At 45.5% G+C, this 121896-nt stretch overlaps 8 protein-coding genes and 1 long non-coding RNA gene across 27 annotated transcripts; 6 read left to right on the plus strand and 3 right to left on the minus strand.

Moving 5' to 3' along the window:
* The first annotated feature begins 30887 nt into the window (after positions 1-30887).
* Positions 30888-34963, plus strand: LOC108152878. Its single transcript, XM_033386943.1, is given in 5 exon segments — positions 30888-31773; positions 31807-31910; positions 33639-33786; positions 33876-34291; positions 34353-34963. Coding segments are annotated over 5 exon segments (1998 nt in total). The 5' UTR covers positions 30888-30963; the 3' UTR covers positions 34873-34963.
* A 592-nt stretch (positions 34964-35555) lies between these two features.
* LOC108151922 (IST1 homolog) lies at positions 35556-40945 on the plus strand. 9 transcript variants are annotated; one of them, XM_033386935.1, is made up of 7 exons: positions 35556-35640; positions 36175-36424; positions 36486-37215; positions 37288-37338; positions 37591-37653; positions 37722-37853; positions 40779-40945. In XM_033386935.1, exons 2-7 carry the CDS (start codon positions 36243-36245, stop codon positions 40875-40877), a joined length of 1257 nt encoding a protein of 418 aa, XP_033242826.1. In that variant the 5' UTR covers positions 35556-35640; positions 36175-36242; the 3' UTR covers positions 40878-40945. The 9 variants fall into 9 exon arrangements, with proteins under 9 accessions (XP_033242826.1, XP_033242830.1, XP_033242832.1 ...); XM_033386939.1 differs by lacking the exon at positions 37591-37653; XM_033386937.1 differs by lacking the exon at positions 37288-37338 and having other exon boundaries at positions 35563-35640.
* LOC108151924 (ribosome maturation protein SBDS) lies at positions 40875-41972 on the minus strand. Its single transcript, XM_017280843.2, has 2 exons — positions 41639-41972; positions 40875-41574 (listed from the first exon to the last, which is right to left on the minus strand). The coding sequence occupies exons 1-2, from the start codon at positions 41767-41769 to the stop codon at positions 40947-40949; spliced, it is 759 nt and encodes a 252-aa protein (XP_017136332.1). The 5' UTR covers positions 41770-41972; the 3' UTR covers positions 40875-40946.
* An 83-nt stretch (positions 41973-42055) lies between these two features.
* LOC108151921 lies at positions 42056-49868 on the plus strand. 5 transcript variants are annotated; one of them, XM_033386933.1, is made up of 9 exons: positions 42056-42441; positions 42951-43056; positions 43131-43835; positions 43946-46396; positions 46474-46594; positions 47229-47347; positions 47418-47634; positions 47712-49186; positions 49259-49868. In XM_033386933.1, the coding sequence occupies exons 2-9, from the start codon at positions 42976-42978 to the stop codon at positions 49586-49588; spliced, it is 5499 nt and encodes a 1832-aa protein (XP_033242824.1). In that variant the 5' UTR covers positions 42056-42441; positions 42951-42975; the 3' UTR covers positions 49589-49868. The 5 variants fall into 5 exon arrangements, with proteins under 5 accessions (XP_033242824.1, XP_017136329.1, XP_017136328.1 ...); XM_017280840.2 differs by lacking the exon at positions 42056-42441 and adding an exon at positions 42462-42701; XM_017280839.2 differs by lacking the exon at positions 42056-42441 and having other exon boundaries at positions 42720-43056.
* Positions 49869-50936: 1068 nt separating this feature from the next.
* Positions 50937-65117, plus strand: LOC108151632 (cat eye syndrome critical region protein 2). Of its 4 annotated transcripts, none has more exons than XM_017280337.2 (10): positions 50939-51072; positions 52308-52451; positions 52525-52613; positions 52677-53320; positions 53386-53586; positions 54132-55409; positions 56067-56705; positions 56765-56889; positions 56954-61558; positions 61622-65117. In XM_017280337.2, the coding sequence occupies exons 2-10, from the start codon at positions 52424-52426 to the stop codon at positions 64141-64143; spliced, it is 10131 nt and encodes a 3376-aa protein (XP_017135826.2). In that variant the 5' UTR covers positions 50939-51072; positions 52308-52423; the 3' UTR covers positions 64144-65117. The 4 variants fall into 4 exon arrangements, with proteins under 4 accessions (XP_033242822.1, XP_017135826.2, XP_033242820.1 ...); XM_033386929.1 differs by having other exon boundaries at positions 50940-51072; positions 56568-56705; XM_033386931.1 differs by lacking the exons at positions 56067-56705; positions 56765-56889; positions 56954-61558; positions 61622-65117 and having other exon boundaries at positions 50937-51072; positions 54132-54157; positions 54228-54458.
* Positions 65118-77517: 12400 nt separating this feature from the next.
* Positions 77518-82371, plus strand: LOC108153568 (tyrosine 3-monooxygenase). 2 transcript variants are annotated; one of them, XM_017283645.2, is made up of 7 exons: positions 77518-78025; positions 79092-79203; positions 79392-79520; positions 79640-79711; positions 80138-80957; positions 81255-81381; positions 81545-82371. In XM_017283645.2, exons 1-7 carry the CDS (start codon positions 77957-77959, stop codon positions 81941-81943), a joined length of 1728 nt encoding a protein of 575 aa, XP_017139134.1. In that variant the 5' UTR covers positions 77518-77956; the 3' UTR covers positions 81944-82371. The 2 variants fall into 2 exon arrangements, with proteins under 2 accessions (XP_017139134.1, XP_033243259.1); XM_033387368.1 differs by lacking the exons at positions 79392-79520; positions 79640-79711.
* Positions 82372-83444: 1073 nt separating this feature from the next.
* LOC117186489 lies at positions 83445-86603 on the minus strand. 2 transcript variants are annotated; one of them, XR_004471550.1, is made up of 2 exons: positions 86449-86603; positions 83445-83659 (listed from the first exon to the last, which is right to left on the minus strand). It is a non-coding gene; the product is annotated as an uncharacterized LOC117186489 (long non-coding RNA). The 2 variants fall into 2 exon arrangements; XR_004471549.1 differs by lacking the exon at positions 86449-86603 and adding an exon at positions 86308-86442.
* Positions 86604-89432: 2829 nt separating this feature from the next.
* On the minus strand, positions 89433-93058 carry LOC108153699 (ras-related and estrogen-regulated growth inhibitor). The gene is made up of 3 exons (XM_017283826.2): positions 92248-93058; positions 89951-90081; positions 89433-89878 (listed from the first exon to the last, which is right to left on the minus strand). The coding sequence occupies exons 1-3, from the start codon at positions 92333-92335 to the stop codon at positions 89474-89476; spliced, it is 624 nt and encodes a 207-aa protein (XP_017139315.1). The 5' UTR covers positions 92336-93058; the 3' UTR covers positions 89433-89473.
* A 2049-nt stretch (positions 93059-95107) lies between these two features.
* On the plus strand, positions 95108-110714 carry LOC108153347. 2 transcript variants are annotated; one of them, XM_017283304.2, is made up of 6 exons: positions 95108-95305; positions 107688-107918; positions 107988-108830; positions 108906-109051; positions 109119-109902; positions 109964-110331. In XM_017283304.2, the coding sequence occupies exons 2-6, from the start codon at positions 107837-107839 to the stop codon at positions 110329-110331; spliced, it is 2223 nt and encodes a 740-aa protein (XP_017138793.1). In that variant the 5' UTR covers positions 95108-95305; positions 107688-107836. The 2 variants fall into 2 exon arrangements, with proteins under 2 accessions (XP_017138793.1, XP_017138794.1); XM_017283305.2 differs by lacking the exon at positions 95108-95305 and having other exon boundaries at positions 107837-107918; positions 109964-110714.
* Positions 110715-121896: the final 11182 nt, after the last annotated feature.

Raw genomic sequence — 121896 nt, forward strand, 5'->3', positions numbered from 1 at the left:
CTCACGTAGGCAAATTGCATATAGGCAAATGGAATGGAATCCCTCGAATCTCACGGAGAGATGCATGCAATCCATTTATCATTTTTGCAATTTCAATTTTTGCAATTTTGCATGCAACGGCCGTTAAAAAACCCAAAGCAGAATTCTGTCTCTGTCTCTCTCTCTCTCTCGGTTGCTTATCCTTTGAATCCTTTCACTTTCGCTACCTACAGGGAGAGGAACCCATCATTGAGTTTTGCCAAATTCCAGCACACATCCTGCCACATCCTTTGCCGCTTCCTTTCTGTCATATGCAAATTAGTTTGAGGCCCAAAAAAATAGAAATAGAATTTCGGTGTCCCGCCAAAAATAAATTTGTAGAACGGTGCACAAAATGGCAATTGTTGTCGATACCGAAGGAGGAGGAGGAGGAGGAGGGTTAACCGTTAACGGGAACGGGAACGGGTGTCGTGTCCCGCTTTTCGGTTTAAATGCATTTTCTGGTGCGCCTCATTGGCTTTCGGCGTTCGACGTTCGACGTTCGACGTTCGCCTTTCGGGCGGCCTGTCAATGAGACCCCGCGTGTGCAAAGGGCAAATATGCAAATTAGTTGGCATTTTTTTTTCCCCCCCCTTTTTTATTTTTTATTTATTAACTAATTTATCTCTGCGGCGCTGTGACACGTCCCATAGGCAGAGAGCCACAGAGCCAGAGAGCAGCAGACCATCAGCCCATCGGCTCCGTCAGGGTCGTGAATTATTGGCGAATGCCAGCCATAGAGGAGGTTTCGACAACAACAACAACAGCAACAAAATAAAAGCATTGCAACACCTGGACACAATTTTTTTTTTAGCATGTACATATGTATGTGTGTATGGATGTTTTTTGCTGACTTGTGGGGTAAGCGAGCGGCTCTTTCGACGGCCTCCATTAAGCAGTTAAGTAGGTGACGGCAGGAGGGGGGGGTTTCCGAAGGGATTTTCATATTTAAAAGCGTCCTAAAGTGATAACAAGGTTGGAAATGTTGCGAACCACTTGAGAAAAAAATTTAGTAAAAGTCTTCTCGGAAGTATCATATTTTTATAGGACTTTTGCATACCAGTATAGCTCTGAAAAAAGAGTCTTAAAAATCAAAAAAATTACTACGTTGAAGCCCATCTTTGTATCTAAAGCATTTTTAACATAAAACATTACACTGAAAGATTCACTTGAAACCTTTAAATAGAAGATACATAATGAACAATATATTAACAAAGATGGAAAGCAATAGGTTCCAAGAGATCATTCCTCAAAAGCCCTTCATGAGCTTATCAAAGAAATTATTCCCCTGAAAGCACTTTAAGCTTCCTCCCAATCCCTGAGAGATGTATTATTTCGCAGAGAGATCATTCAATTAAGTATTTTCATCCTAACAAATAAAATCTTTCTACTGAAAACTTCTTCCTTTGAAGCACTTGATAGCATATATAGATCTCCATACACTAATCCAGAATCATTCCTTTGAAAGAACATTTCCTTTGAGCACTTTAGTTCTACATCTTTAATAAACCTTCCAGAGTACATTTTATTGATCAAAAGTTTAGTAAAATCACTTTTTTGTAAACATTCGAAAGCCTCTCTCCAAATCATTCCAAAGATGATCCAATAACCGATAAAAATTCGCTTTTAAAGACACACCAATGATACATTTAATTATAGCCTGTCCCAATCATAAAACCCAAATCCGAACCACAAAATATACCATTTACCATCTGCATTTGCTTAACTCACTTTCATCAGATCCCAGAGTTTTCCTGCTTTTTTTTTTGAGGGGAAATAGAAAAATAAATAATTCATTAAGGCATTAAATCTCCATAAACTTCACTTTTGTACGGGTGTGTCTCTGGCGTGGCTCTCACTTTCAATCGCATTTCAAATGCATCCCAAAAACCAAATCCGATTCCAAAATCAGAGGGAAATATCGCCTGAAAAATTATAAACTCTGTTCACACCCACTAAAGTGGCGACAGGAAACCCAAACGAGAACCCCCGAACACCAGAACTCCAGAGCTCCCGAACAAAAGGGGAAGTAAGAAACATACATATGTCAATAAAAATCTCTCAATGTTTTTCAAAGTCCATTTGCATAATGCAGTCAAAAGGGCAACGCGTTCGCGTTTGCGTTGGGATTCGGTCTCAGGCCCGGGCCCGGGCATGGGCTCTTCCTGTGCCCCAGAGCCGGAGGCCCAGGTGAGGCCTTGGCGACCCAAGGAAAACTTCAAACAGAACAGAACTTTGCAAACTATGGCACTATATAGTACTCCTCTCCCTCACTCGTACACGCATGTTGTTTGTTGTTTCCTTTGAAAAAAAAAATAAAATAAAAAGTAAAGGAAAAAACGTATGCGTCAAACGATATCCATCGCGGGTCGTGGCCTTTCGCCGGCGTCCGAGGGGTGCATATCATTAGCGACACACAAAATACACACACACACACACACAAAAACAGTGGCACACATTTTCCCCGACGACTGACACTTTTTTTTCAGCTCTTCGCTCTTCCGCTCTCCTGTGACATCCGACACATCAAAGGCCAATCAACTCTTCTTCCAATTGTGTTTTCCGTCGTGTGCCGCCCCGTTCCTCTCCGGTATTTCAATGGGAGTTTGAGTCTCGAGTTTCGTATAGGAAGCGGAAGTGGAAGCCCGCTTAACCCTTGCCTTAGCCTCGACACAAACCATCCTAGTGGAGGTCGCTTGGGGTGGATTTCTGCTCGGCACAAGCGTCGTGGTGGGTTTCCTTGACCTTGCCATAAAAAAATGTTGCTTTCAAAGGTGAAAAACTAGCTAAAAAATATTGCAAAAAGGTGAAGATACACAAACTTTGCAAAGGGTGAAAGCCTACCAGCGGAAAAGACGAATTTTCGCCTTAGGAAAGCAATTTTTTCCCTCACGAACAAACTTTTCTTCACAAAAAAAACCTTTCTCTCAACATTATTTTATATTTATTGCTCACAAAATGGCCTTCGATGCCTGCACAAATTTGTATCCTTCCTTATTTATCAATATTTTCGATTATTTTCATCAATATTTCCACGGATCTTTCTATAACCCAACCTCTACCGCAAACCGTCTTTTTTTTCTGCTTAAAATTTCCTTAAAACTACATAAATTCCCTGCATAAATTCGTATTACTCGTATATATTTTTGAGCAAACAAATTTTAATTGAAACATAAACGCCATTTTGATGATTGCATAAGACGCACGCGCCAAGCGATTCGGATATTTATTTACCGTAAAAAAAAAACACAACAAAGCAGCAACGAAAATTGTTGGCCGAAATTGCAAAGAAATTGCAAATGGCCCATAAGGCATAAATGAAATTTTTATAATCGAAACGAAACGGCGAAAAGCTGCGCATGCGCCGAATATTATTTTCTGCTGCGACTGCTGCTGATATTATTATAAATGTTATGGTTATTGTTATTAACTTTTGGACGAACAGAGGAAGATGTGACTGCAGGAAGAGCAGCAAGAGGAAAATCAGTGACTGAAGGAGAAGCAATGCAGGAGGGACCAGCAGAAGATGTGTCTGGAAGGACAGAAAATGTGACTGGAGGGGCAGAAGTTGTGACTGGAGGTGCAGAAGATGTGACTGGAGGGGCAGAAGATGTGACTGGAGGGGAAGAGGGACAGAAGAGCAGCGTGACTACGGAAGGAACCACAGGAGAAGTCCCTCCAAAAACAGCTTCATCTAAAGAACTTTTGCCGCATCTTAAAGAGAGTATTCCAGAGTGCAGTTTTCTTTTTTGATCTTGCAACCGGCCGCATCCTTGACTTTTGATGGGGGTGGTGTGTGTGTGGCACGTGTGTGATGTGCATCTGGCAGCACCGAACACCCCCCGCCTTGAGCTACCCAGCGCACGAAAGACTCAAGCAACAAACGCGTTTTGATTCGGGGAAACCGCTTTGAAAGTGCGCGATGCTTTACACCTGATAACCAGACGACCGACCGAAAACCATCCATCCGCCCGTCCAGCCATCCATTGAGGGACTGCTGCCGCCACAGGACTGTGATGTAATCAGACTCCTATATACACCCCGATCTGCCCCGATCTACACCGCCGACACCCCTCTCCGACGATTTGTTGTACGTGATATTGTTAAAAGCTTTTAATTGAAGTCATCTTCTTCTGTTGCTGTTGCTGCTGTTGCAAAAACAGGTAGCTGCTGGAGTTGTGTCTTCTGCTGCTTCGATGTCGAGCATTTTTATGATTAAACTAATTTTTCTTTTACCGCATAGCAGGTGATGGGGGTAACTCCCCCCTGCCGCCCTCTCTCGGCTCTACCGCACTCCCTGCCACCCTCCGTCCCGTTCATTCCTGTGCGTCGTCCCTCTAGCCAAAGTTATTTTAATAAACTGCGCGACGTGATGGGAATTCTGAAATGCGATCAGTTTCAATTTTATTATTGCCCGTCGCTCGGTTGGCTGTGGCTTCTGTTGCTGTTGCTTTTGCTTTTGCTTCTGCTTTTTAGATTATGTGTATTGCCAGGCAGTCGGGCAGGCAGGCAGGCAGGCAGCACTTGTAAGTGTTGTTAGAAGGCAGCCCCCAAAAGAGGAGTGCCCCGGACACGGTGCTGCTGACCAGAGACAGATCCCCCCGGACCCTGGAGCCCGGACCCCCACTTCAACCTCAACAACGTGTAGGCTCATTTAACAGTAGCCCGCAAACGTTTGTCGCTCTTTGTATAATAATTTAAGAAATGCGGCATTAAAGAATATATTTTTATGATAAGATATAATGACGCAGGCGCTTGTTTCTTGGGTTTAACAAAAGAACACATTCGGAATACATTTGGAAAATTTCAAAAAAATATTCGGTGATAATAAAATTATGGGATTTTAACCATGATGGGATAATATGGGGTCTAATAAGCCCTCTTTAGAGAAGTTATGGATAGATATGGATAGATAGATGTATCTAATTGAAGTACAAATATTACGAGCACAATTTTCAAATATTTTTCAATAAAATGTTGTTAAAATGTTTTTTTTTTTTTTGTTGGAAGTGCAGGATTAAAATATGGAAATAAATATAAATAATATAAAATAAATATATAAAAATAAATAAATCTGGTGTCATGGTCATATTTCTTCAAGATGTTTTGTTCAATTCTGTTAAATATTCAAACCCTATTTTTTAAGATTTGTATTTTTGGAATATTTAATTGTCAATTTTTGAGCTTCAATGAGTACTTTTTTTCCACCAAAAATCAGTTAATGGAAGTCCAAGATCCATTTTCCCCAGAAGCTTCAAGGTTCCATGGCAGTCCCCGAACAATCCCTGCCACAAATATCAATGAAAAATGCAGTGAGACCTTCATTTATTCCACTTGCTTATCGCATGCATCGCTGCAACCCATTTTGGAGGCCAGTCCTCGTCCGTCTTTCGGTGGGATAGAGGCAGGTGGGGGGGGTGGCTTCCTCCACTTATAAGTTAATTTACAAAAGGCAGTAGGAGGAGTACCAGGTAGTACTCGTACCTACCAGATGCGTATGCGTAATGCATATAATTTGCAAAGGAAAATAAAACCAAAACCGAAACCAAAACCAAAAGAGACCCAAGAAACCGAGGGCTTCGAGGCATTCAAATAAAATAAAGTTGTGAAGTAGCGCATGGGAGATAAATAACAGACACTTGACTGAACTTGGGGGCACATGGGGGCATGTGGCATTCATTGGTGGTTCTATTGATTAAAATCAACAAAAACCACGAGCAAAAAATACTGCAATTTATACATCTCCATGTGGCATGCAACGTACATGTATGCGCGAGTGCCACAAGGTAGAGAGATGCTGATACAGAGGACATAACTATGTGCCAGACCATTTCATTTTTCAACAATTGGCCAAAACTACGCCTCAATATACAACCCCGAAACGAAGCAAAACGAAACGAAAGCGGAGGGGCGTGTGCTGCCACAAAAGTAATGAGCATGTGGCCACGCGCGGCTCCAAGGGGGCAGATGAGGAGGGGGGGAGGGCAAGAGGACCTCTACCCCGAGGGCCAACAGCAGAGTTTCTGCCTCTACCAAGAAGTTCTCCTCGAGAGTTGGATACAGCCTGGTCTGGGCCTGGGCCTGGGCCTGGGCCTGCACTCGAGCCTATAATTATAATTGAAATAAATTGATTTATTTGCTCGAATACTCTCGTACTCGACTCTCCCGACTCTCGGCTTCAACTCTATGCCAAAACGCATAAAACCATAAAGAAAAATGGCAACAATACAATTCCATGGCTCTCGTTCGTTCTCCTCTCCTCGCCTCCCTATAGTTGTTGTTCTTGTTGTATATAGCGCATGCTTAATTGTTGTTATTGCCTTTTGGTTGTGTGTGTGTGTGTGTGTGTGTGTATGCCTCTGGCCAAAAGTTGTGCGGTTTTGGTCCCGTCCCAGGCCCCTACGATGACGATGACGACGTCGATAAGGTCATGAGCAAGTGTCATTGCAGCGCATAAATTATGGGGCGGCGCGTCGGGGGTAAGGATTGCACGATAAATAAATCGTTCGTGTACAGGTTGTCTATAATGAAAAATACTGACAAAATATTAGAGGGCGGGAAATGCCTAAGAGAGCGATATTTCCGACTAAAACTAAGGATCGAGTAAATTGCACAATTAATCTATGAATACTCTATTAATAATTTGCTAGAAATAAAAGCTTTAATTCTTTAAAAAATAAATACAAATTCCAGTGGCTATTTTCAAATCCAAAAAAATGCATCCCAAACACAGAAAACTATCTACTTTTTGTAGCCATCAACCCAAGCTCCCCCCTCCTATAGACGCCATGCCCCTTAACCTTCCGCTGACATTCTGCCGCCCTTCGAAAAAGTTAAACTGAAATCTCCAACAAATCTCGAAAAGACTGTACTGCACCTGCTATCCAGCCGCTGCCGTGTTGGGCCCACAAAAAACACACACACACTTGTTTTTGTCAACGACAGTAGCTGTAGCAGCCCCCGCCCGACTTTAGAAATAGTTGTTCCCAATGCCTGACAGAGGGTACGGGCAGATACAGATACAAAGATACAGATATAAAGATACTGTACTACCTGCTACGACGTTGCCTGGTGTCCGCTTGTCCGCGCGAACCTGTCTCACATTTCAAAATACATAATTAAGTATGCACAGCGAGTTTTGTTAGATAAAAATCTTAAAAACCCTTAAAAAGCTTTAAGCGCCTAAGACACACAGAGGAAAAGACTCTACAGGGAGAGAGGGAGGTGGATAGGTACAATACTTGATGGATAACTTGATGAGTATCTGAGGAGAGGGCCCCCCCCTCTATAAAGCACAGACCAGAGCACAGATACATAAAAAAAACAGAAACAGAAAATAGTCAAAGAACAGCAACAAAAACAATCTCACGTATTGGATGTATGATACGAAAACACTTTGGCGACAATCATGGGAACACAGTTTTTTTTTTTTTTGTCGATTGTGGATTGGTTTGCTGTGGGGGGGAGACCATTAAAATGACCAAACCCCAAAAGAAGAGGTCACAAACGAGCGATGATAACGAGCGAAAGCTAAAAAGGCAGTTAAGACGTCGGACAACGGACGATGGACGACGGGCACCTGATCGGTGGGATATTTAGACGATTTTTGTAACAGAAAACAGAGCTTTCACATGTCTGTGTGTCGCCAAAGAAAACCAAGAAACCCAAGAGCCAAAAAAGCCAAAAAAGCAAAAAAATAAAACAAAACAAAACTGAAACTGAATCGAAAAAGTGTTTGACCAATCAAGCGACAGAAATCGATAAAGTTTCCCAATGCCAGAGCCAGAGCCAGAGCCAGCGCCAGGCAGACAGAAAAGACAGAAGAAACTTAATTAAAAGGTCTCTCCTCTGTTAATGTTGTTAATTTGAAAATATTGTCCAAGGAAACGGCCCGAAGCATAGAGAGGTAGAGATACAGATACACTCTATAAACAAGACAAAAGACTGTCCCGTAGAAGAAACGTAGACTATAAAAAACAGGCAGCCTCCACCAACATCGACTAATTTTTATGGCCCCCGCATTTTGTGCGTCGTCTGCGTTGACAGACATCTCGGCGGGATCGGAATGGAGCTCCGAATGGGGTATCCAAAGAGGAGTGCGGGATGCGGAGTGCTGCTGCTGTTGTGGATCCCCGCCAGGTGCTGGCGGTGCTGGTGGTGCTGGTGGTGCTGGTGGAGTGGCCGCTAATCAAGACCCACAAAATGCAGTTGAACAAGTTCGTTGCTCAATTCACTTTTTTTCGGGGGGCTCCACTGATCAGCTCAGCTGCTCCAAATATTTTTGTGTGTGGCACTAAATATTTGTATTTTGTGGTATTTTTTTTCGACAAAACCTTTATTCGATAACAAGTTCGTTGCCTAAGTCTTTTGTTTTATTTCATGAAAAAGAATTCATTAAACATTCAAATGGCGTTTATGAAGTTCAAAGGGTAGCCCAAAGATATAGACATTATCTGCAGCAGATCCACCAATAAATATCTTTGAAATACCCATATCACAGCCAGAAGTTGGGGAAAAATCACTTTCAAGGATATCATAAAGTGTCCATAAAAATACCTAAAAATGCCCTCCTTCTCCTCCTTCCTCTGCTCGTCCCACAGGTATTTTTCCCATCGCGGGGAAACTCCCTCCCTCGCATACAAATGAAACGAACGCCCATTGGCCTTTAACTTTTTTTCTTTTTTTTTTTTGAAAGAAAAATTTCCCTGAATTTTCAAATGATTTCCTCAATCAAAACGAAGGCATTGAAAATGTACCTCTGCGTACAGTCGAGTACATAATAATAATACCAATAATAATAATAATAATGAGGTGCATAGATCGGCGGGAGGGGCGGCCACAATGCAGATGCAGCAGGTGCGGGTTTGGGGCTGCGTGGCCTCCGTTTCATTTATTTTGTTTTTGTACACAATACACATATATATATAATTTTAGTTGGTACGCCCGAATGGCGTTGCACGCACACACATATACTGCCACACATTGTGGCGCGCACACACACACGCACCGCCAATGTAGCAATGTAACTTCAACCTTCAATTGTTGTTGGCGATTGTCACGAAACGGTATTCGTGCGGCGGCCATCGGAGTTCACTGACAGCCGCCTCCCAAGAGTCCGGCGGGTGTGTGTGCGGGTGGCGGGGCGGGGGGGGCTAGTGGGGGCCCATGTCTCTACCAAGTGTGCGCATTTGTGTGTGTGCGCTTTTGGTGCTTTTCACATACAGCGAAGATTCGAAAGTGCGGTCAGGGCTGGGAAGATGGCTACTCTGGCCATAGAAATGGCCTAAAGCCATCGATTTGGCTTAGAATATCATTATTTAGTACTAATTTTGTTGGTCATTTTTTAGTTAATATTTAATAGTCAATATTTCAATTCAAATCTAACAATTGTTGGCAGAAAACTACGACAAAAAGACTACAAAAAATTCTTAAAATTCTATAAAGTCCAAAAAAAGATAATCTAAAAAGATTGGGCTCTAAAATATCACTTAAAGAACGAATGGATAAGTATTTTTATTCTTACTTAAGGAAATTATGAATATTTCGATACAAATTCTTCAGTTTTTCTATTTAAATATGCCATGGAATGTCTAGAATTATTTATAATTTTTGTACATTTCTTTAGTCCTTCTTGATTGGTCTCCACTGTACAACCTATACACAATGTATTGTATAATAATGTTGCTATCCATTTCGCTTTGTTTTTGGTGCCGCTCTTTTGCGGCATTCGTGGCAGCCACAAGGCACAAGCACACAACCGCAACTGCTGCCAGAGAGCCACAATAATCAGAGCCAACTACTCCTCACCCATTGGCGGCCATATGTACACACATACGAGCATTAACATGGCCAAGAGCCACAGTACAGTACAGTACGGTACAGTAGAGTACAGTAGAGTACAGTTTCACCTGCAGCTACGACAAAACATTCAACGAAATATCATTAAATGCTTTAAAGTTTAACGACAGAAAGAGAGAGACAGAGAGAGAGTGAGAGATCCCATCCATTTGCACGTGATTCACAATCGAACATGAAAAAAAATATGGCTTTTGCTTGGTCTTTGTTTTTTTTTTTTGGGTGGGGGGGGGGGGGTGTGGAAGGGAATTAGAGAATTAGAAAATCGAATCACGATCGAAAGCCATCGAAAAGAGAAGAGAACCACAACAATCCACCAAAACAATCCAACCAACGATCCATAGACGAGAGAGATCGCCGGCGAGGGACCCGAAGAGGGTGGAATATGGAATCTGGTAAAAATTTCCTAGCTTTCGGGACAGCGCTAATTGTTTGTGTCAATAACAATAATAGTAATAATAATACTTTATTTTTGTTTGGCAATTTGTGGCCATCTGCCGCGATACACAAACATTTGTGATCTCCAATCACTTTTGGCTTTGAAAATACTTTGGATTCTCCTTAATTTGTTGCACATTTCGCATAAAATCTTTCAAATATAGTAATCAAGCGGTGGAAAAGCATAGGAAAATCTAGGAAAAATCTGAGACTTTAATTGGTTTAAATCATGCAAGCAAACATTGTGGGAAAACTCATCAGAGGAGGAGGAGGTGGCATCAGACATGCAATTATTAAGTATATATACGATACGATATAGGGTGTGTGTGTGTGTGTGTGTGTGTGTGTGGGAGGGGGGTTTGGGGGGGGGGGATCTATCCAACGCTCACACAATAAATTCATTAGTTATTGTTTAATTGCTGCATATAACGAAGGCAATTTCAAGTGCTGTGCTGCTCAATGGGCATAAGATATGGTATGATGTGATGTGAGAGGGGATTATGGAAAGGGGCGGGGAATTATGGCATTAGTTGTAGAAAGAAATCAAGAAATACTATATGGGGGAGGAATGCCACAAGGTGCTGTTTGAACTAAAGAAAATATACAGAAGGCACTTTTCGAACCGCACACAAAAAGAAGTCAAATTTAGAGACACTTTTGGGGGACATAAAGCCATTGGCTCCTCCCATCTTTTCCTTTCATATTGGGTGGCCAGGGCAGAATTATGGAGTAAGTTGTATAAAGACATCATAGGTGGAAATAAAAGATCTTAAGACAAAGTTTTTAATGTCTTTCTTTTGCTGAAAGCCTCATTGGATCTGAAATTTCGAGTACTGTCGCGGGTATTCAAAAGTATAGCTTTTAGAGACAGTTTTTAATGGATAAAATGAAGCCATATTCCGCATAGTTGAGGCACATATAAAATGGTTTTATAATATGGGATTCAAAGAGGAAATCATACAATCGAGAGATGATCTTTCTGGAGTAGAATTTTAGATCTAAAGACTCTAAACAGTACAACTTTTGGGGATACTTGTTCTTCTAGTTTTTTCCCCCTCCCACAAGCCCCCTTGTATAATTGATTCATGACTTCCTTTCGATCTGTTCCCTATGATGTTTTTCCTTCATTCACCGCACCGCATCAGAGCACAACCCAGCCATTCATTAAAGAACCGACCATGTTGCCATTTTACGATCATCATCAAAACAAAAGTCGAGAAGAGAAGAGTAGAGGAGAGGAGAGGAGAGCAGTGTAGAGGCTACCTCTTAAAGGGGATCTTTAACGATCAGCCATCAAGCGCAACAACATTTGACGCTGATTTGTTGATTAGGCAGCAGATGAAGAGATCTTAAAGGAAGATCTCAAAAGATAGCGAACCCCCTTTCTGCATACACACATCTGTAGATATAAAGTTGGTATAATTCCCGTCTCCTAAAAGTGCTAATTCCTTTGGTTAATGTGCGAAAAAGTGTGCAAACATTGTTGGCTGGCAAATTAAATGAATTTTATTTTCAATTTTTAGACCCACCTTCCGTTTAATATTCATGAGTGGCCCACGAATGAAGAATTCTTTCAAAATTCTCTCCTCTTTTATGGGGTTCTCTCTTTTCTGTGTGTGTGTGTGTTGGAAAAGGGCGTCACTCCGCTTAGAAGTCAATTAAAAAGCGGAAGAGAGTTCGGTACCACTAGAAGGAAGGCGTACGAGACCTGGTGTCCACGCCCTTGACAGACATTCCTCTGGCATAAATCAGAGCTCCACTCTGCTGCAGCTCCACTCAGCCGCCACTCTGTTGCTCCACTAATAACAGCAATTGTTGTCAATTTGCCACAAAAGCAGGCGCGAAAAATGCAGACATAATTCGGTGTCGTTGTCGTTGTCGCTGTTGTTGTTGCTGTTGTTTGAATGTTCGCCCCAACGAACACACCCTGACAATTGACTGAATTTAAATTGTTTATAAAAATAGAATTTGTCCCAAAACACGCGCTCAAACACACACACCAGCACACACTTGAATGCAGCTTTACACTGGCGCTGCCATGGCTGCTTTTTTTTCTCTTAGGAGAGCCGCCTGCCCTGCACTTTGGGGTTTGGTCTGCAAAAAAAAAAAAAAGATACTCGTAATATTAACAATTTCGAGCACATACTCTGCAAGAAATCAAGGCGGCAAAAACTGTTCCACACGCAGAAAAAAACAACAACAAAAAATTATCTACAAGAGTTTTTGAATTTATTTATGTCGGCAATTATTTTATTTATATTGTCATGGCTTTCAGTGTCGCCGAGTCGCAGAGTCGCGCTTTTGCATTGTCCATTTCGTCTGATTTCGTAGTCAAAATATGTATTTGCAACGCGTTATGATGTGTGCTACTCGTTTTGCTGCCACTGCCACTGTCACTGCCTCTTCTGCTGCTGCTGCTGCTGCGGCTGCGGCTGCGGCTACTGGTTTTCGTGGTTACCAGACCAGAGGCGGATTCATGCCACTGAAGGTAGAAGGAGGCACGTAGATCTCCCCCTTTTTGCGGGAGAGAATCAGTTCGGCTGTAGGAGAACTACAGGGACTCTACAGAAACCAAGTCTTTGAGACGAAGTAAGAGGAGTTAGGGGAGACTTTCCTTAAGAGTTGATTGATCTTAGGGCCTTCTTAGGGGCTTGACATTGTTCCTTCTTCATTTACCAACTGGAAGATCCACATACTGGCTACCTGGGAGTCCTTACCTTCAAACTACTTCCATTTCTTCCTACTTTCCAAATACCTGCCATGCCCACGAATAATTTTTTAGCCATTTGTGATACTTTTTCCATCTATAACCCAGACATTCTGCCTATCAGTAGCTCTTTTGCAATGAAATTACAGCGTCTTCGAGGCTTTGTATAGGCCCAACATCTCTTCTGGCACACTGACGCCTCCACAGAGACGACACCGGCAACAAGAAACCTACAGACAGCAGACAACATCAGCAGCGACGCGACAGCCTCGTCGCAAACTGTCACCGAATAATGCGAGGCAACACCACACACCACCCGGAGGCGCAGGGCCCAGGCACCGCCTCCGCTTTGACCAGCGTCTCGATTCCTTGGGTTCATAAACCACAAACCACAAGCCGCCAACAGTAGCCCCCCCCCAATACCAATGCCAATACCAATACCAATCCCAATCTGAAGCACGGAGACCCAGACCCAGACCCAGTCGGAGAGCCAGCAGTCGCAATCGTCCGTCAATCCGTCAGCGCACAAAATAACATTTTTGAAACGCACCAGCACACAAAAATCGCATTTCAAATTCAAAACGCGATTTTTCTGCCGAGGTTAAACTATTTTATCATTGTCACAAACGGAATTTTTTCACCAAACGGATCGAAGCGGAGTGGAGCGGATCGTTTCGAACGCCTCCAAGAGACCTCCCCCCTCCCCCTCCCCCTCCCCCTCCCGCTCTCTTTACCCTTCCGCCACGCCCACCAACCTCTTCTTTGTCCAATCTGCAGTGTCCCCCCTTTTTTGGCAGTGCGTGCGAAAAGGCAGCAACAACAGCAGAAGGGGCAGCAGCAGCAGGAACGGTGGATCGTTGATTGTAGTACGTTTTAGGGCGTTTTCTGGCCACGGTTTTTCTTTCTTGCATAGGGATACCCTTTCAAGAGAAGTACCATGACTATGACGAGGAGAAGTTGAAGCAAGTCGTAGAACGAGTTCCAGCCAATCGGAAGCAAGGAATCGACCGATGGGCACTGCTGCATGACGTGAGGGTCTTGCCATTTATGTAAAAGATTCCTTTTGATTCGAAAACATCTAAATGAAAACTACAATTATTACTCTAGGCCATAGATCTCCTAAGAATTATATTTTTCCAGGAATACTTCCTTGTGTTTTACGATAATATATCAGATAAGTCCCGTCTTTAAGTGTATCTCAAACTTCGGCTATCTGTGGGCTATCTTCCTTCATGGTTTTGCGTATGCAGCGAAGACAGAGACGCACTCTGGCAGCCAACAGAGTAGGCGGGTGGGGGGGGGACTGGGGGCTGGGAGTCATGGTTTATATCTCTTCATTTGCCCCAACCGTCCAGTTATTTATTGTATTTTATGTTGTTGCTGTTTAATTGAAGGCCAAGAGCTGCCGCATTGCTGCATGCATGGCAAACATGTCCTGGTTGCTGGTTGCTGGCTGTTGCCACTGCCACTGCCACTGCTGTTGTCGCCCGACGATGGCCACTGGCCACCAGACATGCCCTTATTTGAGCCGCTGCCAGCCAATACGTCCAGTGCATAAATTATACACAGGCATATATACATATATTTCATGTATATAGATCGTAAGAAAAGGCAAAATAAACAAATTTTGCACTAAATACTCGTGTTATTTTGGACACACTGAAACTGCGGGAAATTGAGACGATTTTTAGATCTGAAGGATCCATAAATGTAGAAATTATTCAGTTAACAAAAAGAAAAAAAAAAAAGGAAAAACCTTCCACTTTTGTAGATCATAAATAAAGATCATCATAAATAAATAAAATATAAAAAAACAAATAAATTAAAATTGCATTTTTTAAAGGCGATCTTTGGGATTATTTACACTATATTTTCTACAAATTCAGCACTTTTTAGGTTCCATCAAAGGATGGTTTTCTTCAACAGAGACCCAAGTACATTCCACATTTTGTGCCTCATAAATAAACAAATCTCAAGATCGCAACGAATTTTGGAATATTTTTTCCACCATTTCCGCTACCCTTAACCTTCGGCTAACCAAATCGAATCTTGAGTTTTCCATAAAAACCGTTTTGTTAAATGCAAAAATCAATCCACCGAACAGCCAAGGGCAGGGCATACATACATCCATCGCATCCCTTGGATAACTTGATTTTCATTTTGGTATTGGATATTGTTTTTGTTTACCTTACAGATTTAGCCACCCACCCAATTGGATCGGACAGATACAGGTACAGATACAGATACAATCTTTATTCCTGCATATGCCACCAGCAGCAGCTTGCGAAACTCTTTTGGGTACTCAAAATCGGAATCGGAATCGGAATCGATTAGAATATCTGTAGCAATTGTATTTGACATCCATTAAACATGCGATCGATTGGCCTCTTTAGGCCGCACGGATCTCCCCGCAGATGATGCAAATTTGTTGCTCTGTTCGGTTCGTTTCGGTTCGGTTCAGTTCGTAGATCAATTATAAATGCAACAGTCAACGCTGATAAACATAACTCTCGAAGCGAGAAAGCCAGGGGTCTGCTGCTGCCTGGCGGTGCCAAATACAGTAGAGATCCCCAAAGAGAGACACCCTGAAAGGTGTCTGGAGTGGGGGGAATATGATAACAATCTTGGGGTCTGGTCTGGTCTGGTGTGGCAGCAGCAGCAGTTTATATAAGCATTCAGCATCCGTAGAACGCAACGCAACGGAACGCAGCCAGCGATCGAGACAGTGACAGACATCGATCAATGCGAGAGGCGACCAGGCGACATTAACGCTGCATAAATTGTCATAAATTACACGTCAGAGACGACTCCCAGAGACGCGACTCTCGCGACAGATAGAAACCGAAAACTCCCCATCCCATGCCATGGATACGGATTGTATTGTATTTCGTGTGGGTATCGATTGTAACAAAAAGATATGCGCACTGTTTTCTGTCTCTTGTTTTGTAAAATCCCCGAAAACGAAAACGAACAAAAAAACAAACCGTCAGCATTTAAACCAAAAATAGTTTCTTTCAGAGATCCCCAGTGCGTACATATCCCACAGATACACAGATACGCATCATCGTTTGGCTAAATGTTTACCCAACATGGCAGACTGATCCCCATGGCAGATCTTTATGCTAAAAATCGCGATTAAATGCGTGACGGAAAGCAGTCTTTGATTGACAAGAGGCTCAAAGAAGTGAAACATGGACTTGTGGGAGTTCTATTGTAAAGAAAAGAAAAGAAAAGGTTCTTCGAAGAGAAGACACCCCTGGGTTAGCCATAGTTTAATGAACTTCAAAGATACTTCTCTTGGTAAAACATATCTGTATTTTATTTACATTTCCTAAACATTTGAATGCCAATGCAAATGTTAAATAAAATCAAAATCAAAACTCAAACAAACACAAACAAAAGCATACAAAAAAAAAGCAAAAAAAATCTCCAGGCCCAAAAGTCGTGATACAAACAAATTTCATTAATGTACAACAGGCGGCGGCAACAAGTTGCAGCCACAGTCGCAGTCACAGTCACAGCCACGTTGCAGAGAGTCCTCCATCCTCCATCCACCATCCTCCATCTTCCATCCTCAGAGTCCCAGACGATTCCATTCATAAAACGAAGCGCACTCTCTTCAAGAAAAGACAGACAACAAAACACTAAGCGCATTGCATGATTTTGCATAATTTTATGCAAATTTTCCAACAGACGAGAGTGCGCAGGCGCAACCACCACCACCGCCACAACCACGAGATACAGAGATACATTTTGGGGCGTGGCCATGTCTGCTGTGCATCTACTATACGCCTCGAACGACATGATATATGCCACATGATGTGTGTGCAACCACGACAACGATTCGGATGCGATGCGGCAAACAGTAGCAATTGCTTTTGTTGTACAAGGACACGATCACATCATCGGCAGCAGCAGCAGCACCACCAGCAGGATCCTAAAGAATCCAAAGGCTGGGGCGGATGTGTGTGCTATATGGATGTCCCTCCACACACACACACAATTTATGCAAAGTGCAAAACGTGGCCCACAATTTCTTTTGTCTTCCTTCCTTTACTTTTTTTTATAAATAATTTAAGGCTGAAACAAAAAAAAAAAAAACAGAAATCGAACGAAAAATATAGATGACAATGAAAATGTTGAGGGGGCGGGTGGAGAGAGGGAATTTATGTGGCATACAAAATATGGTTTAGGGGGCAAGAGTTCTTCGGAAAAGGAAGCCAGAATAAACCATCAAAGATCCTTAAAATATACAAAATACAAGGACAGTGGGAAGTAGTTTTACTATAGCTTTAAAAAGGAAGAAATATATCTGAAAAAGATACAAATATATATTCAAGGAGAGAGAAATATATCTCTTAAAAAAAAAGAGGTAAGTACCTTCCCAAGAAATATCAGTATATCACAAATAGTAGATCCTTAAACACTTTTATATCCATTAAGACATTCCTTTACAAGTGCCACGCGTCATTCAGCAGCTCCCCTCGGTCGAAACCAATTCCTTACATCGATTGCTATATGTTTAGGCAAGAAATTCCTCTACCAAAATGTCTCTTTCTCTGCCATTGAACCCCACTGTAGCACTGTGGATCCTCTCTCTCTCCCTGAAAAGCAGATCCCTCGTTGTCTGTTGTTCCTGTGAAATGCAATGCCTCTCCCTTCTGGTGCTGCTTGTGGCTGCTTGTTGCTTGTGTGGAGCCACTGCCCGTCAGCCCCGAACGTCAATGTTGAGGCAGTGGACGGACGAGGACGAGGACGAGTTGGAGCTGAAGTTGAAGTTGAAGTTCTGGAGGCCTGGGCCTCTAATCAGATTCAGATGTCGTCGAAAAATGCGCGACGCGCTGGCCATTTTAGCCTCCGTTCGCGTAACACAGAAGTTGGGCTGAGATCTCAGTGTGGTGGCATGCCACAAGCAGTAGGAGGGGGCCACAAGACCAGCTGAAGCTGAAGCTGAAGCTGAAACAGAAGAATGACGAAGTCATAGCCGAGATGCGTCAATTTTAGATTCAACAAAAATGATTGCAATGCATGTTGCAAGGTCCAGGAGGCAACCAGTTTCTCGGCGACAGAGAGACAGACAGACAGAAAGTCGAGGAGGCAGCCAGCCCAGCCAGCCATCCAGTCGTCTGTCTGTCAGAAGGCAACTTGTGAAATGCCAATTTATTCGTTAGCAAATATTGCATCTGATAGAACAACAGAAACGGGAGGGAGGATCCCTCGAAGCCTCGGATTCTGATTTCGATTTCGAGTGGCAGCAGCAGTGGCAGTGGCAGTGGCAGTGGCAGTGGCAACAACATATGCAACAGACATGACTCTCTGTTGCTGCTGCTGCTGCTACGGCTGCTGCAAGGATCGGCGGGGTCTCCTGCTACTGAATCATGTGTAAAAATCTTAAGTGCAAACAATTGTACGCGTTTATCGTGTCTCTGGGGCGACGACCACCATTGAAGCTTCCATCCTCGGAATCTCAACGGAGGCGACTCTCCACCACAGAACCCCAAAAGATCAGAGAGAGAGGGAGAGAGGCGGAGACAGAGACAGACTCTGACTGCCCCAAGAGTTGCGGTCTGCCAGGAAGAGATTCCGTTTAATTAAGCTTCGATTTTTGTTCTTATTTTTTTTGTTTTGTTTTGTTGTTGTGGAAATTGGTTTAAGCGAATTTTTGGAAAGCCCTTAAGGTAGGCCCTCGCCTCGATTGCTGGCTGGCCAAAAATATCCATCAAATTGATCAATGCTCATAAATCATCCATATGATGTTATAAAAGTTTTTGGCTTTGACTTTTGGCTGGAAATTGGCGGCAGGGGCAGCAAGGGCCTGAACCTGAACCTGGACCAGGGCCCAGGCCTCTGCCTCTGCCTGGGCTTGGACTTGGGCTCTTTGAAAATTAGTTTTGGTTTTGCCTTTTGCGTCCGTTATGCGCGACGCACGCTGGACGCTGACCCAATAATTATGCCCCATACCTTAAGAGATCACCAGCCCCCCCCTTCCGTCTAACCATCTGAGATGAAGCAGCCATCGAGCATCCATCCTCCCAAGAAATTGAGAGTGAAAGACAGACATTCTATACAAGATACAAGAGGAAGAGACATTGGAACCCGCGGGCGAGTTAACAAACATTTTTGCTTATCAGTTTTACCAGAAAGATAGAGCCTACAGTTTTTCCATGCCATGAAGAATACCCTAAGAAATGACAGAAGAGTGGTATGTGGACTATTTGAAGGGATTGCACACTCGATGGGAGGCTCAGGAATGAATGATGAAGGATGGTTTACTTGGGGATAGGTGATAGATTCGATTATCCTTTCTGGAGTCACTTCTTTATCTCGAAACATGTCCTAGAATATGTCCATTTTTATTAGAAAAATTCGTAAATTAAAGATTATTTCATTCGAGAAACGTTACGAAAAGATATCATAGATAGATTTCCTTCTACTGAAGATCGAATAATCCAATAATCCTTTGGTGATTTTTCACACAATTTCCTCTAAATATTGTGTGGAAATAATGGATATTTGTTCCTATACAACATCTTTAAGTAGGTGCTAATTTTGCTTTATTTTTGGGGTTTAATATTTTGAAATATGTCCCAAAACCCTACCATATATTGGTTACAAGGAGTTTACCTTCGAGTATACCAAATTCTATTAAAAAAAACTAAGGAATACCCTACAAATACCCCACACAAACAGATATTTCCCTGCGTTGCCTGCATTTATAGAGTATCAGAACTCTTAAGTATCACCCCACTTAATATTTCTCTCTTTTAACTAATGTACAAAATGATTGGATGAATTATAATTTTGTGATTGTTATTTTGTGGCATAGCACGCGACACACCAGAGCGAGAGAGAGAGGGAGAGAGGCAGGGACTTGGGAGAGCCGATCGGCGGGCCGGCGGGCAAATGTCACACCAAAACCACCGCCAGTGAGGGAGAGAGGGGGCCAGAGATTCATGCGTTTCGTTTTCGTCTAGACATCTTCTAAAGGGGGGCTTTGGGGCTTGGGCCTGGGCCTGGGCCTGGTCTTTGGCTTTCGGATTGACCGGGCTCTAATCAATTTTAAATGTGTTTTTGCGTGTCAATCGCTTGTTTGCGTGTGCGACTTTTATTGATATGCTTTTTGGGGTCTCTGGGTCTCTTTGGTATTTGGTCTTTGGTTTTTGGTGGTTGCCAAGGCATTTTGTTGGCTAATAATTATTCCCCAGACTATTGCCTTGAAGTCACTCTAATGTCTCCCCTGCCTGCCGTCCCTCTGATAGTTTCTCGATTGTTTCTCTTCGAGTGAAATTCATTTGATTTATTGCACAAATTATGGAGACAGAAACAGAGACACAGCAGCAGCACCAGCAGCAGAGCCTGTACTATGGACTATTGGCCATTATGCAAGACGAACGAGCAGCCAGCGACAAATCAGCGACAAAACAGCAGCGGCAGCAGCAGTCTCAATCGCAGCAACAGTCGCTGTCAAACATGAAAGGAGGACCGAGGCATTAGATACCCTTTAGAGTGGAGGAAACCTATGGGTACTTTATGATATAGGGATACGCTTTGGCTGAACTTTTGCTGAATTAAAGAGAAATTATTTTTTTTTTTTTAAAAGGAAATGCCATTTCCCATGATTCAGTGGAATATCTTAAGAAACCAAGACATGCTCCTCCATAAAATATTTGCTCGGTTTTTAAAAAAAAGTTATGTATGTATGTTATGCAGATTTCCTTGAAAATACTTTTCTTTGAAGTTCTGTTGGTTTATCTGCAGAAACAAAAAAGTTATAATCGAAAATCTTCGATTTTGATGGAATTTCCTTCCTATGGAAAACTTTATTCATTTTGTTTCTCTTAAATTTCATGGCATTATCTTTGTAAATAAATAAAGTTCTTCCCTCAGAAACCTCTTAAAACCAACTTAAAATAAATCCAATCTTGAAAGTAGCAGTTTATCTGACAAATTTTCATGGAAACCAAAGAAGAAACCCCATCTATCATACAGGTATTGCTGCTCCGAGACATCGCCGCTCCAATCATAGACAGTATACCCGCCCTGTTGTAGGGTATCAAAAGTCTGTTTTACACTTGTCTCTGGCGCATTTTTACAAATTTGGCACGCTTCACCATAAAAATGGGTATTCGCATAAAAAAGTGTGAAACTGCAAATGGCGTCGCCTTCGATAGACGACGACGACGACGACGACAGCGACGAGCAGCGGCTCTCCATCTGCGGCTCTCCATCTTCGAGCGAGTTCTTGACTCGTTTTGGTATCACCATCGATTAGCATAGTTTCAGATACAAATACAAATACAAATAGATATCTATATCTATGACAACTGCATTAGGACACACACCATATAGTAGAAAAACGACACCATGGCGAAGAGAAAGGCAGTGGCGCGCGGCAACAGAGACATTTAGGATAGGGGATGGGATGCAGAGCCAGGGGCAAGAAGGCGTGGCTGAGTCGCACGCGTTGCAACGGAAGTCCAACTCATTTGGCCAGAAAGCGCAGTGGCTAGCGGAAGGGATTTCTCTTTTTAAAAGCATCCTGGACACACGTCCGTGTGTGCGTCCCCAGGACAACCCAGGCAGCGGCAGCGACAGCGACAACTTCATTGATATATTGTTTTGCGTTTGTTTTCCTCGATTTTTTTTATAGATTTCCTGTGCGCCTTTTGGCTGGCCTTTTGTTTGCCAGCCAACAAATCCCCACACACAAAAAACATCCCATAAAATGTAATAAATTTTCTTGAATATTACACGAATGTTTTCCCCCTGGAAGGGGGCTACATTTTATGGACTACCATCTTTTATTCGGGGGGAATATAAGAAGCATTTTTTCCATAATTAAAAACTCGTTCGATCAATAAAAATAAACCCTCTACGGAAATATTCCATGTTTTCCAAACACACAAAAAATAAATAAAAACAAAAGGAAAAAGAAAAAGAAAACCCCACGCAGCGCCATCTCAAATAAAAATCCATAAAAATCTATAAAAATCCATTGATTGTTTAATTTCGTTCATAGTTTTCTTTTTGGGGATTTTATGGGGCCACAAAAACTCTTCTTCTTGGCCTTCAATGACAATAAACCATCGATGGAAACGGAGTAAAGTGGATGACTCGATGACTGTTGAAAGTTTGATGAAGTGAAGATCGTTTCGCCCGATACGATATGATTATTCCTTATAGAGAGACGAGAGAGGGAGAGGGAGAGCATAGGGGAGTGATTGGCTATTAAATACCAATTTGTAGGCAATCGTCAAGTCGTAATAGGATTTAATCCCAGAGAGCCCTCCCCATGATATGATTCGTTCCATGAATATATGATTTTATTTTATGATGATTTTCATGGAGAAAACTTTCGTCGAGGGAAAAGATATAAAGATGGAGAAAGGCGCGTAATTGGTATGAATATTTTTAATTTATAGACCTTTTAGTTTCGATTAGAAATAGTATCTATAATAAGCGTCATACAGCAGCGCCCATCGGCCGGTCGAGCATCGATTTAGTGCCTCAAAATTCCAAAAAAAGGCAAGCAGAGAGCGAGAAATTATATATTCCTTGGGGGTTTCCGCTGATCATCTTCAACGCCTAACTGTTTTCACACGTCTTTCGAAATCCATTGGCTACGTGACTGGAACTCCTTCTTTCCAGTCACGCGCATCCTTAACACTTGTTCCTTCTCTCCAGCCCATAAAAACAGTTCCAACAGGAACAGGCAATTTCCACACGCTTTCCAGGGAAAACGGAAGTCCACAACTGTGGCCACAACATGGTTAGTGGATAGTGGATAATGGATAATCGAATGGAATCCCTCCCGCTAATAAACATCTCCACACGTAGTCCAAAGGCCAGAGAAACCAGGAAAATCTTCATCCTAATTGAGTTATGAGCCAAAACAAGACACTAGCCCACAGGACCATAAAGATCGATTACGATCGAGTGCCCAAAACTCAACAGCAACAACAATAATTGTTTACAAGGTTTTTTCCAGGGAAACTCTCTCGAGAGAGAGCAGTCAGGTAATTTCCTTGGAAAACTGTCTGGCGAGGCGACGAGGAGTGAAAGTGTGACACCAGCAGGGAGATGCTTATCCTGCGACCCTATCGCTGTTGTCCTTGCAACGGGATTGATATTGAGGCACCTGTACAGGTGGCGCCTAACGGTGCTGCGAGTCATAATATTCGTTCTTTATGTGTGGGAATTTTAGGGAAGAAGAAAAACAAGTCGGAAATTATTTAAAAAAGATATGGAATTGATTAAATATTGCGAATATTGTGAATAAAACATGTATGTAAACGATAATTGTTAAATAATAAATCGATGGTATACAAATAAATAAATATAAATAATAATCATTGTTTCTGTTGGGATTTGAATAAATACGCACAAAACGTCTTAAAAAGTAAATTTTTATTTATAATTCTAATAAATTAAAAATAATAAAATATATTTATCGATTTAGTATCGCAATATTCAAACAAAATGAAGATGTTGATATTTTCTAGCATCATTTCAATGAAGATTACAATGGAATCCCCCTGAGATTCACATTTATTCAACGATGTTTCAGATATCAGATATTCTACTCTACTATTGGTAATTTGTTGATAGTTGTGAGTATTTCCGGGATGTTTTTCCCTCTCAATAGCATATTTATGTACATTTTTCCACCAGCACCATTGCTGATCTACATATTGAATAGCTCCAGGGGAAGCCCCTCCACAGAGCAATCCACAGAGCAACTTCTCCTCAATATGTAATTGAAAAGCTGCGGCTTTCCCAACTGCATTTCATTACACTCTCGCACTCGGAGGAAAGCTGCAGGAGAAAAAATCTCAGCTTCAGCAAATGAACTTTTGGCATTTTTTTTTCATGGGTTGCAAGAAGCAGGGGCAGCAGTGCCAGGAGGGCCAGGAGTGCCAGTCGATGCTGCAGATAGAAATGCGAGTGCGAGTGCGACTCAATTATGAGGAATGGTTTTTGGGTTTTGGGATTCTCTAAGCCCGAAACACTGGCCGCAAACATTCGCATCAATTATGCATGCGACAATGGGGGTCGGGGGATGCAGCAGCACTAGCAAGGACTCTGGATCCTTGGAGCCTTGTCGCTCCAAGACCATGGCCCTGGCAGCACAGTTTACCGCATGGCAAATTCGACGAATTTCCTGCGGTTTTCACAAGCATTTCACTTGCCTGCAACTTTGATTGCAACGAGCAGAGGATTCCGGAGTCCGACAGGGACAGGAACAGGGACAGGGTCAGCAGGGCGGATGCTCTGTTAACCACAAAACAGCATTGGTCCTTGGTCAAATTCAATTTATTGTAAATGCTGTGCAAAAAGGATTTGTTTGTGGGACTGCAGCTGCTGTAGCGACTGCCGTACCGACCCGAACGTCTCGTTAAACATGGCACATCCGCATGTCAAAAATGTCGCACAAAAATCAAACAGAAACACAAGTCCACAAAATGGAGGAGGGTCAGACGGTCAGACGGTGGCAGGAACCCGTCAACGGCAACGGCAACGGCAACGGCAACGGCCCTCGGTTCCAGACCCCAAAGATCGCGAGGGGCAACAGCAGAACAGAGCAGACAACAGAAAACCGAACCGAACCCCCAGTCGCAGTCCCCGTCGCAGTCGCAGTCCCAGTCGCTGTCCCAGGTTCCAGTTCCATCCAAAACTCAGGAACGAAACCCCTGACAGAAACCCCGAACCGAACAAAAATCGAATAAGAAATTAGCAATTCCGATGCGATTTTATATATTGTTCATTCTCATTGTTGCTTTTGCTGCTGTGGCGGTGCGCTGTCGCTTTTGACGATCAGACGATCGCGTTTTTATTTTTATTTCATTTTCTATTTTCCCCCGCCCCTGCCGTGCCCTACCGTGCCCTGCCGTGCCCCACCGTGTGTTTCCCCTTTCTTTAAGTTATTCCAGAATTGTAGTTCTAGGAGGAAGGCAATCGATCGACAAACGGACACCGAACACCGAACACCGAACACCCGGCATGCAAATGACAGCCGCCACAAACCACCGACAAGGAGAGTCCCCGGCAATGTCTAATGTCTGACTAACACTCAAACATACTTAACCAGGGGTTAACTCACAGTTAAAGACCCACTTATCCATCCGTCCGCCCTGAATGTTGGCCATCAATAATACTCCGCCCGTACTCCCGTACTTTCCCGGGGTAATATTTCAGTCAGGCAAAAGTTTGCGTGCCTGGCATTTCTTATACGATACATGGATGGGGCTTGTCATTAAGAGACGGAAAAATTGTTATACTTATTTTAATTTGGTTTTGTTTATCTCCTATGGTCGAGAGTCAAGTGGGGGTGGCGAGGGGGGAGGTCTTCATTATCTACAGATTTAAGGAATTCACTCATCAAATTTATTTTCAAAAATCCAAAGGGGATATGTTTCAAGTAAATTCTATATTTATCAAAGTGCAGGGGAATATTAAAATTACTTTCAAGATATTTAAAAAACAAATTCATGAAAATAATTATAAATTTTAACAAAAACACCAGAAAAATGTATACAATTTGCTTAAATGTGTCCGATAAATCAGATAAAAGAATGATTACATTTAATAAATTAAATCAATAAAATAAATCAGATAAAAGACCAATCTCATTAAATAAATTCAAATAAAAATGCATTCGATTTGCCATTAAAATAATTTCAAAATCAAATAAAGACTAAAGGCTTTTGTTTTTATGGTTGCTTATTTTTCGTACATTTTTCCAACATTCTGTGAGATTTTCCATCATTTTCCTGTTGGCGCCACATAAATAACTCATAAAAAAAAAAACCAGTGCCCGCACAATTACGATTTCCACAATTTCTGTCTTTAAAATATTTTTTACGATCCCTGGGGCACCGTTACCCAGCGACCTTCAACCTCCGACCCTTCCGTATCACTTTTACCATTCTCGCAAGTCAATAAATTAATCAATTTTCTTGGGAAAAACTGCATCGAGCTCTCACACCTACGAAGCGCACACCTACTGGAAAACCAGTAGAGATCTGTGTAAAATGATTTGTTTGACATCGAGACGCAGTGGGACACACACTTTCCCTTTCCCTTTCCTTTCCGTTTCTTTCCTTCTCCCGAGAGCCTTCGCAGAAAAGGCAGGGCTCGGACGCGGGCTCGGACTCGGACTCCGGGTCTGTGTATCTGTGCAAATGATCGGGAAATTGCTTGGACAAGATCCTCATCGTCTCCAAGGGACAGGGGTCTCGCAGCCTCGTGTCGCCTCTCCGAGGGGCAGGGTGTGGGTATCGCCTGTGTGGCCCTCAGTTTGCCTCTGCCCCTCGAGTGGTGGCATCATTAACCTTTTCCCAAAAGATTCAAATGTCAAACGTCATGGCCACTTATTGATTGTTGTTGAATGTTGACTCAATGCCTCTGCCGCCTCTGTGATCTTATTAGAACAGAAGGGGCCCAAGAAGGGGGTATGCCACACAGGACAGGGACAGGGACAGGGACAAAAGGGGACACAATTATCACCCCCGCGCATCGAGCATCAAGCATCAGAGACAGAGGCCACGGCATAAAGCAAAACGTCATCGCACGACAGTCGCACAGTCATTGTCCACTCTTCATTACGGACAGGGGAACAGGGGGACACAGGGATAGAGGGGCAAGGAACAGCGGACAGGGGGCACGGGTCCATGGATTGCGTTAATGAATAGGCAAAAACAAAATACAAAAGGATGCAGCATGTAATTTCCCTTCCGATTGGATCGTATCGTTTAGAGCGGGATTAATGATAAATATTGGAAATCGGATGGAAGCAAAATGGAAACCATGGGGGAAATCCCTGGGGAAAATGTAATTAAATGACACGTTTCCATGAAATTGGATACAGGGAAGGGGCTGGGCTGGGCAGGTCTTTGATGGAAATTTAAGATTTCGATTGACTAATGCGTGAATGCTGGAAATTCCAAGTCAGGCTCTTAATTTTCCCAAGAAATGCAAAGGATTTTATCAGGGAAATCATAGACGATTTAGCTTCATTACTTACACAATTATAACATTTTCATAATTGTGACGGAAATTAATTTTACAAGACAACAAAAAATTAAAATTTGAAGAGCGTAAAAATATTCATTATTTGTGAAAGAACGAGGGGGGGACGCTGTGAGCCGCGGGTCTACTTTTATGCCCGGTACATATATACATATATACATATGTGAGCTTATGATTTATATAATTTATACAATTTATTTTATATATTGCTTGGTATAGCTCTTCGCAAAAGGCAGAGGGCTTTTTAAAATATTAGATTCGATATGTTTTTCCTTTTTCTTTACATTTTTGTTTACATCTGTCTTTCTCTCTCTCTCATTCATTTTTTACACCCCGCCAGAGGACGCACACTGCACGACGAAGAGTGTGTGTGAAAGAGAGGGAATGAGCCACTGCAATTTAATTTGTTCTTTCTGGCTATAATACTCATATTTATCCCATCCACATCCAGATCGGAAATTTACTATAAATTGACAGTTTCTATAATTCTGCGTTGTTGGAGAGAATCTTCGAAATTATGGATTTTCGTCCCTTGTGGGGGCGTGCCAAAATTTTGCAACAATTTTCAAATCTAATATCTAAATCTGAATCTAATACTTTCCAAGTATCGTACTGTAAGATAGTTTATTATTCTTTTTTAGCTGTAATCTAGCTGTAAATAAATGAATAAATAAATAAATACTTAATCGGGCCACTGCTTGGAATTGCCTTTGCCGTTAGCTAAAAACAACTGCTGCTTACAAACAGTTGAAAGCAGCTTAGTTGAAAAACTGCTTGTTTTTTCATGCTGCCACTTCGTTGAAAAAGCAACATCTAAACAGGGCTGCCACATTACTGAATAAACATCGCTATTCAAATTCGAAATGTTTAAAAGAGCACACATCAAGCTTTAAGCTTTAAGCATAGAAAAAAGGGCTGCCACATCACCAAATAAACATCGTAATTCAAATTCAACACTTCCCAGGAATGGAGCCTAGAGATGAAGCTTTAAGCTAAGAAAAAGCTGAGAATTCCATTCCTTTGCGCTGTACAGGGAGTCCTATTTGATTGAGGGAGATATATAAATAGAAATCTCACACTAAAAGACAGAGAGTACACAATCAATCCTTGAATAATTTATACAGCCAATAAATCGGGAGTGGAAAAACTAAAAAAGAAAATCAACATTTGGTGTCCCAAAAAAAGAACACACCAATTATTCATTCGATAAACATATCAGAGACGCAAATCGCAGATATATCGCACAGACAAAAACCCCCCCGCTTAATGGCGCATTGCAACAGGACGCAGGGAGCCCATCTTTAACGACTCCACTGCCCTGACTCCTCCTCCTCCACACCGGCAACAGTTTTTTAACAATGCCGCATATCCATTTCCATAGCAACTGAAGGGAAATTCCGCCGTTGTTGTTTATTTTGGATACAAGTCCAGGCAAACGTCGGTCCCAAAACAATACAAATTTCAAAATAATCATAAAATTTCCAAACCGAAAGAAAAACAAAAACAGTAAGCCCGTGGAAAATGCGTCATTTTTGGGCCATATTTTTGTACACTTCATTCCGGTAGATATCTGTCCCGAGAGAGATACTTTTCGTAAATTTATTAACACACAAAAAAACGCACAAAAAGCCGTGAAGTGATGCCAACGATTCCGAAACGCGATTACAAGCCAAACGGCGGTGGCAGTGGCTACCGGGCAGGCCGCGATCGCCTGGGCGGTGGCGGCGGCGATGGCCACGGCGGTGGCAAGAGTTCGGGCATGGATTTCCTCATCCGCACCGAGGTCACAGAGATGCAGCTCAAGTGGCAGGACAACCCCTGCCCGGCGCCGCCATGCAAGCAAGCCTTCTGGTGGTCCAGTCAGCCGAAGCCCGTCAAAATCAAAGGTTGCCCCAAGTAAGTAGATGCCACATCCACATCCATTTCGGGGACACATCGGAGAGGGATGCGATCCCCCCTAGCTGTTGGGGTCAATGGAATCCAGAGAAAGGCTAGAAACCGAAAGTCATAAACTGCGTAAATAAATTATTAAACGCTTTCGCGGGGTATGGGCTGGCCAGCACAATGGACGGACGGACACGCAATGAATCGAGACATTCGTGTGCCACAAAAGGTGGTAACAATAGAAGTGGCACGAAGGATGATTACCGGGCAGATTGCGGGGAGGGGCGAAGGGGGGCGCGTTTTTTACGAACTGTGCAGCTTTCGTTGTGTGCTTAAAAACTGACGCACAATCATAAAAATACACCAGAAATGGAAGGACAATGACAGAAGAACGGGTGTTAGGGGGGGAGGGGGGAGGGTCGCGTCGGTGTTGGGTCGGCTTAAGGTCAAATTAAGGAATACGACAGGATTATCTGAAGAAAGTTGATAAAACCCATGCATAGAACCCATGTATATCGTTCTAGAACCCCTAAAGAAGAATATATTTTGCTAGGTATTATTTAATCCAGGAAAATGACAGGAAAATCCCTAAAATATTGTATAGAATCCATAGGGATCCAAGTAAACCATTTTTGAACCCACAAATGACAGATAAATCTTTCAATTATCGACTAATATCAGTAGAGAAGAAAATATAAAAAATCTCCTGCATTGGCGATCCATAAAACCTTAAAAGATATGGATATCTATCCACTTCTATCCATAAAACCCTAAAAAAACACAGTTCTCAATATACCAGAGAGTGTCTCTGCTAACCACAAAAACAAATACAGGGAGCGAAAATCTATACCTTAAACCACGTAGACTCAAACCTTAAAAGCAAACGTTGAAGTCCTCAAGAAATCGATGGTATTTCTTATCGTAAGACCGCAAATAGTAGGGAAAACCCCCAAATATTTGTACAAGAGTGATTTCTATCGCCCAAAAATCGATCAAGGAAGCCGAAAGCAATGCCAGATGTTCCACGATTCTAGAACCCACTTTAATTATAGGCAAGATGGAGGATCTTCATTTGCCTTCTTGCCTTTTCCTGGTAGACCGCTTTCTTATCGAGGAACATCCTTGTGTATCTCGGAATTGCGCCTTCAATTGCCGCGAAATCCACTTAATTATGCTTCAAGTGACTCTTTAATTTCCCGCCTTATCGTTTATCGCGATTGACCTTGCCCATTGACATTAGTGGCCCCCAAAAGGAGGAGGAAAGTGGGAGGATTTCCTGGTAAGAAAACCACCCGGACCAGCCACATTCTTAATTCAATGTCACATTCAATGGAAATGCGTGGAGTCATCTGCAGCTAAAAGGAGGTGCCACTGCCACTGCCACCCATCGAGGTGCCACGGGAAATGGTGCGACACTTGCGGATAACGAAAATCAAGGTCCAATAATGGAGAAAAAGGAGACCCAAACACACGACGCGACGATACCTATGCAAAAATTCTTGGGATTCGGTGGCCTGTTAACAGTTTTCGCATTATTATTGCAACACCATCAAAAAAAGGCCCCAACACCAGACCGCACCGCACTCTGGGGCAGAGTCCGCTGACCAGAGGGGCATTGAAATGGGATGGGCATGCCGCACACGAAAGTTTATCGTGTCCCCAGGCCGAGGCGTCAGTCCCAAGGCTCGGACCATCGCGAGGTCCTTTGGTCCCTTGGTCATTTGGCTTTCGCCACTCGAATCGTGCGGTACAACGCGTGTGGCACTCTCCGCAGAGGCGGGCGGAATAAATACTAGAAAATAGAACGAAACAAAGGCAAAATATTGATTAACTTTTTCCGGCGTGTGGAAAGGTGTGCTGTGTGGTGTGTCGGGCCCCAAGGGCCATTAGCCATTGGCTATAAATGGACGTTGCGGTGACCGGCAGCGCCCGTTCCTAAGCGGAAGGGAGCGGCAGGAGCAGCAGTCCAGCAGTGCAGCAGTGCAGCAGCGCAGCAGGCACAACTACCGGTAAACACACACAATTGTTGAACGATGCCAGAGACAGAGACGACCAGCAGCAGCAGCCCCAAGAATCAGCACGAAGATCACTTTCCCAAGCCACAGCCACAGCAGCAGCAGCAGCAGCAGAACTTTTCCTTCTCCAGCAGCTATCCCTATGCACCAGGACGCACCTCCAACTCCAATTCCAACTCCAACTCCAACTCGAACAATTCCTACAACGTGCAACGCTATCAGAGTCCCTACAATTTCCAGCACGTGGTGACGAACGCCTTCTCCGTGCTGCAGCCTCATCCCTCGGAGGATCTTGCTCTCAATCCGCGACCACAGCAGGCCATAGTGCGTCCCACACGGCGACAGGAGGTGCCGCTCGAACCGGAACCATCCGTGGACCATGTAGATCCCCCTCGATCCTTCTTCTCGAGGAGCAACCAGGAGGTGCGCAGCTTTGCGGATGAGTTGAGCCACAAGCTGCGTTTCCTGGCGCCGGAGGAGAACTACGGTGGCGGCATCAGCGGCATCGGCGGCATCGGCGGCATCACCGGCGCCTGGATGGCCGCCCGTCACTCCGGCGACATGTCACAGCGTCCGCGCTTCGAGACGACTGTGCCCACCGGCATCTTTCTGCCGCCGCCCCACGAAGTGCAGATGCTCCCAGCCTCAATGCTGCGGCGCCATGTGTATGCCTACTCCTCGTATCCCATGATCCTGCAGAGCTACTACTCGAAGGACCCTCTCAAATCGCCCAATCCCGGGGAAAAGGAGCCCAAGGCGGTGACTGCCACACGATTGAATGGGTTTCGTGCCACCGCTGCCGTTGCAGCAGCCACTGCGGCAGTGGCAGTGGCAGCAGCTCCAGTGGCAGCGGCCCCCAAGGCCCCCTCCACCGATCAAACGCAATCCCTGGCCGGTGGTCTTCACATAACGAAGGCCCAGTTCCAGCAGCAACTGCAGCAGCGTCGCGGCACCAGCGACAAGAGGTAATAAAAGCAGAGGCACACGGGCCGCGACGTCAGGATATTCGGTTTCCACCCCTGAAGCAGAGAGAAACCCCCAAAGGCGGGGGCTTCCTTGCTGTATTGGCATTGGCGGTCATCCAATGGCAGTAAAGTGGGCCGGCCGTACGAATATTACCATAAATTCAAATGAGAAGCGGACTCTGGGGGACTCCCTCCCTCGACCTCCTTCCTTGGATTCCTTCAATCGATTTCGTGGGTTTAGCATTTCAATTAGAAAATGTTTTTGTTTTTCAATTCATTTGGTCAAGTTTTGATTAATTTATTAGGTTAGAAAATGAGGGAAAACTACTGGGAAAAATGAAGTGAAATGAAACTAGCGGAAAATGGGACGAAAACCTTGCATAAAAGAAGGACAGGCAAAGAGAAGGACACTCGTATGTTTTTCGTGTCGTATGGCAGTCCCTTAAATAATTTAAATCTAGATTTCGTAAACAACGACAAAAAAAGGGCAAAGCAACGACAAAAAATAGTGCCACAAATTGGGGGGGAAATTAAGTTCATTTGCCACACCAGCCCCAGCACCCAAATGTGTGGCAGGAAGGACATGGGACCGACCCGACCCAACCCAGACCCCTGGCTCCTGGCTCCTGGCTCCTGGCTCCTGGCGCCGGTTGTTGTGTGTCTCTGTGTCTCCGGTAAATGGTGCAGCCACAAAAATGGGTCTCCACTTTCGTATGATGTTAAATATGTGAAATATATCACTCAACAATGCAAAGGAGAAGGTTAGGCAGGAAGTTGATTAAGTAAATATCATTTTTCTGGCCACTTTAGAGGGGGAATACAATACGGAAGATAATGGCCAGAGTAAAGGGGGTTTACTGTAAGCAAAATGTGTATACAAAAAGGTTATTTCTCTTAAGGGACATTTGTGCAACGAGGAAAGTGGAAAAGTGGAACAAAAGTATAAATACCAGACAGATTGTGGAATAAAAAATGGTTTACAGCCAGCAAGCAATCGAAAAACTCAAGGTATCCTTTCGTTTATGGGAACTTAGTTAAGCGAATCTTCGTCATTTGCCAAAATACAGATCCCAAAACAGTGATAATCCCTTAAGTAACTCTCTTTCATACCACATTTCTGTATCATTTTGTCCCCCAACAGCTGTGTAACTCTAGAGAAAACCCTCCTGTTATTTAGAGCCAAAGTTATAGGAACATGAGGCCAGGCCGCAGCCAGACCCGACCCGACCCGACCCGACCCGACCCGACCCGACCAGACCAGACATTCGCCCGCGACGTTCAATGTCTGACTTCCGGCCAAAAAGTGGCTACAAAAATTTGCATAGGTCACGAGTTCACGATCCAAGTTCTTCCACACGTCTGACACAAGGAATGTTTGGCGAAGGAATAGTACATAGAAATTAGCCAGTCATAAATTACTCACCAGGGCGGCGAAAAAGGAGTTTTAAAGCTTTAAAACTCGAGGGAACTCCATTAATGGTCTTTCGTTTGACCCAAAAGTGTAGTGAACTTCGGTTGGGGTTGGGGGGGTTGGCTTCGAAATTGATTCGAATCGGAGATGACTTGACAAGCAGCCAGCTGGTGGGCGTTGGGGTGTTGGGGCGTTGGGGCGTTGGGAAATGCACAAATTTGATGATAATCGCACGCCCGCGTTGGAGGCGGTGCATCAGATTTGGGGGCTCTAGAATAAAGAGAGAGAAGCGCAAGGGAGCGTTGAACTGGGTCGAGGTTCTCCTTTAATTGATGGAATACGAATACTAACCTTTTCTCTCGCCTCCTCCGCAGACCCGTTGTGCCGCCGCCAGAGCCCTACAAGAACGTCATGTACGACCGTCGTGTCATAAAAGGCAGCAACTTTGGCAACGCCTCCATGGTGGTAAGTGGTATGCTGCTGGCCATCGGGCGGGCAGTCCTCCGCCAGCCGTGACCCGTGATCCACTTTCTTGTGTTGTGTGTGTTTTTCAGACGGATGTGGATCCCTTCGACAAGGCCGCGGAAATTAAGCGACGCAATATGCTACGAAAGCGTTCGATCCAATGCAGGAACCAGAGGAATGTGCTGGGCACACCACCGCCGGTGAAGGGCCGCAAACACGAGACTATTCAGACAGAGAAGTATTTGGAGAAACTGGGACAACGTCCACCCGAATTCACGGTGGACACGCAAACGGATCTGTTTTTGGAGAAGCCGCCAACACCGCCATTCATCGCCGCGAAGGTGGGCGTCGATGTGGGCACCGAAATCGGCGAGGGCGAGCTCTTCCACTTCGATGCCGAGGCACAGCCCATCATTGATGTCCTGGTGGATGCCTGCATCGAGCAGAGCATGCTGGAGGTCGCACACGAGATGGAATTGGACAGTTTGCGCCGCAAGCAGGAGGAGTACGCCAACCAGAGATCCATTCGGAGATCATTTTTATACAGTTATTTCGTTCTCTTGCAGATTCCTCGCCCAACGCGAGGTGGAGCTTGCCGAACTGCGGCGCCTGGAGGCTGAGGAGATGCGTCTGCGTGCGGAGAAGGAGCGCCGCCTGCGGCAGGATACCATTGCTAAGGAACTCGACGCCGAGATGCAGAAGAGCGTGACGGCAGCCAAGCTCTTGCAGGGCCACATTGCCAGTCTGGTTCCCGAGGTCCTGGAGAACATCGAGCCGGCCAGCGATGCCGTAAAGAAGGAGCAGCTCATGAAGAGCATCTGTCCCTGGCTCTCGGCGGAGGTGGCCGAGGAGGTGGGCCACATTGTGGACTCACGCGAGATCCTCACGGCCATCATACAGGAGATCATCAAGCAGCGGGCGGAGGTGTATGCCGGCTATCGCGAAGACTTGTCCGAGGCCACCACACGCACGACGGATGTTTGCGAGGAAGAGGGTTGCATGATCGACGAGATGGAGGCGTGTCCGTGCGAGACCGGAACCGAGGAAGAGTGTCCCACACCGCCGCCGGAGCCTCCGCATTTGTGAGCACTTCGCAAAATGCTGCAAAATGATTTTTTTTGGTTAGATTTAGCTAAGATTTTAAGTTGGACAAAAAGCGGCTCCTCCCACACACACACACACACAAAGCAAAAAGACACACATCCATACATAAATACAATACCCAAAATAACCGCTATGATGGACATGATCGAACATGCACCGTCGTTTTGCGGTTGTGTCTGGCGGTTGTGCTGCCTCTGGTATCGGGGCAGCCGGCTGCCAAACACAATTGCAGTGCAGCGGTGAAATTTCAAATTGTAACAAATATTGTTAAAGGTTTTTATGTTATTGAAAATTCAACGAAATAAAGCTCAAGAAACCACAAAAAAAACACTTTTACGCGCGAATCGAATTTACCGGAATTTATGGTTGGAAAGAAATCGATAGTGCTATCGATACTATTGGGCCGCTCGAGTTGAAAAATTGAACATTGTACACATATTTATTGCATTGATGCATTTCGTATAGAATGGAGATGGAGACGAAATTTAAGCGCAAAATATTCAGTTAATCAAAAAATTTTGGCTCTTGTGAGGTGAATTGTAGTAGTATCGATACTATCGATGGTTTCCGCTACTATCGATGTTTTCCCAGCCCTACCGTAATTACAAACGACTCGGAGCATCGATGACAAAATACCATATCGATATATCGATGGTGAACTTTCGCCGAACTGCCAACTGTCTTGTGCAGCCACAGGTTGGCATGCCTGTGACGTCACTGACATTTGTTTTTCCCTAATTTATGAATCACATACCCAGTAAACCCTGGCATTTTTCTCTTAAATGGAATGCTAAAAGCATCAAGACCATTAACAGACTTATGACGGGACACACATACGACAAAGTCTTCCTACACAGAATCAAAGCAATTGACTCAAATATCTGCGAAACGTGCAATGTAACTGAATATGCCGAACACCTGATCTTCGATTGCCAAAGATTTGCCGGGCTCAGAAGGAAATTCAAAATCTTTAAATATTATAACAATTTACATCAATTATTAATAAAAAAAAGAGCCGCTACATCTCAGAGAGCTGGCAATCTTCATCAAAACTGCTGACTTAAACTTTTGACCCCTTTTTTCTTCATCATGTTATAAAGTAATTTCAGTTTATTTTCTAAAAACAGTTAAGTAATTTTCCTTTTTTTTTTTTATATACCTACCTGTCAAACTCGCCAAACTACATCACCAGTATCTGATCAATGTGGCTACAGTGCTACAATCAAAATTCCGATCATCCTTGAGATGATTTAAGACCAAAAAAAAAAAAAAATTATGAAACACCAAAAAACGTAGTTCACAGTTTTCATTAGTTAACGGCTGCCCAGAGCAAAGTACCTGCTGAAATCACAATGTTCTCCAGCGGACCCAACTACAACAAGCTGAAGACCAACCTGCGGTTGGCCCTCAATCGCTTGAAGCTCCTGGAGAAGAAGAAGGCGGAGCTGACGCAAAAGTCCTGGAAGGAGATAGCCGATTATCTGGCCACCGGGAAAACGGAGCGGGCTCGCATCCGAGTGGAACATATAATACGGTACGACACGCGATAAATGGTAGTCCTCCACCACTACAGACATTTATCCTCTGTCCCACAGTGAGGATTACCTGGTGGAGGCGATGGAAATGGTGGAAATGTACTGCGACCTGTTGCTCGCTCGCTTCGGTCTCATCACCCAAATGAAGGAACTGGACTCGGGCATAGCCGAGTCGGTGGCCAGCCTTGTGTGGGTCTGCCCCCGCCTGCAGAGCGACATTGCGGAGCTGAAGATCATCTCGGATATCTTTATCACGAAGTACGGGCCGCAGTTTGCGGAGCACAACCGCACCGCCACCGGGGATCATTATGTGTCCGAGAAGCTGATGCACAAGCTCACCCTACAGGCGCCGCCCAAGCTGCTGGTGGAGAAGTATCTGCTTGCCATCGCCAAGAACTACAACATCGAGTACGAGCCGGATCCGCAGGTGATGCAGGAGGAACAGAAGCCGGAACAGCACCATCTGATCGATCTCTCCGATCGCAACAATCTCAGTGGTGGTGGTATGCCTCCGCCACAGATGGGTTTCATTGGGTATCCGGCCGTGCCGCCGCTTCCCAATATGCCGGAGCCACCCACAAGCAAACCGTTTAATTATCCGCCATTTGGTGGCGGCGGCGGCGGTGGCGGTGGAGGAGGCGCTGGTGCTTGTGCAGGAGGCCCACAGCCGCCTCCACCGTTTGCCTACAACATACCGCCCAATCAGCCACCGCCGTCGCAGCCATCGATGCCATCGGTGGTGCCTGGCAAATGCTCGGAGGAGAAGGATCTGAATACCAATTTCATAAATGTAACTAGATCTTTTTGTACATTTCCTCACACTTTTTCGCATGTCTTTGCATGATTTTATGGGTTATTGCAGCGGGAAACTAACAATACGGATGATTCGGGCAGCCCAGATGAGAATATTCTGGTAGGTTTTTCCTGTAGTTTGCCGTTGCCTCTTTAATCTACTAACATTGATCGTGCTTATCGTTCTTTCATCACTTAACTGGTTGTATCTTCTCCTCCGCCCTTGTATCACTATCTCTCTCTATATGACGTCAATGCGTGTAAGTCTTATCATCCCAGAAAATGATTCATACCCTGCCTGCTACCTGCTATCACTCCCACCGTTTTTGTTGATTTTGATTTGCTTTTTGATTTCCTCTTTTTTGCTTGACAGCGCCCCAAACCCAACAATGATCCGCCGCCACGTTATACCTCCATTAATCCCGTCAACCTGCAGGTCAGGCCCCGAAGCTAGGGATACTCAATCCCCAGCTAAAAACCTCCCTTTGTTCCTTTCGTTCACAGAATGCCAACAAACCGAAACCACAACCGCGCTCAAAGCTGCCTCCTGGTGGACCTCCGGGGCCCACACTTCCGAGTGCCCCGCCTGCCTTGGACCTTCCATCTCTGCCCAATGTACCCTTGGATCTGCCAGACATTCCGCCAGGACTGCGTCTGCGTGCGGAGAAGGAGCGCCGCCTGCGGCAGGATGCCATTGCTAAGGAACTCGACGCCGAGATGCAGAAGAGCGTGACGGCAGCCAAGCTCTTGCAGGGCCACATTGCCAGTCTGGTTCCCGAGGTCCTGGAGAACATCGAGCCGGCCAGCGATGCCGGAAAGAAGGAGCAGCTCATGAAGAGCATCTGTCCCTGGCTCTCGGCGGAGGTGGCCGAGGAGGTGGGCCACATTGTGGACTCACGCGAGACCCTCACGGCCATCATACAGGAGATCATCAAGCAGCGGGCGGAGGTGTATGCCGGCTATCGCGAAGACTTGTCCGAGGCCACCACACGCACGACGGATGTTTGCGAGGAAGAGGGTTGCATGATCGACGAGATGGAGGCGTGTCCGTGCGAGACCGGAACCGAGGAAGAGTGTCCCACACCGCCGCCGGAGCCTCCGCATTTGTGAGCACTTCGCAAAATGCTGCAAAATGATTTTTTTTGGTTAGATTTAGCTAAGATTTTAAGTTGGACAAAAAGCGGCTCCTCCCACACACACACACACACAAAGCAAAAAGACACACATCCATACATAAATACAATACCCAAAATAACCGCTATGATGGACATGATCGAACATGCACCGTCGTTTTGCGGTTGTGTCTGGCGGTTGTGCTGCCTCTGGTATCGGGGCAGCCGGCTGCCAAACACAATTGCAGTGCAGCGGTGAAATTTCAAATTGTAACAAATATTGTTAAAGGTTTTTATGTTATTGAAAATTCAACGAAATAAAGCTCAACAAACCACAAAAAAAAACACACTTTTACGCGCGAATCGAATTTACCGGAATTTATGGTTGGGAAGAAATCGATAGTGCTATCGATACTATTGGGCCGCTCGAGTTGAAAAATTGAACATTGTACACATATTTGATTGCATTGATGCATTTTGTATAGAATGGAGATGGAGACGAAATTTAAGCGCAAAATATTCAGTTAATCAAAAAATTTTGGCTCTTGTGAGGTGAATTGTAGTAGTATCGATACTATCGATGGTTTCCGCTACTATCGATGTTTTCCCAGCCCTACCGTAATTACAAACGACTCGGAGCATCGATGACAAAATACCATATCGATATATCGATGGTGAACTTTCGCCGAACTGCCAACTGTCTTGTGCAGCCACAGGTTGGCATGCCTGTGACGTCACTGACATTTGTTTTTCCCTAATTTATGAATCACCAAAAAACGTAGTTCACAGTTTTCATTAGTTAACGGCTGCCCAGAGCAAAGTACCTGCTCAAATCACAATGTTCTCCAGCGGACCCAACTACAACAAGCTGAAGACCAACCTGCGGTTGGCCCTCAATCGCTTGAAGCTCCTGGAGAAGAAGAAGGCGGAGCTGACGCAAAAGTCCAGGAAGGAGATAGCCGATTATCTGGCCACCGGGAAAACGGAGCGGGCCCGCATCCGAGTGGAACATATAATACGGTACGACACGCGATAAATGGTAGTCCTCCACCACTACAGACATTTATCCTCTGTCCCACAGTGAGGATTACCTGGTGGAGGCGATGGAAATGGTGGAAATGTACTGCGACCTGTTGCTCGCTCGCTTCGGTCTCATCACCCAAATGAAGGAACTGGACTCGGGCATAGCCGAGTCGGTGGCCAGCCTTGTGTGGGTCTGCCCCCGCCTGCAGAGCGACATTGCGGAGCTGAAGATCATCTCGGATATCTTTATCACGAAGTACGGGCCGCAGTTTGCGGAGCACAACCGCACCGCCACCGGGGATCATTATGTGTCCGAGAAGCTGATGCACAAGCTCACCCTACAGGCGCCGCCCAAGCTGCTGGTGGAGAAGTATCTGCTTGCCATCGCCAAGAACTACAACATCGAGTACGAGCCGGATCCGCAGGTGATGCAGGAGGAACAGAAGCCGGAACAGCACCATCTGATCGATCTCTCCGATCGCAACAATCTCAGTGGTGGTGGTATGCCTCCGCCACAGATGGGTTTCATTGGGTATCCGGCCGTGCCGCCGCTTCCCAATATGCCGGAGCCACCCACAAGCAAACCGTTTAATTATCCGCCATTTGGTGGCGGCGGCGGCGGTGGCTGTGGAGGAGGCGCTGGTGCTTGTGCAGGAGGCCCACAGCCGCCTCCACCGTTTGCCTACAACATACCGCCCAATCAGCCACCGCCGTCGCAGCCATCGATGCCATCGGTGGTGCCTGGCAAATGCTCGGAGGAGAAGGATCTGAATACCAATTTCATAAATGTAACTAGATCTTTTTGTACATTTCCTCACACTTTTTCGCATGTCTTTGCATGATTTTATGGGTTATTGCAGCGGGAAACTAACAATACGGATGATTCGGGCAGCCCAGATGAGAATATTCTGGTAGGTTTTTCCTGTAGTTTGCCGTTGCCTCTTTAATCTACTAACATTGATCGTGCTTATCGTTCTTTCATCACTTAACTGGTTGTATCTTCTCCTCCGCCCTTGTATCTCTATCTCTCTCTATATGACGTCAATGCGTGTAAGTCTTATCATCCCAGAAAATGATTCATACCCTGCCTGCTGCCTGCTATCACTCCCACCGTTTTTGTTGATTTTGATTTGCTTTTTGATTTCCTCTTTTTTGCTTGACAGCGCCCCAAACCCAACAATGATCCGCCGCCACGTTATACCTCCATTAATCCCGTCAACCTGCAGGTCAGGCCCCGAAGCTAGGGATACTCAACCCCCAGCTAAAAACCTCCCTTTGTTCCTTTCCTTCACAGAATGCCAACAAACCGAAACCACAACCGCGCTCAAAGCTGCCTCCTGGTGGACCTCCGGGGCCCACACTTCCGAGTGCCCCGCCTGCCTTGGACCTTCCATCGCTGCCCAATGTACCCTTGGATTTGCCAGACATTCCGCCAGGACCTTCAGGCGGCAAGAAGGGGGATGAAGATGAGATCGATTTCGATGAGTTGTCGCGTCGCTTCGAGAATCTCAAGAAGCGCAAATGAATTTGTTATATCGTATATTCTCGATCCTGTATTCTGTTTAACATAAATAATCACGTATATATGTCCAATTTAGAAGACTTCTTCATTCTCTACGACCTCTTTGAGTTCGAGGAGTTCCAGCAGACCCTTGCCCTTGGTTTCGTTGCGCACCAGCTCGTCAATCACGCGATATTGTCCAGGATCGATCAGCAGCGTCAAATGGAGCGTTGAGTCCTCCCATTCCTCGTGCTCCACGGCGTTGGCCAGCTTCACCACAGATTCCTTGAGCTTGCCGCCGCCTTCTTTGCCCGCAAAGCTGACACGCAGCTTCATGCGTGACCGCTCGATGGGCAGATGCTCGCGCAGCATTTTGATGGCCTCCAGGGTGTTCTGCTTGGTGTTTTTGTTCATCTTCACCGAAAAGTGGGCATCCTTGAGGGACTTTTCGATGATCGAGGCCGAGTAGGGGCGACGCGTCTCGGGATTTACGCAGAGAGCGGCCACACTGTTGACGATGCTGTTCAGCTGCGTGTCGAGCACGCTTTGGCGCTCCTTCTCCGATACCTGAAGCTCGCCTTTGCTCAGGATTTCCTTGCAGATTTCTGTTTCATCTGTCTTGTTGAAGGCCTTCTGCAGTTCATCCTTCTTGGCCGCCTGGCCCTTGGACACATTTGTGAAAACTGTGTGGGTTTGCAGGACCTCATCGATGTCCTTTTCGCTGCGATGTCAATTGGGAGAAGAGTTTTGTCAAGCAACACGGACGAAATTCAGCCACTACTCACCTGTTGCTACGCCAGGACAAGACCTTGTTCTTGTAGCAGGCAATCTCGAAACGCTTGCCGCCCTTTTTTAGCCTCACAATGGCCACATTTGTGAGGCGAATTTGATTTGTGGGTGTGAAAATTTTGGACATGATGAAATTATAATGAAATGTTTGAGATTAGCGATGAGAGTTTGCTGAAATCCAAGATTAATGGATATTTTCGATACATTTGAGGGGTAGCTTTTCCTCATCTATTAACATAAATAACCGATTTATCTGTGCAAAGATATCAAATCAACCAGAAAACGCAATTTCCATAGTGGAATTTCGGTTATTTATGTCTGAAACGCACATTTTTAGCTAACGATTTGTATCAGCCAAAGCTATCGGTTTGGTATATCGCTGGCTTCACATCTCCACTGTATTCTGTTTTTGTTGGGCTCTCTTCCTCTTCCATCCAATCTGCAAGAGCGCGCTGTCCGTTAGCTACAAACGGCCCTTAAATCGCGATATCAATTACCAAAAAATCGCGTTCAACAAAGTGCAGCTTATCAAGCTGATAATGGCGAATAAAATGATATCAAACACTCAAACGCGGGCTTCAGTGCTTAAATCAGTGAATATTAGTGCAACTCCAATGTCTCAAATATTTAGTGGTCCCAATAAAATGGCTACATGCGAAAGAGTGGTACCACTAAACATTAGACGAAAACGGCGAAAAGACAGACATCGATAAACGAGTGTAGCACAACGCAGCACTGAAAAATGTTTGTAAACAGCTGCGAAACTCCGCCAAGCCGCCAGGGGGCGTTCCAGCTTCGGGTAGGCATTGCCAGAAACATTCAATTGTAATTCTGCCCTGTGCAACGCCATATTTGATTCGGCTGCTTGCATTATAATACAAGAAATTAAAAAATTTTCAAAGGAAAACGCTGGCTCAGGCTTAACAATCACTTGTCCCACTTTTGTGTGAAAACGTTTCGTGAAAATGATTTAACACAGATTAAGTGATTCGCGGTCCTAGAATCACCAGTGGATTCCAGCAAGACAAAACGGACGTATTCTCATCAACGCAGCAGAAGGTGTGTGTTTGTGTTTGCTTGTGTATGTGTGTGAAACGCATGAAAATGGTCTGAAGAAATGTCCCAGAAATTGTATAATAAACGTGGAATAAACGTTCCGCTTGCTAACTGCTCTATGCGGTCTATTATCCTGCACCATTGATGTGGGGAAAAAGAGTTTTTTTTTGTGTGTGTGTGGAAGGCCATCTTGTAGATGAGACCATCATTAAAAAATTGTGTCTTCTCTCCGCTCTTTGTACTCTCTCGCAGTACACCATCACAGACCCCACACCAAATGGAGCAGTATCTAGTACCGATAGAGGAGCCCGTCTACTCGGATTTGCAGGTGGTGCAAGTGCCGCAAGAGGAGGTTGGGGTGAGTATTTCGAATGCAGTCGGCAGCAAACTTCGTGCAACTATAAACTGGAATTCCATTTACATATATCGCAGTCTCTGGTGCTCCAGGATGACCAGCAATTGGTGTTCAACGACCAGCAGCAGGTGGTGTATCAAACCACGGCGCCGGCCCAATACCAGCAGCCCCAACAGGCCACGGCTCCGGCCCACTATATAATCGGCGGGGACGATCTCGCGGTGCAGCAGCAGCAGCAGCAACAGCAGCAGCAAGTCGTGATGCACCATCAGCAGCACCAAGTGCAGCAAGTGCATTACCAACAGCAGGATGCACAACAGCAACAGCAACAGATCCATTTGGAGCAGCAACAGCCGCAGCAATATGTGCAACATCAGCAGCAACAGCCCGCCATTCAGCACACCCAGCAGATCTATTACACCTCCGAGCAGGTCCTACAGCCCAATACTATTGTGCAGCATGCATCCATGCAGCAATTGCAACAGAAGAAACAGCAACAGCAGGTCCTCCAGCAACAGCAGCAGCAGTACCATGCACCCACCTACCAACAGCAGACGGCACAATTGGTACAGACGAGTCCCCAGCAGCAGCAACAACTGCTGCAGAGTCCCCAGCAGCAGCAACAACTGCTGCAGAGTCCCCAGCAGCAGCAGCATCAGCAGACTCAACAGCAGGCCCAGACCTTGCATCTACAGACATCGCCTGCTCAGCAGCAGCAACAGCAGCAGCCGCAGGTCGTCTACCGCATGACCACCACACAGCAGCAGCAACGCCCGCTTACGGTAAGAATCAAGACAACAAATTAATACAAATTGCAGTTTAATTAATGTTTTGGGGGGTGTGTGATTTAGTATTCAATTTAACGATTCTTCTCATTTGATATTTGATCCAGAACAACATGCATGTGATTGTCCAGCAGCAGCCGGTGCTTATCCAGGCGCAACAGCACCAGGAACTCATCATGCGCCAGGCCACGGCCATTCATCCGTACAACAATCGCGTGGTTTATGCCACATCGCCACAACAGCAGCATGTCCTCCAGCAGCACGTGCAACAGCAGCAGCAGCAACAACAGCAGCAGCAGCAACAAATGCAGCTGCAGGCCACAGCACAGACGGCACACCTCGTCCAGACGCGTGTGGTGCCACAGCAGACACAAAACATGGTCTACCAGCAGTTGCAAGTGCAGAAAGTGCCCCAGCAGCAACAGACGCAACAGCAGCAGCAGGTGGTGCACACACAGCAGCCACAACTGGTGGCCACAGCTCCCGGAGGAGGAACCCTCGTGCGAGCCGCCTTTCGCGGCAAATCCGCAAGGGGAGGAACTGTTGTCGCGCGAACTATGATTGCCACAAGCGGAGGGGTACGACCCACGCTCAGTCCCACGACAATTGTGCGTCACGTGCGTCCCAGAGGAGCCGCAGGCACAGTCCAAGGCGGGATTGTAAGGAATATGCGTCCGCCGGGAGTTCGTCCAACGCGAGCCCAGCTAGTGGTGCAAACCAGCTCCCCGGAGGGCAGCCAGACAATGCAGGTCGTGACCCAGACACAGATGACGAAGCATATAACCATTAGCGCGAATCTAGGCCAGCCGACGATCCCAGGGCAGCAGGTCTCGCAGCGGCAATTGTATCCGCAGCAGCATCCACAGCAGCATCAGCAGCAGCACCAACAGATGCTGATGATGCGACAGTCGTCGGTGCGATATCGGGCGCCCGTCTCCCTCACCTCGGCTGTGTCGGCGCCCGTCCCCACCGCTGTGACAGCCACACCGGCTGCAGCAACCACAACCAGCATGGGGATAGATATGGAGGAGCGTATCCAAGCGGCGGTCTTGAAGAAGGAGCAGCAGAAGCCGCCCCCCAATCAGATGCCCATACAGCTGGCGCAGGGCACTAGCCTGACGACCTACTATCCAGGCAACACCACTCCCCAGGCCACCACGGAAGAGGAGCAGCAGCAGCAACAGCAACAGTTGCAACAACAGCAGCATCAACAACAGCATTTGCAACAGCAACAAATGCAACAGCAGCAGGTCCAGGCGGTGCGCACTGCGAGTGGAGCCAGCATGTCGCTGGCGGAGTTTAAGAAGCGCCAGACGATGACAGTGTCGCCGGCACCCACATCCGTGCCGACTAGTGGAGGCCTGACGCCCTTGAGACCCGTGGCACCGGGAACTATGGTGCGTGCCGCACCGAAACTGTTGGCCACACAGCCGCCCACTGGAGGAGTTGTGCCGATTGGGACACGCATTATGCAGCCGCAAAGAGCCATAGCGCCACCACTACAGGCGGCGTCAGCAGCCGCACCGGCACCCCCACCGCCGGCACCAGCAGCAATAGCACCACCCTCTGCCTCCGTGGTGGACCCCGGCGATTCGCAGTCCTCCTCGCAGTCGGGATCATCCGTGCAGCAGACGTCGCACAACAACTACGAGATTCACTCACAGCATGTGCTCAACAATCGGGCGGGTCAGGCGATACCCGAGAAGGATCGGAACAGTGCCAAGATGCTGGTGATACTCGCATCGGGAGAACAGCGACTGATCACCTTCACCCTGCCCCGGGAGTCGTGCACTGTGCAGGATCTGCTGGAGCAGGTCTCTGTGCCGTTTGACAACAGTACAACAATCCAGTGCGTCGAGCATCGAGGTGCCAATGTGGATTTTGTAGTTACCGTGGGCTTTTCTGTCAACGAATCTGCCAGTGAACTGATATCCAGAGCAGAGGAAAGTCTACAAATGAATCGACAGCAGGAAAACGCTGCTGCCAGTGGGGCACAAACGCAGCCTGCGCCCACAACCACGACACCGTCGCCGGCGTACACGCAGGCCAATGCAGCGGCGGAGCAGGCCAAGAGAGAGGCGGCCAGTGCAGCGGCACCGAACGGTGGAACAACCAACGGCACAGCCGCGGGAGCAGGTGTCGCGTCGGTGGCCAATGAAGGACGAAAGCTGATCGACGGCTACTATGCGGTGTGCAAACAATGCGGCTTCACGGGCATGGACCATGCCAAATGCGAGCGCTGCAAGCGCGTCTTCCTGGAGCCCCCCAAGCGCCAGTCATACCTCACCAAGTCGAATGCCACATCCTCGCCGGCATCATCCACCTCCAGCGAGCCGGTCGCGCCCACGGAGAAGCGCGAGCTGGCAGCAGCCGCACGTTACGGCAAACAGCTGAGTGGTGTGTCCTTTCCATCGGGAGCCAGAGGCCGCGGTGGCCTGGCTGCTATGCGGGGACGAGCCCGTGGAGGCAGGCGAGCGCCAGAGGCGGAACCTGTGGTGCTGCTGAGCAGCGAGGATGAGGCGGACGGCGATGATACCACAGTCGATGGCAGTGCTAGCGTAAGTGTCACTCGGTCTTGTCTCGCATTTCCCTCCAATAACGCTCCTCTTCCGTATTTTCTTTCCTCTTCTTGCAGCAGCCATCCCAACACTCGAGCAACTACAACAATTTATTGAATGGAAAAGCCCCTCTGGCCGCCGTGGCCTTTGCCTGCGAGACCATGCTGCCCGAGGTAGACGAAGAACTGCTGTACAGAGGTATGACCCTAATATATATAGTTTTATAAGCAAATATTTAGCATTGGCAGCGCATTTTCAGTTGTCTCGCATTCGTATGGGTACATGCAGAGCAATGTTTGTTGTTGTTTGTGTGTAGTGTGTGTCTGTGCGCGCGTGTTTGCGTGTGTGTGAGTGCGCGCGTGTTTGCGTGTGTGTGAGTGCGCGCGAGTGTGTCGAAATTTTCGTGCTGGCAATGCCCATCGCACTATTTTTAGTTGTAAGATGTACCGTTAGAGGGCGCTGCGCGGAGCGACACGCCATTTTATGTGTCGGGGCGAGAAAAAGATTGGGAGAAGAAGAAGAAGAAGCGAATGCGTGAAAACACATCGTTTTTTCCACAATTCTATTGCATTTATTGTGAAATCGTTGGAAAAGTGTGGGTCATTTGAAATAAATCATACTAAAAATTAAGTCAGTTATTAAGAAGCTGCACTCTGCGCTATCCGTACAACCATGAATGACGAAGGTAATATCCGGATTTGGGCGAAAACGTGTGCGCAGTGAGAATAGAAGAGAAAAAAATGTGACCTGACGATGGATGTTGTACGTGTATCAGCAGCACATGTAAAAAAAAGCAATAAATTAATTCTCAAATTACCATTTTTTTCTGCAGATTTTGTGCGCGGCGATGTCATGGACTTGTCGGATGTACCAAAAAGTGAACAATTCTCAACAGCGATCACCTGCAGCTGTGTGCGTCTGATCCCCTATCGTTTCGAAACAATTGAGCCGGTATGTGCCTTGAACCCCTCACCCTACCGCGATGCATGCAATGTGTGTTCATACTTTCGTTCCTTCCCAGGTCACCTTCACATCGAAGGGCATTCGAATAAGTGGCATATTGAAGGACATGGACGAGAAGTTCACCCTAAACATTTACAAGCATGAGGTGATCAAAGTCATTGCACATTTCGGCAGCTCTGACCAGCCCCAGACCCTGCTAACGCTCTATTTGCTCAAGACATGCGCACTGTATGTGAAAACGCAGCTCTGTCTGCCCGATGATCAACCAAGCGAACGTAAGTTTAGGACTCTGAGCCCTTCCCTGACTGGAATTAGTTTCTTACAGATATTAACCGATTACTTCTCCCCGCAGAGACTGGCTTCAAATCGCAAACCTCGTTCCACACACGACGCCTCGTTTTGCTGTTCGATAGCATACCCGCCGCCACGCGTGAGACCATCAAGACGATGTTCAGCTGCGTGGACGAGATCTCAGCCATAGATGCGGCCGATATATTCGATCGCATTGCCGACTCCGATCGCAAGGCAACAAGAACAACACAGTCGTCGGTGCGGCAGCTGCGTGCCGATGAGCAGCGAAATCTTCTGATGTATCCGCCCAAAGGAACGGGCAGTCTTTCCGTCAGCATGGAGGACTTTGTGTGCCTGAGGAAAGAGTGCTACGTAAACGACATAATTATTGACTTTTACCTGTTGTGGCTCCGAAACACACTAATACCGGAGGCAACACGCGAACGTACGCACATTTTTAGTACGTTCTTTTATAAGCGACTGACGACGCTGACACGTCCCACCGACATGCGGCAGACAGCGGCCCAGAAGCGGCATGCCAGGGTCCAAAAGTGGACCAAACTGGTGGACATATTCGACAAGGACTTTATCATTGTGCCGATCAACGAGCAGTCGCATTGGTTCCTCGCCATCATCTGTTTCCCGAACCTCAAGGGACCCGTCACCTACGACACCAATCAGCCCGTGGAGCCGCAGCACCTGAAGCGTGCGCGCGGCAAGAAGGTTTCTCTGCAGATAGGCAACACCACCATCACACCGCTGACGAAGAGGGGCGACGGTAGAGCCCTGCCAGCGGCACTCAACTCTGAGATTTGCCGCCTAGGCGACGACGGGGAGAGTGAGCGAGACGAGGCCGAAGGCGATGACAGCGACATGGCCTCCGAGGACAGTTACAACTCGAATTTTGCAAAGGAACCAACTGCCACCGGCAAGGAACAAGCGGCAGCGGCAGCCACACCCACATCCACATCCACATCCACACCCACGCCTCAGGTTAGCAGCGGCCCAGCACGGAGCAGCGGTGCGGAAGAGGTGCCGGCGGTAAAGCAGCCCCTGATCCTCATCTTTGACTCGTTGGCCGGGGCATCGCGCAGTCGCGTGGTGGCCACGCTGCGGGATTACCTCACCTGCGAGTACAGAGTAAAGAAGCCGGATGCGCAGGCGCACGTCTTCAACAAGGATAACATGCCCGGACACTGCGTCAAAGTGCCGCAGCAGAACAACTTCACCGACTGCGGCCTCTATCTGCTGCAGTACGTGGAGCAGTTCTTTGCTGAACCCATCAGAGACTACAGACTGCCCATCAAGCAGCTGACGAACTGGTTCGACTTCATCACCGTCACCAAGAAGCGCGAGGACATTGCCAATCTCATCCAGAAGCTGATGGACGAGACCAACACCCAGCAGCGCCTGATCCTGCCGGTCATCGAGTATCCCACCCTCAATGGGCAGCTGGTGGAGTATCCCGAGGAGGCTGAGAGTGCAGAGTTTGAGGAGGAGGAGGGTCACGAGGACGATGAGCTCAATAGCGAAAGTGTAAGTAACAGAAATGATCCGCAGATATGAGAAATCTAAATCTAATCTTTCATTATTCTGCCCCTCTAATAGTATGAGGAAAACAATGCTGTCGCTGAAATGGAAGTGGATCCCGTGGGCGATGATCTGCCTGTGGGCAAAACCCCCACAGCAGTGGTCGTTAGCACCACCGCAACGACCGTGAACAGTGGAGCGGCGACGGTGACTTCGAAGACCAAGCGGTTCGTGCTGAAGCGTTCGCTGCAGAACGGCCTGGGGACCACTATGACGAGCAATGGGTCTTTATTGCTGCCACAGCTGGTGAGCACAACGACGGCGAGCGGCGCGCTTGGCGGGGCAGGGACACATCTGGGGCAACGTGCCAATAGCGGCAGCCTTAAGATACGCAAGATCGAGCCTTAGCATCGGGAGGACGTAGAACAACGCATCGACATGCCGCCCGCCCCCCCGCGCATGCTGCGGCTGATGTTGCCACATCCACATCTGCAGCAGCAGCAGCAGCAGCAGCACCATCACCACCTGTAAATACATTATAACATCGTACAACTATTGTAATTCTCTTCATTTATACCAGCATAATTTTTTGTTTTTTCACCAACATTACTGTCGCCACTAAGTGAAAGTAAAATTGCATAAATCGTTAAATAAATAAAAATTCGTATGTATAAAATACACCCAGAAACAGCTGTCTGTCGTTTGTCCTTTGATTTATTTATTCGTCAGAGGCAGCAGACAGCAGGAAGGGAAGGCTTTCTAATGCATCCACCGATACGCGTCGCACCCACCGCATACGCATCCGCATCCGCACCCACACCGCCCTTGCCCAAACCAGTTTCGCGGCGGCGGCATGCCATGTAGCCTAGAATCATCATGTAGTTGGTGGGGGGGGAATATACATGACGGATACATGGTGAGACTCCCCGAGGCAGGGCGGTGGATCTGATTAAATTAGTGATAAATGTGGCCTAAAGCCGATCCTCGGCAATCGGTGGAGTTTTATCTACAATCCAACATCCATTGCTCATTCTTGTTGCCGGAGTTTTTTTGATTAATGTGTAATTGAGGGCCCTTCACCGCGCCCCGCGATACTTACCATGTAGCTACTCTAGAATACATGGCAGGCTACATGGCACGCATACACACACAAACGCATGCCGACACGAACGTGCATCCACACACATACAGGCATATGGATGATACATGATGCCATGTAGCTGAACAGGCTGAAAAGTAAGGTTATATTCACAGCTGGTTGCGATGGAGGTGGGATGGCAAGAGGGTGAAATTTGGGATGAAGAGGAAGCGAAGAAGTGAGTGAGGGCGAACGGAATGGCAAACGAAAAGGAAATTGGAGATAAGCGTATCGATGTATCGATTAGAGATGATTGTATGGGAAGAAGTAGAAAGGTTGAGTGCAGGAATGGCGCGGTCTGGATATTAATTATTTAAATTGTTAAAAACTAAAAAAAAAAAAAAAACTTTCAACAAAATGTTGCTAAAATTACCCAAATGCATGTGTAATAATCGTGAATAATTCAGCTGGAATATCTTGATTTTGTCAATTGTCTTGTCAATTTAATGGTAATTCAAAATAATGTTATGTTCATAAACGTTAAGCATGAGCAATATACATTTTACTATATATATTGTATAAATGATATTTATTTTTGATTTATTCCGTTCATAAACGCGTCGGCCATCTCCATGCAAACGATATATGACATGCTATCGATCAGCATTCGATAAGTTTACAACTCTACGCCGCGTTTGCTGCTTCGCAGTGTCCACGAAAATTGTAGCAGCGAAGGAAAGCGCAAAAGAGGAAAATAGAAAATATTTGCGCCGCCTTTGGCCTACTGCAAATCGAATCAACGGGATTGAAAAATGTTAGCAAAACTACTTTACTCTTCCAGTGCGTGTGTGTGTGCGATGTGTGTGCAGGTGCAGCTGTTGTTTTGCAAATAATTAATAATTTAATGCAGATGGAGCACCTCTCTTAGCCTGTGTGTGCCTGCGAGTGTGTGTGTTTGAAAAAAGAAATTGGTGGAATTCAGCAGACGGAACAGAGTGAGAGAGAGAGGAGCGCCTGCGATTGGGCGTCTCTAAAGTTAAATGACATTTTCGCACGTAACCTGCAGCGTTTGTGAAAAATATATATACATGTATTAATAAAAATAAATACACACTGGCCAGCATGCAAAACGCAGAAAAAGGCGCACCAGGCGCCGTCGTCGTCAGCCCCCGCGCGCATGCTCCGGAAAACGAATCGAAGCTAGGAAATCCCTGCTCGTGGCAAAACCTCCGAGGGCTTCGTGAAATTAACGGGGTTTAAAAACTGCGTGCAGCCATGTAAATTACATATTAATTAAAATAAAAAGAGTGCAGGCGGCAGGAGGAACAGCAGGCGGAATAGTGACGATAAGAAGAGAGACGGCATACAAACGTGAAAAAGTGAGCGGCGCGGCTATTCGAGTGTAGCACATTCGCCATCCTACTCTGGCCTACGCAATCGTCGCTTGTTGGCTGTCTGTTTTGATTTTCTCTTCTTGAAAATAAGCGCGCGAAAGGGGTGCTCGTGTACTTTCTTTTGACCTACCACCCGCCCGCTCTCCCATATTTCGCGAGTGTGTGCATGTAGGCGCGTGTGTGTGGGTGTATCGCAATGCATGATAAGTGATAAAGCCAGATGTTTGTGCATATATCTTGTAACTGTAACAGCCGCAGCAGCAGCAGCAGGCGCCGCAGCAAACAACGGCGCACGCACACACATGTTGCACACATTTATGTATATGCATACCCTGTGCAGAGATAGTATGATGTGTTTGTAAAGATGTTTGTAACATCATTAAACCAGAAGAAAATAAATATCTTTGACGCTATATAGTAAATATTGCATACCTATTCTTGATTAGTATTCAAAGTCTAGTGGAAAAATCGATGACCATAAACTATAGCTTCCATAACAGACGCGGCTCTGCAAGGGTATCAACTCTTCGGCACCCGAAGTTGTGTTTCCCTTTTCGTTGCTTTTGCTCCTTGTTGCAACCTGAAACTAATTTTTTAACGCATCGATACGTTTGCTTTTTTTCGTTTTATCCATTCCCGGTAAATAAATCCATAGCCTGCCCGAATCGAGTAACCAAAGAGCTTCATATCGGAGGCCCTCGAGGGATTTATTTTAGTTATTTAAACATCTCCTGCAGCGAAGCAACGTTTCTAATAAGCAAGCATATATAAATGGTTTCTACTTTCATCGGCCTATTGGGTGAGTCCTACAGATGATGCATGCCTACATATATGGATTGGAACACACTTCGATATCTCTCATTCTTCTGTAGACATTCAATCATGGTGGGAGATACCGTGTATTTCGCATTTCTGTTCATTGTTTAGTTCCGCCTTCGAATTACCCGATATAGACATCGAGGTAAGTGCTTGAATACACCCATCGTGGCCTTAAAACGAGTTTTAAACGTACGTATGTATATAGGACCTCGAATCGGCGCTGCTCTCCGATGGTACCAGCGATGAGGATCAGGTCGCCCTAGTGCCCGAACTGATTGTGCGCCTCCTCAAGGGCTGCGATGCGCTCCAATCGGTAGCCAAGGAGATCACACACAGCAACTATCAAATGTTCTTGCGCCGCCTGTTGCGCCAACAGTGTCGTCTGCATCAAACAGAGAATCCCTTCGACACGGACATTGACTTTCAATCGCTGCCACCGCGCAAGCGCCTCCACATTCTGCACGATCTGTGCCACTTTCGCCTGGAATCGGCCGATGTGCAGGTCATACTCAGCAATCTAGAGGCGGACAGCCTGCGCGTAGAGCCACTCGGCCACGACGCCAAAAATTCCGGATATTGGTATTTCTACGGCACCCGTCTATACCGCGAGGACAAGGCCGTTGGTGGGGCCGCTGCAGCAGCCGCAGCATCTGCTGGCGGTGCAGGCAACAACTGCAATACCGTGTGGCAGGTCATCTGCTTCACCGAGGAGGACTGGCAGAACTTGGCGGCCAAATTCAAGACCTCTAAGAATGCCAAAGAGCGTGATCTCTTCCAAATACTCAACAAGAACTTTCTGCCCAAGCTGCCGCAGCTATTCCGCGAGCGTGAACGTCTAAGGAGGAGAAAGTGAGTGCCAAATTCCATCAAAAATCCTAAAGCAATTGATGCTGAATCTTGTATTTTTTATCCAGACTCCTGCAAGTGCGAAACTCAAGTCGCATTCGCAGCATCGCTGAACTGAAGGCGCGCCAGGAGGAGGAGCGTCAGGAGCGGGAGCGCGAGAACGAGAGGGAACGCCAGCGAAACGAGCGCGAGCAGCTCTACAGAGAGCGCCAGAACGCACACTGGGTGGCGCCGCCGTCCCAGAACCAGAACCAGCGCACACGCAGACGGTTAGAACGCCCAGTATTATAAAGAAAACAGAACAGAAGAACCTGGAGGACACGCACCAGAAACAGAAAACATGCAATACATTACTCTCTCATCCTTGATTTCGTTAATTCGTTAATTGATCGTTGAGTTGCCTTTGATTTTCATTTTGTTAAGAAAATTATACGTTTTGCAATCAGAATTCATTCAAAATCCATCTACATCAACGCGCTAGCCATCGGAAGACGACCCCGCAGCGGATGCCCAGAGCAAGGATCAGCACTTAATTTGATTTTTGCCCATCATTTAGTTTTGTGTATGGGATAATTAATTGGAATTCCATTTCAAAATACACTCTGTAAGCATGCTTTTTGATCTAATTATGATTTAAGTTAAGTTTCAGACCCATTTTCAAACAGCCATTGCGCCATAGCACCATAATCCATAATCCATAATCATAAGAGCAAAAGCTAATCACAGAATATTTGAGAGCCAAACTCTTTCCAAACAGCTACTAAATTGTGTTTTTTCCCCTCTTTTTTTTGTTTTTCCCCCCTGCCACATTTAGATCTCAATCAACATCAACGGCCAGCGGTATTTCCACATACGCAAGCTCCTTCCGACGTACCACAACCACTAATTCGAGCGAATTTCTGTGTCACAGGGAAACCTTTTGCCTATCGCCAGAAAGTGAAGAAGACACCGACACCGAGGAGGACGAAGACGACAGCAAGACCAACGACGCGGAACAGTCTTCGTCACCGACAGAGCAACAAGACCAAGAGAACCAATTAATAGCTGCATCAGCAGCAACACGAGTAGCACCAGACACAGATTTTCGTACGCCTCAAACACCGCCGCCATCAGAATCGCAAACGCCAGCGGAATCAAAGAGCAAGAGCCATCATCATCACCACCATCACCATCATCATCACCACAAAAAGAAAAAGTCGGGGAAGAAGCAGAAGAAACGCTCGCGAGAGCACCGTCACCATCGGAGGCGTCACAAGCATGCCTCAGAGGGAGAGGCAGACCAAGAAGACGACAACAACAACCAGCAGCTGCAGCTGCAGCAGCAGCAACAGCAGAGCGAGAACAGCAGCAGCAGCAATAGTGTGTCGCATAAGCGACGTCGTCGTCAGCAGCAACACCAGCAACAGCAGCAACAACAGCAGCTGGAACAGCGTACAGACGCTTCAGAAGAGCGACCGCATGCCCCATCTCTGAGTCCCGAGGACAAGGAGAACTTTTGTCGGCAGCTCCAGCTTTTGGATTCGAATTCGGCGGCCATTGCAGTGGCCACAAACATTGCAGACCTGAGCATACCCTCGCCAGTGGCACATGAGAGCGACGCGGAGCAGCAGGAGGCGCAACAGCAGCAGCAGCAGCAATCAGCAGACTCTCCAGCTCGACCACGACAGTCGACGGCCGCCGCAAAGCGCGCGCAACGGCAAATGGCGCCGGCGGCGAATGTAAAGCTGCCAGGCCGGCAAACCAACAATTCGCTCAGTTCGCTGACGGGCAACATTTTCATACCAGGCAGCGGTGGCACACAACAGCAGCAGCAGCAATCGCAACCGCCCCAACATCAGCAATCGCAGCAGCCACAACATCAGCAATCGCAGAGCAGCAGCAGCAACAGCAACAGCAACAGCAGTGGGTCCGGGGCCTCGGGATCTGCCAGCACTGTGCGCTCGAAGAAGCAAAAGGCCGTGCTGAATAGCTCGACGGACAAAGAGGCGACGACGGGCAACAAGAGCAAGAAGTCAATACCATCATCGGCCTCATCATCGTCCAGCAAGGCGGAGCGGCACAGCGGTGCCTTCTCAGACAAGAGTGGCGATGAGTAAGTGATGAGCCCCAGGCAGGGGAGTGGAGTGAAGTGGAGTCCCCACCATACGCCCCACACACAAAGATCCTACTAATTTTAGAGCCTAAGCATATCATTTAATCCAAGCTTAATGCAGTTACTAAATGCTAGAAATGGGGATTATGTAGAGGGTCTCTGGCCCCCTCCATAGTACTGCTATTATTATATTTGTTTCATTTTGGTTATGGATTGTGCAATTCTTAAGTATTTAGTAATTATTTAGTTATTTAGTTCCATTGGCAGCACATTCGAATACGCTCGCACCTGAATGGTAATATAACATCCTACGTTCACGTGTGACATGGCAATCCATTCACTGCTCATTCACGTGCTGTATCCATTCGCTTATGGGAATGTTCGGCTAATGGAACAGTGGCTCTAAAACTATTTGCATGTTGTATTTTTTTTTTTTTTTTTTTCTTCATCATATAATAAAATACTCACCCATCAAATTGTATATAATGTGATCTCAATTGATTAACATATATTTATCATTCGTTTGTTGTAAACTTTTGTACCTACCTCAACCACTGAACCACCACCACCAACAACAACAACAACAACAACATTCCGACTGTTCATCACAAAACCAACAACCAACAAACAACAACAAAAAATGTACGATAAATGTAGCCATGTAAATAGTAGCAAACGTAGCACCACCACCAAAACCACCATCACAGCCACCACCAACAACAACAGCAACAGCAACAACAATAATAATAATAGCAGCAGCCCTAACAACAACAACAATCATAAGCAACAGCACCACCACAATCATAATGGAAAGAATAACCACTCAATGGCGGCTGGAGAAGGAGTAGGCCTAGGAGTAGGAGTAGGAGTAGGCATAGGAGGAGCATCGTATGGATCCCATAATAACCACCACCAGAATAACAACCACACAAACACAACCTCCTCTGTTATATCCCACTACCAGTATCCGTACCATCATAATACAACCACTAATCATAGTAATAAACATAAATCCAAGACGCACCATCACAACCACAACCACCACAACCACTCCCTAACAACACATCCTCCATTCTCAATCACAAACCACACCACCACAACAAAATCAAACACCAATTCAACAACGTACAACTCCTCCAATCATGCGAATATTCTTAGCTTCACCGAAACGGAGGAAGTGCTACAAATTGGAATGCATAAGGTGCTTGTCTATGTCAAGAATCACCGGGATGCGTGGCCATTTATGGATCCCGTGGAGGAGGACATAGCCCCGCGATACTACTCGATTATTAGGAGGTGACTAAACATTCGATATATATATACTTTTGGGCCCCCTTTTAATGCCTCTTTTGCAGACCTATGGATCTCTTGAAAATGGAGGATAAACTGGACAGCGGAGAGTATCACAAATTTGGTGAATTTCGTAATGATTTTCGCCTGATTGTCAACAATTGTCGGCTGTACAATGGGCACAATAATGGTAGAGATCCCGTCCCTCCATAATATATACATATTTCATTGCTAATTGTGATACTCCTTTTTAGAATACACGGAAATGGTGAACAATCTGCAGGATGCCTTTGAGAAGGCCACCAAAAAGTACTTTGATAATCTCTCGGACGATGAGGACGATGATCCAAATTTGAGCTATCCAGCTGCCGATTCCAAAATGAATGTCTTCCGCGAAAAGTACTTTAACAAGAAGGCCAAGGATGAGGAGGGCAGGGATGCGGCTGGGAGTGCTTCACGTGTGGATACCAGCGCCGAGGAGGAGGAGCCGCCGAGTGTGATCGAAGAACCATTGGCGGAGGCATCAGCGACGGCAGCGGCCACTGCACAGAGGCCCCAAAAGCGCAAGCGCAAGGAGAAGGATAAGCGGCGCAAAAAGAAGACCAAAACCAAGGCGGATCGCAGCGGAGGAGCACATCCGGACGAGATGGACACGGACGAAGAGGAGTTTGAGCCCGAAAGAGAACCAACGCCGCCACTATCGCCGCACCCACCAGCACCACCTCCAGCCACCACCAAAAAGAGCAAAGCTGGCAAAATAATCAAAGAAAAGGAGAAGGAGATGAACAAAGAAAAGGAAAAAGAAAAGGAGAAAGAGAAAGAAAAGGAAAAAGAGAAGGAGAAAGATACTCCGGCTGCCGTCAAACGCGGTCGAAAGGGCAAAAGCGAAAAGGCCACAGCGAAGGCGAGCTGCGGCAAAACACAGCAAAAGACCAAAAAGGGAGGTAAGAAGTCTGCACCCGAAACGGAGTCGGACCTAAGCGATTCTCGCGAGGACGAAAACTTCAGCGATGACGGGCAGTTGGCTTTGGCCAAGGCCAAGTCCCTGATTAAGCCCTCCGCCCGCACGATAGCGGCCCAAAAGAAGAAGTCCGTGCCGGCCGAATCGAAGGTGAAGACACCGACGCCTGTGAAGCGTCAGGTGAAGGGTAAGAAGGGCGGCAGAAAGGCGGCCAAGGCGGAAGAGGAGACGACGGAGGTGGAGGACAGCGATCATTCGGATGTAGATGCTAAGAAGCAACTCCTGCCACCCACTGCAGCCGCAGCTCTCGCAGAGTCCGCCGCAGAGTTGGAGGAGGATGAAGATGATGACGACGACGACGATGACGCCGATGAGGATGAGGATGGATCACAATCGCGTAGTATGTCACCCTTCAAGGTTGATCTTCACAAGAAATACTCGAAAAGTGCACTTAACGATGATCTCTCCGAGCTGCTGACGACGGTGAAAAAGGTACCCACCGCAGAGACAACAAAACTCAGTGCGAAGCACGAGGACGAGAACGAGGAGGAGGAGGACCAGGAGCAGGACCAGGACCAGGGCCAGGACCAGGGGAAAGCCCGACGCGGATCCCTAAGCAGCAGTCGTTCCAGCTCCACAGAACGTCGTCCCTCGCCAGTGGCTACTAAGAGAGGGAAGAAGGCAGCGGGAGAGAGCTCCTCTCCAAGCAAAAAGGAGAAGGAAAAGGAGAAAAAGATCAAGGACAAGGAGAAGGACAAGGAGAAGGACAAGGAGAAGGATAAAGATAAAGATAAAGGACGAAGTGGGAAACACAAGAAGGCAAGCAAAGAAGAGTCGGCTGCTGCTGCTGCCGCCGCTGCAGATCAGGCGGAACTGGAGATGCTCCTCCCTTTTATGGACAAGTACGATGTGATCAAGTACCGTCGCAGTCGCGCGGCTCAAAGTGGCTCCTCCGCCTCCAATTCGATTGCTCCCTCCGAGGACTCCAAATCGGCCAGCACCAAGGGGAGTCGCGAGAGCAAGAAGTCCGCCTCCAAGCGAGACAAGTCACCAGAGCCGCCAGTGGAGCACAAGCGTGGAAGAAAAAGCAAAGAACAGAAGCGTTCGAAGGACGCCGAAAAGCTGGAGAAAACCGAGAAAACAGAGAAACCCTCGTCGAAGCCTGCCAAGGTCGAGGCGGAGAAGCATCCGGAAAAGTCAAAGAAAGCGGAGATACCAAAAACCACAGTGGAGAAACCCCCCAAAGAGATGTCCCCAGCTCCTGCAAAAGCCTCCACAGCTGCTGTGAAGTCTTCAAGCTCCAAAGCGTCGTCTTCAAAGGCGCCGCCTCCAAAGGCTGCAGCTTCAAAAGCATCCCCTCCCAAAGCAACAGCCACGACGACCAAACCTGAGGCAACAAAGGAACCTCTTGTCTCCAGCACTGCTTCCGCTTCCGTTTCTGCTGTTGCTTCTGCTTCTGCCACTGGTGCTGCTCCAAGTTCCAAAGTGAAGGAAACGACAGCCAAAGCAGCGGCCAAGAAGCGTGCGGCCAAGGAAATGCCGCCACCGCCAAAGCCTGCAGAGAAATCAGGAGAGAAAGGAGCCAATAAGAAGGGTGCCAACAAGAAGGGGGCCCAGAAGGGTGCCGGACCGACGACAAACAGCACCACGAACCTCGAAGCCCTCGATGTGGAGACAGAACAGACCCTCAAGGACATCAATCGATGGCTGGAGCACACGCCGCGCTTCACCGAGTTCAGTTCTGCCAGCAATTCCCCCAACTCGCGATACAATCTCCTCGACGACTTTGACTCCGCTCTGGGTGGCAGCAAACTGGAGGCAGCGGACTTTCGGCGGCCGGTGGCCCTAGCTGCTCCGAAAGTGGAACTGGTGCCCACCAAATTGTCGGAGGCGTTGAACGAACTGGTGGCCGATGGTCCGCCCAAGGAGGGACCCAAATCCGAGTCCGAAACGGCAGCCCCCACGGCCAGCAGCGTGAGCAGCAGCTGTGGGACACCCCCGCATTCGATGCACTCGAGCAACTCCATTGGCAGCACCTCAGCGACGGCTGCCTCCAGTTCCAATTGCTCGAACACCTCCATGCCCACGCCCATGCCGGTGGCAGTGACGCCCACACCGACGACGGCCACTCCACCACCAGTACTGCCCATTCCGAAGCCCAAGGAGCCTTCGACCACGCAACTGCTGTTGAACCCTCCACCGCCGCCACACGTGAAGCAGCAGCTGGCCAAGGAGGCCAAGAGGAAGAGCCTGAAGGAGAAGCAGGCGGCTTCGGCACAGGCGCAGCAGGTTAAGGCCAAGGCGAATGTGATGCGGACGATTGAGCGCCTGCAGCCGGGCAAGGCGAAGGGTAATCTCATCCAGAATGTGGCTGCAGGGAAGACAGAGGAGAGCGCAGACACTACACTCAACCAGGTGGCCACCAAAAACAAGGAACTGAAGAATGCCCTCATCACAGAGACCACCGATGGGGCACCGAAGCTGAGTCTGGGCACTGTAATCAAAACTCAAGATTTTGCGCTGGGCAAGACGTTCGATGAGCTGGCGGGGGCGGGGACGGGGGCGGGAACGGGGACGGGGACTGTCAAGAAGCCAACGGATGAGGATGACAGCAGCCCCACCGAGGAGAGCAAATCGAATGAGTCGTCGGTGAGCCCAAAGACCACCAGCCAGGATCTGGCGCCCAAGCCCTTTGAGGCTCGCCTAGAGCTGAGCAAGCATGGGAAGGGATCCTCAGAGGCGGCAGAGGCGGCTGGGCAGAAGGAGAAGCCGAATCTGGATGCCTGGCTGAAGGCCTTCGGCGGTCCAAAGGTCAGCAAAAAGTCCGACGAAGAGGAGAAGCAGCAGACGCTAGGATTGGTTGGAGATCTGCCTGGGGAATCCAGCAAAGTGGCGCCACCAGAACACTCGCCCGCGGGGGATAACTTCTCGCTGCCCACGGTGATGCGTCAGCGGAAGCCCAGTACCGGGAGCACCAACTCCGAGAGGAGTTCCTTTAGCCAGGATCCCGACTCCCCGCGGATAGCCATCGATGAGCGCTACGGAGCGTATGCTGCGGGATCCTACACCTCGCCGATCGGCGCCTCCCCGATCGGGGCCTCGCCGATTATGGTGTCGCCAAAGCCCAACGATGACATGGGAAAGCCCGCGTCGCCTTATCCCCTGAATGGAGCGATCAAGGTGGGCTTCTACCAGGACACCACCACCAAGAGCAGTCCCGACAAGAGCTGCAGTCCGCGGGAGATGAACTCCCCATATCCGCAGTACTCGCAGCACATCTACTCGTCCGCCTCGTCACCGAATGTGTCGACTCCGGATCTGAGCGGGACATCGCCGTATGGCGGGGGGAATAGCTATAATCCCTCTGGATCGGAGGCCTCCAAGACCCCGGCGTACTCGTCCACCTCTCCGCTGCCGATCTATGACCAGTACAAGCAGCCGCGCTCCCAGGAATCGGACTACAATTCGTCGATGAGTCCGAGTACCCCCAATCCCCACTCGCCCTACCAGCAGCCCCAGAGTTCGCCCTACACGACGCCCCAGCAGACGCACCCATCGCCGTATCACGGCCAATCGCCGTACCACCAGCAGCAGCACTCACCATATCATCCGCAGGCGGGACAACAGCAGCAGGGGGGCTCCCAGTCCTCGCACAGTCCGGCGGCGCACCAGCAGGCGCACAGTCCGATGCAAGGCAGCGTGGGATCGCCCGCCTCCTCGGCAGCCACTCAACCTCCAACGCCGTTGGCACAATCCCCAGCAGAGCAGCAGCATTCGCCGTATCAGCAGCCCGTGCTATCGCCCTACCAGCAGCAGCAACAGCAACAGGTGGTGCAACCTCCTGTGATTGGTGCTGCACCTGCGGTACAGCCAACGACAAGTGCAGTGGCCCCAACAGGTGAGTGTTTGAAAGGAGTTCTTTACGGGAAAGTGGATTAATATTTTACTTTTCTTCTTTCAGCTCTGGGAAACAATGCGTATGGATCCACCCTCGATGGCTACCAGCAGCAGCAGCAACGATCGCTGTATAATCCAGCAACATTGATCAACCCCCTGCCCACTGCAGCGGCAGCTGTGTCCGCGGCGGCTTCCATAACGAAACCGAATAATGAATGGAGTTTGAATCGGAGTCTGTTGCCTCCGAGTATTACAAACAACGTGAATCAGCAGGCAACGCAACAGCAACCACAATTGCAGGGAGCGGCACAGCATCAGCAGCAACAATTGCAGACGACTGCGCAGCAACAAGTCCTGGGGCACCAACATCAAATGAAACCCAAGTATCCAACCTACGCGCAATATCAATCCACCAATGCGGCAGCCAGTGCTGCAGCAGCAGCCGATGCAGTAGACACGCAACAGCAGCAGCAGCAGCAGCAACAACAGCAGAAGATTGTGCCCCCAACTTATGGCAGTGACATGGCAACATTTATGCAACAAATTCAGCAGCCGCCAAAGACGGAGACGCTCATCAATCCGCTAAAGAGACCCGGGGAGGAGATGGGAATGGATTTCAGTGGAAATGCAACAAATAAAATGCCGAAAATAGATGACGCTGCGTCACAGCAGCAACAACCATCGCCGGCACAGATGCAACAGCAACAACAGACGCCGCCACAGATGCAGCAGCAGACTCCAGCACAAATGCAACAGCCGTCGCCAGCACAGATGCAGCAGCAACAGCAGACTCCGCCACAGATGCAGCAGCAGCAAACGCCGCCACAGATGCAACAGCAGGTCCAGAACCACACGCAATCTCTCCTGGCCAAGCAGCAGCAAATGTTCAATAGTTTCCTGGGCACCATGACATTTGGCAAACCATTGGGCAACATTGCGCCGGACAAGGCCTTTGAGATGTACAATCGAGCGGCAGCTATGGGATTCCCCAAGGATTTTGGCAAGGACAACAGTTGTCAGCTGCAGCAACAGCAGCAGCAGCAACAAGCAACGCAACAGGCGAGCGGGAACAAGCCGCAGTCGAATCAGCAACAAACGCAGCAGCCACATTTGACGCAGCTGCAAACGCCGCATAGTCAAAGCTACCAGCAACAACAGCAGCAGGCTCAAAAGCTGCCACTGCAACAGCAGCAGCAGCAGCACAACTACCAGCAGCAGCAGCAGCAATCCCAATTGAATCACAATTACCCGTCACAGCACCAGCAGCAGGCGACTGCGGATAAACCACCAGTTACGCAGGCCGCTGGGGCAGCCGTCAGCGATGCGAGCAATATGATGCACCTCCCCTCGACCGCGCACCAGCATCATCTTAGCCAGACGCACCATTTGGCGGCGTACAACAAGCCCACGCCGCCGCCACCGCAGACCTACAACAATCCCCTGATGCACAGCCTCCCAGAGTCGATGCTGGGCTATCCTGGAAACTACTTTGACAAGGCAAGGCCGCCGGCGGCTCATATGTTCAGTGCCTCGAGTGCGGCGGCCACAGCGTACGGTAATCCCGCACAGCAGTTGCCAGGCAACTATGTGCCCGGCAGCAACAATCCCGCGCAGCAGCAGCAACAGCAACATCAGGCTCCTGTCGCAGCGGCACCCGCGGAGGTCAAGGCACCGGCAAAGCGTGGCAGGAAGAAGAAGGCAGCCACCATTGCTGCGGAGGCAGCGGCTGCGGCAGCCAAACAGCAGCAGCAGCAACAGGTGCAACAGCAACAAGTGCAGCAGCAGCAACAGGCGGCTGCCGCGCAGCAGCAAGCGCAACAACAGGCGGCGCAGCAACACCAGCAGACAATGGCGCAATACAACATGCCACAGGCGACAGCAGCAGTCGCCTCGTCGGCAACCAACAGCCAGCTGCAAGCGCACGCGCAGGTTCTGCACCAGGGATTCCAGCTCTATGCAGGACTCAAATCAGGAGGCGTTTCCTCGCCGGCAGCCAGCGCAGCGGCCACTCCCACAGCCGGGGGCGCGAATGGAAGCAATCAAACGGCGGCAGATGCTGCAGCTATTTCCCTCAAGACTTCCACAGGCGGCATGGTGCCGGGCAGTGCCTTTAACTTTGCGCCCACACCGGGAGCCCTCGGCCTCTACGGCGACCAGTCGGCAGCTGCGGCTGCCAGCAGCTACTTGGATCAATTCCGAGATGCCCCCAATCCCTACTACATGCCACCGGCACCAGCGCACAGCGGAGCGGGAGCGAATGCGGCAGGGAATGGTGCGGATAAGACGCAGAATCCACTGAACACGGCTGCCGGCTCGTATCCCTTCCTGGCGGCCGCACATCCATCCACACGAGCGGCAGCCGCAGCATATCCCTTCGCGGATCCAAATTCTCAGCTGTATCAACAGTATCTGCGGCGAGATGACTTCCACACGCGGATGATCTTCAACCAGAGTCTGCTCGGGGGACCAGCGGCGGCGGCAGCGGCTGCTGGCTATGGCCAACCGCCTCCACCGCCGTCCGCCTATCGATCCGCGACGCTGGGCATGCCCAAGCCGTATGACATAAACAGGCAGTCATGGTTTTAGCAGTACGCCAGTGCCGCCAACGTGGATCTCCAAGGGGACGACATAACGGGGGCGGCAACTGGATCAGCAACAGCGGCAGCAACGGCCACAGGAGCTGCCACGTCAGCGGCGGCAGGAGCCACACAGCTATGAGATTGCGATGAGATTTGACAGCATAGTAGAACGGTTTCAAACAGGCAGAGATTTCATTGTGTGGTGCGAAAGAAGTCTGGGGCGTGATTGTTTCTAAATGATATTGTTTGATATTTAAGACTCGAATTCCACTGCCCAAACTGATCCCCACTCCCTTGACCCCATCCTTTGTGCAAGTTTTCCTTTAGTTTTGACTGCAGTTGCGCCCTGGACCGAATCGAACCGAATCCTTGGCGAACCACGCCCCCCAATTAGCCAGTTAGTTGGTCTTTTAGTTAGTATTTAGTACTCGTCCTAAGCCTTTTCTTTATGACAATTAACTCGTACTAGGCTTAGCACTAATTAGGCCTCTAATTTTATTTAATTTAACTTAATTTTTGTTTACTGCTTAACAAACAAACAAGCAAAATGATGAGAACGATGGAAGAACCAAGCGGAGGAGGAGGATAGAAATTCAAAGAATACCCCGACTATAATTAGTTTTTAGTTTATTTCCACAGAATTTACGATTAAACGTGTAAATTATGAATATTATTATTGATTACGTACTGTACTACTATTACAATGACTATTATCGAAGCAGGAAAAGGATGATCGTGCAGCGGGCAATTTGTTGAAATATTTATTAATCGTAAAACTAAGCAAAAACTAAAAGAGAACCGCAAAAGCAGCAGCCGCAGCAGCCGCAGCAGCAGGCACACAACAGAACTATCTACCGTAAAGGACACATAACTTTTTTTTGGTTTGTAGAAAGCCAAGCAAAAAATGTATAAACTTTTGTTAAATATGATAAGTAAGCCGTACACCCTAAAGCCCCCACAAATAAACCAATTCAAAACAGAGCTCCGCTCCTCCCATCTCAAATCTTGTGCAACATTCCGCCACAAAAAAGGAAAACCCTCAGCACTTATCCACCCAACCACCCAAAACAAGAGCAACATCCAATACTCTCGACCATTTTTGCTGTACATAAAAACAGGTAAAAACTCTTCTCGTTTTTACCACATCTCAAAATTGTAGCTTTAAACGGTGTAAAAACAAAAATTGATTGATTCGAAATTAGATGAAAATTTAATGGAAAATTAATGAAATATTGAAAAGTGTCTTAGTCGCTATTAAAAATTATTACGAAAACCGAGAGGAAATTCACAAGAAAAGTGAGAGAACATGAAACCGAGAGAGCCCTTAATTATATAAATATAAAATATATATAGAACCCCCCTCCCCGTAATCGATTAAGTTGTTAAAGCTTTCGTTTATCAAAGTTAAATTTTAAATTTTCATTATGGATAAAAACAAATAGTTTATAAAAGAACAACAAATCGAAGATTATAGGAGAAGTGAAGAAGAAGAAGGAGAAGCAAAAGCGGTACCTAGAGCATAAAAGAGCAGAAACAAACATATTTAAAGAACCACATGCTAAACAAATATTATATTAATAATGAATAAATATATACATACATTATATATATATATATATATATATATTATATATTATATGCCGTACGTGATGCATTGTGTGGCACATTAAATGCGAGTACATAAATTTGTATGTATAAACAAAAAATACACACAGCAAACACACAACAAAAAATAAATTACAATAAAGAATTCTATTGCATATTGTACGATGAAAAGGCGAAGAAACTTTTTAGAGACAAGTGAAGGCAATAATTTCGCTGATTTACGGAATAGTAATTGTTATGCAATCTGTAGCTCAATGCACGGCATTTGCATACAATTGTCGGGGAGTTCGGAGTCCGGCGATTGCCCTTCACCAGCTCTCCCTCTGGTGTTTTTTTTTTAATTCCCAGACACAGATTGCAGACAGACAACTGCTGCCAGCTGTGCTGCAAGTGTATCCCCAAGTATTTATTATACGATATACATCTATCATCTGGTCAGGTCTTCTAGAACGAAGCACGATCTTGAAAACGAAACATGTGGCTAATGCTTGGTGCCATTTGCTAGAGGTCAGTCTCCGAGTGCTTTCGAATCGCTGAAAGTAATTGATCAGCCTTAATTATCATCTGCTACTGAAGTACTTGCCTTGGCTTTCGCTTGATATTCACTTGGAGATATTTAAAGAATCTCTGGCATGGAGTGGACTTGGTGAAGGCAAAAATACCTTGCTGACAGAAAGATACCTTGATGACGTGTCCCAGAGCATGTTCCAGGGTTAAGGAAAAACACCCCAATTAATTGTATTGAACATGGTGCTAATTAAATATAAAAATTATAAAACCAAAAAACGCTGTGCGTGACTAACACTCGCCTGAGGACTGGTTCTGTTCAGAACCTCTTCTTCGGTTAAGATTGGTTTTTCCAGCAATCAATGGAGCCACTATTACATTGGGTTTTCAACACCTATGCGATCGTGTTAGTAGCAATCTATATTAAAGATAGTCTTTGAGTCATGGCTCCAAGTGATTAATGACCTGACATATGGCTGGCTGGTGGTACGCGAGTGAACGAAATTTCCATCCGGTTCTGACTGCCAGCGATTGAGGGTTTTTATTTATAACAATTATTGTGCATGTTAATTGGTTTATTCACCAGCAGCAAGATCAAATCGAAGGAAGGAGCTTTAAAAAATAAAATGTATGGAAATTAAAGCAAACACAGCGCCCCCAAAAAAACCGGCACAAACATTTAAATTTAAATTTTAAATACGCATAATAAATTCTTTAAAAAAATTTCAATTTAAAATCCGCTAATTAAATGCCGGCAGTTGCGTAACGATTGTTATATTTTGAGAAATTCTTTCAATGTTATTGACATGCAATCGAATTTGATTGGGAATTTCGGTGTTACTTGTATTCTAATTGCTTAAATATAGGCGTGGCATTTAGCCTATCATTTTCTATACCCGTACTCTACGGAGCAACTAGTCACGCAGCGATTTTCACCTGCTGTTCAGTGGCATGTGGCAGTGGCAGTGGCAGTGGCAGCATTCTAAAATAGCCTCCGGCTGTAGATTTATGTGTGGCAGTATTGCATAATTTACGAGCTCATTGCAAAAAAAGGCTAAATACAAATAAACCAACAACAAATAATAGTAATACATAATAATCATAACCAAAAAAAAAAAAAACGAACAAAATTAAAACAATATTGTGCGTCGTCGTTACGTTGCTGACCAAAAAGGTCATACAATTTATGCAGTTTAACTCGTAATTGTTGCTATGGCGTTGAGCCACTTGTATATTCCATGCCACTACGAGTACTCGTGTATATACTATATACGTAGTAGAAGTTCTCCGAGCTCTACAGTTTTTGCCACAAATATTGGTGCACACCACTACCAACGCCACCACCACTCCAATGGGTGGGAATATTACTTTTAATTGGGTATATCAGCTGGCTGCAGGTGCTTGCTTGAATGGAAATTTCAATGATTATAATGCGATGGTTGGCTATAAAAATCTTGTATCGATAAATCCGCTTCACCGAATGATTCTTTAGCTGGCAAAATCAATAACTACAAATCTAACTAGAAATAATTTCAGGAAACATAGCTGCCATTTCAGCAGGATATTTAATGGTAATTCCACACTTTTAAAAGGCACTTTAAAAGGCACAATTATCAAATTCGAAACCTCACATCACCAATGGATATGCTGGAAAAATATTAAAGAATTGTTTAAAGGCTATTTTAGAAAATGAATTTTGGACTTTTCTAAGGTTCATTGATTTTTTGTAAGCAGAAATCATCATCAAAATAATATATATATTTGTAGGCATGGAGGCATGCATGGGATATTTTGGTCAATATTTCTTTGAGGAACAATTTCTCCTGGAAACTTTAAAACCCGAGCAGCTAAAAAAATTTGAAGTAATTATTTGTGTTCGTTTCATATTTATATAAATTTAATAGACTTTAATTCCCCTGGGAATAAAAACAAACTCCCCCGTAATAAGGCGACTATAAGGCAATCAATATTTCGCCTCTTCAGGAGTGCATTGTGCAATCGCCATGCCGTATGGGGTTCTTATGGGTGGCAATGTGTGTAATTATTGTATTACATTGGTGTAATGGGCACGCTAAAATTGACTTTTATTGATTTCGTGTGTAGTTAGCGGCGGTTGTAAATCAAGGAGAATGTGCAAATAACATGCAATCATACATACATCAGATTAGTCAGCCAGTCAGGCAGTCAGCATTTGTTTATCCCAGACAGAGAGCATACATACACAGCCTTTTACTTTCTAAATTTAAATTACAAGCCTTGCACTGGCTGACTGCCTTTGCCTCTGCCTCTGCCACTGGCACTGGCGCTGAGGCTGGCGCTGCCACTGCCTCGTGAATCCGCCTCGCGGTGCAGCTGAGACAATTTACAAGAACTTCTTTAGTCAGTAACTTGACTTAGACTTCCGTTTGTGAATCAGAAAAGAAAGAAGTTATCCGGCCAATTAATGCAAACAAATCAAATTAAATCGAGCTTAAAAATAGCGCTCCCTTGGACCTGCCGCTGCGTTCAATGAACCTTTGTGTGTGTGTTTTTTTCTCTTTCTTTTTTAATGAATTTTGCGGCCTTAGTTGTCAATATACACACAATATTATATGTTGGGTTTTGTGGTTGGGTTGCCATTAAGACAATGGCTTTTATGGCGGGTGCGGTTTGAACTTGGCCTTTGATTGAGCGATTATACAATATAGTAGATCTGATCCGATCTGTAGTGTATTGTAGATCTGTGCATGGCGCCCTGTCATCTGCAAGCTCTATTAGATAATCCCCTCTTAAGAGCAAGATCTTTGATTAATGGATCATTAGAAGAGGATTATGTATCAGCTCAGTTTTTTGTTGTGCTGTAAATTTACATTGTCGTAAACGTCGCATATTATTTTCATATTTAAGAGCAAAGCGCCTCTCGTTTCCGACAGATTCAAAAGACTTAAGCAACGAACTCCACTTCCTGCACAAACGCCTCAAAAGTTCAATGGAATTTTTTGTCGCGCACGCGCGTTGCAAAAGTAAAGTGAAAAATTTAAATTTAGAATGCAATGGCATTTGATGAAATATTGCATTACATAAATGAGAGCTCAACCCCCCACACGAAAACACACACACAAGATCTCGATTCTCATGACACTCGCCTCTAATTAGCCGCCGCCACTTTTCACCCTCGTTAAGCATTGAAAGTATCTTAACTCAAACGCTAAACATCATTCAGCCTGTGAGCCAGCCCGCCAGCCAGCCAGCTGGCCTAATGAAATTGTTACTAGTTTTTATGGCCAGCTGCTGCTGATCGACTGAATCGCAATTTATGTTAATGCTAAACACTAGAACTAACACGCAGCCAGAGATTAGAACCCACAGCCTCTGGGCCTCTGACAAAAACACACACAAACCATAAACAGACCTTAGAAAGTACTCGACCTTCGTTCGGGGTCTAAGCCTAGCAATTGCCTTAGAATTAACACACAGTTTTGGGGACAATTCCCATAAGCACATCCATGAACGGTAGCTTATCAATGGTCTTCAAAAAACTGGACGTTAAGTGGAGCATATTAGCGCTTTATGCTAAATAGTCTGTGGAAACTGGTTTGCGCGAGAGAAACCCAAAGAAAAAATTTGTCAATTCATTCGCTTGACGCCCAAAAAAACTATTGTGAAAATATATAGAACGTTTCCTAGGAAATAGACCTGCACAGAATTATGTAAATCATACAGAGACGCCGAGCCATTGGTGATGTGTATCATTTCTTATGGTTAAACCACCGCAGCATTTCCTATTTGCTGATTGACAATTCAAAAAGAGCACATCTAGAATGCTGATGAAGGAAAAATCCCCATGGAGTTTAGAAAACTGTACATGTTTCTCTGCAGAAAGTAGTCCTAAGGATTAACAGAGAGATTGGGGGAATGAATAAAAAGCAATGGGAATGTTCAATAATCTCAAGTGTCAGTTAGAACACATTTGGAATGTTGATCAAAGAAGAATCACCGAGTAACTTGGAAAAATACCCCCCAAGGTTTTTCTGCAGAAAATAGTTTCATCGATCCAGAAATATTTTGGGAGGCATATTTGAAGAATATTAAGCTACAGAAACGTTTCGTAAATTCATCTTTAGATATTACCGTCTTTATTGCATTTAAAAAACAATTTCCTGTACCTGTATTCCCTTGAATAACATACCTTGGGCGCACTTAACTAACTTATCTTGGGATACATCCATCCCAAAATTCTTTTACAAATGATTCCCCTTGCATTCCCATTGTATTGTACTTTTAAGATACTTCTCCATAACTCGTGAATAAAGAAATTCCCCAAAGGCAAGCCCAAGCGCCAGAGCAATCTGTGACATCTACACATCTCATTTCAACCGCAGCATTTCCGATTCTGAAAATAACACAAAAAACAACACACCAAGAATGCTGATCAAACGAAAAATCCCCATGTAAGTGGGAAAAATAATCGCCTTTTTGTTACCTTTTAATTTTTTTTTGAAAGTATCTCTCAGCTGACACTCCGACCATGACTCAGTTAGCGATTGATCGTAGGCAGCAGCCACAACTCTCACACAGTCTTGACGCACATGTGCGTTGGGGAAGACCCAACTAACTTGATTTTGTGGCACAAACAGACGTTAATCTGCGAGGTGACTCCTTTGGCTTTAATTGCGTGTCACGCCACAGTGGCACTACCAGCAATGTGCAGCATTTGTGCGGGACGGGACTTTACCTCTTTAATGAGAATTTTGTGTGATTTACATTTTGGCTGAAAGTTCGCTTCGATTTCACCACTGATCAAAAACAGAGACAGGCACTTGAAAAATGAAAAGCATGAGTGGAAGGCCTTCCGCTCTGTGTTTTTGTGACCCACCCACCACCAGCTGTAGAACTGTGGACCTGTGGACGTGTGTGACCTGTCAATGACAGATGTCTATTGATTTTCCCACAAAAACCCCTGGCTATTGGCTAATCGGGTCAAGTGCTTCCAGAGGAGAGAAAAACATTATGAAGTGACTAAAAGGGTCCGTCATTCGCACCATTTAATAGGCTTATTAAATAATATATGTATATCTCTGAATCTTTAGCAGACAATCCAGTGCATTCTTCGACTTTGGGCTTAATTTTAACTTTCTTTGTAAAGTTAGTTGGCCCCTCCGGGTGCAAGGTGCGATAAACTGGTTTCCCTTGCTTTGTTGGCGTTTAACGACAATGTGATAATAATGATAATATACTCATACTCCTCGTACTCGGGCATATTTCTGGGCAGATATATATTTATGATTATTTTTGGGGGCTCGTTCGGAGCCCCACAACCGTTGCTGTTGGCTGTTTGCTGTTGCTGTTGGCTGTTGCTGTTGGCTGCTGCTGTTGCTGGTGATTAAGCTGGTGTTTATTTTGGGGCCCCAGAGAGCCAGCGAGCGAACACGCCTCGGAAATGTTTTGGAACACATTCACAAATAAGTAAGGCAAAGTCGTTAACTCAACAATAAGCTAAATATAAAATTGTGATTGGACTGCCGGAACGGACAAGAGAGTCCTGTGCAGAGGCTACCGAAAACCCCCCACCGAAACGGGGAACTTCCATGCCATCCATGCCATCATCATCATCACCAGGAGATTGAGATTCTAAGCAGCACTTGCACGATCCATTTTAGTTAATTTGTAGTCGAGACATTCTTCCCCTCCAGAGAATCTATCTAATTATAGCTAATTATTTTCGATAATTATTTGGTTAAAACCCCCATATGACAACGCTTTTCTGTTGAATAGTTTTAGTTCACACGAATTCCCAGATCGATTAACATCCATTTAATGAGCAATCTCTCGGTCTTTTGGCCCCGAAACCACGTCAACAGGCTGTGGTCCTTGCCTGGCCAACAAAATCCCCCTCTAGAAATGTTGACGCTGGTCTTTTTTGGTGGTTTTTGTTTTGTTTTTATGTTTTGTTTGTCGCACGTGACGCAAAATCAAGAGAAAAAGAAAAACAAACAAAATGTGTGATAAAAAACCATAAACAGAAAACAAAACAAAATGCGAACGAGACGCGAGGCGCGAGGCGCACCGCGCGGCTATTTTGCATATTCAAATGAACAATTTTTATTGCTAAATGCGAGAGATACGAGATGTACGGAGAGATACAGATACAGATACAGTTGCAGATACCAGCTATAGCCGGCGTCATCTTTGGCCCCCAGGTGAATCAGCCATAAACGAGTTCGATATGACTTAGAAAGCGCCATCCGCTGGTGAGGGGGCAGCGACGGGGGCGGTAGAGACGACGCGTCGTCCAGTCTCTAAGTGGCACGTGATTGATACATCAGCGTGTTGTGTGGAGTGGAGTGGAGTGGAGTGGAGTCCCCCTCGATCGCACTCTGACAGCTCATCCACATGGACACTCCGCTCCGATTGTGGCTCCGATTGGGGCATTTGGGAAAGCAAAACCTCAATATTATACAATAATTAGCAACAAAAACGATTGCCATTTGTAATTAATGCACATAATTGCCCGTAGATTGGTGTAGTAGCAGTAGAATGGAAAAAAATTAAAAATTGAGAATTTTTGAAATGGATTCGTAATTGTATTATTAATTGCACTTAATTGAATTATGAATAATATTTAATTTGATTCATAGGAAGTGGAGTCCCTGCAACAGATTTACTATATTCTCGGAAGTTTTTGCAAGGGCACACGACGAGGGCTGGGAAATCATTGAAGCTGCAGTTGCTGTTGCAGCTGGAGCTGGTCCGAGGCAAGGCTGCAAGATTATGGGAAATGCGAGAAGGGAAAAAAGTATACGATATATGTACATAGTACCCCACGTAGTCCGGGAAGGTTGGGAAAATTTCTGGTCTGGGGGCAGGAGAATCTGGGGTAAATCTATTGATGTGTTCTCTCTCTAGGAATTATGTAAAATCTTCATCTTTCATTCCACATATAAATCAACAAAGACAGTCTCCATCTTCTCTCAAATATATTTCTGCAAATCCGTTTGTATTTCTATGTTTCTTTTCATAACTATTTCTCAATTTGCCCTCGAGAGCCTATAATATTCACATTATTTCTTTGCTTCTAACTATCCAAATACCAATTTACTTCACTTTTGTATGTTCTACCTATATCATTCATCTCTCCAACATCTCTTTCTACAATTCTGGCTATATCTATCCACCCATCAGCCCATCTATGTATCTATACTTTTATCTAACTTTTCATGATATTTCTCTACGACTGACAGCTCTCTGGCTTTCTCAATTCTCAGACGAATCCAATGGCCAACAGGAACTGCTTTCGCCGATACGTTTTTGGCATTTCATGCTGACAATTATGATCGATGGAATGGATACAAAAACAAACAAAACTGTGCTACGACTATGTCTCCCCCCTCAACAAAATGGACTACGTGACTGAATCAAACATAAATATTATCTCTTTTTATTAGAACAAAGCCCTCTATCTGTTTGCGTGTGGCACAGTAAAAACCCAATAAAGTCCGCCAAAGGTTTTGGCCGCCTGTGAAATTTTAATTATAGAATCTAATTTGTTTGAACGCTCTTTTATCTATTATCTTTTTTGTGTGTTTGTGTGTGTTTTTTTATTTGATGATTGATCATTAGGTCTAAGAAAAAACCGAAAAAAAGTTATCCGTCTTATGTAACAAAAGTAAAAATTGCAAAAGCTAAAAAGCATCGACCTTCAATCTCGAGCCAAATTCAAACTCAACTCAAATTCTCAAAGGAGCCATTTCGAAAATGTATTGTTCAAACAATTAAACATTGGATATACTACAAACAAAAAAGGGGCAGAGATAGATAATCGGATAGGTCGGTCGGGGGGCCGAGATCGGAGATCGGAGATCGCTTATATATGTAGTTTGCTTCACTTATTATGGTTTGATCATGAGACTTCAATACAACAAACAAACTGCTTGACCAAACAACTCCAGGTATAGAGGGGGAATCTCGCCTAGAAACGGTGGCTAGTCAACCGTTAAAGGTTCACGGTCAAGGACAAGGAAATCCCAGTGAATGGTCGGGTATCTGTATCTGTACCTGCCTACGTGTCTAGAATGCCATGAATCACGATTCTCCGACTCCAACTTCAATTTCAACTTCAACTCCAACTCCAACTCCAACTTTTATGACTTCTGGAACCTTGGGCGTGTGTGTACTCTCGGATCTGTTTGCATGCACAATTAAATTTAAATATTTAATAAAAAAAATACCAAATAAGAGACTTTAACAGCAACAATTATAGAGGCTGTGCCTCAATTATGCACCAGGCAGGCAGGCCAGGCCAGGCCCAGGCCCAGGCGCAGGCACACAAAGAACAATCGCAGAAAACTACTAAAGTCGGAAGAAAAGCTCGCCCAAGGCGTGGAGGCATTCGAACGTGTGAGAGATTAAGATACTCGTGTATTTGTATATTTTATTTTGCATGTTTTAGCAAAAACCTTAAGCTCAAACTAAAGTCTTGATTGGCTTCCTAAAAAGAGTGCATGAAAATCGGAAGTAAATGTTCAGCTTAAATGTGAATGGAATGGGGGCAATGCCAATGTGGGAACCTAAACCTGAACATTAGCCAATGAGTAATGTGGGAAATGGGTAATAGCATGGATTGAAAGCCCATTTAGGCTTAAAGCTGCTTCATCCAGGCCAATCCATTTCTGTAGCCATCTTTCGAGAGAAGGCAGCCCTGAAATTTGCATTAATTGGCAACCGAGAGTGGCATTATTAAAATGGATGCGTTTTCACTTATAATTGGACTTTAATATGACAATATTTTATCAATTATATTTCATATTTAAAATAGATATTTTTTTATATATTTAAATTAAGCATATTATGTTAATTATTAAGTGTTTTATCTTTAAACTAAATATGCGTTGAATTCATTTATATATAAATATAGGAAAGTTGTATTTATGACATTTTAAAATTTTTTTGGCACTCCACAGAAGCTTTTAATGGTAATTCCCATATCTTTTCGACTTTGTACATACATTTTCCATATTTTGTTATGCTTTAATAAATGGATAATTTTCCTGCTTATACAACATCCATCGCACTGAATCATAGCATCCAATCATGTGTACAATTCAATTTGTATAATGAATCTATCAGCGAGATGATTATGTTTTTTATGCCTTTTCCTCTCAGCTGGATAATCTATTATATTTAATAACTTAATGCCGCTGCGTGATGGTCGGCTGATGTGTGTGTGTGTTGGCTCATTATCGGCTCGTTAGCACAATCATTTGCTTCGATCTACTAATTTGATCGGTTTGCATTAACATTAGACATTAGTTGGAGTTAGTTAGTTAGTCGCAGCTCTCGATGCACCTCGATGCAGGCTGCAAGGATGACCAGATTGTTGCAAGTACAAGTGCACATATTCGCATGTACATATGTAGATCAATGGCAAACCGAGTTTGGTTAAGCCGCTGCCACTGCCACTGAAAATGTCATTCAGTCTCCGTCTCCGTCTCCGAGCCAAGACCAATTTGAGAAGCGGTCGGCCAGCCTTGCCAGCGGGAGCAGCGTTATCAGCCAGCTTACAGGAATATGTAATTGTACTCATTCCGCACCTCTGACTAGTGTTTTCTGTTTTTCGATCTGTCAGCTGCAAATATGCCTGCCTGCCTGCCTGCCTGCCTGCCTGCCTGGCTGCCATATGCAAATTCCATTCGCCAGATGTTTTGACACGGATCGGCACTCACTTATTCTATCACATTATATAGATCGATCTAGTTATAGAATTGTTATGGCATCCAAAAGCTAGTTTAATGTGCTACACTTACACACACTTACGCATGCAAATTAGCTGCTAAATGTTGTGCTTTTAAAAAATTAATTGAAATGGCATGCGAGTGAGCCGCCTACTCAGCCGCACAAACATTGAGGCCCACTTCCTGTTTACTTCTACCATAACTTTGTTTTTCTGTTGACTTTCACTCTGTTCTGTCCCTAAATGATCCGCGTTTGTATCCGCCCCAGATGTGGTCGAAAACTTGCCTAGAACTCGTTGACTCATTCAGGATCTGGTGACATTTTCATTGGAAAGTGTTGAGTGTACTCATGGGGCATATATGTATGTATGTACCTTAGACATTTCCTTAGTTTCTTGTAGCAGGATCTTGTCATAATTTCATTGAGAACTCTCGACGGTAACCAAGCGGCTTGTTTCTGTGTGCTATGTCCGCCCCAGATGTGCTCGAAAACTTGTCTAGAACTGATAATATTTTCATCGTGACTTACCTTAGACTTTTCCTTGGTTTCTTGTAGGAGGATCTAGTGATCAGCGGCTTGTTTCTTTCGTCTGTGTGCTGTGTTCCTAAATGATTTGTGATTGTATCCGCCCCCGGAATGTGGTCTAGAACATGATCGATCCGCATTTGTATCCGCTCCAGATGTGATCTAGAAATCGTTGAGTCATTGAGGATTTTTCATTGAGAACTATTGACTGTACCCATTCGGCATTTAATAAAGTTTTTTAAGATTTTATTTTGGCCTTTTTTGGTATTGCTTAGGGTAAATTCTGTATCAAGGACAGGATTTTCATGAATTTCTTGTTGTATTTGAAAAACTCATGAGTTAATCTGCATACCCTTTGCTCCCTTTCGTAGGGGTGTTTCTAAACTCTCGGTCGAAAACTGTACCTCTCCAGCATTGTGCTTCTGTTATCCTTGCTTTGTTTTGGTTCAGATTCTTTTGGTATTCCCCCCTCACAACCATTCACAACCATTCAGAAGATTTTGCTTTCGTTTCTTCTGGTATTCCAATCCGTTTAGGCTTTTCTAATGACGCCTGAGACAATTCCAAATGTTTTGGTTATTTCAACGGGTGGACTGACGCGCGCACGCGCTAATGGTTTAACCCCGCTCCAGCAGCAGCAGCAGCAGCAGCAGCAGCAGCAGCAGCAGCAGCAGTTAAGGCACCAACACCACTACACGTTCTAGCCTGTTGCCGCACTTGAACTTGGTCGAGTCAGGCCCCGCGATTCTCGACCCACTGCCAAATGCTCGAACTGGTGAGAGGAAACCCCACGGCACGACAGCGGCAGAGGTAGCAGCAGCAGCAGCAACCACAAGAGCAATAAACCAGATACAGCTGTGGCTGTGACTGTGGGGTTGGCTGTCTCTCGGGGCAAATACGTCACAGCATGCGAAAACCAGTCATCGGATTCGACGTCGTTTCTGTCCCCATCTCTCGTCGGGGGCCCTCGTCGTTGCCGTTCGGTGATTCGGTTGCCGGACTCTGGGGGTATTTAAGCACTGGCAACACGACCTGGAGCATGCATTGATTCGCTATCATCCGCTCTAAAGACTTGTGCCCAGCCTCAAGTAGTTTGCTGACTCTGTTTGTTGTAATACAATTAGCTGAAAGGATATCCCAACCCAAAACAAGAACCGTCATATCAGTTTCGAAGTCGCGAAAGGATCCCGCAAAATACCGACAAATATCCGCCGTGAATCGAGAGTTCTTGTTCATTCAGCTCAATTCTAGACGCAAACAGTTCAGTTCCAGGAGCATTTTCCCAGCCAACTTTTTTTCCAACTCCTCGCGCCAATAAGCAGTGAAAGTGTCAATACATTTCGAGTGCTTATTGCCAAATCAAATACGATAAACAAAAAGCCAACAAGCAAATAGTATTCTAAGTGTTTTAGCCAACACTTTGCATAAATTTTTGTTATCCTCACTAATCACAAAACCCAACACAAAACAAAATGATGGCCGTTGCAGCAGCCCAAAAGAATCGCGAGATGTTCGCCATCAAGAAATCTTACAGTATTGAGGTGAGTCCCAGTCCCAGCCAACCCCCTCCCCCCCCCCCCCCCCCCCTCAAAGAAAATCCAAGAAAAACATACAGATACCAAAATAGAGAAACGTTGGTGGTCTACGTGACTAGTTAAAGGTTTATTTCGAAAAACCTGTCGAGTGTTTGTCCGCCCATAACAAGGCGTTTTTTTCTTTCTTTTTTTTTTTTGCAAAATCCCAGCTGTTGCCCAAAGTTGGCCAATTCATTCACACCTCTAAGAACGGCGGCCTAAATCGAAACGGCAGCCTCCCTGCCAATCCCGTAAGCCGTCAACGAGTCGCCCAAGACGGCCTCTGATTAACCGAAGTTATTATTTAACAAATAAGTGAAAGTGGTTGCCCTGCCCCTGCACTTACCCACGGAGTCACACACAAGACAGAGACACCGCGACAGAGGCACCTCATTGTTGACGCCAACTTGGAGTCTCTCTGTCTGTCTGTCGGTCCCCTGTTTATGTTTATGTTGCGGCAACAGTCCCAACAAAACCGAAAAAAAACAAAATATGAAATCAATAAAAATGATTCAATGGAAGGCACATCTTTCATCAGCCAAACCGATGGCGATGGCCCGAAAGAGGCCAATAAACAGGTGAAAACTGCAACTGGTGGAAACCTTTCCACAGCTGCATTTTTGGATTCCATTCACAGATAGAATCGTATTGGAGATTTTGTATATCTTTCCGCCATATATCATTTGTCTTTGGCACCTGCCATCCGTGGAGCTCTGTGCGAGCTCTAAAGCCGTGTGACAACGCATTAAATTAACATCACAATCAATAGGGTTTCATGAATAGAGTGGTCCCTCAGATAATAGCCAAAAGAAAAGATCTGAAGACGCTTTCACGCCACAGACACACTTTTTATATAAGAGCCGCCCCAATTGCGCAATGGCAGCACGGGCAGAGCCAAACACACACAGACACATATACACACACAGCAAAGGTCAAGGCAATCATCCAATTTCCGTTGCATATCCTGTCTGTCTCTCATCGCTTTGCGAAGTGTCACTAAAATGTATTTCCCTTTCCATATTCTATCTTTCAGAATGGGTATCCATCGCGCCGTCGCAGCCTGGTGGACGATGCCCGCTTCGAGACTCTGGTGGTCAAGCAGACCAAACAGACCGTCCTGGAGGAAGCGCGCAACAAGGCAAATGGTAAGCACTCGAGAATCATTAGCAACAAGTGCGGGGAAAGCACTCAACAAGTGCGGGGTATCACACTCTTAAAGTGGTTTAGATTCTCTCAGTTTAAATTCACTTTTCCTTGAGTTTGTTTTTGTAGTTCTTTATTTTATATCCCCATATTTTATTTTATTTTATTTTATTTTTTATTATTTTTAAAGACGCTTCTCTGGAGGAATGCATTCAGCAGGCCCAGGAGCACATCCCAGCCGAGCAGAATGTGGAGCTGCAGGACGAGCAGCCCCATCTCGAGAACCTCGAGCTGCCCATGGACAACGACTACGTTCCAGGTGCTTATTCGTTCATTTAATTCCCACCCACTTACTTTTCCCCCTTCATCCCTTTATGGTTTTATTGATTTTTGATTTTAATTTTATGGTTTTCGTTTTCGTTTTGATTTCGTTTTTAGTTGAAGATTTTGAGATTGAGAGCGCTGAGACGGAGCAGTCGCAGGAACCTGCGGGCCAGGCGCCCAAGAACGGTAAGTCTCTGACCCCGCATTCCCTCCCCCTACCCCCCCTAAGTAGTACTTAACTTCTGAGGAGCTTTTGAAAAGCGTGCGACATTGATTTAAGTGCTTAATATGATAAAGTACTAGAGAAAAGAGAGAAGAAAGAGCAAAGCACTCAGCACTCAACCGAACAATTGCGGGGGCCAGCCGTTGAGACAGCAGTGGAGTGGAGTGGAAATGTCGCATTTCCCTTTTTCATTTGTTACGCTCGACTTGATGGAAATATGAAATGCGTGCGCCTGGCAACCCTGCCTGCCACCGCCATCCCGCCAACCCGCCCACACACTGGTCCTGGTCCTAGCCCGCCCACGTAGCCCGATTATCGTTTACGTGACCTTAAGCCGCTTGCCGCTTGCCTCATGATTGCATCTTTTCCGTTCTTTTCCCTGCTTTCAGATTACGGTCTTACCGAGGAAGAGATTTTATTGGCCAACTCCGCCTCCGAGTCCCCCGAGGCTGAGGCAGCCATGCAGAGCGCCGCATTGGTGGTGCGCCTCAAGGAGGGCATCTCCTCGCTGGGCCGCATCCTGAAGGCCATCGAGACCTTCCACGGCACCGTCCAGCATGTGGAGTCGCGTCAGTCGCGCGTCGAGGGCGTCGATCATGATGTGCTCATCAAGCTGGACATGACTCGCGGCAATCTGCTGCAGTTGATCCGCTCGCTGCGCCAGTCGGGCTCCTTCAGCAGCATGAATCTGCTGGCTGAGAACAACATCAGCGTGAAGGCGCCCTGGTTCCCCAAGCACGCCTCCGAGCTGGACGACTGCAACCATCTGATGACCAAGTACGAGCCCGATCTCGACATGAACCATCCCGGATTCGCCGACAAGGTGTACCGCCAGCGTCGCAAGGAGATTGCCGAGATTGCCTTCGCCTACAAGTACGGAGATCCGATCCCATACATCGCCTACACCGATGTGGAGGTCAAGACCTGGCGCTCGGTCTTCAAGACCGTCCAGGATCTGGCCCCCAAGCATGCCTGTGCCGAGTACCGTGCCGCCTTCCAGATGCTCCAGGACGAGCAGATCTTCGTCGACCACCGTCTGCCCCAGCTCCAGGAGATGTCCGACTTCCTCCGCAAGAACACTGGCTTCTCTCTGCGTCCGGCCGCCGGTCTCCTGACCGCTCGCGACTTCCTCGCCTCCCTGGCCTTCCGCATCTTCCAGAGCACCCAGTATGTGCGCCACGTCAACTCGCCCTACCACACCCCCGAGCCGTAAGTGTCGCCCGCCACCCCGCAACATGAAAGCATCAAAGGGGAAAAGCTCTTTGTGCGCCCCTAATTGCATTTCGTTGGCACTGAATGGGCGGTGGGTTTCCTGCTTCCTGCTTCCTGCCGGCGGCTAGCAACTTTTCTCTTGTTCGAGAGAAGCAAATTGGCTTCAGCGGGAAGCAGCAGCAGCAGGATACCCATCTTCTCATTTAGCCTGGCTAATTGCTTTATGTGCTGCGCATATATTTTTCACACATTTTCTAACCATTATTTCTCGCTCTTCCCCTTTCCTCATTGCAGGGACTCCATCCACGAGCTGCTGGGACACATGCCGCTGCTGGCCGATCCCAGCTTTGCCCAGTTCTCGCAGGAGATTGGCCTGGCCTCCCTGGGTGCCTCTGATGAAGAAATCGAGAAGCTGTCCACGGTGAGTTTCCACTTAATTGAATTGCCCCAGCCCCATAGCCAACCGGCTAATGGCATCCGGTGGATGCATGGCCTTATGGCAACAGTGACACTGCCGCTCTTTCATTGTTTAGTCATTAACTAACTTGTGTGCTTTCCCTCCCTCTCTGTCTCTCTGATTGTAGGTCTACTGGTTCACTGTTGAGTTCGGTCTCTGCAAGGAACACGGTCAGATCAAGGCCTACGGTGCTGGTCTGTTGAGCTCCTATGGCGAGCTGTTGCACGCTATCAGCGACAAGTGCGAGCATCGCGCCTTCGAGCCAGCCTCCACGGCGGTGCAGCCGTACCAGGACCAGGAGTACCAGCCCATCTACTATGTGGCCGAGAGCTTCGAGGATGCCAAGGACAAGTTCCGTCGCTGGGTCAGCACAATGTCCCGCCCCTTCGAGGTGCGCTTCAACCCACACACCGAGCGCGTCGAGGTATTGGACTCTGTGGACAAACTGGAGACCCTGGTCCACCAGATGAACACGGAGATCTTGCACCTGACCAATGCCATCCACAAGCTGAAGCGTCCCTTCTAGAGTGGTGGTTTCTCTGTCCAAATCTGCACCCCCCCCCCCCACAGCCCCACGGCCCCCCTCTCACATACATACAGGTGCAACGGTCTCATCTTATACAAATTAATTTTAAATTGACATACCGCACAATCCCTCTCCCTCGTTAGCCTGAAACCTGAAACCCCAAGACAATTCAGGGCATCGCATATATATTTTTTTTTTTATGTTTTTGTTTGTTTTATTTTATTTTATTGTCATTTGAAGTTCTGTTTGTTTCTTCCAAGAAAAGCATATTTATTTTTTTGATCACCCAGAAAACCCAGTACCTTCCCCCTCCCATAATCCACACCCCCTGTATCACCGCAACTATTATTGGACCAAAAAATCGTTAGACTTTTAAGTGATGTGAAAACAAAGCCAAGCAAAGCGAATTTCAGTGAAGTGAAAGCAAAGTTCAGATCTATCACACGGAAAAGCGCTTATATACTCAGACACACACACACAATTGTTTTTTTTTTTTTTTTTGTATTATATTATACCTTTTTTCACTCTCTCTCTAAATATTTACCTAGACTATATATATACACACGATATAGTATTCCCGGTATTCGAAAGCAGCAACATTTCATTTTTACAGAGAGAATATCTTAAAGAAATCTTAACAATAGAACAGTATGGAAAACAGCAAAAGAAACTGGAAAATGTTTAGAAGAACAAAAGAAAACGGAAAACGGAATAGAATTTCTTACATTGTACAATAACTGTAAACGACAATATCACTATTGTGTACTATTATTATTATTATCTATTATTATGCTTATGACTATTACGTATTGTATTGTAGGTATGTAGAGTTTAAATTCTATTATTTTATTTAAGTTTTGTGTATTAATAAAATATAAAATGCAATTGAAAAATAATTACTCTTTGGTTTTATCATTTTTTGATCCTTTGGTTACTAGATTTTGATGCTTTGGTTTCTAAATTGAATTCTTTGGTTCTCAGAAAATATCAAACTCTAAAGTCTGATTCTGTTTAGGGAACATTTTATGACATGAAAAGGGAATATTTATTTGAAATTTGAAAAGATTGACTTTACAACAAGAGGATTATACATTTTTAGATCATTAACGAAAAGAAAACGATTAGAAACGTATGAATTTTATGGATGAGAATGTACAAGAAATATAGGAATTGAAGTAAAATTTAAAGAAAGAAAGGAAATTTAGAAGGTAGAATTTTTTGGATAGTGAAAGCAAAAATTGAGAAAATGAACAAATATTTACTGAAAGAAACTGGAGTAGTAATTGAATAAAAAAAGGTACTTCAAGATCATGAAGAATGGATACTTTCAGAAAATAAAACTTAAAGCTTAATCAAATATTAAACCAAACAAAAATTACATACAAATGAAATGAATAATCAAAAACCCTTGGACCAATATATACTACATATAAAAAACTAGTTTAATCAAAACTTTCTGGTAGATTCAGCATTGGAATCAAATATATTACATACTCGTATATGAAATTAAAATTTATGTAGCGTGTAGCATTTTATTGTTATTGTTCATTGTAGTTGCAATTTGATCGAAAGCCAAACAAGTGTTAACATTTCTGCAAGCAATTAACCAAACTATAGCTATTAATTTTCGCATATATCAGAATATACATAAATATATACTATACGTAATCGTAGTGGCAATGCAGTTGGTCCCCCAAACAGGCGTACACGATGGAGCTATATAAGAAAGAAAACGACAATTACAATTGGAGAATACAAAAGATTATTAATAGTTATTGTTGAACGTGCAGATTGGAATTATTATAGCAATATATCTATATACACCTATGTAATCGCTATTCTATACAAATTTTTTCTGCATCAATAAAGTTGAAACCGTTTAAACTTGACTCTGCACATAGTTTGGCATACCGCAAAACAAATGTGGAATGTGCATCGAATCTTACCAAGGTAAGCATTGTGCTGCTGAACATCTGCAATGGTATCTCCCAGAACACCATTTACGGCATCATGGCCTTGATGCCTATCAAGTACACGGTCGCTGTGGTCATTACTTCACATTCTTCGACCCGAAGAATACATTTTCCATCTATTAGCTGGATGTTTCCTACTGGCAGCTCTTCAAAAAGGCCTTCCCCCAGCTCTTCAACATCAGTCTGACGTTCTTTCTGACACTCTTGGTTTTCCCGGCCATCCATGGCTGGCCTTTCTATCTCCAAGGACTACAACACCTTTTTCGGATGGCTCTGCGGCTAGTGTTCATTACCCTGTTCATGTGCATCTATATACCGCCAGATATGACCAGGACCCTCGAAGTGTAATTCCCTAATAAGTGGGGCATTGTCGTCCATATATCGGATCATTATTATAGCCAAAGGGAACAAATGAAATTGCAGTGGCTACGATAGCGATCATCATCTCTCTTTCTCACACACACGCACTCTTCACCGTGCAGTGTGCGCTTACTGGCGGAGGGGAACCATACTGACTGAGTATCGGGTGTAAATGTAGATTCGCGGGCCTAGCTGCGGGTTACAATGTTATCGCTCGTTTTTTATGGGGAGACACAGAGGGAGATCCTGTGGCCATGATTAGACATGAATCGGAATGGGGCCTTTGATGGAATTGTTGTATTCTATTCTCAACTTCTCAATTTATGCCAATTTATTTTAATTATCCAGCTTTAATGCTTAATTAGCGCTTAATTACACACGAGCAATCTGTAATTAGTGGCATAGAACTTTACTTTTCTTTTTAGTTTATTTTTTTTCGGACTTGAAGATTAGACTATTTAAATGTATATATTTTTGAGTAGATTATCAAAAGCGACAGCTGCTTGACAACATGACCTACCTCAGCCTATTTTAATTTAGAAAGAACACGATAAATAAAAATATCGTAACACCTGAGCGAATTTATCATATGCCAATTACAATACGAGTGCGAGTATGAGTACTCGTATATTTGTGATATAATAATTGGCTGCTGTGTGAATCGAATTTGAATGTGTTAATAGTTTGCGGGTAGAACAGCAGCTGGAGACAGAGACAGAACCGTGGACTCGGACTTGGCAACAATTAGCGGCAGCTGATCGGATGTAGGCGATATAGAATGGACTCGTGGGAACGCCCACGTTGCGGCTCAATTAAAATGAAATTAATATGAAATCAGAACGATAAGGGTTGATGAATCGAAACTTGAATGCCCTCGCAGGTGCGCTGCACTGCGCTGATCACTAAGATCATTTAAACTGATGCACTTATTCGAGTAAATTATAATCGTAAGTATACTAAGCTTGGCTGTCGTTTGATGAACTGAAACACGTGGAATTTTTATGGGAGGAAGTGTTTATGTGAGTATTTTTTGTGTAAGGGTTTTCACTGATGCGATTGAATGGGTAAGAAATCAACTAAACATAACTGAAATGATTTTTTTAAGGCATGTTCTATAGTTCCTAAGGGGAAATCCTATATCATTCACAAGCTTCATGGATCAATGGCTATACCCTGCCTGACACTTGCTATAGTTAATGACATCTGCTGATATATCTCCATTATGGCATTTATTTTATAAGAAAATGAAACAAATGAGCCTTCAGCGGAGTTCAGCTTGGATCTAAGGTTAGTTGGCAGGCATTTATCAACTCTAGTTGGCTTTTGTTGGATTGGGGCTGCAATGACTGATTTGGGTCAGACTTCAAAGGCTGGCTGGCTACGGCACCAGGGCTACTTTGTACTGTATTTGATGGGTGTAAACATTTGCACTTGATTCAATTGCAAAGCAACTCGACTTGCGAGGCGCTGGAATGGCGTGGCGTGGCGTGGAATGGAGTGGATTACGTGCCGTTTGGTAAGTCCGGCTGCCAGGCACTCGAATACTCGTACGTTCATAAAGTTCTTTGGTCGTTTTGGTCTTCTGTCAAGGTCACTGAGCAAATGGGTTAGGGTTGCAGGAAACGCTCTGGGACAGAGTCAGCGTCGGGCAGAGGTTTGTTGAACCGGCGACGACGCTGCTGGCTTCAGGCTAATTGCCGGAAGCCCAATGCACTTTGCAATTAAACACTTTTCATTAATTGTTGAAGTTTTTTACACCTGCCAAGAAGAAAATAAAGACAAGAATTAAGCTGCCAGCAGTAGCAGCAGCAGCAGAAGCAGAAACACGTTTCATTTACAGCCAGATTTGGCTAATTAAAGCCGCATAAAACCGAAAACCGAAAAGAAAAAAAAAACCCAAAATAAAAGCCAAGGTTAGCTTCGCGTTGGCTTTGACAGTAGCCAAAGGAATTAACTAGAACATGTCTACGGCGCCAGATTTGTGTGTGGTATTTGGCTTTGGCTAATCGAAAATCAAAGTCAATGACTTACAGCGTGCATGGCCAAATTCTGCTTTGGGTTTTGGTTTTGGCTTTGGCTTTGGGCTTGGGTTTTGGCATTCTGGCCGCCATTTTTTCGTGCCAATTAGTTGCAATTCAAACTTGAGTCTTGAACTTTTCAAAAGACACTAACATACTTAGCTGGCACTCGATGCTGGAACTGGTAGCTGCTACTGCCACAGCTACTGGCCACAGCTATCGGTAATCGTAATCTGAATGCCACGGGGAAACTGGAGGTGTGAATATCTTGCAGCCAAACCGTTAGCCAGCTCACTGCACACTACTCTGTGTGGCTCTGGTCCGAAGGCGCACCTGTTGGCCAATTCTAATTTAAATGATCGCTTCGCGCATTAATAATTGCAATAGATCTCGGTCTAATTAGAGTACGAACAGGTTTCCCTCCCCCCTTTCCCTTTCCCCAAATGGGGGAAGGTGTTGGGGTGTGTGTTTACCCAGGGGTTGTCTGCAACACATTTGCATGAGAGCTACAACAGCTGGTCTCATGAATATGGAAAAAATGTTTAGCATATGAATGGCGGGGTGGGCGTGAGACTATATTTAGACATAAATTAATCTTCCTAATCGAATAGAGGCAGTCCCTAAAATGAGAGCACTTCTGACCCCCCAATTTCAATCAATGAATATCCTTAACACCTTTTAGACCTTCATTTAACCCTACAATTGACCTTCAATGTAGTCGAATAGCATGCAAAGCTCCTTCCAGAACACTTAGTGTCGTACGATCCATAATTAAAAGTTATTACAGCACCAATTGGCCAGACAATTACGCCACCAGTACCAGCACCAGCCCAGCTGCACTAAACAGACTGCTAAACAGTTCAAACAACTCGACTCGGAATTCGAGACATGGAAACGACACCTGGCCCAGATAAGTGCCAGTAGCCAGCAGACCAGAGCCAGCTAAGGGCCAGCTTTAGCTTCAGCTATAGCATGATAGATAGACCACTTTCGATCATAAATTAAAATTAGAATTTTAAATGCAAGGCTAATTAAAAATAATGAAAATACTTGGGCGAAAACCTGTGAGATTTCATGCCCCGAGCTGTTGCCGTGGCCGTCATTTTGCTGCTAGACAATTGCAAGAAAATTGTGCATATAATTTCCCATTAGCAGAGTCGCCTCAAGCCGACCAGCCGGCGAGCCATCGGGTCTGCCCGATGACGTTGTTATCGCTGCCAGGTGGCTTGAGTTGACTTCGCCTGTCCACTAGGGCGTATGAGCGATAATGACTGAATAGTGCCTGCCGCGCGCGAGCAACAGCGGCCCGGTCCGGCACGGCACGCGATTCATTCGATTTAGAGTCAATTTGTTATGGATTTTGCGCATCATTATTCCATTCATGAGTATGTGGAGCGTCTGCCAATGTCAATATTTCGGTTTTAGTTGGTCAAATACGAGTACATCGGGAAACAGAGTCGGAGACAAAAAGAGAGCTGACGCAATGTCAACAGAGTCCACTGTGAGATGATTGCGCTGTTTGTCATCGCTGTAGGTACATCCATATGATGATTGGTGGAGGAGAGCCTAGAGCCAAAAGTTTTAAGTAGATTTACACGCTTCACTGGCCCACTTGTTGACTCTGGCTAATTAAAAGTAAGTCGTGCACACGCGCCTTCGTGCCGGAAGTTTTCCCAGAGTTGGGGGAAGAGAGACAAAGGTCGGTCCGTCACTTGGACCGGGAATGAAGTTTCTGGGAATTTGTTGATCTGGCCAAGATTTTATGGAAATTTTTGTGTGCGTTATTAACATATTATTGGGCGTTTATTTGAATGAGACACATGCGGGAATCTTAGATGCAAATATCTCCATACGCAAAGAAACTAAGCGAATTGTTTACGTAGTGAGTTAGTGACTGTGATTTGTACGGAATAACAGTCATAAAATCTTAATCTTATTATAAATTAAATCATTTTTGCAACACAATTTTTGATTTATTTAGTTTATTTTATTAGATGGATTTCTTCTAGCGATGTCGCAACGATGTCGTCCGGGAATAATAATAACAATTTGTCAAAAATGTCTTGATTTATTTACTCTGAGTGTAACGGAAATCCATTTGAATTGAGCTTTACCAGTGCTGTGAGGCGTAACTGTGTATCTTACATAACATCTACATATACATGCGCATACAAATTAGCTTTTCATGTGCTTCCACTGAGAGCGCTCTTTATCGCTCAGCTTTTGCTGAGCTTTTGAGCTAATTGCAATGAAGGTCTTCAACTTCCGTTAAACTCAAAAGATAATACCAATTTTTTCATTTTTATACCCGACACTCAAAGAGTATAGGGGCTTGTGATGGAGGGTGATGTGTGCAACACCCAGAATGAGGCGTTTCCGACCCCATAAAGCATATATCTATGATCAGCCGAGTCGATATTGCTATGTCTGTCTGTCTCAGAGACTATAAGAGCTTGAGCAAACAAATTGTATATACAGAATCCTCTATCACACTGTTTTCGAAAATGGAGAATAGAAAATTATCAAGCCTACCAGATTGATAATAATTAATTAACAAATTAATTTACAGTGGCTCCGCTTCCCATTCCATGCGCTAACTCATTCTGTATCTCTCTTCCACACACACTACCTCGTTCTGTGCGCGCCACCTGGCGGAGGTTAGCGAGATATAACGGTGTACGAAATGAAAAAGAGAAAGACAGACGTAGCGCAGAAAAAAACAGCCGAAAAAGGATTCTAAAATTCGTATCAATTGGGTGATTAGGGGGAATTAGGGATGAAGGAAGTGCAAGAATTATCATTAAAAGAGAACTAGCAGTCGTGGTTCCCCTCTTGTGACCCCCGCCTCTCCGCATTGGCCAATTCAATTCGTCCTTTTTTTGTAACAGCGACACCAAAGGAAATAGAAAGAGAGAGAGAGAGAGAGCATGCGGCAGTCTTGGGTTCGGAGACCAATTCCGGCGCTTACGTAGAAGTACGTATAAAATATATTGTGTAGTTTATATAAATCATAAGCTCACGTATAAACTAACTGAGTATCGGGTAGAAAGTGAGAGGTGCGGGCCTTGCCACGACTCACAAAGTTTCCGCTCGTCCCACCCATATTCCCGAAGAAAAACCATATTGCTTTAGAAAAAAATTGTACATTTATTTACATTTAGAATCCCACTCCACTGCTGTCAGTCTTTTGGCAAGTTGCTGTCGCTCTTCCCCCGGCTGTAGGGTCGGGCGCCGCCGAGCATGCGTTCCAGGAGACTCTGCTTGGACTTGCGCTTGGAGGCGAGCACCTCCTTGCACAGCTCGTTGAACACCTCGGCCACCTGATCGACATGATCGGCGGCAGAGACCTCGCTGAACTTGCACTCGAAGTCCTTGGCCAAGATCTCGCCCTCGTCGCGACTCACTTGTCGCAGATGCACCATGTCCACCTTATTGGCGCACAGCTGGACGGGTGTGTCGGACTGGAGATCGGACTTAGCACGGCGTATATAGTTGAAGCTCTTGCGATCGGTGATGGAGTAGACAAGGAGCAGACCATCTGCCCACTGGACCAGCTCCGCGGCATTGGGAAACTCATCATCGGCCTGGAAAATGGCGGAAAGTGGATCGAATGAGTGGAGTGAGTGGAACTCCCTTATTTAAAAGACAAAACTCACCTTGGGACATGTGTCGAGTATCTCGAAGAGCACCGGCTCACCGTCCACCATGGCCTCGTGCTTGTACCGATTTTCAGTCTGATGATCGTACTCGCCTATGTAGCGCTTCGTTAGGAAGCGCACGATTAAAGCTGCAATCAAATATAATAACCGAAACCATTTACGTAACATGAATTTAATTTGGAGTTCTTTATCATTCAGGCAGATCAGGTGTAAACCAGGGGAACGCCCTCCATTCTCCTGTCTCACGTATCATCGCCCCCGAGCAACCCTCGAGCCCTGGATTTGGGTCAGTACTTAAGCGAGCGTGAAGTAGAGCTACCAAATGGATTGCAGGGGACAACTGCAGGTGGAAAATGCGCCCTGTGGGGTTAATAAACCCGCCTCGGCTACACCACTACAGAGCGGCGACAAAACAACAACAAAGCGCCTAGCCCTAATGTTGCGTGTCTCGTGGCAACAAAAGCTGGACGTGAAGTCCCTCCTCGTCGTGCGAGTAGGCCTGCTTTGGAGGGGAGGGTGTTTGCCCCGTGCCGGGTGCCTGGTGCCGGGTGCCTGGTCTCTGGTCATTTCCTATGCAAGTGCTTTGAACTCGGAACTAAAACAAAAAAAAAAACCAAGTCGAGCGCCTGGGAACCGAAACCTCAGGCGCCACTTCCAGAAAGGACGACGCTGACGGTGGAGGACGTGTGTGTGTGTGTTTTGTCGCCGGCACGGGGGTTGCCTTGGCTGCCTCGCGACTTTTTAACGACATTTTCATCATTTATTTTCCCAACACCGCATACACATTCGGCCAACGACTGTTTTAATTTATGTTTTCCGAATTTTCTTTTTTATTTTCGACGAGGTCAACGTTTAAATTTTTCGACACACGACGCAGAAATGGCAATGGTTGTGGCTCTGCTCTGCTCTGGTCTGTCTTTGGCGTCTTCTGCGAGAGTATGCCCGCTGGGCACTGATCGTGTTTATGCGTGCACGGGGAATTTTTCGGGGCAATGGGCGTGCGGCGTGTGGGCGTGTTTTAATTGCCTCCCCCGACAAAGACTACCCATACATACTTCCATATACATTAAATATTTTTGAGATTGCGGCAGAATGACATTAAAATATGTGGCTATAAATTTATTAAGCATATATGCATTTGTCGCTATACTCTAATACTGCTTGGAACTTTTGGGGTAATTTGATTTGTTAAAAGGTGTGTTCTCATTTATATGAGGAAATCTCAGGAGGAAAATTGGGCTTGATGGGTGCATAGCTGGTCAATCCAAAAGAGTAGTCTCTAAGTCGTCTCTCAGTCAAAGTTTTCATTGCGAAATAGGAGCCCAGCACTTCAGAGTGTCAGCCTCATCCATAACCCAGGCAGACGCGGGCGCGTAGCTCATTCATCTGTCATCTATGCCCCGCCCTTGCATCAACTTGCTGCATGCCACGCTGTCTCGTTTTCTGTCTTTTCCTTTTGCTTTTCCACATTATATTTATTAGTGAAGCATATTTTCTAGTCATATTTCATGCGGCTCCACTGTCCACGATCTGCTGCTGCTGCTGCCAGTCTCTTTTTGCACTCGCTCTCTCTCTTTCTAGGGGGGACATATCGCACGCAGGTGTAACCCGAAGTTGACAGCCGGATTGCATGGCGGGGAATAAATTTACCCCCGGGATCAAGGGGGCCTAACAAAATGTAACAAATTAAAATTATTTCGGTGCTTTTCGGATGGAGGCCGGAAGGAGGCGAATGGCCATACGTGACGGCTGACAGGGAACATCAATTTAACGCTAAGTCGCCCGCATCGAAGAAATATGCAACTATGCAACGTTGCCTCGTTGCCAATGATCCCTGCCCCGAGCATCATTCCGATCTGTTCGATGTGCTCATGGGGCCCATCATAAATTAGGGCATGGCCTGGTCAGAGCGGCAGTGGCAGTGGCACTGGCAGGGGCAAAGGCGCAGCGCTTGTCAAATCAAACGGTGGAAAAGCGATTAAAGCGGCAGGCAATGCCAAAGTGCCAGCCAGATACATTTGTAGGGGCATCCACAAAATCACACACACACCAACACACATACAGGGAGCGAGAAAGAGAGGGACAGACACAGATTGGTCTGTGAGTGTCTTCATGTGCATGTGTATGTGTGCTGCCACTTTATAAACAAAACAAACAACAGTCTAAATATACACGATTCGGCGATTGCTCAACTAATTTGCTGTTGTTGCTCGGCATCCATGCCACAAGTATCTATCGGATATGTCTGTTCTGTTGCTCCAATTATTGCTGAAGTACTTGCTACTGAATCTTACCGCTCTTTCCAACACTGGGTGCCCCAATCACGGCTATCTTCAACTCCGTCAGCGTCGACTTCTTACGGCGAATGCCACGCGTCGTCATCTTTCACTGCTTCCCGGAGCTCTTCCCTATAGATGAATATTCTTTTGGTGATCTCTCAGGTGTATCTCGTATCTGTATCCGTGTTGGCTATGGTTCTGGGTATCTTCTCCGTTTTAATTATACTATTTTAATGGTTATTTCATTTCAATGTCAAAACAAGCGCATAAAATGCGTTTAAAATTACAGCAGCACACCTCTTCTCGCATCCGTCAGATACTTTCATTTGTTTTTTTTCTTTCTTTTGCTTTCACTCTGACACGGTATTGGAAAATTAATGAGTCTTTTCTTCAGGTTATTTTCGAAATAATTTTGTGAATTTTTGTCTTATGTTTTTGGGCATTTTCATTATGGATACAGGAATCTGTTTGTGAATCTGAATCTGAATGTGAATCGGAATCTGAAACGCGCACTGCACTTTGCCATGTGTTGTGGTACGTTGCCACCGAAAATTCATTTATTTATTTATTTTAACCATCAATTTTTGCGTATTTTTTTCGGCCCCCAGCAGTCGGGACGGTCCGCCAGTGATCCGCATCTGATCTGATGGAGTGTGTCTTTCCTTTTCGCTGTCTGCCTTTCTTTTAATGGGGGATTCTCACTGTCTGATTTTCCACCGATCCACCGATTCAACGATTCACCGATCCACATGCGATTTGTGCGGCCAATGAATTTCTACTGAAAGGCCGAATTTGTGCTACGCCGGAGTGACGATCCGTCCGTACGCTACGCTGCTGCCTCTCTGCGCTACGGTGTCTTCTGCTTTTCGCGATCGAGAGCGAGCGTCTAACCAAAAATAGCACCCACGGAGAGACCACTGCCTCAGGAGGAGTCCCAACAGTCGCAACAGCAGCAGCAGTAGCAGTAGCAGCAGTCCCAAGAGCAACGCAACGAATCATCCATTCCCATTCCCATACCAATGCCCAGCCACGTGCCCAGCAATGGGTTAAACTTAAAGTTCCATTGGGGCATTAGGCTAATCGGCGGCATCTGAAATAGACATTCAGAGAGCATCATCAATATCAGCATATACTAGTGGCTATTGCCTGCAGAGAGCCAAATGCATCGATGTATGCCTGTCGCCTTAAATTAAACTTAATTAAAGCAGCTGTGGGACAGCAACTGTTTCTGGACAGTTATAGGCCGCACTCCTCCTGCCTTGGACTAGAGCTCTCGAAACCCCTTCTAAGAGGCAGCTGTTCTGTGGTAGCTGCACCTGCTGTTGGATTATAACTATTAAGAGTTTTCCATTGGTCAGCCAAGTCAGACTCCATGACAATTAAAATCTTTCCCATGAAACTAATATTCACATTTAGTTAGTTTCCCGCCCCTATCTTTCCCTCGTGTAAACATTAAATTACAGACCTTTTAGTTATGCATATTAGGTCAATATTTTCGAGTTCATTAGGGAAATTGTATATTGCATCAATCAAATGCAATATGCATACGACAATAGCCAGACGAAACAGAAAACAGAGCCACCCTCCACAACAGTTGCACGTGTGTCGTGTCTATCCCTATTGTATCCCACTGGGGACATACATAGCTCCGTGGGGGTGTATAATGTGTCTGTGCAAATGTGTCCTGGTCTGTGTCTGTGCCTAAGGGTTGAAAATTTCCAGACGGAAGCAAGTAAAAGCACTAGAGCCACGACACTTCGACTGAGAGATACCTTGCTATTTGGGTACTATTCAAAGAGTGCTCCTATCATAAGTGGAAAATGAATTACTGCTGTTGAAATTACATATCTTTCCATCATGGTTCTATTTTCAGAAGACAGAAATCTGTAAGAGTCTTATGATAGCCATGATTTTGTATGGATAGGTAGATGGATAGATATGCTTATATAAAATCTTCTTAAAGTGCAGATATGGAGAGGAAAGTTGTTCCTTTTTCGGTTACTCAAATTATTATTATGATCAAATTTCCAGAAAGATTATGGCTATACCTATACACTATAAGTCCTATAAATGTAAGCCAAAAAAAAAGACACATATGTACATACATATTTCAATTAAATACTTTTTTTTAAACAGTAACATATTGAAATTAAATAGAATTCACATTGATTTAAATACAAAATGTATTAAAAGTCTTTATAATAACGCGCATATTGAGTCTAAATATAAAAAGATTTTAAACAATCTTTTACATAAAAAAGTTTGGGTGGCCGTCATCCAATATTTTACTCATTTCGGAGCGAGCGAGAGAAGCGAGTGAGCCGAGGGTTGTCGCATGAGCGAGGCGGGCTGGCCCCCTAGTATTAATCTTCAAGGAAAAATAAATAAATAAATATATTTGATCAGAAATGTTTACATTTTAATATTTTCACTTTCGTGGTAAATATAATGGCATATGTTAAATATTTAAATCTTAGTGTAACTATTCGGGGCTCAGGGCTTTTTTTCTAGGTTTACATATACATACGTACATGTATGTGTTTGCTTTTTATCAACAATGCTTTCTGGCTGTACTCTCGCACGTGTCTAACATACCCTTGTGGACCACGAATACCTTGTAAATAAAACAGACACACACGGAAAACGCTTGAAAGGCCGCTTTCCGGAAAATCTTGGCAAATACTACCAGACTACCAGAGAGTGGCTGCTCAAAAAACCGTAGCATAAGTAATACGCGACCATTTTGTGCCGGCCGCTAAAAGTATTCCATGATATACCGAAATGCCGCTGAAGTTATACTATAGCTGGCTGGCCCAGCAGTCGCTTCCGTGGACTTCAGCGTGGCGCGCGTTCTGCCCTCGTCGTTCGTTTCTAGTTTTCTTTCGACCGGCGACGTGTTTGGACGTGTCCGTGCGCCTTAGTACGAAACTTAAATCTTCGCGATTCGTTCGGAGTCGAAGTCACCCACGCCGAAGCAGCGTCTCTTTTGGCTTCTTGCTGCCGCCAAAAAAATAAATAAAATAAAAACCAAAATCGTTTTTATTTGAAGCAGCCGCGCGACGCGCGCTTTTCGGTGTGTGTTCCCTCTGCCACTTTACATACACATGTATTTGTATATTGTTTTTTTGTGTGTGTTTTCCCTATAGTTTTTCGATTCAAAAACTTATTTTCGTAGTCTTTAATTCTAGAAATTTGCCCACTGTCGCTGCTGCTGCTGCTGCTGTTGTTGTTAGTTTTTCTTTGCCCCATCAGCCAGTGTTGAATTTGAAATATTTTCCTTTAATTTGAAAATAAGAGAATTACATATAAATAAAATCCAACGACAGGAACAAAGTGCGATGTCTGTGTGTGTCTGGTTGAGTGGTGCGCTGTGCTTAATGGAAAAGAAGCTCGAATACTCGTATAAATAGCGAAGAAAGAACCCCATAACAAACGGAACGAAGAACGATTTTTATTTATTGGTGATTAGCTGAATAATTAGCCTAAGAAATTGGCTACAATGCCGGAAAAGTGAATCAAATTAATGATATACTTGCAAACGTTTATGGGAAATTAGGATCCAAATATACTGTTGAAAAATATTCCAAATATTTAGCATATTTATTTCGCACTTATGAAGAATCGAATGGAACTGTTGTGAATAGAAATGAGTTTTCATACGCAATATTTCTTAATATTTATGGAATAATTATCATTTATTATGATGATCTATGAAAGAGAAATTTTTGTTGATGATTACGATTCGCATAGTCCTTATACGCTCCTTTTTTAGACCTACCTCAGGGCTAATCGCTCATCAATCATTTTACAAACGAGTACATATACAAACACCCAATCAAAGCTACTCACACATAAGAAATCTCTTCAATTATTTGTACCTATATTAGCTTAACCCTGGGCTTAAATCCCACATCTTTGTATCCCCAATTATCCTTTAAGCATTCTTCTTAAGGCTTACTCACCATCAATCATTGTATATATACAAGCACACATACACAGACACAGATACAGAGCACACAATCAAGCCCACTCACAAAAATTGTGATGTCATCTGGCTTGTGGGCTTCTGCGGTCATCGGTGGCAGCCAAGAAACGAAATTAAAAGCGAATATGATGTGACTTGCTGAACCAGCAAAGGTCTCTCTCTCTATAGACGACAGCCATCCACTGCCTTACTTCCAACTTCGCGTCGTCAACTTCCTCCTCGACCCTGCCTCCGACTCCGACTCCGACTCCGACTTGGACTCGTTTTCCCTTCGGTGGAACGAAGCGAGGCTCTGGCTCACATGTTGCATTTGCTTTGAAGGATATCCGTCACCAGGCGCTCAGAAAATGAAATCATCAACAGAAACGAAAACGAACGGAACAGAAAATCAATGAAATGCTAGGGACATGCTTCGTACTTGTACTTTTCGGTGCTCGGGGTCGCTGTCGCACTAAAAAACATGCAATTCTCGTGGCGACTCTGTGACGCTCAGACTCCCTGGCGACGCGGCCATGGCACATATATTATGGTGAAGAGAAAATTGCTTAATGCACTATACCCCCTCTTCCGATTCCGTTTCCGCCTGCATTGTCGTCCTTTTGTTCTGCGGCCATCCCCCACACTCTGTCCACTCGGGTAATTTAATCAGCCAAACGCTCAATTGACGCCAGGACCCTGCCAGTCGTAGCCTTGGTAACTAAATTGCTTACAACCGCGAGGCCGAACCCCCGAGCACCGAGCTCTGAGCACTGAGCCCTGCGTGTGGCCAGGTCCGCCCCCTAATCACACCACTGGCATGGGAGGGAGCGGTGGCAATTACAATTTGTTGTAATTTTTATTGACAGTTTTATTTTCTGCCCATGACGTCGTTGTCGTTGTCGTCGTCGTTGGCGGTGTACTATGTTGCAACTGTTGCATGGGCTTCTGTGCACCGCGTACACTTTGTTGCCAATGCGTTTCCTTTTGCATTTGCATTCTTTTTTGTCATTTATGACCGTTTCGGAACGAGAGACGAGCCCCTTATGTGCTTGCCTTTTATGGGAATGACCCAATACTCGTAGTGGCTAAAATAGGTTTATGGGCTGCGAGACAATAAAGAGAAGAGTAATTGTATGATAAAAGGCTGGTAGAAAACCCATATGGATTTGTCTTCTTTAATTAAAGGACTCCAAATGGTTTACAAAGGAAAATAACAGTTAGAAATCTCATTCTTTCGATCCCAAAATGAAGTATCGTATTGCAAGAAGCCTGAGAATTGTTATTTAAAATAATACTGAAATATGACCCGGAACTCAACCCTCCGCTGACCTAAAAACCTCGAAGATACCATTTTTCATGATCAATCCATCAATAAATTAAGCAATTTATCAGCACCCCAAAGGAAGCAGCCATAAGTATCCGAAAATATGAAGAAAATATGCAGAGCTGCCCCGTGTAAGATTTGTGCGGCATGCCGATGGGGATGGGGATGGGGTGGCAGCGAATGCCGCCACATGCCGAAACACGAACGAACAACTGTTAGCCACCCCTTTACGGGATGAATGGGATAGCTTTACGGTACTGGGCTGTGCAATAAAATGGGAAATCGGAATTAAAACACGCCAGGCGTTGCCATCAATCAAGCCCAAACGTGAAATCCACGCAAAAGAGGGCCAAGACGCACTAATAGCTGAAGGGGCAGAAAACCAACCCCAAAAGGTAGAGTGTGTCAGGAACCACCCTTACAATAGGGCTAGATAACGACGACAACCACCCCAAGTCAAAGCCAAGACAAAATAAAGGAACTTCAAGATATCTAGGTGGAATGAACGTTAGGAATTGTTTTTCTGTCTTACATTTTGTGTGTATTGTATCGTATATTTTTTGATATACACAAAAAACACCCGCAACGTCTGCTGCTGCTTCTTGAACTTGAATTTCGCAGAAAGCGAAGCAGTCCGATCTGTGCAGACAGAAACCCGACAAACAACTTTAGAGCTTACCTTACCTTACCCGTAAAACCGGCAGACAAGACACATTCTAATGGCAAACAATGGAGCCCCACAAATACACTCAAACAAATCGATAGACGGGAGCGGAGCAGCGGCGACGCGGTGAGCGGAAGAAAGGCCCAACAAATGTATATAGTATATATACGTATATATGTATTTGTATAATTTTGAAACACAGAACCCGAAACAAGCTTTAGATATGAGGCATTCGAGTGTGTCCGCCGGTCCTCATATATGACATCATTCGGCGTCATCAACAGATAACCTCATCATGATCTCTGTTGTTGTCGGTTTGGTTCGGTCCGGTTCGGCTCGGTCTGCTGTCTACCGTCTGCATGGCCCACAAGAGATCGCAGTCGCATCGGAATTATGTTAGCTAATTTCAATTTCTGTGCTGATTTTTCCAGAATTTCAAATTACATACATATGTAGTATGTATGTATATGCTTGTGCTGTTTCCATACGAGAATTGTTGACATTTTGAGCTCATCTGTCCGCACATCTGCTGAGGATATACATATGTATGTACATATATTTTTAATGCTGTGTGTTTTTTATTCAAACGAAACGTCTTGGCATGCGGGCAAATAAACAGGGGACTGGCACCCCCAAAAATTCAGCACAACATAAATAATAAATAAATTGTTAAGTAAATACAGAAAAAGGAAGGAAGGAAGGAAGGGTAATGCCCATGGTTTTCTTAGTTTTTAACGATTATGATTATGGTGCCACAAACGTATACAACAGATTTCTCTTTATATGTAGATCCAGTCGATCCTAAGAAGTGCTCCAATAACCCTTAACCTTCATTTCCGAATTGGAATGCTAAGATTTCGTCTAGCTTTCATCTACATCTGTTGTAATACACACATCTCATTCTATATTTTGTAAATACTTGTTCTATATGTGTGTCAAAGCTTTTGCAAGAATCGGATGACTCAGAGTCGCCGACGCCCCTCACAGGCATAAATATGTACGTACAGATACAAAGATACTTTCAGGCTATTTCGGCAACTGTCATGGACCCCCAAGCTTATACAGTGGCTGCTTGCTCTCTTCTGTGTTTTATTTATGACGCACCACTAGGCGACTCGTATTTTGGCGGACCGACGAAACTAGGGCAAACTTTTCTGGGTTCTGTTTTGATTTTTTGGCGACCAAGTCTTTGAGTTTCCGCGAGCCTATGGGCTTGCCAGCATTACCATTAAATAAGCCAGTTAAAGTGCAGAAAATTTCAATGTCAGGCTGTCAGACAAGAGCCGGAGAGGGCGACGGCAAAGGCAAAGGCAAAGGCAACGGCAACGGCAACGGCGCCATTGTCAATCTAATGGGACATGGCCCGTCGAAAGCGCTGCCCACGCCACAAGAGATTTGCTCTCTGTCGGGGATACGAGTGCTCTTGGATTTGGCTTCAAGTATCTGGGAAGGGCTGGGAAGACGGGGAAAATCTTGTGAATTACTCGAGAACATGTTAAAGTTAATGTTGCATTCGAGGAAATGTTTTCCTGTTTTTACCAGCTTCGAGTACGAGTATCTGCCGGCTTGAATGACAGGGCAACGTCAAAGCCAGCTTGTAGCTACAAATGTATCCGTGTATCTCCTTTTGTGGCGTTCTTGCTGGCGCTGGCGCTGGCACTGGCACTGGCGCTCTTGGGGGCCGGTTTTGATGAGGGGGCAAACTAAGAATTGCATTTGTCGCACAACGCAGTTGCTGTGCTCTGCCGTGCTTTGCTGTCTGTCTTTGCCGCTCCGTTGCCATTGAATTGGAAATCAAGTTTTTGAGGAAATGATTGCAATGCGTGACTTGACTCCGTCTCTTGGTCGTGTCAGCGCCGTTTGGCTCCCATGACTCCTACCAGACTCTTCTGGCTCTGGCTCTGGCTCTGTCTCTGCCTTGACTGTGATTCCACGATGGCCCTGTCGGACGTAGGTTACCATACATTTATGGCGGCAGCCCAACACAGCACATCATCGCATCGATGTCTCAATTGTCGGCTTCCCCGACTCTAATGCTGTTTTTGGATAGCGGCAATTAACGCACTGACTAATTAATTGAAAAATGAAATGAACCCCTACAATTACAAATCAATTAAAGGCAGGCCAGCCAATTGTGTGCGTGCCTGTTGAAACCGAAGTTTGCCAAACATTTCCAAAGCATTCCAAGCTGCTTTGGTATTTGGAAAGTCCGGCTGGCCTGGCGAGACTGGCGGGTCTGGCGGGACTCTATTGAAAACGCATTCCAAATGCATATAAAATTACGAGGTCAGATGCTAATTTATGGAACATTGAGTCAGCCTGGGGTCTGGAGGTCTATGATATCATTATTACGGAATTGTGATTGAAAATCTGAATCGTGCAAACAAACTGGTTAGAACTTCCCCCGCGCTGCCTCTCATTTACCATCGAAGATCACTCTCTGCCCCGCGGCAGACTGTCCGCTAAAATGTGTTTTAAATATAGATCTTTCACCCGAAAAATATTACGTCAAAATAACGAGATGATGTCACTGCTTCACATAGCTCTATAGAGATACATAGTCGTGATATCGTCGCTCTCGTTGTCGCTGCCACCGCCACCGCCACCGCCACCGCAGTGGGGTCATGACACTAACAAATTGATGCTGAAATGGACAGTTTCGGACAGCTTAATGGCGCTTGCCTCACCGCTGACGGCAATGAAAATCTAAATGTAATATTTTTGCAATCTGCCGCCCTCCCATCCTGCTGCCCACCGTCTGGCAGATGGCTGCCCGACCAGACACTTTGTGGGAACCAGAACAAGAACATTCTAATGTAAACTTTGGGGAAAATGCAACAAGTTGCAAGCAGCCGGCCCCATTGCATCCAAGTGGTGGCTAGCCTCTGCCTCTCATAATGAAAACTTAAACAATATGGAAATTTGTCTATTGATTTAGCAATTATTCAAGGGTATCTGAAGGCATTTTCGACCCTAAAGAGTGAATGTGCGGGTAATCTAAATCTGAGCATGGAGACCCCTCAAGATGGGGATATAGTTCTTCCAGGGTATCACTAGCATCGATACCACATAGCTAACCTTTCGTTTATTCTCCATTTGCTCGGACACAGAATTTTCAACAGATTTCCACATATTGTGTGATCCAAAAATAAAAACATAATTGACTTGAACTTCTTTCCCCTGTGAAAAATTAAGGGAAAGGAAAATGAAAAGGGAAAGGGGGGGGGGATGGCTGCTTGTTTATTTTTCTTGCTTAAATAAAAAACAGGAAATCAAAGCAGAACATTCAGATAAAAGGGGAAATCCCTTAAGATATTTTTGAATAATTATAGGCTTCTCCAACATATAGAAAACGATCTGCTTTTGTTTAGAATTTTGCAATAATTTGGGGATCGACAGTTCATATGCCATTATGTGGCTTCCACATAGAGAGAAAAACTATTCAAATATAAACAGCAGCAGTATTATGCTTTGGTAAATACATATGTATGAGTATTTATGAATCTGTTTTCCGACTGTCAGAGAAGACAAATTTTCTATTTTAGTCTCGCACTAATTGAGAGAATTTTCGCCATAAACTATGTGGAAATATTTCTCCACTGGATTTGTACATCTGCATAAACTAACCTCCGCTGTCTCTCCTCCCCCCCCCCCCCCCCCCCCCCATATAATACTAGCCTTGTTCCCCCATTCCTAGTCGTATTCTTTGGGGGATTGTGACTTGCGTGCGGGGCCTCTATAAATTGCTCAATCATGGAATCTTTCTGGGTTTTACATTTGCACATAAATTTTTGTGGGTTTGTTAGAAAATTTTATGAATTTTCCCAATACAAATTTTCCTTATGAAGAGCACGGAGGGTCATGTTCTCCCCATTTCCCTCATGCACTTTCCTTGCTGCCTACCGCTTGCCGCTGACCCAATTTCTTTGCCTTAATTAATTAGCCGGCAACAGGCACGAGCCAACATGTGAGGAGTACCCCGGGATGGGTCTTTGCGTGTGCCCACCCAAACAGGGGCGTGACCAGGCGGCTCCCCGGGGCTCCCCGGGGCGCGTTCTTGTTTAGTTGTTGTAAATGCGTTTCCGAGTGCATTAAATGGGGATAAAAGATGCTAAGTAGTCTTTAACTTTACCCGAAAGTGAGTGGGTGGGTGGCTTGTCTATGAATAGACCGGCTTATAAATAGATACTTGTGCATAACAGCTAAGACCCTGCTAAGCGGGCAGCATTCCTAACAAGCTGTCAACACGTTTATGAGTCAGGAAAAAGCGGCTTAAATGAATTTCCATAACGTGTATAGTATAACCATGCAATGCATTGAGGAATGGCATTGCAAATGCAAATCTAGCATACGAAGAGACCTCACACGGGAAACAATGAATTATTGCACAACACAACATCATTTACGAAAACTCTAGCGGAAATGGGCCTCATAAAGTGGCCAAGGTTTGGCTTTTGGGGCGTGCGATGTCGCCTCACCTTAAAACTCTCCTCCTCCGATGCCGACACATCCATCAATAATTCACCTACTCAATAGATTTGCGTTACGGTACTCTGCCGGATCGGTCGTCTATATGTACACATGTATGTTTGTCTGTCTGTTTGTGTGGGGGTCGCTTCAATGCAATTGTAATAAATAAAACGAAACCAGAATCACGCTACGTGCTGACAATTCCAAACAGTAAAAAAGGGAGAACTCGCCCCGCCCCGCCACCTGCTCCCCCCTACCCCCACTAATTAAATGTACAAATTTATGAGGCAATCGAAGAAAAATGCCAAAAGTGTATGCAAGTGGAAAGGTTTACCTTTATCCGTAATTATGTATGAGTCGCCGGCTTAAGGCGGCTCTGAACAGAATCGAAATTGCGGAGCGTATTCGGAAATTACATGCGGCATTATCCATGGGCTTGCTGTGGCTGTTGCTGTTTTTGTTTGCTCTGCCTTAGGGGCCCAGTAAATGTCAAAAGGTGCCTACGAAATTTGCAATAATTTCCATTTGGTTTACAATTGAAATTAACGTTTTGTTTTTGTTTCGCTTGCGCGAATCTGAAATGAAAATTGTATGTAAATGTGTAATGTGGCGTTATGAGGCCATTAATGGGTACATTGACTTTATCCCCGGGCAGTGCTGCGGGAAGGTAGAAGGTGGCAGCCTCATCCTAATCGGAATTCCTTTTGATTTCCAGTCAGTCTCTCACTTTCATTGGGCGACACGGCACCCTTCCATGCCTTGGCTGCACTTGCTTGGGCAGACAGCCCACGTAAGCCGCTGCCCGCCCATGTGCGGAGCCAAATTGCTGACACAGTTCGAACGGTCGCACAATTTATGCATTTTAAATGTTAATTAAGCCGCTCACAGAGAGCCAGCCAGAGCGGACAGAGTGGCCAGAGTGGCCAGAGAGCAGTGGCAGTCATTCATGAGTTTAACCAAATGCAGGCAGCGGCCTTTGTTGCGGCTTTTCTATTTTTCTATTTTCCTGTTGAATGCCGCGCGGTGCTGTCGTCGTGTTACGCATAATTAAGCGAGCGGCCTGTCATGCGCCGCGCTGTCTGATCGCAAGCCCAAACCCAGGCCCCAGCCCGTGTCCCCCCCGCCCGAAAATAAAAGCAATTGACCCACAATGAGAATCGGGGTCCAACCACATCGGTGCACAGGCGCAGCAAAGCGCAACAATCTCTAGAGATACTCGAAGAGAGAGGCTCCGGCTGCTACCTACAAAAAAATAAGGTGCTAAGAGATCTTTGGCAACATAGTGGCAGCAGACAGGCCTTGGGCAAACACCGAACCGAGTGAATAAACAAACAAATGCAAAAGCTAACAAATAGAATTTGCACCAGGCATCGACAAGATACGAATATATTACCTCACACACACACGCTTTGATTTCGGCTTTGGCCTTATCACTAATTGACTTTTACAAAGTGATTTACAGAGGGATCTCTGATAAACAATCGCCATAGGTAGCCAGCCCACGGGTCACCCCAAAGGCAGAGCAGACCTCTTGCTGTTCGCGGCAGCAATTGTCGTTTGTTGTAATTAAATTTCTATTTTGGGGCTGCCTGGGCTGCCTCGCATACTCTTCATACACACATACCTATGTACATACATAATTACCGCCACGGTGGCGACGCCATCAGCAGCCAGCAGAGTTCTCACAGTAGTGCCCCACAGTAATTTTCATTCCCAAACATGCCACAGAGGCACAGAGAAAGAGTGGCACCCAAGCGGAAAAGTTGCAGGCGAGCGTGTGGCGAAAACTGAAAAGAAACGTCAGCTACATTAGTACAGGCGGCAAAGCGGTCGAAAATGATATCGGTTGGGGAACGTATATAGTTTTTCCATTAGTTTATAAAAGTAATTAATTTATTTAGGTATTTTTAAATGTTTTCAACAGTTGCGTGGGCGGTAGGGGCAGCACATAATCTTGTAAATTCTAGAATATAGTATATACAAAAGGGTGGGCATATAAGTAAACATATGCCAAAATATCTTCAAATATATTTTTAGTTTCTTCGAGTTTTATTATAGCTTTTCTTCAAAATACTCTTGCTTAAGCCCACAACTTTTCTTAATTCCCTTTCGACATTTCCGTTTCCTTTTCAATCGCAAAAGTATGATGGCATTTCCTTAATTGCACTCGGCTGGGCTGTCTGTCCCCGTACATTTACTATTATACATACATCATAGTTAATTGTCAAACGTTGGAGGCCCCCGTTGGGGCTTGTTTTTGCCGGGTGGCAGTGCCATTTGGTCTCCAGGTCTCCCCCTTTATGTCCCATCGGTGGCACGCAATAGAAAATGTCAGCCATTTTGGTGGCTAGCGCCGGCAAAAGTTTACCTTAGGTCATAAATAAGCGCACTGTGTCATAGACAATGCCCATGTGGGGCAATCAGAGGCAGTCCATGGTGTGTGCGTCCAGGGTGTGTGTTCGTGTGTGTGTGTGGATCCCGGCTTGGATTTTGGTGGTTTGTTTTTTTTTTCTATTGGATTTAACGCTTTTCGGGGTGTGTGCGTGCGAGGCGTTTTGTCATTAAGTTGAAACTGAAGCTCCATTTTTTTTGCTGTTCGCTGGTTACTAATTTGAATTTTGGTCTCAAGCCCAGCGACAGTTTTTATAGTCGCTCTCTTATTGTTGCTGTTATTGCCGGCTTACGTCATGCATTGCCGCCAGTTTTTTGGCTTTTGTTCAGCGATCTGACCTTTTTGCTATATGTATACCCGTAGCTCTGGTCTGTCCAATTTCAATGCTGATGCCGATGCTGATGCCGAGATAAGCCGCCAGCAGCCATAAACTTTACTATATTTTTGTTAGGCTCGTACCAGCAATTTGTTGCAGCCATCCCCACTGATAACACATTTGTGGGATCCGATCCCTACTCTACTATATGTATCCCCACAGATTTGTATTCGTGGGGCGTCACATTTGTCAGTTTTTAGTTTATTGTGGAGATAAGACTATAGTGTTTCGAAATGAGTCATTGGTGTAGCCTCCGAGTGTTCTGTTTACTTGTCGATTTTTATTTTGTTTAGTTTCGTGCTTGACCTTTGGCAAGGCCGTCAGCAGACCCTATTGATGGGCTCCCAGTGGCAGTGTAACATTAAAACTTAAGCAGTGTATAAATTTTGGGCTAATCAGACCTTGAGGTTGATTCATTCATTCGCTGGCATGGACCAGCTGTAGGCAATTGCCTGGAAGAGCTGTTCAATTATCTGGTGGTGGTGGTGGTGTTGCTGCTGAGATCTTGCAGATGTCTGCCCATCTGCCCATCTGCCGGATGGCCTGGCCTTGTCTATGGCGTTGGGTTGGGCTTGGGCTTGCGGCTGGGGTTAGGGGGCGTAGATCACACGCAGAGTCGGTTAAATGTTGCGCTTTCTGCTCGGGGTGATGTAATTTGCTTTGGCTGACAACTTAAACAACCGGTTTGGCTAAACCCGACAACAGCAAACAACAGCAAATACAACGAATACGAGTGCTAGGGTTTCTATTTCGACTAAAAGGTACCCTGTGCATAGGAACTCCTTGAGTGGTACCTTTAAAATGAGCCGAAAACAGAGGGAAACATTGTCGCAAAGGCTTTCATTTGAATATCCCACTATTTGTATCATGTATCATCATCGATACATGGATAATAGCCCTATATAAATACTCTTAGAAGCCTCAGGGGAAAACCTTGTGAGACACCTCCACCTCAATAACACACACTCAATATACCCTCTTACACTTGTAGTACCCCTTAATAAAATACTTAAGATCTTGTTTCTTGTTTTCAATATGCCCTCTCTGCTGCGCAGCTGGAAAAGTGCCGCCGCAACAAGCAAAATATGGCCATGGTGGCGCACTTTCATTTGCCCTTTCCTTTTCAGTATCATTGTCAAAGTTGAGCACTTCTTTGGGCCCCACTTTAGGCATCATCTTGCAAATTGCAACTCAGACAACGAACGGGGCAGCTTCATCTTCATTCTGCCTCGACACATGCATTTTAGTTATTATAAAGCAATTTACTTGTCGAGTGGGTTTAATGCACTGTCTAGTGGTTGCATTAAGCCCAAGTCTCCAAGTGTCCTCTTTTGCCTCCTCAACACACTCCCCACACAATTCTTATCATAATCGCCAGCCTATATAGTTAACTGATGATTAAAGCTACATGCGTTCCATTGACAATTTAATTTAAATTGATGTCTAGGGCAGTTGCTGTATGTATTTCATTATACGTGAATGTAATTGCTTGTTGTCTGTCTCTAGTAGTACCCTATAGAATGGGTATTACGATTGAAAGCAGGTGTCTGCAACCATTAGAGAATGGAGGATCTTTGGAGCATAGACACCTTTCGTGGCTGCTAGAAGACGAATCTGCCAAGATCGGATCACACTCTCTTACGAATAATAGAGTAGAGCTTAGGGTACTCAAATGTTCGACCCATGAACCTCTTCTCTGGCCCCTTGGTATTTCGTTCAATTATTGTGTTATTTTGGTGGAGCTCCGCGTGGCTGCCGTTTGTGTGTGCGGCCTATTGCCTATTGACACTTGTTTATTTTTGACACCCCATTGTGTGGAGCATACAAATAGTATACCCAATGCATACACACATGCATATATCTATCTATATTTATGAGGAGGGCTCTGGCACTCTCAAACGGTTTTCAACATGTTTTATTTGCCTGTTTGGTTCATTGACAATGCCGATTATCATCAATGGGTGGCATCAAATGGTTTGATTGGTTTCTGTTATCCCCTAATTGGACATACAGTAGATTATAGGGTGCATAAGTAGTTTTAACCATCTCTCTGACAGCTTCATACGAACAGAAGTGGAGTGGAGTGGAGTGGAGTGGAGTGGAGGGGAATGCTTGCGGCTGTGGTTGCACTTGGTATGGCTTACTGGGTGTGTGTCTGGTGGCTGTGACTTTTGTGGTTGCGTGTGGTGCTTGTGTTTCCAGTGTCTTGCCTCCGTTTTGCATCACAGAGATGATAACCATCTTTCTGGCTTGCCTTTCTTACAGAACCCATCGAGTCGTCGTCTAACATGAGCAGCGGACTGAAAGCCAACGAATAGAGAGAAGCGGATACGAAACGAAACGAAACCCTCCGAAAAGGTGGCTTAATTAGAGAGATTATACATAGATAGTTTGTAGTAACCCGAATCGAGGAAATGGGTTTCATTGCCGATCGCAAGCCGCGTGTCAACAAGACGTTGATTTCGCTCAAGTTTGTCGTATTCTTCGTGATCAGCGGTGAGTACCAGAAGACGACCAAGACCAAAGACTTTTCTTGACACTATGGACTTGTGCTCCACCTTTCAGGATTGACAGCATTGCATGTGCTGCATGCCACCAAGCCGCTGCTTCTGGGGCTGAACTTCTCCGAGTATCGCACCATCAGCATCATCGCACCCTTTGTGTCCATTTTGGGTCCATTGATTGCTGGTCCCTGGGCCGATCGTTTGGCTGCCCGGAATCCCAATACCTTTGGCCGCACTCTGCGAGTGCTGACTGCCATCTTCCTGCTGATACCCGCTCTGATCTACGCCTTCCTGTTTGCCATTCCCGAGGTCAGCCGGTCGGATGCCCACCAGCCGCAGGTCAGCTTCGGCTGCGATGCCAGCGGTGCCTTTCTGTTCCAGGAGCGGTGTGGCGCCAATGCCAGCTGCAGCCAGTGGGACCAGAAGGAGGGCAGCATCAACCTGACACGCTGCACCTACAGCTGCCAGAACCCCAAGCACTACGAGAACATGTATCAGGTGTGGCTGGCTGAGGTCCCCACCCTGGCCCCCTCCACGGAGCAGAGTTCAGAGTTCGAGTACGACGATGACGCGACCAGTGCCGTCACCGAGAGCCTGCGCTCCAAACGGGAAGTGGTGGACTCTGTGGACCCCGATCCCGCCGACAGTGCCGGCATTGAGTTGGTCAGTGCCGAGGCGGCCCGTCGGTCGATTCGACAGACGAAGACATCACCCAAGAAGGTCTACGTCCAGCCGCCGCATCTCTGCATCACGCAGCGCAATTCTCTGGGCCAGGACGTGGTCAATCGCTGCCATGCGTACACCGAGGACACGACTAGTGTTGTGATGCAGGCCGTAATGGGCTCTGCGATCAGTCAGGAGGAGAAGAACGACGACTACGAGGGATGGTGTCAGTATCCATTGGGTGAGTCTTTGCTGAAATGTTTGATTACAATTCGTAATTGTAATACGAGTGTATCTCTCAATAATCCATCCCCAGAGGGCTTCCAGTGCCACATACCCGAAGAGCAGGTGAACTACATGAAGGACTTGAAGAACGGCACCAACTGCAAGCCCATGGTTGAGTGTCTGGTGGTGAATCCCTACCACGACGAGAGCGTACTCTCGAACAGTGAGTGTGTGAATGTAAGTCTGAGCCATACACTCCCTCTCAGATCATCTTTTTTAATTGGAATTTTCAATCTTTCGCCAGACCACTGGCAGTGTTCAGGATACCCTTGTGGGTTACACCATAATCCGCCTGCTGGGCGACATCTTCTGCATGGCTGCCCTCACCCTGCTGAACACCGCCATCGTGATTGCGGTGCGTGAGACCTCCGAGGGACGTGGGGAGGTCTGCCGCCAGTATGTGTGGGGTGCCATTGGCTATGTGCTGCTCTTCTCGCCGCTGGATCTGTTCTTCTTCCAGCAGGAGCCTAATCAGGATGCAGCTCTGGTTGCCCTGATCATATTCATCGTGTGCTTTGTCCTGGGCGCCGTTGTCCTGCTCTGTGCCTCGCAGATGCCGCTGAGTCCGCCCGAGTGGTGGTGGCACACCAAGACCGGCATGCTGGTGGTTCCCATGTCTGCCATTCGTCGCTATAGCCCCGAGATCGTGGTGCTCACCCTGGTGTCCATTCTGTTTGGTACTTTCTGGAGCAGCATCCACAGCTTCCTGCGCTGGACCTTTTCCGATGTGGATGCTGTGTGCTACTCCGGCCTGGTCCTCGTGCTGGTGCTCTTCTTCAATGTGGACAAGTTCATCGAGTACTGCGGACACTCGAACGTATTCATTGCTGGATTGGCCATCTATGTGATCCGTTTCACGGCCCTGAGCGATGCCCAGACCCAGTGGTTGACCGTTGTCATGGAGGCCATAGAACCGGCCGTCATTGGCCTGATTTGGATCACGATCATTCTGTATATGCGTCATGCCATGCCCAGGAAACTGACCGCCACTGGACAGGCCATCGCTGTGCTGGCATTCTTCGGATTGGGTGAGTTTTGGAAGAATTTGAATAATTCGAGAGTTTCTATTTTGTTATTTGGTTCTTGCAGGCAAGGGCTTTGGTGCTCTGATTGGATTGGCTCGCGATGAGAAGAATCCCAAGCTGGAGGCCTGGCAATGCACCTACCAATGGCTGGCCATTGTCGCTTGCATCGTGGCTCTGATCTACTTTGTGATCTACAACCTGATACTCGCCCCGCGCTGCACCGCCAAGCCGCAGCACTCCGAGGAGCTCATCTCGGGCTCAGCCTCCCAGAATCTAGGCGCCACCTCTCCCGGGAATGGGGCCAGCAATGGCAATGGAGCGGGCAATGGGGCCGGCGCTGGTGCCTCCCTCAATGGCAATGGGAATGGCAGCTATTCTCCTCTGAGGGTCTACCACAACGAGAGGGGGAAGAAGGGACAGTTTAGGTACTAAAAGGGGAGACATAGAGATGGATGGATGACATATTCCTTGGCTTTGTTTGGGATTACGAGCCCATCCGCCTCGCATCTCGCTGCGAATTCGAATGATATTCTTAGTTTATAAATGTGTACACCACGCCTACTCGTCCTTCTGCACCCCCGTCTCCCCCCGGCCCGCTTGAGGGCAACACTGCTAATAGTTTGTAATGCATATTTTTGCTAAGTGTATACACCCAGAGAAAAGAAGAACAACTCAGAAAACATAAACGAAAAACCACACAATGAAAGAATGAACTTTTTTATAAATCGCATGTAGAACTTTTTTTTTTTATTTGTTATTTAATGCCAACTAAGCGAGTTCATAATTTTAATTAAATCAACATAAAAACAAAAAAACAACAATTAACTGCCCAACTTTAATTGCAACAATAGCCGGCACAGAAAGAGAAACATTTACCCCTAAAACCCCCGACATGATATGGCTCCCTGCCTCCATCTCTTTATTATGAGGTTACAGAAGTAAAGGCATCAATTTTTAATGATACATTTTTGCGTGATTTTACTAAGCATAATGCATGATGCATACTATACAATATACAATACAATACAGTACGATATAAATGTAACAATAAAGCAGAAAATGTAATTATACAAAAATATAATTTATGGTAATTAAATGTTTTCAAATTAAGCGTAATAACTGCTGAAGAGTTTTTGTTTTATTCAGGAAGAGGAAATTGTCGGCGGAAAATGTAATAAAGGTAATCATAATTGAGAAAGAGATGGAGAAACATTAGAATATACATTTGTTTAGTTGCTTGGAGGAAATCCTTCAGGAAATCGTATTTTCAAGTTCTCGAAAGCTATCAAGCGCCATCTGTAGGGGGCTTCTGAATGAGCTTTCTTAGATTTTCTTTCTCGAACTTTGAACCATGACTGTGAAAGCTGTGTAAGCTTGCTTAAGTTAAAAAAAGCTCTGGTCTCTACAACCACAATACATCCTTTGCTTTTCTTAATTATTTGCAGTATTTTCCCGTAAAGATTTGCAATTTATGAGTCCAATGAATTGCATTTACTCAGTCAATGACGTTGCGTAAATATTTTGCCAGCACTTGGCCGTCCAATATGAGTCCTTGAGTGGAAGGACCAGCACGGAGACCAGCGACTGGGACAATGGAGCGCTCTACTTGACACCGAAGGATATTCGACGAGTCTTTGGCTTGGATTCCCTGCCCTGGCTGCTAATAGCCAAAAACATAAGAGGATGCAACACTCAGAAAAAATACAGATTTCACTTAGATCTCATAGTTTTGCGATTTAAATATCCCATGAATGTTTCATGAGTTTTCGAAAAGAAAGTAAAATTAAGTATATGTATGTAGCTGACATTGGAGAACTTAAGAAACTATAATAATAATCCCTTAATCATCCTTTTTTCTCGGTGCAGCCAGCGACACTGGGCACTCGGGCAAGCGTTAAATGAAAGTAAATAGCCACACACACACCAACACACATATAGTTATATACACACTCATGGCTATTTACTTTTGTGTACATACTTATTTAGTTGCATAAAAGGAGTAATAAGTGCGGATTTTATGATGCGACGCGACACAAAGAGGGACACACAGCGCACACACAGCGGGCTATCCGCCTCGATTGCCTTCCTCTTGAACTCTCGACGTGCGTCTGCCCTTTGACATTACCCACACACAATCATGAAGATACTACACACACACAGTCGTGCAAGTACTTTGTGTTTGGTGTGGGTGTGTGTCAAAGTGACAATAAGCCACTTAAGGCAGCGCGCACTTCATTAGTTTTCTTTATTGATATTTTCACAGCAACCCAAACAGTTATGAGTAGTTTGTATGAGAACGGTTTAAGCGTTCGACTTGTCCTTGTCGTGCGTCTGATTTTGATGATTCCATAAAAATACTCGTACTGGTACTGGTGCTGGTGTTGGTGTTGGGTGGCCCCGTAGTTGAAGCTTTAATGTGATATGTTCTTGCATTTAGTTGGGGTTCAACGATCTGTCTGGATAAGCAGGGGAAAATCGTATTCTTTCGTATAAACCGAAGTAGCTTAATGGTAGTTGATTTCCAATTGTTAACGATGGATTGAAGGGGTAATGAAAAGATCTAGCAGAGCTTATACTAATTTACGATTACAGATTATCCATGCATCTAATTTGAATTCCTGACGCCCTGCCACAGAGCGTATGTGTAATATATGAAGTGCAGTTGCTCTTTAAGGCTGGGCTTAGGTTTTGGGGTTTGGGTCTGGGGCTTCGAAGTTGAGCTGGGGTTATTCGGTCTACCAAGCAGAGCAAAATCTTGGCAATTAGGCAGTGACAGCGAAACAAAAGCCTCGACAGAGGACTGGCATGGGTCTGGCTTGTGTCGCTCAGCCGCTCTCCGGATGGAAAGACAAAATTATTGTCACTTGGCACCTCGCAGGGAGAACACCAGCGGGAGAGTGTAGCAGCGCTGGGAGAGTGGGAGTGATAGAGAAGGATCTGTAGTCTGGGTACTAAGGGGAGTTTTGCAAGCGCTTTGCCCTATGAAAAATTGCTGTCATTTGCACAGCATAAAAATAGGAATATGCTGGGTAAAGCGGGCCAGGGCGGGACTGAGCGGAGGACGGGGCCAACACACACACAGTGCTAACCATAAGTTAACGGAAATCCACACAACCACATGGCCACATCCACATGCAGGCGACAGTGCAATGGAAAAGAGGTGGTAGGAGTGTGGGAGTGTAGGACTGGTGCGATGGGTTCTGCTGGGAAGGCTGCAAAGCACTTGTGAAAAATAACTTTGCACATCGTTGAATTTGGTGTGCAATTTTCTCTCCTACCTCCTTCCTCCTTCCTTTTACTTTTAATTTTGTTTGTAAAGAAAACTCATTTTCATCATTTTGAAGTTGCAACTGCGCTTGTCTTTTGTGTGCGAGCGGAAAAAGGAAAAAAAAACACGAGAAGACTGGAGAGGAGAGGAGAGGAGAACGAGCGAAAAAAACGCTGCGCCACATGTAATTATTTTGATCATTTGCATGAGCAAAACCCACAAAACAGACGCCAAGCGCGCAAGCGGGAGATGGAGCTGCAAACGACTTCAGACCTTAAAGGCTTAAAGGGGAACGGAACCTATTCTCAGTCCCATTTCCAGTCCCATTTGTAGCATCCCCATCATCTGGGGCCGGGGCAATTTATGAGCTCGTCTGCACCTTTTGCAGCTTGCACGTGTATAAATTGTTTTGCCAGAGTTGGTTTTTAGCCTCCCATGGCAACTGGCAATGCATTCTGCGAGTCCACCGTTCCTATCCATATTTCTACCCTGCATACTGGCACTGTTCTGTATAGCTCTTGACTGTTCTTTGTCTGCCCTCAACATTTATTACAGCGTCGTCGCATATTGTGTCATAATTCCAGCGTACAAATATGCACGAATGCACAATTTAATTTTTATGAAATTTTTCTTTGCTCTGCTCAGCTCTGCTCTGGTCTGTTGGCCGCATGCATAAACATTCTCTCTGATTTGTGATGGTTGCCCTCTGATGGAGGGTCCTGTGGCAGGACACACCTGGACTCAAGTCCAGGGCAATAAAAACTTGCCGATTGTATGAAAAATTCGTTGCCATTTCATTTTGGTATCCATTTCAATGCTAATTTGTTATATTCTGGCATTTTTTGTTGGCTTTTGTTGTGTTTGCAGGATCGTAGGCGTAAATAAATGAATTTCATTGCATACTTGTGTGGGCCAGGAGATTTTTTTGTGTGCCGTGTCCTTTTGTCGGCTGCTGAGCAATTTATTCATTCTGAAAGTTGTGGCTTTGAAGCGTAGCGGCGAAAGTGCGAGCTGCCTTATACATATAATTGAAATATTGCCAGAGGTGTCGCCTCACTGAATGAATAATACTTTTCAAGTGCTCTGCCTTTGCCTCTGCCTCTGTCAGTACTCGTATTCGTATTCGCATTGGTACAATGGAATGAATTCATTTCCATCTAGGCAATCATTTTGACTGAGTGACTTTTGAAAAAAATCATTTTGACTGAGTGACTTTCAGGGCGAAATATTGTAAAACTCTGAAATGGCTGTGATTATCCCACATACTCGTATACTTGCACGTATCCCTCTGAGGCACTCATATCAAAGCTATGCAAATGTATCTCCCCCCAAAAGTTCTTTAAAATTAATTGGATTATGCTGCCGATGGTGTTGGTGATGGCTATGGCGATGCTGGGACTGGGACTGGGACTGGGACTGGGACTGGGACTCACTATACATATTTAGGCTATCATTTACTTGGGTGGAGGAGGGTCGTCTTTCATTAGAGCCCCCCACCAGACACATACAAAAAAAGAGCAGCGGATGTCCTTTGTTTTTAGGCGTAAAACTTTGCTAATTACTGTGAAAATTTTCACAGCGTGCTACTTTTTGTTTCCTTGGAAAGGTGCCCCTCACGAAGGTGGTTCGCCCCCAAGCCATTAGCCCCTTTATATTTATGTGTGTGTGTGTGTGGGTGTGAGTTCAATGTAAGGTGTTGACTTTTTAATTGTATGTGAAAAGCGAGAGAGCGAGAGAGAGAAGGTGACACGGCCCGGAAGAAGGAGCCCGATGACAGCGAAAATAGGCTGAGAGGCCTTTAATTTGCCTACGGTTTGTGCTGTTAATGAGAAGGAATCTCCCCTTTTGTTGCATCATCGTACCCGTCAACGTCATCGTCATCGCCATCGCCATCACCAACGCCATGGTACTGAATGCAATTAACACTTTCATAAATTACGAAATTTATTTTAAGGAGCGCACATCAGGGCAGGGATTTCGTCTTTTGTTGGATCCGCCTGAAGTACTCTATATATAGTATATATATAAATTTACAATTTTTAATTGGCCATCTACATGAGAGCCGCCTGGACGCAGACCAAGACCTGGCCATGGACATGGACATGGACATGGACCTCGACCTGGACGACGTCCTTCATTGTCTGCATTCAGCTGGCTGTCTGCATAATTAAACTTGTAAAACTTTATGCCGACCACATGCTGAAAATATCAGAGTCCGAGCAGGCAAAAACTTCATTTACTTTCGAGTTGGTGGCACGGATTTTCTCCGAGTGCGCTTCACCCTGACCTTCAGGAGAAGATTGTAAGTAATGCAGGTGGAAAAAATATCTGAGAGGCTTATATATTTGTATTTTATATAAAAATCATACATAATCCACAGATTGAAATTCCGTTTCTTTTTATCAAATTATTACAAAATATCTATTCCATCTGGTATATGTAAAATGTTTAAGCCACTTAAGCCATTAAACCAATCAAAAAAGGAAGGTATTTTCCCAACTAATTTAAATACCTTTCAATATTTATGGAAATTCAGTTCATACATATATCATTCGAAATAAAATCAACAGAAATGATTTGTCTATTTTTTTGACAGGGATTTTTGGCATCTAAGCCAGTCAATAATTTTTGTTGGCTTTCAACAAATTCTTGTCTGGATTAAATTTTTATTACGAAATTTAAAATATTTCAATTGTGCTCGGTCAGCAGTCGGACAAAAAGAGAGGGATATGGCTGAGATTGCAGAGGAGTGAGAGAGAGAGAGTGAACGAGGGAAATCCAGCCACGCCTCTTTATTAGCTGCCGCCTTTAGGTTTCAAAGTTTTTCGCTTGCCAGCGCAGTTTTCATCATCAAAGGATAAGCGTCTCTGTGGGGAGTGGGGGCCGTGGCATGGGTGGGATCGGCTGGGACCGTGTGGCATGGCTGTACGTCTCTTGCATTCAAAAGCGCACAAATCGCATTTTCTTGAGAGAAAATGTTGCTTCATTTGTGCAGCGAGCGGTGGCTTTTGTATAGAAAAATTTTTGAAAGGATTTCTCTTTCAGTTTTCAGTTGTGTGCGTAGGTGAAGTCGACTATGCTCTGACTATCCCCCGGGGAGGGTGCGGGGCTGGGACAGGGGCAAATTGCATGTGCAAAATTAAATAAAAGCGCAAAGCCATAAATGCAATTTAGCTGCAACTGCATTGATAAAATAGATATCAATTGATTTTTAGCTATTATTTAGATGGAGCGCTGACTCGGCATCAGATGAAGATGTAGGAGATTCAGGAGATGAGATGGAGGAGATTGTAAGGATAATTTAAGAACAGATTCAAGAGACAAGAAATGGAGTTTTTCAATTCCGGTTCTTCTCTTTTCCCATTAAATCTATATCCTATATTATTGAAAGCTTTTGGATAAACGATGAAGAAAACGATGAAGCAGATTTCTAGGACAATTTAATATACGTCTCAATGGGGATCCAATGCGGATCCGCAAATTAATGTACACCTTTATTACGCATTGGGAAACCCATCCGCTGAAATTTATTGCCAAAATCCGGCAAAAACAATTAAATAAAATTACCTACAGGCAGCGAAAGTATTAAAAATCCATTAACATTGCATTGCCATTAGGCGCAAATTGTACGAACGGGATGGAATAAAAGTTAAGTAAGTTATTTTTATTTGTCGTCATTCCTTTTGCTTAATTTTTATGCGGCTGAAGCCGAAGCTGTAGCTGGTTCTGGTTCTGGTTCTGGTTCTGGGGCTGGGCAATAAAAGATAGAAACTTATTTTATGGCGCTATTTATTTTGCCTGATTACAGTTTTTACGAGGCGATGGCGACAAGGCGACCACCGCCACAAAGCGGGCCGAAACTGCTGCATACCTTTTGGCGCAGTAACTGAAAACCTAACTCAATATTCAAAAGCCACAGAGAAAAAGAGAATATAGAGGAAGACAGAGAGGAATGGAGAGAGTGAAAAGTGTAGAGTGGAAGTGGAAGTGGGACTGGTAGTGGTAGTGGGAGAGTGGGAGAGACCAAAAAGCAGCGCAGCCAAAGCAATAAAAATGCATTTTTATGAGCAAAACTACCAACAAGCATAAATCTCTATCGAAAGCTGCTTTGCATTGCCAGAGTGCAGAGCAGGAGGTGGAGGAGCGCATGCACTTCCACATCCACCTGCCCCGTGTGGCAGTTTGTGTGGGGGACGTAGGGGGGTACATATGTAGTAGCAGATATAAGATAATGCGGCGACTTCACTAAGACTCCTGCGACACTACGACACAGACACTGCCACAGTCAGAGGTAGATGGTGATGGTGGAGGGAGAGAGAGAGTTAGTGCAAGTGACAGAGGAACATGGAGACATGGAGCCACAGTCGGAGAACAATAACAAATGCATGGGAAAACAAATTACAATTCGTTTGCGGCAGTGGCAGTAGTGGAAACGGGGGGTGAAAGCAGTTACAGGCAGTGGGTGGAAAGAGGGGAAAAGGGACCTGGGAAAATAATCCCATTTGTAAAAATTGATTGCACTTTATCGATAAAAAACGTTGCAGCAGCAACCAGAGGCAGAACCAGATCCAGAGCCAGAACCATAGCTTCTATCAGGAGGACAGACCAGCACAGGACCCGACTCGGAAGAGAGCCATAGACAGAGAGTCGAGAAAGATGAAACACGTCTGTTAAGTGGAACGTAGAGCGCAGTAGACGTTGACCAGGATGGGGGCGATGAGGGCTAGTGGAGGCGGAGACGGAGGTGGAGGGTATAGGATATCCATTGGCATGGATAACGTAGATAGTTCATCTATAGGCCATACAACGGGGATACATGTGTAAAGCACAGATCATTAGTGTGCTCTGACAGGCAGCTAGAATGGTGGTGCTAGTGCTAGTGCTGGTGCTGCTCGACATTAGAACGTGATTAATGGACAGATGACGACAATACGAGTAACTCCAGACTGTGGACAATCAGCTTTGGTGGTCTTGGCCAATTACCCAGACGGCATTCATCCTCTTCCTATTCTCTTTCATTTATTAGTCCGGGGAATATTTTTGTGCAGCCAGAGATTGGTCACAGGTTTCGCTTGAGTTGCGGTTTTCCATTGGCTTTGGCTTTGGATTTGGTTTTGGGTTTTTCGGTTTTGGCAAACTAAAACTTTTTGCTTACCTTATACAAAAATAGCCCTAAACGTGGGTAGGGCCCCATTCTGGGGACTGCATTCAATGAAATTGTGGGAAAACTTTTCGTTTCTCTCTCGCTCTCGCTCTCCCACTCATATTTTTTTTTTGGATGCTGTGGGGTGCTACAAATGTTGCCAAACCATAAGACTCGGAGCTTGGAGAAGCTGGCGCTGCACTTGCGGCCGGAAATCTAAATTTACAGCATTACAACTTCCGGTAAGCTGCTTATTGGCATAGAAACTCCCGACTCGGACGCTCAACGGTCGTCCAACTGCAAATAAAATCCGACAATAAAATGATTTATAAATAAACGTTTGCCTTGCCATATACGTTTACACAGTGCGGGTGCGGGCGCCAGGTCCATGCCATGCCATGGCTACGAAGGAGGGAGGGCGGGAAGGTGGGTAGGTGGAAAGGTGGGAGGCAGTCCTGCTTCGAATCGAATGCCCGGAATGACTGCTCGATTTTTGCCATTTCAATTGGCCAGCTCTCGCCCCCGTTGTGGCAGAGCCAGTGGCTGGCGGCTGGTGGCTGTGGCTGGTGGCTGGTGGCTGGTGGCTGTTATCGGTTGCGCATTATTAGCATTTGTGTGCAATTACACGTGAGTGGCGGCCATTTTGTGGTAGTTTCAAGTGCCCGGCAATCAGTAAAAGTAGCAAAATTTAACTATTGTACGACGGAGAGTGGAGTTCGGAATGAGTTATTAATGCTTCAGGTCAAGAGGGCACTCGCTCACTGGAAAAAGTTACTTCATGTCAAGGGCCTGGCATAAAAAAGTATATTTCTATCTATATCTCTTGGCATTCAGACATTCAGTTATTCAGGTATTCAAGCTTTCATAACGTATTCGTGCTCGTAATTTCCCTGGGCATTGTCAATCAACTCTGATGGAAGAAGAACATTCTGGCTAAACATTCTTGGACTTAGTTTCCGCTCAATGACGAGTGCTACCTGCAGCTAAACCAGAAACCAAAACTTTGGTTTGACTTTTGCACTCTCTTCTCTGTTCAGAGCTAAGTTGGCAACAAACCAAACTAGCTGACAATGCCAGTCGTACTGGTAGTTGTAGTTCGACAAACTTACAGCCAGCCCCATTCCGGGCTATGTGTGTGGGATGAATGTCAATCATTTCCATCAAATAACTGAGGCACTTAGTGGAGCCAAAAACCGCTGGCCTGAGCCTGAGCCTGGGCCTGGGCCTGGGCTTGGGCGTCAACTTTTTAACAAACACTTCATGCAGAATGTTGTGCCAGTTCTCGGTTCTCGGTTTTCGGCTCTCGGTTTTCGGCTCTCAGTTTCCATCCAGCTTCCCGCTTTCATTTAGCTCTTAGTTCCATTCCCCTCTGAGGAAGCAGAAAGCCTTGAAACAATGTCAAAAGAAACTTCCTACAAAGGGCGACTTGTCAGAAATTGCGCATACGCCGCGTTGTCAGCAACTCAACAAACTGAGACCATAAAACCAGAGTCAAGTCCTGCGGTAAATTTGCGCCATTGTTTCGCCTTCGACACATTTGATGAGCATTTCTTTCGGGCAGTGGCAGTGGCAGGGGCAGGGGCATGGGGCAGGGACTGTAATTTGTATGGCTCGTGAAATTTAAAACTTTTACAAATTCAGGTCGGGTCACACTCAATACTCGTACTTATTGCAAATGCAAAATTGTTTTCCCACTGCTCCGGGAAAAACATTCCTCCAACATGAGAAATAGAAAGAGGAAGAGGCAGAGGAAAAGGAAAAGGAAAAGAAGAAACCAGAAGCGAGCCATAAAGTTAAATTGAACATAATTTAATTTGGCTGTGAACCGCAAAAGTTTTGCGTTTTTAATTAAACAAACAGCAACAGTGAAGGAATCAAAGAGCAAAAACTGTGGGAAGACCTTTCAATGCTTTTAGCCATTCCCGGGGATTCATTCTCCATTCTCCCCGGTCGCATTCTCCGCGGTGCCATTCTCCCAGGCCCATTCCTTGCCATCCCTATCTGGGTTCCAGGCCAAGGCTTAAACATAAATCATGCTCGGCGTTGAAATTTTGAAAAATATTTTTGCAGCGATAACTTTGCATTGTTGCTATTGTTGCTGGTGTTGTTTTTGCTGATGCTGGCGTTGGTGTTGCTGTTGCTGTTGCTGTTGTCATTGCGATAATTAATCAACATGGCGGCATAGTCCTAGGCACTGCCATTATCAATTACAGGATGATAAATTGTACGGCAAAGAGTTCTTTCTTTCTTTAATAAAATTTATGATGCAATTGTTAAGAATCAGATAAATAATTTCAATGAATTTCACTGACAGCGAGTGCCCAAGAAAAAACAAATGGAAAGAATGAGTATTAAAACACCATTAATATGGGAATACTCGTAATTATTTATGCGCACATGAGCGAGAGAGCCTGTTAAGAGATGTAGACGTATGTATATATTGTACAACAGGCAGCTGTCAGCCATGGAGTTCAATATTCACCAGCCGTCTTCGGAGTTCAATATTCTCTTAAAGTTCGTGAACCAACCCATCAAGATGGACATTGTCTCGACTCATTCCGAGCCACAGAAATCCAATTTATTATGACACAAAGCAAACCATAATCTCTCACTATATGTCAACGTGGTCCTTAATCAGTTATTATCACGTACGAGTGGACATACATATATGTATACTCACACATACAGAGTACACATTGCAATTATTTGTGGAGCATCGCAGAGTCTCTCTAATGTTGTAAAATTGTTTCTCATAAAAATAACAATTGAGAAATTAGTTGAAAGAGGAAAAGGAGGAAAAAGAGGAGAAGGAGAACACGAGAGATGCGAGTTGGTTGATATCAAACAACATGCCTTTGTTTTACAGTCGAACTTAATTGCAGTGCGGCGGGGCGAGAGAAGGCCAAAAGAAAGAAGACAGATGAATGGGATGAAGAGGAGGGCCAACAGTAGGAAGGACATTGGCCAGAAGCAGCAGCTAGATGACGGCACAGGAGCTAGGACCCAGACCCAGACCCAGACTCAGAGATAGACCCAGTGCGAGAGGAGCCAGATCGAGGCTCATGAGAAGCGACAGCAACAGCAGAAAATATAAATTGCATGCGAGCAAGGGCAGCCATTACCTGATGCACACACAGATACACAGACAAATACAAAGCGAAAGAAGGATGTCTATGTCTGCCTGTGTAGGTGTGTATCTGTGGCAGGCTAACATGGCACATCTATGTGTGCATCTCTCTCTCTCTCCCTCTCTCCCTCTCGCTCTCTCTCTGTCTCTCTGCTGTCTTTTGTGTGTAATTAAACAGTGCTGTTGGCATGAAATAAAATATAAGCAGAGGCAGTCAACAACCAGAGCCAAGAGAGGAGTGGGGTCGAAAAGGGTCGCAGGAGGGGTAGCAGAGGGAATGGACACTAAAGTGGGGGGAATGGGGTGTAAAGTGGGATGCGGTTGGGTAAGGAAGACCGATGCGGAAACGTACAAAGCATAGCATGAAATTTTCTTGTCTTGGCATCCTGTCGCCGGATATGTTGCCTCAATATGGCCGCCGGATGAATGATGCGTGCACATACAGAAACAGAAACAGAT

Source organism: Drosophila miranda, chromosome XR, assembly GCF_003369915.1.
Source record: "Drosophila miranda strain MSH22 chromosome XR, D.miranda_PacBio2.1, whole genome shotgun sequence".
NCBI lineage: Eukaryota > Metazoa > Arthropoda > Insecta > Diptera > Drosophilidae > Drosophila > Drosophila miranda.

Excerpts from the sequence above, each read along its gene's own strand:
- LOC108151924 (XM_017280843.2), bottom strand. The coding sequence starts at position 41,769 with ATGTCCAAAATTTTCACACCCACAAATCAAATTCGCCTCACAAATGTG. Across the intron at positions 41,575-41,638 it reads TTGTCCTGGCGTAGCAACAG|CGAAAAGGACATCGATGAGG; the intron begins GTGAGTAGTGGC and ends TTGACATCGCAG.
- LOC108153347 (XM_017283304.2), top strand. The coding sequence starts at position 107,837 with ATGGGTTTCATTGCCGATCGCAAGCCGCGTGTCAACAAGACGTTGATT. Across the intron at positions 107,919-107,987 it reads CGTATTCTTCGTGATCAGCG|GATTGACAGCATTGCATGTG; the intron begins GTGAGTACCAGA and ends TCCACCTTTCAG. Across the intron at positions 108,831-108,905 it reads ATGGTGTCAGTATCCATTGG|AGGGCTTCCAGTGCCACATA; the intron begins GTGAGTCTTTGC and ends ATCCATCCCCAG.
- LOC108153568 (XM_017283645.2), top strand. The coding sequence starts at position 77,957 with ATGATGGCCGTTGCAGCAGCCCAAAAGAATCGCGAGATGTTCGCCATC. Across the intron at positions 80,958-81,254 it reads CCCTACCACACCCCCGAGCC|GGACTCCATCCACGAGCTGC; the intron begins GTAAGTGTCGCC and ends TCCTCATTGCAG. Across the intron at positions 81,382-81,544 it reads AAATCGAGAAGCTGTCCACG|GTCTACTGGTTCACTGTTGA; the intron begins GTGAGTTTCCAC and ends CTCTGATTGTAG.
- LOC108151921 (XM_017280839.2), top strand. The coding sequence starts at position 42,895 with ATGAGACCATCATTAAAAAATTGTGTCTTCTCTCCGCTCTTTGTACTC. Across the intron at positions 46,397-46,473 it reads CAGTCGATGGCAGTGCTAGC|CAGCCATCCCAACACTCGAG; the intron begins GTAAGTGTCACT and ends CTCTTCTTGCAG. Across the intron at positions 49,187-49,258 it reads ATGAGCTCAATAGCGAAAGT|TATGAGGAAAACAATGCTGT; the intron begins GTAAGTAACAGA and ends CCCCTCTAATAG.
- LOC108151922 (XM_033386935.1), top strand. The coding sequence starts at position 36,243 with ATGTTCTCCAGCGGACCCAACTACAACAAGCTGAAGACCAACCTGCGG. Across the intron at positions 37,339-37,590 it reads GCCCAGATGAGAATATTCTG|CGCCCCAAACCCAACAATGA; the intron begins GTAGGTTTTTCC and ends TTTGCTTGACAG. Across the intron at positions 37,854-40,778 it reads TACCCTTGGATCTGCCAGAC|ATTCCGCCAGGACCTTCAGG; the intron begins ATTCCGCCAGGA and ends GATTTGCCAGAC.
- LOC108153699 (XM_017283826.2), bottom strand. The coding sequence starts at position 92,335 with ATGACGACGCGTGGCATTCGCCGTAAGAAGTCGACGCTGACGGAGTTG. Across the intron at positions 90,082-92,247 it reads ACCCAGTGTTGGAAAGAGCG|CTTTAATCGTGCGCTTCCTA; the intron begins GTAAGATTCAGT and ends ATTTGATTGCAG. Across the intron at positions 89,879-89,950 it reads TACTCGACACATGTCCCAAG|GCCGATGATGAGTTTCCCAA; the intron begins GTGAGTTTTGTC and ends GCCATTTTCCAG.
- LOC108151632 (XM_017280337.2), top strand. The coding sequence starts at position 52,424 with ATGGTTTCTACTTTCATCGGCCTATTGG. Across the intron at positions 53,587-54,131 it reads AACCAGCGCACACGCAGACG|ATCTCAATCAACATCAACGG; the intron begins GTTAGAACGCCC and ends TGCCACATTTAG. Across the intron at positions 55,410-56,066 it reads TCAGACAAGAGTGGCGATGA|CCATGTAAATAGTAGCAAAC; the intron begins GTAAGTGATGAG and ends CGATAAATGTAG.